Genomic DNA, 144179 nt, shown 5'->3' on the forward strand with positions numbered 1-144179 from the left:
ATCCTCATAAGAAGTTCACTTGGGACTACTGCCCATGATACACTCAATCACCCCTGAAGTAGCTGGAGTCAGAGAGTGGAGGGACAAAGCCCCTCTCTGGCCAGCCTATTTGAATCTACTAGCTGAACTACTTTATGTACAACTCAGATTTCATGTCTCTGGAGGAGAAAGATGGTGTCAACGATAGTAATCTGAATGAGTTCTTATCTTGTTTTGAAGTTTGCGGGCTTGGTTCTGTTCTGTCTTCCCTTACTATACGCTGGAGTTCTTATTTGGATGATGGACACAGTAAAATTATACCTAAGATGTTTTCTGCAGTCAGCCCTCTTCTTAGATATATCTGAGACTTTAATTCTATACATAGAAATAAGGCCATGTACTATAAACAAGTGAATCCATTGGGCTGGGCAGAATTAGAGGTTTGTTTTCTATCCACTTAGGCCAAATCAACTTAGGAACATATAGGGCTCTGGATGAGATCCTGTCTGCATCGTAAAGGAATTCCTTAGTGACCAACAAATCTGCAATCTTTTCTATCTCTCTGTGGACCACGATGCTAGTACAGTCAACTAAATCAAAACAACCCAATCCAAAGTATTCCTTCCAAGCTTGTGCCCATACATACAGTTAGTGGTCTTATTCCAGGAACTCTAAGAAGTATTCCTCAGAGTCAGGAATTGTCCGTGATAACTCAGATCTCTTTTTGACCCTGGTAAGATCAGTTCCACTTCTACTAACTAGATGGTGACTTTAGGAAGATGGTTTCTCCTTCCTGGACCCCAATATATTTTTCCATAGTTTGACAGGACTAATGGTCTCCAAGACCCTGCTAGCCCTATGATTCTATGTGCATATTCATTTGCTTGGAATTAAGTCACCCTTGAAAAATCTGTAGTGGCATCTGGAGCCATTCTAATTTGCAGTGAGCCAAAGTGAGAATACAGATTAATGGTCACAGCTGCTTTCAGTGCCTTTTTGAAAGAGATCTACTATTGGTTGGTCTGCAGCAAATCCAAACTGGAAAAGAGATAAGATAGCAGGGTTTTTATAAACCACTCCAGAGAAATCCAAACAACATACAAATAACAAATATATCATGTTTTTCAAAAGACAGTTTGTGTCTATGTCTGTGGTCTACTTATCAATCATCTTGACCTAAGACGGCATGGATCAGAGAAGGGGTGAGAGAGGATTCTATTGCACAGATTCCATTATTTTAATGGGCTAGAAGCAATCAGCCAGATGAGAAATGTACTTGATTAAGTCAACCAGCTTTGAGAGAGAAGAGGTTAAAACAAAACAATCAATCCACTGTGGCCTTTTGTCTAATTAATGCTTATTTGATTCAATTGAGTCCTTAAATTACATCCAATTGTTTGATGTTGCATAGATGTGACCACCCAGTTCACCAAGTATTTGGCAGCTTGCCACCTCCCACTCCTTGCAAATTGATTCCACTTGGATTAAAAACAAGAATGGGATGAGATGAGTAGCCTGATAATAAAGTCATTTATATTAAGTCTAAGGTAGACAGAATGGGAGTCCTTGGAGCAACACTTTTTGGTGGAGCAGCTTTTTGTAGTAAAACAAGTTACAGCTCTCTGATGAGGACAATGGCTATCTGCTATCTCCTCCTGCTTAGCAACACCAAGTAAAATAAGGAACAAGTGGATCACTGAAAGCTGCCTACAATCTAAACAGATCCATCCTCTAACATGAAAAGTATCAGTAATACTGCCAGCAATAAAATAAAAGTAAAATGGACTAATTTGAGAATCAGCTGACTTAAGATATTCTTTGTGTGTATGTTATAACAACATGCAATAATCTATGATATGAGCCCAAACAGAAAATATAAAGTAGAATAAAGCATCTAAAAGAAATTTGAGCAATTTTAATTTCCTATATGCCTTTCTGTGTTTTCTAAATTTTCGATAATGAACATGTATTACTGTTTAGACAGGTAAGAAAAAAATCTAAAAGGACTTAAACAATCCCCCATGGGATGCCCATTTGGTTAAGTTACATTTGTAAAGTACATTTAAAACCTCAATAAGCAGAACCCAACTTGCAGTTCATTAGCATTGGCTTTCTTTTTCCAATAATCTATTTTGAAAAGAGGCAAATTACAAGAAAACAAGCGATGTGATGAAACTAATTTAAATCTCTGTTTGAAAACTTTAAGTTGTTTTCTAAATATTTTGTTTTGGACAAGGAATATAAGCTATTTAAGAGAAAAGCTGTAAAAAATTCACAAAAAGGGGGGTATGTTAACATACAGGTAGTCCTCAACTTACTGAGGAGGTGTGTCCAAAACATTTATAAGTCAATGATTTAGTATTTGGAATGTGTCGCTCCATAGAAACAGTGTTATGTATGTCATGGTCAGGTTTCTAGCCCAGTCCACAAAGGATGATTTAACCCAGGTGGAGCAGTTATATTTGAGCCCAGGCAGGGGTCCTGGGTCCTGACAGTAGAAAAAAAGGGTGCTTTATCCCCATTTTGGGGGTTTAAGGAAAACAAAAGCAAGTGCTTTAAAGTGGTAGAATCTAACCTATCACCCTCCATTCCTAAAAACTGACAATTTCCACTTGTCCCACTCAAAATGAAACTTCCTTATCCTCCTAAACATCTAGCTCAGTCACTTCACTATGAAATGAGTGATTGATTGCCCCTTACCCTCTGAAAGGTACATCTATGATTGAAAGAGGGGTCTTGTCAACCCCAAATGAAACCCAGTTGGTGAAATTTTAGGGAAAGTAACCAGATGAAGTGATAACTTTTAGGAAGATTTGGTGAGTGGTAGATATTTGGGGACATGACAAAGTTGCTACTAAGTAGACAACAGAGACCTGCCTGCGAGGCAGCCCCTGAAGTCAGTTTACCAAAGCTGTGCTTCCTTCCACAGCATCTTTCCTTCCGCTCTGATTCCACAGGGCTATGTAAAAACTTCAAGTTTTCCCCTAACAGCTCCCATTATTGTGGCAGTGGATGAGAGGCATTCACAGGTATTGTGGGTCTTTTCTAAGCTGGATCTATCACATTGAAAGACAGGAAACACCCTGGAACAGGCAGGGTGACATCAGCATAGGACATTTAATGAGATAAGTGAGATGTCTTGGATCTCTTGGATTTAGTACCTACCTTCTGAAATTTGTTAAGAGTACTATTCTTAAGGATTTTTGTGATTTTCACAGCCTACCAAGGACACTGTGGTTAATTAACATGCTGATTAAAGCACAAGTGCTAATGAGGCCAGGGTCAGAGGTCAGATCTACTTTTGGCCCAAATGACTTCAATCTGTTCCATATACCCACAGCCCACAGCAGCCTGCCTTTTGTCAGGGAACTCCATATGAGTGAGCTAAATGGCCTATGCCACATTCACCTCTAATTCTAGGAAAGCACTACCAAGCACAATCAATGATGGTGAGTCAGCTACAGTTTCTTCTCCTGCAAACTCTAGTACATTCTTAGAAATGGATGGGCTTTTATACAGTGCCTCCAAAGCCTGCACCACCCTGCCAAAAGAAAGACTCTTCAAGACAATTCCAACTCTTTCCTGCTATGTGAGAGAGAGACAGAAAGACAGAAAGAGACAAAAACTGAGACTGGATCTCAGATGGAGATCGACTGTGTGTCTTTGTGTATCTGTGTGTTTCCTTCCCCCACAGGAAAGAATGTTCCTGCCAACTGGATTAATATGTGTCCTAGCTGCTTATCTGCCTGTATTAGTCAATAGGAAAGGACAGAGCCAGGCCCCAGGTGGCAGCATGGCAGGGGAACCACATGCTCAATACAGAAGCATTTCTGAAGCATAAACATTATAACTTTTAGAGAGTGCATGTGATAGTTGCAGAAATGAAGATGTACTGGGTTTCCCTAGGAGAGAAAGAGTCATAGAAATCTAATAAAGTCAACTGAGGCTAGTGGAAAAACAGCAAGCATGTGGATGCCTTTGGTGGTTGTTACTAGAATTATGATTACCCTGGAACATGCTAAAAAAAAAAAAAAAAGAGGGAACAGGAGTTTGTGGAGATGTCCTAATGTTTACTTGAAAATCTTGTGATTTCCAACCATATATGGAGGGAGCAATGGATCCTGGGGTCAAAGTCCCCATGAAAGAGAGAATAAGATAGCAAGATAAAGAAGAGAAGAGATACTGACAGGGGCCCAAGAAAGCAATTGATTCCTTACAGATAAATATGTAAGAAGAATTCTTGATAGTTAGGCTGTTGTTACAGCTTCAGAACCATACTGTTCTTAGTTGAAGAGGAGGGATGAGGGAATTGTCCTGAATTCAAGGCAAGCAGTCAAGGAGTAGCCAGTATTAGTTTGGTTAGTAATGCCAACCTTGGAAGGGATAGATTAGTGCCTCCACAGGAAATGACATAAGCATCCCCTCAAAGATGGTCTTGCCAAAAGATCCCAGGAAAAAAGGGAGTCATCAAAATATAGCTGTGTTGCTTAGATAGATGTAAGTCTGTCAAAACTGGAGGTGGCTCACTATGTGGCCCACGTGCTCAACAATAAAAGAAACAGGTGTGCCTGTCTGATATACCAAGGCCAGCCTTGTTAACATTCAAAAGTGTTATCAGTGCAGGAGGCAAGGGCCTTTCTCAGGCCAGGGCAGCTGACCTCCCTCAGATGCAGCTCACTCTGCAACAATCCTCCTCACAAGGTTTTTGCATATCTCAGTCAAGCTTGGAAATTCACCAAGTCCATCACACTCTGCCAACAGAGTGTAAGCTAAGAATGGCACTCATGCCAAAGGGATCCCCAGCTTTGAAAATTTGGCAAGGTCCTGTGCTTTGTTTTCCTCTGGTCATTACCTTATGGCTTGTTTCTCACTAGCTGCCTTTCTGCTTTTCTTCTTTGGAAGGCTGCAATCTCTACTGGTTGCAGGCCATGGCCTACTTGCCTGTAGGGGAGGAGAGACACAAAAATAGTGAAGAGAGTGTGGCAGAGCAGGACATAAGGAGACTCTAATAAAGTATGAACTCCACTTATCCATCTTTGCCTACTGGTGGGGGCACAGAAGGGGGCTTTGTGAAGCCTTTTTTCTAGTCAGCCTAAAGGTCTCTTCTGCTCCTTTGACCTTATTATAGAAAATATGAAAAATCTTAAATATATTATAAACCTAAAGAAGTCCTTCTGATCAATAGGGTACAAGCATTCAGTTAGTCCAGAAATTGCCTCTGCTTTCCCTTTGTCATTACTTCTTGGAATCTTCCTTCCTATAAGGCTTGCTTACTATATATACCTGAAGTTCAGGCAAGCTCCATAAGATGCCACAGCAACCAGATGAAAAGTGAACACCATGTTAAGCTGTCATCCAGATGTTTTGTCTACCCTTTGCCATGCAGCTATATCTTCAAGGATGTGTGCCTGTTTAGCTTCATAACAAGTAAACATCTGGATGCTCAACTGAAGATTTTATTTGTCATTTTTACCCTGACCTTTTGACATTAGGCAACACATTGTCTTTCGTATCTAGAATAAATATATTCAGAGTCTCCTTTCTCCCAACACCCCACCATCTAACAACTCCCAACCCCCCAAAAGGAATAAAAATGGAAGGCAAGCTGTGCAACTTTGTTTTTAAGCCCAGGGTATCCTGGATGCTTTGAGAATTCTACATTTCTGCAATGTTCTTTTCATCTTGCCAGCAGATTCTTACAGGTAGAGAGAGACCCCAGAGGGGTCTCCATCTATAGCCCAGGTACTTGGCTGTCAAGAACCATAGGTCTGAGAAGAGAAAGGGAGTGTAAAATCAAACTGGCCATCCCAGAGCCTGAGTGATGACCTCAGAGGAGCCAAATTTTCAGCCTTTGCTCTGTCCTTCCTTTTTTCCAATAAACCCTCCTCTCAATGAGTTTCTCTCTCCTCCTTTCAAAACTCTTTTGTCTGTCCTCTACTTTCCTCTAATCCATGACAAAAAGAATGTGTTTGCTAAGACTTAGGAAAGAAATGGGATGAAAATGGGATATTTAATCTGAAATATGGTCTTACTTTCAGCAGATCTCATTTGAAACAATTCTAAATTGTTTAACTTAGAAATTCAAATTAGGTTTACCCCCTTTAAATATCAAATCCATTGCTCTCTACTTTTATATCACATATACATACTCTTTAACAATAATAACAATAACTATAATAATAATTAGCACATTTAATTGGAGAATCTCAATGCATTTTGCAATTATTTGCCTGAAGGCTCTGAACAAGCCCTCCATCAAGCAAGTAGAAAGAGAATACCACAACAACCCAACCACCATTATCTGGCAATCAACCTAAACCTTAAATAATTGGACTGTTTGAGGCCACTCTGTTTTCTGAAGATGTGAACAACTTGAAAATATTGTCGTATCACTCATTCTTACAATTATTCCATTCTCACTGTACCAGGGCTGGGAATATAGAGATGGCTTTGTCCTTAAAGACTTCAGTGTAGATAAAAACAACAATCAGGACATGTCTTAGGCTCTAAACACAAGCCCAACTCTTCTACTTCCCAAGATCTTTTTCCTCACAGTGTCTAGTACAGTGTTTTGTATAAAACAGTTGCTCAGTAAATAATCGGACTGTTCCATTAACTAGAGCTCTCAATTCTTGAGCACTTGGTATACTCAAGATATCATAGGGCCTCATTTTGGTAAAACATACTCTTAAAGATCAAAATTGAGGACCCCAAACCCCAGCCATATTTGACTGCCTTGAAATCTACAAGCTATCACGACAGCATGCCAATCCCCAAGGGAGCTTTGCAGATGCCAGGATTGTCCAGATATTTTAGTGAGTCCTGGGACACACTGGGATGACAAAACTAATGGTTGCAAAAGAAGATGGAAGTGTAATAGACTTGGGCAACCTTCTAAATCTAAGCATGCAGCGTGGAGGGGAAAGATCCATGACAGCAGTGAATTAAGGAGAAGTTTCATTCATATCCTCCCAGGACCAAACTGGAATTGTAACTAAAAAATGGAGCAATCAACCTGAATAAGCAGCTGAAGACTAGCAGAAGAGAAGATTTATAACAAAGAATTTACAGAAGCCACATGGAGACTGGTAGGAAGGATGGAGACATGAAAAAGTCTGGCCCTGCTCCCACAGGCTACAGCTGAAGTTCCAGAAGGGTATCTGAGCTGTGGGGAGTTCCCCCTGAGAAGCATGGGGCCTAACCCTATTCCAGGCTCCACAGTCCAGAGCATCAGAGCCAAGAAGAGGCACTCACATACCATCTGGCTATAAAAAGCACTGAAGTTTCTGTCTTTCAGGGGGAGGCAGAGGGCTGCTAGGACACAGGCACCCTCTTAAAGAGCCAACACACAAAATTTCATTCATGGTAACTCACCCTGGGCTTCTGTGGAAGGAGGGAAAAACAGACTAGAGTTGCATGAGGAGAGAATGTGGTCTGTGACTCTGGAGAGAGAGCTGAAGGAACAGCCACCAGGAATCCTGTACTGAGTCATTTTCCCACATTTTCCCAGCAGAGGCCATCTTTCTAGGGTGGAGCACTCCCCTCCATGCATAATCAGCCTGTGGGAAAGCAATAGTCCACCCTCCGGACTACCACTTGCTCCACCCTGTCAAGCTAATGATATGCTCAGCAGTACACTAGAGGCTCTTTTGGTGACTGAGTCTAACAGGCAACTGGCAGGAGAAGGCAGGTGAAAGCAAATCACCTCAGGGTGCCTTGGGACTTTTGCTGACCTGCACCAGGCCCAATGTTGGTAAAAGCCAGCCTTGGTGTGCAGTTTTGTCCTTTCTGTGTATATCCAGACCCAGCAGAGACAACCACAAATGGTGGATCACTTTTAGCTCCAAACAGGTCGCTTTGGGCAAGACACAGGCAATGCCTTACATTTGATTGCACCTAAGAGGGCCAGAACCAACACACTTAGTGGCCAGCTTCAGAAAACATTAGAGCAGGATCCAATAAGCTTCAAAAGCAAAATCTCCAAAGGGTGAACTTAGCAGGCACCAAATCTTGTTGCAGTTAATTCAATTTTTTGTGGTCAGCATCTGCACAGCAGTATACATGCCGTGATCAAGATTGACCCTCAGAGTCAGCCAGCCTGAGGGTCGGTCCCATGCATGGAGGGGATAATAGCAATCAAGACTCAATTACAACAAGAGGGCCCACACAACACACACAAGGGTCATTCATGGAGTACCCACCTCAGGAGATCAAGGAGACTGTACCACTGGACACCAGAGGACACCTACTACATGAAGCCATCCCATGAAGAATGGGAGTCATAGCAAATATATTTAATACATAGAAACAAACACAAAGAGGCAGTCAAAATGAGGAGACAAAGAAAAGGAAAAAAATGAAATAACAGGAGAAATGTCCAGGGGAAAAAAAAAAAGCTAAATGAAATGGAGGCAAGTACTTTATTTTTCCTTTCAATTTTTATTTTATTGTTGTTCAATTACAGTTGTCTGCATTTTCTCCCCACCCCTCTACCCTACCCCAGCCAAACCCACCTCCCTCCCCTGCTTCCACACTCCCCCTTGGTTTTGTCCATGTGTCCTTTATAGTAATTCCTGAAAACCCTTCTCCCTACTATCCTCCCCCCTCCCCTCTGGCTATTGTCAGATTGTTCTTAATTTCAATGTCTCTGGTTATATATTTTTTAATTTTTATTGTTATTCAATTACAGTTGTCTCCTTTTCCCCCAATCCCACCACCCCACCCCAGCCAATCCCACCTCCCTCCCACACCTCCACCCGCCCCCTTGATTTTGTCCATGTGTCCTTTATAGTAGCTACTGTAATCCCCTCTCCCCACTGCCCCCTCCCCATTCCCCTCTGGCTATTGTTAGATAGTTCTTAACTTTAATGTCTCTGGTTATATTTTGTTTGTTTTTTTCTTCTATTGATTATGTTCCAGTAAAAGGTGAGATCATATGGTATTTGTCCCTCACCGCCTGGCTTATTTCACTTAGCATAATGCTCTCCAGTTCCATCCATGTTGTTGCAAAGGGTATAAGCTCCTTCTTTCTCTCTGCTGCGTAGAATTCCATTGTGTAAATATACCATGGTTTTTGGATCCACTCGTTTGCTGATGGGCACTTCGGTTGCTTCCAGTACTTGGCTATTGTAAATTGTGCTGCTATGAACATTGGGGTGCATAGGTGCTTTTGGATTGGTGTTTCAGAGCTCTTAGGGTATAATCCCAGCAGTGGAATGGCTGGGTCAAAAGGCAGTTCCATTTTTAGTTTTCTGAGGAAATTCCATACTGTTTTCCACAGTGGCCTCACCAGTCTGCATTCCCACCAACAGTGCACAAGGGTTCCCTTTTCTCCGAATCCTCTCCAACATTTGTTTGTGGATTTGTTTATGTTGGCAACTCTGACTGGTGTGAAATGATACCTCATTGTGGTTGTAATTTGCATCTCTCTGATGGCTAGTGATGCTGAGCATCTTTTCATATGTCTCTGGGACCTCTGTATGTCTTCCTTGGAGAAGTGTCTGTTCAAGTCCTTTGCCCATTTTTTAATTGGGTTGTTTGTCTTCCTGGAATGGAGTCATGTGAGTTCTTTGTATATTTTGGAGATCAGGCCCTTGTCTGAGGTATCATTGGTAAATATGTTTTCCCATAATGTTGGTTCTCTTTGTAATTTGGTGCTGTTTTCTTTAGCCTTGCAGAAGCTTTTTAATTTGATGAGGTCCCATTTGTTTATTCTTTCCTTTATGTCCCTTGCTTTAGGGGACATGTCTGTGAGGGTGTTGCTGCGTGGAATATCTGAGATCTTCCTGTAGGAAGATCTAGGATATGTAGGAAGATGTAGGAAGATGTTTTCCTCTAGGACTTTTATGGTGTTATGACTTATATTTAAGTCTTTTATCCATCTTGAGTTTATTTTTGTGTATGGTATAAGTTGGTGATCAAGTTTCACTTTTTTGCATGTAGCTGTCCAGATCTCCCAACACCATTTGTTGGAGAGGCTATTTTTGCTCCATTTTATGCTCCTGCCTCATTTGTCAAATATTAATTGACTGTAGAGACTTGGGTTTGTTTCTGGGCTCTCTGTTCTCTTCCATTGGTCTATGTGCCTGTTTTTATGCCAGTACCAGGCTGTTTTGACTACAGTGGCCTTGTAATACAGTTTGATATCAGGTATTGTGATCCCTTCTGCTTTGTTCTTCTTTCTCAAAATTGCTGCAGCTATTCAGGGTCGTTTATGATTCCATATGAATTTCTGAAACGTTTGTTCTATATCTGAAATATGTCATGGGTACTTTAATAGGGATTGTATTGAATCTATAAATCGCTTTGGGTAGTATGGCCATGTTGATGATGTTAATTCTTCCAATCCATGAGCATGGTACATGCTTCCTGAAATGGAGGCAAGTAATTTAAAGTAATGTTTAAAAGGATGCTCAACAGCATGAAAAAGGACATAAAAACCATTAAAAAGAACCAAGTAGGATGAAGAATATAATGTTTGAAATGAAGAATACACTGGAAGGAATAAACAGTAGGTTGGATAAAGCAAAAGATTGAATCAGCAGTTTGGAATACAAGGTAAAAAAACCCAATCGGAGCAGTAAAAAGAAAAAAAATATTAATGAGGATAGTTTAAGAGACCATTGGGACAACATGAAGCATAATAACATCTGTATCAGAGGGGTACCAGAAGGAGAAAAGAGATCAAGGGATTGAAAACCTATTTGAAAAAATAATGACCAAAAAAATCCCTAACTTGGTATAGGAAAAAGACACACAATTCCAGGTAGAGCAGAGAGTCCCAATCAAGATGGACCCAAAGAAGCCCACAACAAGACACATCATAATTAAAATAGCAAAGGTCAAGGACAAAAAGGAAATCTTAAAAGCTTCAAAAGACAGTTCATTATCTACAAGGGAGCTCCCAAAGTAGACTTTGAAACAAAGGCTATAGTAAGAGATAAAGAAGGACACTACATAATGATAAATGGATCAATCGAACCAGAGGATATGACCCTTATAAACATTTATTAACCCAACATAGGAGCACCTAAATATATAAAGCAAATCTTGATTGACATAAAGGGAGAGATTGACAGTAATACAGTCATAGTAGGGAATTTTAACAACCCATTGACATCAATGGATATATATTCCAGGCAGAAAATGAAGAAGGAAATGGCAGTCTTAAATGACACACTAAATCAGGTGGATTTAATTGATATCTTCAAAGCATTTCACTCCATATCAGCAGAATATACATTCTTTTCAAGTGTGCATGGAACATTTCCTAGGAGAAAACACGTGTTAGGCCATAAAACAAGTCTCAGTAAATTTAAGAAGATTGAAGTCATATCAAGCATCTTCTCTAACCACAATGGTATAAATCTAGAAATCAATCAGAAGAACACTGAAAAACACAAAGACATGGAGGCTAAATAACATGTTACTAAACTATAAATAGGTTAACAATGAAATCAAAGGATACCTTGAAAGAAATGAAAATGAAAATACAACAACCCAAAATCAATGAGATATAGCAAAATCAGTCTTAGAATGAAAATTCATAACATTAGAGGCCTATGACAGAAAGCAAGGAAATTCTGAAATAACCATTCTAAGTTTACACTTAAGCAACAAATCCCAAAGTGAGTAGAAAAAGGAAATAGTAAAGATCAGAGCAGATACAAAAGAAAGTCTAAAAAATAATACAAAAAAAATCAATGAAACTGAGAGGAAGTTCTTTGAAAAGATACACAAGATTGACAAACCTTTAACCAGACTGAGAAAGAGAGAGAGAGAGAGAGAGAGAGAGAGAGAGAGAGAGAACCCAAATAAATAAAATCAGAAATGAGAGAGGAAAGGTAACAACTGACACCAAAGAAATATAAAACGATGTAAGCAAATATTATGAACGATTATATGCAAATAAATTGGACAATCTTGATGAAATGGATGAATTCCTAGAAACATGCAATCTTTCAAAACTGAACAAGAAGAGTAGGAAAACCTGAATAGACCAATTACAACTAATGAAACTGAAGCAGTAAATTAAAACAAAAACAAAAACAAAACAAAACAAAAAAACCTCTTAAGAAAATTGTCTTGGACCAGATGGCTTCACAGGTGAATTTTACCAAACATTCAAAGAAGAGCGAACACCTATTTTTCTGAAACTATTCCAAAAAAATTCAAAAGAATGGACAAATCAGAAGCTTATTTTTCAAGGTTAGCATTACTCTAATTCCAAAACCAGATAAAAACACTACAAAGAAAGAAAATTATAGAGAAATATCCCTGACGAACATACATGCTAAAATTCTCAACAAAATATTAGCAAACCAGATTGAGCAATACATTAACAGGAACATACACCATGATCAAGTGAGATTTTTTCCAGGGATGCATGGTTGGTGTAATATCCACAAATCAATAAATGTGATATACCACATAAACAAAATGAAGGCTAATGATCATATAATCATATCAATGGATGCAGAAAAAGCATTTGATAACATTCAGCATCCATTCATGATAAAAAAAACTCTCAACAAAATGGGGAATAGAGGGGACATACCTCAACATAATTATGGCCTCTTATAACAAACCTACAGCCAACATCATACTCAATGGGTGAAAACTAAAAGGGTTTCCCTTAAGATCAGGAACATGACAAGAGTACCCACTTTCACCTCTCTTATTCAACATAGTACTTGAAGTCCTAGCCATAGCAATCAAAGAGAAGAACAAAATGCATCCAGATTGGAAAAGAGGAAGCAAAACTGTCATTATTTGTAGATGACATGAAACTGTATATAGAGACCCCAAGAGATTCTACAAATAATATTACTAGAACTGATAAATGAATTCAATAAAATAGAAATATGCAAAATAAATATCCAGAAATCAGTTTCTTTTTTTCTCTAGACAGAGAGGGAGAGAGAGAAAAAAAATATCGATATGACTGAAATATTGATCAGTTGCTACCCCATACACACCCTGACCAGGAACAGAACCCACAACCCAGGCATGTATCCTGACCAAGAATTGAACCCACAAACATTCAGTGTATGGGATGATGCTCCACCCAACTGAGCCACACTGGCCAGGGGTGAGTTGCCTTTTGTACACCAATAATGAACTATCAGAAAGGAAAACTAAGAAAACAATCTCATTCACAACTGCATTAAAAAAATTCCTAGGAATAAATTTAACCAAGGATGTAAAAGACCTATACTTGGAAAATTCTAAGACATTTAAGAAAGAAATGAAGGGTGATACAAAGTAGAAGCATATAGTAAGTTCATGGATAGGAAGAATTAACATCATTAAATATCTGTACTACCCAAAGCAATCTATGGATTCAATGCAATTCTTATCAAAATACCAATGGTGTGTTTCACAGAACTAGAATGAATAGTCCAAAAATTTATATAGAACCACAAAAGACCCTGAATAGTCACAGCAACTTTGAGAAAGGAAAACAAAGTTAGAGAAGTCATACTAACTGATTTCAAACTATACTACGAGGCCATAGTAATCAAAAAACCTAGTACTAGCAGAAAAAACAGATATATTGATCAATGGAACAGAGAGCCCAGGAATAATACCTGACAAAGGAGGCAAAAACTTATAATGGGCTAAAGATGATGTTGGGGATATTGGGCAGATACATCCAAAAAAATGGAACTAGATCACCTTCTTACACTGTATGCAAGAATAAACTCAAAACAGATTAAAGGCTTAAATGTAAGACTCAAAATCATTAAATTTGTATAAGAAATATAGGCAGTAAATCTCAGCTATTTCTCGCAGCATTATTTTTTTCTAATAGATGTCCTCAGGCAAGGGAAACAAAAGAAAAATAAATGTGAGTATATTGAACTAAAAAGGTTTTGAAAAACAAAGGAAACCATCCACAAAATGAAAAGACAACCTAATGAATGGGAGAACATATTCCCCAATGACATATCAAATATGGTGTTAATATTAAAAAATTATAAAGAACTCATAAATTTCGATGCCCAAAACACAAACAATCCAATTAAAAAGTGGACAAAGTACCTAAATGGACACTTCTCCAAAGATGACATACAGATGGCCAATAGACATATGAAAAGATGATCAATGTCAGTAATCATCAGAGAAATGCAAATTAAAGCCACAATGAGATATCATCTCACACCTGTCAGAATGACTGTCATCAATCAGTAAATCAACAAACAACAATTGCTGGAGAGGATGTGGATAAAGGGGAACTTAACATGCACTGTTAGTGGGAATGCAGACTGGTACAGCCACTGTGGAAAACAGTATGAAGTTATCTCAAAAAATTACAAATTGAACTGCCTTATTACCCAGTGATTCCACTTCTGGGACTATATCCAAAGAAACCTGAAACACATAGATAGAGAGCAAGATGACAGCTAAGGTGAGGAGGTTAGGGGGTGGAGGGATTGAGCAAAAAAGGATAAAGGTCTCATTCACACAGACAACAGTGTGAACAGTGTGGTAGATTGTGGCAGGGAGGGAGGTATAAGTGACTAAATGGTAATGGAAAAAATACAATAAATTTTTTTAAAAAAGAATATTTGGACCCCGATATTCACTGCAGCATAGTAACAGCCAAGACTTGGAAGCAGGCAAAGTGCCCATCGGTAAATGAATGGATAAAAAAGCTGTGGTAAATTTACACGATGGGATATGACTCTGCTGAAAAAGGAAGGAAATCTTACTTTTTCTGACAGCATGGATGGACCCGGAGAGTACTATGCTAAATGAAGTAAGCCAGTCAGACAAAGACAAGTAGCTTATGATTTCACTTATATGTGCAATCTAATGAAAAAATAAACTAAGAAATAAAATAGAAACAGACTCATAGATACAGAGAACACACTGATAGCTGTCAGAGGGTAGGGGATTTGGAGACTGGGTGAAAAAGGTGATGAGATTAAGAAAAAGAATTCACATGCCCTGGCTGGTGTGGCTCACTGGATTGAGTGCCGGCCTGCACCTGTGAACCAAAGGGATGCAGGTTTGATTTGCAGTCAGGACACATGCCTGGGTTGTGGGCCAGGTCCCCAGGAGGGGGCACACCACAGGCAACCACATATTGATGTTTCTCTCCCTCTCTTCCTACCTTGCCCTCTCTAAAAACACATAAATAAAATCTTTTTTAAAAAAGAAGAAAAAGAACTCATAGACACATACAACAGTATGGTGATTATCAGAGGGAAAGTGAGATGGGAAAAAGGTGATGGAACGAGACTTGATTTGGGATAGTGAACACACAATATAATATACAGATGTTGTATTATAGAACTGTACACCTGAAAGTTATATACTTTTATTAACCAATGTCACCCAAATAAATTCAATTTTTAAAAAGTGTAAGCAGGTGAAATCCAGAGGTTCCCTGAGGTTTTGGAGCCCATCCAGGAGAATTCTTAGAATCCTAGCTCTCTGTTTATCTACCCTACTTCCAAAGTTGTGATTAAGAAAGAGAGAGGGGAAACAAGTATGCAACAACTAAAGCCTAAAGCAAACTCTTTTACTAAAAATCTATCTCTAAACAGTTCCAGAGACCCTCTCAATAATATCATCTTACTTTAGTCTCACACTTTTAAGACAATTTGGCATCTCCTTTCTTTCATCCTCACTAAACCTCTGAAAAGTAGGTTTATTAGTAATCTCATTTTACAAATGGGTTCACCAAGTTTCATGGAGATTAAATGTCTTGTCAATAATTAGACATAGCTGGCACTTGAACCCAAATCTACTAATTTAATTTTTTACTGTGATTTTTTATTATGGTATAATTGACACACATTATATTAGTTTTAGGTATACAACATAATGATTCAATATTTGTATATATTGTGAAATGATCACCACAGTAAATCTAGTTAAAATCTTAGATTCCAAATTTTTATTGCTCTTGCCTCCATACTATATAGCTTTTCCAACATACTGGAGTCAAGATGCAGGCCTATAGTCAAAAAAGCAACTGTTGAAAATGTTAAAGTTTGTGATTAATGAACTTCATGATAATCACAGATCAGAAGTGGACTTTATATGAGAAATAGAAACACAGAGAGGATGTACTTACTTGTCCAATGTCACACATTGAGTCATTGATGGGACAAGAAATATAGAGCAGATCTTCTCACCCTCAGGACTGTATCAATACAAACTTATTACTTAACTGAATTGCTTGTGTGTATGTGTATGTACATGATTGCACACATGCATGTTCATTTGCATGTATTAGGGGTTGAGGGTTTGGGTGGAAGAGGTTAGGAGAAAAAGGAGAATTCACAAATAAAACAGCTCTGCTGCTTAGGGGGCTGAGAATCAAATACTATTTAGTCCCAGAATTCAGAGACAAGGTCAGAAAGAGTCTACCTCTTGCAAGAACAACATAAACTGGCTGAGAACAACCATTTGGGAAAGTCTTCAGAATATAAATCTACTTCAGAGGCCCTGGTAAATACAACTGATAATCCAAGATATATTCAAAGTCTCAGCAAGGAGCTTCAAAGTTGTCAGGAAAAAGGTAACTGAAAGAGGACTCATGTAAGAAAAAAGTAATAAGATGACTTATCATCACCAGGCCATTAGGAAAGAAATACTGGGAAAAGCAGAACTGGCTGATTAAGAACTGATTATTCGTTATCTGCATAATACAAGATGGGGTTGGAGTGGGCAGTTGGACATTTCCCCAGAGAGGCTGAGCCTCACATCTCTAAATGGATGCATCCCCAAGTTAACTCAGCTTCCTCCTTTTGGTCTCTTTCTTTGGTCTCTTGTTGGAAAAGAGAATGTTTTAGCTTTGAAATCACAGTTGACCATCAAATGTGGTCCTTCTGACTCATGTGCTAAAGCAATTCTTGCTTTCAGCAGCCAAACTTGGATGAGGGGGTGGAAATATTGAATCAGAATTCCTGAAGTGACCTGGTGATATGATCTTATTTGGGATATATTTCATGCCCTCAAGGGACAAGAAAATCTCCCAGTCCGTACTACGTAATGTCAAATACCTTTCACAGAGATAGAAAGATCTCCCCTTTTCTCCTTTCCTTTCTTTGGATCTTGCTTCCTATCACCTTATTTCTTTTCATTGCCTTGTCCTCCCTCTACTCTTCTGTCTTAGTAACTTCCATTCAATCTCCCTTCCTCAGGAGGCCCCTGCCACCCCAATAACCAAGACCAGAGGTGGCCTTAGGGTAACCCTCTCCCTGCCTCTTCCTCCAACTCACTGCATAGGAGGAAATTGTGATTCTGCAAAGGACCTTTGGAGTAGTCTTGCTTTTGTACTTGAAACACCCAAAGATGTGATTGTCTCTGACTGGAATTGGAGACGGACAATAAAAACCATGGGGATGACGGAATATTTTTCCTTTTCAGATTCAAAGTGGAACCTCTTCAGCTCTTCAGCTTTTAAATGAGGGAATTCAATGCCAAGCAATACAGAGAGGAAAGTGCTTCAGGAAAGCAAGCTGACTTTGTCCTCCTCTGCTGATAATATATAGCGGGATCACAAAAGCCCTGGGCAACTTGAATCACTGCCCAGCTGGGAAAGGAACCTCTTTGCCCTCAAGAAAGATTCATACCACCTGCTAGAAGATATTAAGGATCTATTGAAAGAACAAACTAGGACTACCCAAAAATTAAACTGATCAACTAGTATCAGGCCTTCCAAAATTTAACTTCTGAAATTTGTTTACATGTAAATTGACACCATTCGAGGAAGGCATGCCAATGGCAGAAACAAATTGTGCATTTCCCAGTGCCCAGGTTTTGCTTTGGCTAAGAATAATCACTGAGGAAATAACTTTCATGCGCAGTGTTATCATAGAAAGGGTACTGAATGGGAAGTCCGGTTTCCTGAGTTTTGGCTTGATTCTTCTAACAGTTGACTGTATGACACTAATCAAATTATTTCATTTCTCTGAGCCTTGGTTCTTGATCTAAAAATGAAGGAGTTAGATTATCAGATCTTGAGAGTCTCTTACAGTTGGGGCATCTAGAGTTCCTGGAGTCACCCAGAGGAAGATGGAAAAAAATCCAGTGGAAATAGCAAAACAAACAAACAAAAAACCCAGAAAATTATTTTAATCCTGAATCTTAGATCAAGGGATAGTCCCAACAGAGAAAAGTTGGTACCAAATGTTTGTCTTTCATAGGAACTGACTTTATTCATCCTGATCCTTGGAGCAAGACATAACAGGGATCAATGGTGGAGACAAAAAGTCAGAAAGGGTGGGGACTGATCAGGCAAATAGAAAACCCAAACTCACCAATAATGTAGCTTATGGAACAATATCTGGCACTGCCAAAGAAAACAAAATGGAAGTTTAAAAATGTAGATAATAGTGCAGCTCTTGGAAAGCCAAATTCCAGGCAACTATTTAAGAAAGAGTCAACTCACAGTCTGGAAAATGCAGGAGTTTTAACAATCTTACTCACTGTAGCCATATTTTAAAGAGAAGAAAACTGAGGCAAAAAGGAACAATATTTTGGGAACCACAAATAGGGCTGAAAATTCTGCCCAAATTATAGATCTTAGTCTCAGACACCCAGGTAAACTCTTTCAGCAGACCATGACCTCTCCAGAAGCAGGTGTGTGCAAGTGGTTTGACTCACAAAAGGGAAGGGCATTATACCTTGATCTCTGTCCTTCCTTGAAGCTCCACTTCATCTCTCTCACTCAGAGCTTGAAGAATTGTCACAGTGCAACAACTAACATGAATGCAATAAGCTGTAAAATAAAGAAAGGCATGACTTTAGATCCTTTCAGGTAAAATCAATGAGAAAATATTAATGTAATAAATGCCCCCACTTCTAAATGAACTAGACTCTAAATAAAGTCCCTGAGAGAGTTTCAGCTGGGGTCTCACAGGAGGAGGAGGAGGGAGTTATGGCCTCCCTCACCAGGCCCAAATAAGGCTGTGGCACCTATCAGCTCCTAAACATCACCTTAGATGAAAGGTCACACAATAGAAAGGTGTTAATTTAACTCTAGGGTAGAGGTGGAGAAACTACCTGTATTCTTGGCTGAAATGTGACCTCCTCTGAGGGAAGTGATATTTCAAGCAGCCTCTCACAGGTTGCTGCCAGGGCTGAACTCCCAAGGTTTACATATTCTACTTAAGAGGCAAAAGAGTGACTTTCCATACACATCCATATAGCTATCTTTCAATATTGCTGTACGTAAATTTAAAAATCAATGAGATGTGACCCAAGACCTCTGTCAACATTTTGTGCCTACTGTATATTTATAGTTGTCTTTTGAGTGGGTACATCTAGCTGTGTACACACATGAATGTATTATTTTCCAACTAATGATCCCAACCTAGGGTAAGAGTTTTACATGGGGAACTATGAGTAAAAATTTTTGTTGGAAACTAAGTATAATTCCTTGGTAAAGAAAAACCATTTATTAACTAAAGCAGAATCCTTGACCTTCCTGAAAACTGTCATCCTATGCAGTTAAGACCTTGTTCAAGTTGAGTCTTAAATAAAAGTCCAAAACTTATTCTCATACACACTTAAGAAGGTAATTCTTTTAGAAGCTTAATACAACCTAAGTTGGAAGGCATGGCTGAAAAGAACTGGAAGAAATTTCTGCTATGTTTACTCACAATGACTTTCCTTCTTTTGATATCTCAGTAGTGTTGTTGGTGTCTTCCTCACTAACTCATGGGCACTCAGACCATCTGCTCAAAAAGGGTTGTCTTGTACCTAAAAGTCATATGATCATCTAGTATGGCCCTAGCAAACCCTATGTGTGCCATTTCACTAGCATCTGTTTGTGAGGGAGACTTTCAGTAGACTAATCCTACTGGTGGGAAATACACCACTCGAGAGAGAGCCCTGACAGGTGAGACTCGGTTTGAGTGTCATCAATAAACCAAAAGATCAACTCCTAGTCAGGACACATGCCTAGGTTGTGGGTTTGTTCCCAAGGTCGGAGTGCATGCAAGAGGCAACTGATCGATGTTTATGTCCCTCTCTCTCTCCCTCCCTTTCCCTGTTTCCAAAATCAATAAGCAACTCCTTGGGTAGTCATGGATTTAAAAAAAGAATGGAAAAAATGTTTTAAAAGAGAGAAAAAGAGTGCTAGCTGATTCAGGCCACCATCTAGTTGTGTGGCAAGGAGGACCACTCCAGAGCTGTGTCAGTAGTCACATCCATTCTAGTATCAATAGATACAACTGGATGGGAGAACCAAGATGGCGGCATAGGTAGACACACTGCGCCTCCTCGCACAACCAGAATTGACAGAAAATTGAAGGGCAAGGAAGTCCGACACCAAGGAGATAAAAAATAAACATTCATCCAGACCAGTAGGAGGGGCGGAGACGGGCAGCCGGGGCGGAGAGGACTCAAGTGGCCATGGCGGGACTGAGACTGGCGGAGTGTGGGACGAACAGGGCAGGCAGTCTGATCACTAGCAGACCCTGCGGCCCTACATTCGTGCACAGATAAACTGAGAGGCCCGGACTCAGAGTGGTGGAGAATGGGGCAGGCAGAGCGGCGGGTAGCAGGCCCATGGCCCCACATTCACGTGTAGATAAACCCGGATGAACAGCGGGGGGAGAAGCAGACCGGGCAACCCAGGGCTCCAGCACGGGGTAAATAAAGCCTCAAATCTCTGATTGAAAACACCCGTGGGGGTTGGGGTGGCAGCAGGAGAAACTCCCAGCCTCATGGGAGAGGTCGTTGGAGAGACCCACAGGGGCCTAGGGCATGCACAAGCCCACCCACTCGGGAACCAGCACCAGAGGGGCCCAATTTGATTGTGGGTAGCAGAGGGAGTGACTAAAATCCGACAGAGAGTGGAGCAAGCACCATTGCTCCCTCTCGGCCCCTCCCCCACATACAGCGTCACAGCACAGCGACGAGCGTTACCCCGCCCCAGGGAATACCTAAGGCTCTGCCCCTCTATGTAACAGAAGTACCAAGACAAAAAAAAAAAAAAAATGACACAAATGACAGAACACTTCAAAGCTCCAGAAATAATTAAACTAAGCAGCGAACAGATAGCCAACCTATCAGATGCACAGTTCAAAACACTGGTAATCAAGAAGCTCACAGAATTGGTTGAATTTGGTAGAAAACTAGATGAAAAAATGAAGGCTATGCTAAGAGAGACAAAGGAAAATGTATAGGGAACCAATAGTGAGGCGAAGGAAACTGGGACTCAAATCAACGGTGTGGACCAGAAGGAAGAAAGAAACATCCAACCAGAAAAGAATGAAGAAACAAGAATTGGGAAAAATGAGGAGAGGCTTAGGAACCTCCAGGACATCTTGAAATGTTCCAACATCTGAATTATAGGGGTGCTAGAAGGAGAAGAGGAAGAACAAAAAATTGAAAACTTATTTGAACAAATAATGAAGGAGAACTTCCCTCATCTGGCAAAGGAAATAGACTTCTAGGAAGTCCAGGAAGCCCAGAGAGTCCCAAAGAAGTGGGAACCAAAGACAAACACATCAAGGCACATCATCATTAAGTTACTCAAGATTAAAGATAAGGAGAGAATCCTAAAAGAAGCCAGAGAAAAGGAGACAGTTACCTGCAAAGAAGTGCCCATTAGACTATCAGCTGATTTCTCAAAAGAAACCTTGCAGGCAAGAAGGGGCTGGAAAGAGGAAAGAAGTATTTGAAGTCAGGAAACCCAAGGACCTATATCCAAGATTGCTCTATCCAGCAAAGCTTTCATTTAGAATGGAAGGGAAGATAAAGTGCTTCTCAGATAAGGTCAAGTTAAAGGAGTTCATCATCACCCAGCCCTTATTATATGAAATGTTAAAGGGATTTATCTAAGAAAAAGAAGATAAAAAATATGAACAGTAAGAATGACAGCAAACTCACAGTTATTAACAACCACACCTAGAACATAAACAAAAGCAAACTAAGCAAACAACCAGAACAGGGACAGAACCACAGAAATGGAGCTCACATGGAGGGTTATCAACAGGGGAGTGGGAGGGGGGGAAGGTACAGAGAATAAGTAGCATAAATGATAGGTGGAAAATAGACAGGGGGAGGGTAAGAATAGTGTAGGAAATGTAGAAGACAAAGAACTTATAAGTATGACCCATGGACATGAACTATAGGGGGGGAATGTGGGAGGGAGAGGGTGGGCAGGTTGGAGTGGAGTGAGGGGGGAGAAGTGGGACAACTGTAACAGCATAATCAATAAATATATTTTAAAAAAGAAGAAAAAAATAGATACAACTGGCCACAAATGAGGTACAGATGAAGTTGATTTTTTAATAGACCTGTGATATCCCCCAGTCTCATATCCAAAATGAGGTTAGAGGCTACCTCTTTATAGACATTCAATCAGGTGTAGAGTTTAATGCCACATTTTAGTTATTAGCTTCCAGATGAGCACACTAACCAGCTCCTTTAGTGAAAAGACCACATGTATATATTTCTGTTATCCCTCCTAATGCCTTCCTTGCATAATCAGTGCTTAATAAATACCTTATGTGTACGATTCATTCCATTTTCTTCTTCCTAGCTGATCATTGGGCGAGTATAAATCTGAAAATTCAATTTCTGCTCTCAGTTCTATATATTCAATGTGAAATGTGTAGAGTTTCCTTGGTGCAGACCAGAATATGACTTTAATCTTCTACAAGCTTACATCAGTCCATGCTACTGTGCCAATCTGTGTTGCAGTTCCATGATCAATTTCACTTCATCTTGAGTTGCACTTCAAAAGCAAAGTCATATGCTTAGTAGTTCTTGGATGGCTATATCCATGGACTTGGTCATATCTGTAGAGTTTGAAGACTTTTTCAGGTGTCAGAAAAGATGTCTGACAACAGCTTCTAAGTTCCATGCTGCCTCCATAATCATGGCTGCATAGACTAGATTGACTAAGACTGGACTCATTTTGCAAGCCTGTTTCTGTACATGAGTCACAAGGAGTGGGATCAGACAGGGCATCATGACTGTGATATAGTCCACCCTATCATCAGGGACTAGTTTGTGTATATTGCTGAAATTTGGCAAGAGCTGTCTTGCCTGGCAACTGCCAAAGCCAGGGATGCTAAGGGCCTAAGTATTTTTTAAATATAAAAACCATGAAAAACTATATATAAAAATCTCTGTTCTTCCCATACTAGCATGAACAAATTGCTTTGCTCAGCCAGGATATAGGTAAAGGCAAACTGTGATTCTGACATTGCCTTAGTAGTAGCAGTACATAAACAAGAAAAAGTTTCTGGAAGGAGACCAATGTCATGACAGTTTGTAAGTTTTCTTCTCAAAGAAGGATGAAAGGAGTGGTATCATTGATACCATGGATATTTTGATAGAAGCTAAAGGTTTTATGTACAGGCAAGTTGGAATTAATTATTTCAGAATCCCAAGCTCCTTAGGTTGAGAGATTATTGGTAGCTAACTTCAAGGGACCTATTTGATGAAACCAGAACTCAAGGGGCCTAATTAGTTTTCAAAGAAGACTAGAGCAGCCTAGGAGGGAGCTGGCTAGGAAGCAACTAGCTCTGCATGTGTCTCCACAAACTAGTTGAAAAACTAAAAATGTCAGTTCCTTAGCTATTTCTTTTTCCAATATGACTCCCCTAAACCCACCAAGCTAGCCAGTTTTTTTCCTTTATCCAAAGATTTTTTTTAGTTGTCTTGATCAAATACTTGGTGTTTCAATGTCACTTGGCTACAGGTTCATTTCTAGACCAAGAACATTGTATGTTAAATCCAACATCACCCCCTACTGGTTTGCCATAAGAGACCAGGAAATATGTGTTAAATCTCCTTAATCTTCTCAAATTATCTTTTATTTGTCTTTAAAACATCAAAACACCAAGTACCCTGCTCATTTCCTCCTCTCTTGAGAAAGAATTTCTTTCCCAAAAGTAGGAGATAACCACCCCATCCATCCTGCTATAGGTATTCATGTAACCCTGTTGATTCCATACAAGAAGCTGTGTTCACAGTGTCTCTGACAAGCAGTATCTGGCATGGTGAGGCCCACCACTCCAGCAAAAATGGGCCTTGTAGAGTAGTAGGAAGTTGGGATTACAATCAACAGGTATGCATACAACTCTAATAGAGGAGCACTTACCAGGGAAGAAATGTAGCTGCATAAAAGAATAAAGTTTCCACCAAATAGCTCTGGGAATTTGTAAGAAGTCTTATAATGAGTAAGAAACTCTTTGCCCTATGAGAAGCAAGTTTATAATGATGCAGACATGACTACCCTTATGTATACCTTTATAAATAACAGTTATACTCAAGCAAACAACATTTATACTCAAGATGCTTATATCTGTCAACAGGGACAAATAAGCATCAAACTCAAACCAGAAAATCCTGCTCAGGGACTCAGAATCAAAACATGTTTATTGCAAGGAAAAAATGCGACACTTTCTTGTGCCTTTGTGTTGGAGGAAGGAATGCCATAGGGCTATATATCTCTCAAACTGTATCTACCAGGAAAATTATTGCTAAGACAGTTTTAAAATTTAAAAAGTAGAGTTGACTTTAAGCATTTGTATCAGGGGCATGAAACAGCAGTATATAGAGATGATCCAAGAATATTTTCTATTTGCACTTAGAGTGTTTTTGTTCTTACACTTTAATATAACCATTTTAGGTTATATTAGGTTCACTGAGTTGACATTACTTGAAAAAACTTCAGCAACCATACTGAAAATCTAGTTCAGGAGTATCTAGGAAGTCCCCCACATTCACCTTTTTGATTTCTACACAGTTTCTACATTAAAATTGCTCAGCATTATTATTTTTTTTGCTGTTTCCTAAGTTACAGAAAGTAATTAATGTTTTTGCTTCCAAAAGTTCTATCTGAACTTTAATTTTTAAGAATAAAATTAAGAACTAAGAAACCTATGTTTTTCATTTTAATTAATTTCTCACCCATTCAGAAGGATTCACTGAGCACTGAGCTAGGCACCTAGGAGAATAAAAAGTGTAACATATAATCTCAGTTCTCCAGGAGATTATAGTTTAATTGAAAAAAAAAAGAGATTACTAAACAGGAAGCAATTAACTAACAACCCAAAACAATGTATGGTTGAGACAAGATAAATACTATAGGCAGAAGTGCTGTAATAGTTTAGAAGAGGGGGTGGGGTATTAGGATTTGATTCAGTCAAGAAGCATTCAGTGGAGAAGGTAGAATTTGACTTGGATCTTGATGGGTAGGTAGGATTTGAATAGGAGAAAAGGGACAAGAATCAAAGGTTTTTGGTTGGGATTGAGCATGGAATTTTGGGAAGCTCATAGAGAAACCAGTCTGTGTAGTTCAGGTGGCTAGGGAGAAACTGCAGACAAGGTTGGATATTGGGTTGTACAAACTGTAAGATCTTGAACCACTAGATAAGTTTGAACAAAGAATTAGATGATGAAAATTTATTTTTCTTTTCTTTTTTCCCCCCTCAGACCATTATATAGAATGCATTGAAAGGGGAGAAAGTATAAGCAGGGAAACCTGTTAGGTGGCTGTTTCATTAATCCAATCACAATGTTGTGAGTACTAGAAAGGAAATGATGATGGTTGGGGGGCCCAAAGAGATGGTAAAAGAAACTTGTGAAAGGGGAATCAACAAGACTTGTTGGCTATCTGATTGACAACCATGAGGAAACTGGCATGGGCTTATGAGCTTATGCTGATTTGTGGGGAAAGGTGACTTGAAGTTTTAGATATGTTCAATTCAAAGAATGGTGAATCAACCAAAAAGACATACGCTAAGGGAGGGGGGTTTGGAGATGTGAAACTGAAGTACAAATGAGATATGAATGCTTTTCTTTGAAAGAAAAATATTGAATACCTACAATGTGCTAAGCATTCAGAATACAAATATGAGTAAGATATGATTCCATCCATGAAGAAGCATATAGTTTAGTGGAAAAACAGACAAACAAGCACAGATTATGCTAATGACTATGAGAAGGATGGATAGAAAGAGGAGTGGAAGCAAAAAGATGCTTTTGCAATGATCCAGGCAAGAGATGCTGGTAGACTAGGCTTGAGTACTGAGAGTCAAGGAGAGACAAGACATATTGAAGAAATGTTTTAAAGGTAGAATATTCAAGACTCACTAGTTGGTTGAATGGTGAAGGTCAGAGTGAGGGAGGAGTCAAAGAAAATGACTCCCAAGGCTAATGGAAATAAGAAGGTGAATGGTGATACCACCAATTAAAATTGAGAATAAAAACAAAAAGAAGAGGAAGTTCATGTGGGAAAAAATAATTTTCTTTTGGATGTGTTAAGACTGATGTCCATGTGGAACACTCAGGTGGAAATGTTAGCAGCGATTTTGATATAAAAGGATAAAGCTTAAGAAAGAAGACATATGCTGAAGTTGTGGAGTTGGAAGTCGTCAGCACACAAGTAGTAGTTAAATAATAAACACAAAATTGGAAGAGTATATAAGGAGAGAAAAACAATGGATAAATGAAAAAACCCTACGCAATATCAATATCTAAGTGACAGATGGACATGGAAGAGATTATCAGACAATAGTAGAAAATGAAAGCCAGGTTGCAATGGGTTCAGAATGAATTAGAGGTTAGAATGTGCAGAGAGCAAGAAGACCATTGCTCACAGCTTTGCAGAAAACATGGAAACAGCCACAGTTAGTGAGCAGGACTTGCTAAGAGAGGAAATGAAATGGAGAAGAATCTTTCAGTGAGTGAAGAGCATGTCAGAAAATCCAACTGAGGAAAGTTTTAGGAAGGACTGTCAAGAATATCAATTGTTGCAGACTTATGAGCAGACTAGGACTGGGAAAAGTGGTGAGGGCTGAAACCAGATTACAAAGGGGCAAAAGAGGAAGTAGATACTGAAGAAATGGTATAATGAGTATCAATCACTTTTAAGAAATTTAGTAGGAAATGGGTAAAAAGGATGGGGGAAGAAAAGGAGCCTAGAAGAGTAAAGCAATGATAAAGCAAGAAGGGCTACTACTTGAGATATATGTGACATCAAGTGAGATATTTGTCAGGATACCTGTGAATTTGTGAAAGTAGATAAGAAGGATACAATGAAAGGGAAATCCTGAAGATATTCAAGCAAGTTGGAAGTAGTGTGGAAGACAAATACTTCAAGAGTTGAGATTTTAAATAATAAGTGAATTATCCTATATACAACACATGCACGTTGATTGTGTATTATATAGTCAAAGATGGAAATGTTGGCTTTGACAAGAAAGGTAAACTGAAAGGGTTTCGTACTTTGAAGAAGGACTGCTGCCCACTGGGAAGAGAGTAAACTTAAGTAGGATTGAAGGAATTATGCAACACTAGACACCTGGATAATCCAGCCTCTAATAATCAAGAAAGTGATATCCTCTCCCTCCTTTTCTAGTTTTCCCTTTAGACATATGGGAATGTCATCTTTTGCTTTACTGGTCATTGTTACCTGAGTGCAGGCTTATTCGAATCTGGACTGGCATCTCTGGCATACACCAAATCTTGAAGGTATCCACAGAGCTCAGGATATCTAGGTACAAGTTTGCAATCTCAGCTTCAAGCTTACTGCTACTCCTTGTTGAGAGGCCTGAGGCCACCACGTTTAAGCATCTCCAATGGTCTCTACCTGGGAAACTGGGGCGGGGGGGGGGGGGATAAAATTAGCAAGCAAATAACTTCTGGTGTGTTTGTGTGTTTGTGTGTGTATTTCACAGTGTTTAATGGGTATGATGAGAGTCAGGTGTTCTTTTTGTAAATTAAGGAAGACAAGGAGGTTGTCAGTGGTTCACAGGCCTGGCTGCATATTAGAATCACTTAGGGAACTTTATTTAAAAACTATTGATGTCTAGGTCACACACCCATAAATTCTGAAATAAGTGCAGCTACTTTGCAAACTCCTGGCTGGCCCTAGAGAACTATCAGGCTCCAAACAATTCCTGGGGAAGGGAAAAAGAGAGATTTCTAAGACTGTGGGTGCCCATGAGGAAGCTTCCTGGGAAAAGGTGCACATGGTGATCCCCCACCAAGCATATTTCTCTAGATAATTTCAAGTAAGTGAGCTAGAGCAGCCTTAAATCAAGTATAGGAAAAGGGAAAGAAAGAAGATAGAAGAGATCATGCCTTCTCCTTTGTCTTGCTAATATGATAAAGTTAGTTTTGCAGTCCCATTGGCTGTGAGAACTGCATCTTTTGCCACCAGCTACCATCTCCGCTCCTAGTGATGCCACATAAGGGGCAGCAGTACTAAGCTTCAACTGCTTTTCAGGGGGGAATTAGAGCTGGACACCTGAAAATAAATCTGTGCTCCTTGCCTTCCCCACAGAAGTGTGCTCACACTTTTAGGTGACTTGGAAAAGTAAGTTAGAACCTTTCAAATAAATCTAAAAGATCAGTAAATTGAAAAGACTTCTATGAAACCTGACAGTCAGACTCTTCTAGTACAACTTTGGATCCAATTAAAATCCATGTTCTCATAGAGAACAGTATTCATGAATTCAATGCTTAAGAGCATGAAACTATGAAGACATGCTGTCTTGATTAGAATCACATATGTATCATTTATAAGCTGTGTGGCTTTGGGCAACTCACTTAACCTCTCTGTGCTTTAGTATCTTTATCTGGAAAATAGGGATAATGACACTACCTACCTCATAGGATTATCTAAGGACTAAAAACTTAATAATACATGTCAAAGGACTTAAAATGTGCCTGGTAGATAATAAGTGCAAGCTATCTCATCATCACCAAAATCACCAAAATGATAAGTCTTAAAACAAGCCTTAGGACAGTGGCTATGACTCAGCTCCAGAGAAAGTTTCATAATCAGCAATAGGCCCCTCATCATGATTTCCAATACAGCCAATAACAATTACCCTAGTTACTTATGGAACTTTCTACCTCAGCATATTTCCTATAAGGGCCTCCATTGCCTGGTACACTTTGAGAAAAGGATCTATGACCTCAAATAAGCATACCTGCCTACACAGAGGAAGGCAATGGGTACCGTGGAAATGCTATATGATAGGAAAAATTTACTGTCACTTAACAATACCCTAGATGAAATGGACTTAACTGATATATACAGAGATTTTCATCCCAAAGAAGCAAAATACACATTCTTTTCAAGGGTACATGGAATATTTTCAAAGATAAACCACATGATAGGACAAAAAGCAAGCCTAAAAAATTCAGAAAAATTGAAATCATATCAAGCATTTTCTCTGACCACAAGGGACTGAAACTAGAAACCAACCCCAAAGGAAAAAAGCAAATACACCCAAAATCATGGAGACTGAGGAGCATGCTATTAAACAATGAATGGGTCAAGAACGAGATTAGGGAAGAAATAAAAAACTTTCTGGAAACAAATGAAAACGAACTCACAACAACCCAAAAGCTATGGGACACACCGAAAGCAATACTGAGAGGGAAGTTCATAGCAATATAGGTCTACCTTAAAAAGATAGAAACATTTCAAACAAACAACCTGACACTAAACCTACAAGACTTGAGGAACAACAACAGAGACAGCCCAGAGCAAGCAGAAGGAAGAAAACAACCAAGATCAGAGTAGAGTTAAATGACATAGAGAGTAAAAGCACAATTCTAAGGATCAATGAATCCAGGAGCTGGTTCTTTGAACACATAAACAAAATCAACAAGCCATTAAGTAGGCTCATCAAGAAAAAAAGGGAGAGGATCCAAATAAACACAATTAGAAATGATACAGGAGAAATTACAACTGATACACAAAAATACAAAGGCTTGTAAGAAATTACTACGAAGAACTGTATGCCAAGAAATTTGAAAACCTAGGTGAAATGGACACATTTCTAGGAAAATATAATCTTCCAAAACTGAATGAAGAAGAAGCAGAAACCCTGAACAGATCAATAACAGCAAAGGAAATTGAAGCAGTCATCAAAAAACTCCCAACACACAAAAGCCCTGGACCAGATGGTTTCACAGGAGAATTCTTCAAAGCATTTAAGAAAGAGCTAACCCCTATCCTTCACAGACTATTCGAAAAAATCCAAAATGAGGAAAGACTCCCAAACTGTTTTTGTGAAGCCAGCATCATCCTAATCCCAAAACCAGACAAAGACACAATAAAGAAAGAAAACTTCAGGCCAATAGCACTGATGAACATAGACGCTAAAGTTCTCAACAAAATATTGGCAAACTGCATCCAGCAATACATTACAAAGATGATACACCATGACCAAGTGGGATTCATCCTAGGGATGCAAGGAAGGTACAACATTCGCAAATCAATAAATATAATACATCATATAAAAACAGCAAACAGGGGGGAGGAAGATGGCGGCAACATAGGTGGGAGCGGGTCCACTTCCCCTCAACGCCAGGGAAATACCTAGTGGATCTGAGGAGCAGAGCGAACAGCCAACAGTATTCCAGCATATATGAAGATCAGAGACCAAAGAGAGAGGACATTGAAAGATCTGACAGTAAGAAGAGTGCTTAAGGACAATAAGGTCCCCGGGACCCGGGACCTGCACAGGACAAGGGCAGCAGAAGCCCCAGCCCAGGCGCAGGGGCTGCTGCAAGAGTCTTGGGAGAGGGCCACGCTGAGCTGTGAGGAGCCAGGTGCTTGTTTGGACCAGAGGGGTGTGAATAGAAAGAATTTCTCAAAAAGAAAAAGAAAATAGAGGAACTCAGGGGCTAGTTAGAGAACTCTAGGCAGCAGCCTCGGCCCCTGGTGCCCCTCCCCCCTCCGCCCCTGGACTGCGAGGTCGGGATGAGCAGCCCCAGCGCTCACCTGAGGCCTGGTTGTGCGCATGCAGATTAGCGAACTGGGGGCCCACACCTGAAACCTCAGGTGGGAGAGCATCTGGAGCAGAGGCTAGCTGCTCCACCCACAGGCCCAAAACCACAGACCTGAGTGCCTCTGGACTCAGTCCCAGGGTGGCCGCGCCCTCCCGAGAGACTCAAGCCGAAGGCGGCTGGATCTGCCGGCTACGCTCATCCCAAACCCAAAGCAGCTGGATTGGCTGATCAACCGCCTGACTGCCTGCCAGGGACCACACCTACAATCACCTGCACACAGAGCCCTGCAGGGCCTACTAGCTCTCTAGGACAAAGGCAGAACACCCAGCAGAGGGGAGCTGCAGGGCTGGGTGACACTGCAGGATGAACAACAGCGAAGAATGTGGCCCAGGAAGGGAGAAAAGTGAAACCAATCCTTCCAACCACCCCCTCCCGTTGCACAGACTGGACGACCAGCAGAACTAACCTGACCGGTTTAAAGCCAGCAGAAGATTTTTTATTTTTTTCTTTTCCTCCTTTCCCCCTGAATTCCTTCTTCCTTTCTTTTTTTTTTTCATTCCTTCTTCCTCCCTTCCTTTACCTTTTTTATGCCTTCTTCCTGCCTTCTTTTATCTATTTCTATGTTTTAATTTTTGTTAAAATTCCTTCTTATATTGCCTCCGATCTTTCTTTATTCCTTCTTCCTTCCTTCTTTCCTTTTCTCCTTTTCTATTTCCTTTTTCCCTCCTTCCCTTCCTTTTGTTTTCCTTTTCTTCCCCACTTTCTATTTTTCCCACAGGTGAGACAACAAAACCAGGAGTGCTGAAAAGACAAGAGTTAGACCGTGTTACACCCATAAACATCAGCTCAAGACCAGTGAGCACAGGAGATTAAGGAGACAGCACCACTGAATCCCATTGGCATTCTACCATAGAAATTCATCCCATAAACCCAGGGAGGCAGAATAGATCAATTTAAGAAGCAGAGGCTAACAAGAAGAGTCTCACAAACAATGGGAAGACAAAGAAACAATTCCCAAATGAAAGGAAAGGAGGAAATCTCAGAAATAATGGTAACCGAAAAAGAGGCAAGTCAACTATCAGATACTGAGTTCAAAGCAATGGTTATCAGGAAGCTCACTGAGCTCTCTGAGCTCAAAGAGAACTACCAGAAACTACAGGGAAACTACAATGAACACACTGCAAACTATATCAACATGAAAAAGGAAATAGAAACTATCAACAAGGGCCAAGAGGAAATAAATAATACAATTTCTGAATTGAAGAACACAGTAGAAGGAATAAAAAGCAGACTTGATGAAGCAGAAGATCGGATCAGCGAGCTGGAGGACAAAGTAGAAAAAAACACCCAGAAAGAGCAAGAAAAGGAAAAGAGGCTCAGAAAGAATGAAGAGGCAATAAGGGAAATGCGGGACAACATGAAACGTACCAATATCCATATAATAGGAATACCAGAAGGAGAAGAAGAAGAGCAAGGGATAGAAAACCTGTTTGAAAAAGTAATGATGGAAAATTTCCCTAATCTGAGGAGAGAAAAAGTCACCCAAATCCAGGAAACACAGAGAGTCCCAAGCAAGAGGAAACCAAAGAGAACCATTGCAAGACACATCATAATTAAAATGGCAAATTTCCAAGACAAAGAGATGATCTTAAAAGCAGCAAGGGAGAAAAAGGAAGTAACGTACAAGGGAGCCCCAATAAGGTTAGCAACTGATCTCAATGGAAACGCTCCAAGCCAGAAGAGAATGGCAAAAAATATTCCAAGTAATGAGAAACAGAGGCATGCAACCAAGGCTACTTTACCCAGCAAGGCTCTCCATCAAGATAGAAGGCCAAATAAGGAGTTTCCCAGACAAAAGAAGCCTAAAAGAATACACCTCCACCAAACCAGCTCTGCAAGAGATGCTAAAGGGAATGCTTTAAGGAAAGGAAGGAAAAGAGAAAGACAGAGGAACACAGGTAGGAATAAAGGCAATGAATAACTTCCTATCGATAATAACCTTAAACGTAAATGGATTAAAAGCTCCAATCAAAAGACATAGAAGAGCTGAATGGATAAGAAAACATGACCCACACATATGCTGCCTACAAGAGACCCATCTCAGGACAAAAGTCTTACACAGACTGAAAGTGAAGGGCTGGAAACAAATTTTCCAAGCAAAGAGACAGGAAAAAAATGCAGGGGCAGCAACACTCATATCAGAAAAAATAGACTTCCAGAGAAGGGCCATAAAGAGAGACCCAGAAGGTCACTTCATAATACTCAAAGGAAGAATCCACCAAGAAGACATAAACATTGTAAATATATATGCACCCAACATAGGATCACCCAAATACATAAAGAAAATCCTGGAGGATTTCAAGAAAGATATTGAGAGCAACACAATTATAGTAGGGGACTTTAACACCCCACTATCAAAAATGGACAGGTCTTCCAGACAAAATATCAACAAGGATATTGTGTCACTTAACAGTACCCTAGAGGAAATGGACTTAACTGATATATATAGAGCTTTTCATCCCAAAGAAGCAAAATACACATTCTTTTCAAGTGTCCATGGAACTTTCTCAAGATAGACCACATGATAGGACAAAAAGCAAGTCTCAACAAAATCAAGAAAATTGAAATCATATCAAGCATTTTCTCTGACCACAAGGGACTGAAATTAGAAACCAACCGCAAAGGAAAAAACCCAAAACACTTAAAATCATGGAGACTGAATAGCATGCTATTAAACAATGAATGGGTCAAGAACGAGATTAGGGAAGAAATAAAAAACTTTCTGGAAACAAATGAAAATGAACTCACAACAACCCAAAAGCTATGGGACACACCGAAAGCAATACTGAGAGGGAAGTTCATAGCAATACAGGCCTACCTTAAAAAGATAGAAACATTTCAAATAAACAACCTAACCCTACGCCTACAAGAACTGGAGGAACAACAACAAAGACAGCCCAGAGCAAGGAGAAAGAAGGATATAACCAAGATCAGGGCAGAACTAAATGACATAGAGAGTAAAAGCACAATTCTAAGGATCAATGAATCCAGGAGCTGGTTCTTTGAAAAGATAAACAAAATTGACAAGCCTTTACAAACAACCTAACCCTATGCCTACAAGAACTGGAGGAACAACAACAAAGACAGCCCAGAGCAAGCAGAAGGAAGGATATAACCAAGATCAGAGCAGAACTAAATGACATAGAGACTAAAAGCACAATTGTAAGGATCAATGAATCCAGGAGCTGGTTCTTTGAAAAGATAAACAAAATCGACAAGCCTTTAAGTAGGCTCATCAAGAAGAAAAGAGAGAGGATCCAAATAAACAGAATTAGAAATGAAAGTGGAGAGATTACAACTGATACCACAGAAATACAAAGGATCGTAAGAAATTACTATGAAGACCTGTATGCTAAGAAATTTGAAAACCTAGATGAAATGGACACATTTCTAGAAAAATATAATCTTCCAAAAGTGAATGAAGAAGAAGCAGAAAACCTGAACAGACCAATATCAGCAAAGGAAATTGAAGCAATCACACAAAAGCCCTGGACCAGATGGTTTTAGAGGAGAATTCTACAAAGCATTTAAGGAAGAGCTAACCCCTATCCTTCACCGACTATTCGAAAAAATCCAAACTGATGGAAGTCTCCCAAACTCTTTTTATGAAGCCACCATCATCCTAATCCCAAAACTAGACAAAGACACAACGAAGAAAGAAAACTTCAGGCCAATATCGCTGATGAACATAGACGCTAAAATTCTCAACAAAATATTGGCAAACCGCATCCAGCAATCCATTACAAAGATGATCCACCATGACCAAGTGGGATTCATCCCAGGGATGCAAGGATGGACCAATATTCGCAAATCAATAAACAATACATCACATCAACAACAGCAAAGACAAAAATCACATGATCATATCAATAGATGCAGAAAAAGCATATGATAAGGTACAGAACCCGTTTCTGATAAAAAAACACTCAGCAAAGTGGGAATAGAGGGAGCATTCCTCAACATAATAAAGGCCATATATGAGAGACCGACAGCCAACATCATACTCAAAGGACAAAAATTTAGAGCTTTCCCACTAAGATCAGGAACAACACAAGGATGCCCTTTCTCACCACTCCTATTTAACATAGTATTGGAAGACCTAGCCACAGCAATCAGACAATAAAGAGCAATAAAAGGCATATAAATTGGAAAGGAGGAAATGAAAATGTCACTGTTTGCAGATGACATGGTAGTGTACATGGAAAATCCTATAGACTCCACCAGAAAACTACTCTCTGTTATAAATGAATTTGGCAAAACAGCTGGATACAAAGTCAATACTCAGAAATCAAAGGCATTCATGTACACCAACAACGAAACTGCAGAAACAGAAATCAGGAAAAAAATCCTATTTGATATAGCAACAAGAAAAATAAAGTACTTAGGAATAAACCTAACCAAGGAGGTAAAAGACCTGTACTCGGAAAACTACACAACACTGACGAAAGAAATTAAGGAAGACACAAATGGAAGCATGTACCATGCTCATGGATTGGAAGAATTAACATCATAAAAATGGCAATACTACCCAAAGCAATTTATAGATTGAATGCAATCCCTATTAGAGTAACCATGACATATTTCACAGACATAGAACGAACATTTCAGAAATTTAAATGGAACCATAAACGACCGCGAATAGCTGCAGCAATTTTGAGGAAGAAGAACAAAGCATGAGGGATCACAATACCTGATATCAAACTGTATTACAAGACCACTGTAATCAAAACAGCCTGGGACTGGCATAAAAACAGGCACATAGACCAATGGAACAGTACAGAGAGCCCAGAAATAAACTCAAGTCTTTACGGTCAATTAATATTTGACAAAGGAGGCAGGACCATAAAATGGAGCAAAAACAGCCTCTTCAACATATGGTGTTCGGAGATCTGGACAGCTTCGTGCAAAACAATGAAAGTCGATCACCAACTTACGCCATACAAAAAATAAACTCAAGATGGATAAAAGACTTAAATATAAGTTGTAACACCATAAAAGTCCTTGAGGAAAACATTGGCAGGCAAATCTCAGACATTCCACGCAGCAACATCCTCACAGATATGTCCCCTAAAGCAAGGGACATAAAGGAAAGAATAAACAAATGGGATCTCATCAAAATAAAAAGCTTCTGCATGGCTAAAGAAAACATCACCAAATTACAAAGAGAACCAACACTATGCGAAAAGATATTTGCCAACGTACCTCAGACAAGGGCCTGATCTCCAAGATATATAAAGAACTCACACGATTCCACTCCGGGAAGACAAACAACCCAATTAAAAAATGGGCAAAAGACTTGAACAGACACTTCTCCAAGGAAGACATACAGAGGTCCCAGAGACATATGAAAAGATACTCAGCATCAGTAGCCATCAGAAAGATGCAAATTAAAACCATAATGAGGTATCATCTCACACCAGTCAGAGTGGCCAACATAAACAAATCCACAAACAAATGTTGGAGAGGATTCGGAGAAAAGGGAACCCCAGTGCACTGTTGGTGGGAATGCAGACTGGTGAGGCCACTGTGGAAAACAGTATGGAATTTCCTCAGAAAACTAAAAATGGAACTGCCCTTTGATGCAGCAATTCCGCTGCTGGGATTATACCCTAAGAACACTGAAACACCAATCCAAAAGAACCTGTGCACCCCAATGTTCATAGCAGCACAATTTACAATAGCCAAGTACTGGAAGCAACCGAAGTGCCCATCAGCAAACGAGTGGATCCAAAAACTATGGTATATTTATACAATGGAATTCTACGCAACAGAGAGAAAGAAGGAGCTTATACCCTTCACAACAGCATGGATGAAACTGGAGAGCATTATGCTAAGTGAAATAGGCCAGGCAGTGAGGGGCAAATACCACATGATCTCACCTTTAACTGGGACATAATCAACAAAAGAAAAAAGCAAACAAAATACAACCAGAGACATTGAGCGGGGGAACGGTCCAGCAGTCACCAGGGTGGAGTGGGGTGGGGACAGTGGGAAGAGGGGATTGCAAGAACTATTATAAAGGACACATGGACAAAATCGGGGGGGATGGTGGGGGTGGGGGAGGGAGGTGGGTTCAGCTGGGGTGGGGGAAGGGAGGGGGAGAAAAGGCATACAACTGTAATTGAATAACAATAAAAAATAAATTAAAAAAAACAGCAAACACAAAAATCACATGATCATATCAACAGATATGGAAAAAGGATTTGATAAGTTACAGCATGCATTTATGGTAAAAACACTCAGCAAAGTGGGATAGACGGAGCATTCCTTAACATAATAAAGACCATATATGAGAAACCTACAGCCAACATCATACTCAATGGACAAAAACTTGGAGCTTTCCCACTAAGATCAGGAACAAGACAAGAATGCCCCCTCTCACCACTTCTATTCAACATAGTATTGGAAGTCCTAGCCACAACAATCAGACAAGAGAAAGAAATAAAAGGCATGCCAATTGGAAAGAAGGACATGAAACTGTCACTGCTTGCAGATGACATGATAGTGTACATGGAAAATCCTATAGACTCCACCAAGAAACTACTTAACCTAATAAATGAATTTGGCAAAACAGCTGTATACAAAGTTAACACTCAGAAATCAAAGGCATTCCTGTATACCAACGAGACAGCAGAAACAGAAATCAGGAAATAAATCCCATTTGATATAGAAACAAGAAAACTAGAGTACCTAGGAATAAACCTAATGAAGGAGTAAAAGACCTGTACTCAGAAAACTACACAACATTGAAGAAAGAAATTAAGGAAGACACAAACAAATAGAAGCATGTACCATGCTCATGGATTGGAAGAATTAACGTCCTCAAAATGGCCATACTACCCAAAGCAATTTATAGATTCAATGCAATCCCTATTAAAGTACTCATGACATATTTCACAGATATAGAACAAACACTTCAAAAATTCATATGGAACCATAAATGAATCCGAAGAGCTGTAGCAATTTTGAGAAAGAAGGACAAAGCAGGAGGGAACACAATACCTGATATCAAACTGTATTACAAGGCCACTGTAGTCAAAACAGCCTGGTACTGGCAATAAAAACAGGCACATAGACCAGTAGAACAGAACAGAGAGCCCAAAAATAAACTCAAGTCTTTACGGTCAATTAATATTTGACAAAGGAGGCAGGACCATAAAATGGAGAAAAAATAGCCTCTTCAACACATGGTGTTGGGAGATCTGGACAGCTACGTGCAAAAAAATGAAACTCGACCACTAACTTACGCCATACACAAAAATAAATTCAAGGTGGATAAAAGACTTAAATATAAGTCGTAACACCATAAAAGTCATAGAGGAAAACATTGGCAGGAAAATCTCAGACATTCCACGCAGCAACATCCTCACAGACATGTCCCCTAAAGCAAGGTACATAAAGGAAAGAATAAACAAATGGGACCTCATCAAAATAAAAAGCTTCTGCATGGCTAAAGAAAACAGCACTAAATTACGAAGAGAACCAACAGTATGGGAAAACATATTTGCCAATGATACTTCAGACAAGGGCCTGATCTCCAAAATGTATAAAGAATTCACGCGACCGCACTCCAGGAAGACAAACCACTCAATTAAAAATGGGCAAAGGACTTGAACAGACACTTCTCCAAGGAAGACATAGAGGTCCCAGAGGCATCTGAAAAGATGCTCAGCATCACTAGCCATCAGAAGGATGCAAATTAAAACCACAATGAGGTTTTAAACCATCTCACACTGGTTAGAGTGGCCTACATAAACAGATCAACAAACAAATGTTGGAGAGGATGTGGAGAAAAGGGAACCCTAGTGCACTGTTGGCGGGAATGCAGACTGGTGAGGCCACTGTGGAAAACAGTATGGAATTTCCTGAGAAAACTAAAAATGGAACTGCCTTTTGACCCAGAAATTCCTTTGCTGGGATTATACCCTATTGACCCTGAAACACCTATCCAAACGAACCTGTGCACCCCAATGTTCACAGCAGCACAATTTACAATAGCCAAGTACTGGAAGCAACCTAAGTGCCCATCAGCAAATGAGTGGAACCAAAAACTATGGTACATTTACACAATAGAATTCTATGCAGCAGAGAGAAAGAAGGAGCTTATACCCTTTGCAACAGCATGGATGGAACTGGAGAGCATTTTGCTAAGTGAAATAAGCATTGTGGTCAGGGACAAATACCATATGATCTCACCTTTAACTGGAAGATAATCAACAGAAGAAAAAAACAAACAAAATATAACCAGAGACATTGAAGTTAAGAATAACAATAGCCAGAGGGGAGTGGGGAGGGGACAGTGAGAAGAGGAGATTACAGGAACTACTATGAAGGTCACATGGACAAAATCAAGCGGGAGGTTGGAGGGGGGAGGGAGGTGGGTTCAGCTGGGGTGGAGTGGAGCGATGGGTGGAAAAGGCATACAACTGTAATTGAATAACAATAAAAAAATTTTTAAAATTCACTGGCTGGCCATTATGAGAGAAGTTCAGGGAGTATGGGCCTTGCCTGGCCTTGTTGTAAGACTGCTGTGGGAAACTGTGGGTTACAAAAACCAGCATAAGGACAGAGAAAGGGAAGAAAATGTATAGAAATGTGTCTGGTTGGGATGAGGTTATATCAGGAGAATTGAAACTGAAGACAAATCACCCAGTTCATAATTCTTCAGTAACCTTCTCCCTTCCATTTCAGGTTATCGAGTGGCAGGGAAAGTGATTCCATTTTTAAAACAAAAATGAAAACACGAACAGGTTTGGTGAATCACTGCTGGTTCAATATTTAACTTTGTACTTAGTTTATTTTTAATAAACAGGTATAAATACTTAGATTCCATTTTTGCATTCACATAGCCCTGTTCTGTCATGGAAACAGCCTGCTAACTCCGTACTGTAGCCATAAAGAACCAAAAATACCTAATGGCCTTATCTCTATGTTCCCACAATTGTCTGAATAGTATCAGGTGGATTAATTAAACCAGCAGCTGTGTTATACTGCCCATGCTGAATCATTTTTTTATTTTAGTTTCAACTGAATTAGCTTTTGGCAATTTGTTTTTCTCTTCAGGCTGCTTGAGTTCAACAAGTTGTGATAGGTAGTCTGATTCCATGGATTTTCCTCTTCATAGTCTCCATGTGTACTTTTTGATTAGTTTGTAGTTCCTGATGATTGACAGGCATGGTGTCTATTTGTGAGACCTCTTTACATGGCTTGGTCTAGCCCTGAGGCTTTCTACCTGATCTGAAAGAGCCTTGTATAATCTGAGATAAACACACTGCCCTGTGTGTGATTTAAGAGTTGGAACATTTCAGACGACTGTGAAGGATTCAATGAAAGGAGCTACTCATTCTCCAGGTCTGCCTTGGTTCCTGGGACAGAGAAGCTGTCTAAAGTCTGGGATGCCTGCAGCATCTTTCTCCATTAATAAGACAAGTATCCTGTTGTAAACAATGTGGAAATGTCACTTCATAGCTATGAAAATTTTAGCAAGTTTCTGCCTAGAGACAAGATAACACATAAAATCAAAGATAAGGAAGCATTACACCAAAATGAGTGAATGTAGTCATCGGTTTTCTACTCATCTTTTGCAAACTTTGATAGGAAGAGTAGAAATTAACAATTTGGAGGAGTGGAGAAAGGTAGGAGCAGAGAATTACAACCTCAAAATTAACCACTTCCCAGACCTGAGACCAATAGGTGGTCTTTTGATTACCCTGTAGCAATCCCTAAGAGCCTCAGATCCAATAGCTCTTTAACATGAGTAATGTTAGAATTCCCTCCTGTATAAAAACTGTACCTAAAGGGGAAACCAAAATTTAACACCATGTATTTCTACACAAACTTCACCAAGATTAACTCTGTAGCAGTCACAAACTACAAGAGAAACACCAATACTTCTTCTGAATCCCCTTAAGTGCCTAGCATAATGCTGACTACACTGTGGGTAGTCAGTCACTGAAGTGCAATAACACTTTTAGACCCAACTTCTTTTTTTCTTTTAATATATTTTATTGATTATGCTATTACAGTTGTCCCATTTCCCCCCTTCACTCCACTCCATCCTGCACACCCCCTCCCTTCCACATTCCCCCCTATAGTTCATGTCCATGGGTCATACATATAAATTCTTTGGCTTCTACAATTCCTATATTATTCTTACCTTCCCCCTGTCTAGTTTCTACCTACCATTTATGCTACTTATTCTCTGTACCATATCCCCGCCCTCTCCCACTCCCCTGTTGATAACTCTCCATGTGTTCTCCATTTCTGTGGTTCTGTTCCTGTTCCAGTCGTTTGCTTATTCCAGTTCATTTTTGTTTTTGTTCTCTTTTAGGTTCAGTTATTGATAGTTGTGAGTTTGTTGTCTTTTTACTGTTCATAGTTTTGATCTTCTTCTTTTTCTTAGATAAGTCCCTTTAACATTTCATAGAATAAGGGCTTGGTGATGATGAACTCCTTTAACTTGACCTTATCTGAGAAGCACTTTATCTGCCCTTCCATTCTAAATGATAGCTTTGCTGGATAGAGCAATCTTGGATGTAGGTCCTTGCCTTTCATGACTTGGAATACTTCTTTCCAGTCCCTTCTTGCCTGTAAGGTCTCTTTTGAGAAATCAGCTGACAGTCTTATGGGAAGTCCTTTGTAGGTAACTGTGTTCTTTTCTCTTGCTGCTTCTAAGATTCTCTCCTTATGTATAATCTTGGGTAAAGTAATTATGATGTGCCTTGGTGTGTTCCTCCTTGGGTCCAGCTTCTTTGGGACTCTCTGAGCTTCCTGGACTCCCTGGAAGTCTATTTCCTTTGCCAGATTAGGGAAGTTCTCCTTCATTATTTGTTCAAATAAGTTTTCAATTTTTTTGCTCTTCCTCTTCTCCTTCTGGTACCCCTATAATTCGGATGTTGGAATATTTGAAGATGTCCTGGAGGTTCCTAAGCCTCTCCTCATTTTTTTGAATTCTTGTTTCTTCATTCTTTTCTGGTTGGATGTTTCTTTCTTCCTTCTGGTACACACTGTTGATTTGAGTTCCAGTTTCCTACCCATCACTATTGGTTCCCTGTACATTTTCCTTTGTCTCTCTTAGCATAGCCTTCATTTTTTCATCTAATTTGTTACCAAATTCAACCAATTCTGTGAGCTTCCTGATTACCAGTGTTTTGAACTGTGCATCTGGTAAGTTGGCTATCTCTTCGTCGCTTAGCTGTATTTTTTTCTAGAGCTTTGATCTGTTCTTTCATTTGGGCCATTTTTTTTTTTTCTTGACGTGCCTGTTGCATAAAGGGGCAGAGCCTCAGGTGTTCACCAATGTGGGGTAATGCTAGTCGCTGCACTGTGATGCTGTATGTGGGGGAGGGGTCCGAGAGGAAGCAATGGTGCTTGCTCCACTCTTAGGTGGTTTTCAGTCACTTCCTTCACTACCCACAATGAAATTGAGCCCTTCTGGTGCTGCTTCCCGAGTGAGTGGGTTTGTGTACATTCTAGGCCCCTGTGGGTCTCTCCAATGAACTCTCCTGTGAGGCTGGGAGTTTCTCCCGCTAACACCTCAACCCCCACAGGCGTTTTCAATCAGTGGCTTGAGGCTTTATTTCCCCTGGAAACTGAGTTATGCTGGAACTCTGGATTGAGAGGTCTGTCACCCAGTCCACCAGCTGCTGCCTCGATGGCCAGCTGCAGCTTTGCCCACCCCACTCCACAATCCGCCACCTCCCTGTGTCCACCAGCCACCACCTTGCCGCAAGTCCTGTCCACCCGGATGTCCATCTCTGACCCTCCTACCGGTCTGGATGAATGTTTCTTCTTTATCTCCTTGGTTGTTGGACTTCCATACAGCTCGATTGTCTGTCAGTTGTGGGTGTTTTTTGTTTTTAAATTGTTGTTGTCCTTCTTTTGGTTGTGCGAGGAGGCACATTGAGTCTACCTATGCCTCCATCTTGGCCAGAAGTCTAGCCCCAACTTCTTCTTATTCCCAGTTCTTAGAAAACAGCTTAAAGGAAATCTCACCAGCAATTTCTTGCTGAGTTGAGACTGTTATTTTGCAAAATGTTAAATTATATACATTCTATCTGGCTTTCATTTCCAATGGGATACCAATGGAAAATTTTAAATTTTCTACTTAAATTTTAATTTCTTTATTTAACTTTTTAAACCTTTATTTTATTTTTTAATTCATTTATTTATTGTTCAAGTACAGCTGTCTCCATTTTCCCCCCACCCCAGCCATCCCTACCTCCCATCCTCAATCCTACCCCCCTTTGGATTTGTCCATGTGTCCTTTATACAAGTTCCTGAAAACCCCTCCCCCTTTCCTCCCCCTTAATCCCCTCCCACTTCCCTTCTGGTCACTGTCAGTTTGTTCTTAATTTCACTGTCTTTGATTGTATTTTGTTTGCTTGTTTGTTTTGTTGATTAGGTTCCACTTATAGGTGAGATCATATGGTATTTGTCTTCCACCACCTGGCTTATTTCACTTAGCATAATGCTCTCTAGATCCATCATGCTGTCGCAAAAGGTAGGAGTTTCTTCTTTTTTTCTGCTGAATAGTATTCCATTGTGTAAATATACCATAGTTTTTTGATCCATTCATTTATTGATGGGCAATTGGGTTGCTAGCTATGCACCCCAGTGTTCATAGCAGCACAAATTACAATAGCCAAGTGCTGGAAGCAAACTAATTTCTTTCTTTTTAAAAAGATTTTATTTATTTATTTTCAGAGAGAGGGAAATGGAGGGAGAAAAAGAGGGAGAGAAACACCAATGAGTGGTTGCCTCTCCCACGCCCCCAACTGGGGACCTGGCACACAATCGAGGCATGTGCCCTGACTGATAATCAGACCTGCCACCCTTTGGTACACAGGCCAGTACACAATCCACTGAGCCACACCAGCCAAGGCAAAATTTTAATTTCCAAATAAGACAATAAAATTATATCCTTCAATTTTGAAGTACACACAGGTGAACCTCATATAAAAATTTCTCTCTAGAATATATTTCTGTTTTAAATAACTTACCTTGTAGACATCATGATTGACAGTGATGGCATGAAAGCATGTATAAAAGTCATTGAGGGAGAGAAGATGGTGGCGAGATAGGTGGGAGCAGAGTCCACTTCCCCTCAACACCAGTGAAATACCTAGCTGATCTGAGGAGCAGAGCGAACAGCCAACGGTATTCCAGCATATATGAAGATCGGAGACCAAAGATAGAGGACATTGAAAGATCTGACAGTAAGAAGAGTGCTTAAGGACAATAAGGTCCCCAGGACCAGCGCGGGGACCAGGGTGGCTGAAACCCCGGCCCAGGCGCAGGGTCTGCTGCAGGATTCTTGGGAGAGAGCCAGGCTGAGCTGTGTGAGCAGCCAGGTACATGTTTGGACCAGGGGGGCTTGAATAGGAAGAATTTCTCAAAAAGAAAAAGAAAATAAGAGGCACCCAGCGGCTAATTAGAGAACTCTCCACAGCAGCCTCGGCCTCTGGCGCCCCTCCCCCTTCAGCCCCTGGACTGTGAACGCAGGACAAGAAGCCCCGGCACTCACCTGAAGTCCGGTTGCCCACACCCAGATTAGTGGAGTGGGGGCCTACAACTGAAACCCCGGCTGTCCGCCCACACCTGAAACCTCGGGTGGGTGCGCATTGGGAGCAAAGGCTAGCTGCCCCACCCACAGGCCGAAAGCAAGGGACCCGAGGGCCGTGCGACTCAGGTCCAAAGCAGCAGATTGGCTGATCAATGGCCTAGCTGCCTGTGAGGGACCACACCTACAAATCCTACTTAACCCCTGAGCACAGAGCCCTGCAGGGCCTACTGGCACTTTAGGAGGAAGGCAGAACACCCAGCAGAGGGGAGCTTCAGGGCTAGGGGAGACAGCATGCCCCAGAAAGACTCGACCCAGTAGGGGGCTGAACTACGCCATAGCAGCACCAGAGCCCCTAGCACCTAAGACAGCAAAGAGCAAGAAGGTGGAGTGTGAGTTACCCCTAACAAGTGCACCTCAAGGACAGCTCAACTGGTGAACTAAAGGCCTAGCGGGGAGCAGAAGGACCCTGAGGAACTGGACTGGAGGCTGAACAACAGTAAAGAGTGTGGCTCAGGAAGGGAGAAAAGTGAAACCAACCCTTCCAACCACCCCCTCCCGTTCCACAGACAGGAAGACCAGCAGAACTAACCTGACTGGTTTAAAGCCAGCAGAAGACTTTCTTTTTCTTTCTTTCCTCCTTTCCCCCTGAATTCCCTCTTCCTTTCTGTCCTTCTTTCTTTTTTTTATTCCTTCTTGCTTCCAGCATTTACCCTTTTTATTCCTTCTTCCTTCCTTCTTTTATTTATTCTTTTGTTTTAACTTTTGTTAAAATTCCTTCTTATCTTGCCTCTGATCTTTCTTTATTCCTTCTTCCTTCTTTCCTTTCCTTTTCTATTCCCTTTTTCCCTCCTTCCCTTCTTTTTTTTTCTCCCCCCACCTTTTTCTCTTTTTCCCACAGGTGAGACAACAAAACCTGGAGTGCTGAAAATATCAGAGTTAGACTATGTTACACCCATAAACGTCAGCTCAAGACCAGTGAGCACAGGAGATTAAGGAGACAACACCACTGAATCCCATTGGCATTCTACCATAGAAGTTCATCCCATAAACCCAGGGAGGCAGAATAGATCAATTTAAGAAGCAGAGGCTTTGTTCTTCCATATAAATTACTGAAATGTTCGTTCTATATCTGTGAAATATGTCATGGGTACTCTAATGGGGATTGCATTGAATCTATAAATTGCTTAGGGTAGTATGGCCATTTTGATTATGTTAATTCTTCCAATCCATGAGCATGGTACATACTTCCATTTGTGTCTTCCTTAATTTCTTTCTTCAATGTTGTGTAGTTTTCTGAGTACAGGTATTTTACCTCCTTGATTAGGTTTTTAACTAGGTACTTTATTTTTCTTCTTGCTATATCAAATGGGATTTTTTTCCTGATTTCTGTTTCTGCTGTTTCATTGATGGTATACAGGAATTCCTTTGATTTCTGAGTATTGACTTTGTATCCAGCCGTTTTGCCAAATTCATTTATTAGGTCGAGTAGTTTTTTGGTGGAGTCTATAGTATTTTCCATGTACACTATCATGTCTTCTGCAAACAGTGACATTTTCATTTCCTCCTTTCCAATTTGCATACCTTTTATTTGTTTTTCTTGTCTGATTGTTGTGGCTAGGACTTCCAATACTATGTTGAATAGAAGTGGTGAGAAGGGGAATTCTTGTCTTGTTCCTGATCTTAGTGGGAAAGCTCCAAGTTTTTGTCCATTGAGTATGATGTTGGCTGTAGGTCTCACATATACAGCCTTTATTATGTTGAGGAATGCTCCCTCTATTCCCACTTTGCTGAGTTTTTGTCAGAAATGGGTACTGTATCTTATCAAATGCTTTTTCCGCATCTATTGATATGATCATGTGATTTTTGTCTTTGCTGTTGTTGAAGTGATGTATTATGTTTATTGATTTGCGAATATTGGTCCATCCTTGCATCCCTGGGATGAATCCCACTTGGTCATGGTGTATGATCTTTGTAATGTATTGCTGGATACGGTTTCCCAATATTTTGTTGAGTATTTTAGTGTCTATGTTCATCACCAATATTGGCGTGAAGCTTTCTTTCTTCGTTGTGTCTTTATCTGGTTTTGGGATTAGGATGATGCTGGCTTCATAAAAACAGTTTGGGAGTCCTCCATCAGTTTGGATATTTTCGAATAGTCTGTGAAGGATAGGGGTTAGCTCCTCCTTGAATGCTTTGTAGAATTCTCCTGTAAAACCATCTGGTCCAGGGCTTTTGTGTGTTGGGAGTTATTTGATGACTGCTTCAATTTTGTCGCCTGTTATTGGTCTGTTCTGGTTTCCTGCTTCTTCTTCATTCAGTATTGGAAGATTATGTTTTTCTAGAAATATGTCCATTTCACCTAGGTTTTCAAATTTCTTGGCATACAGTTCTTCGTAGTAATTTCTTACAATCCTTTGTACTTGTGTGGTATCAGTTGTAATGTCTCCTCATTCATTTCTAATTGTGTGTATTTGGATCCTCTCTTTTTTTTTCTTTTTTTTTTAATATATTCATTGATTATGCTATTACAGTTGGCCCATTCCCCCCCCCACTCCACTCCATCCTGCCCACCCCCTCCCTCCCATATTCCCCCCTATAGTTCATGTCCATGGGTCATACATTTAAGTTCTTTGGCTTCTACATTTCCTACACTATTCTTACCCTCCCCCTGTCTATTTTCCACCTATCATCTATGCTACTTATTCTCTGTACCTTTCCCCCCCTCTCCCTCTCCCACTCCCCTATTGACACCCCTCCATGTGATCTCCATCTCTATGGTTCTGTTCCTGTTCTAGTTGTTTGCCTAGTTTGCTCTTGTTTTTGTTTTAGGTGTGGTCGTTAATAACTGTGAGTTTGCTGTCATTTTTACTGCTCCTATTTTTGATCTTCTTGTCTTAGGTAACTCCCTTTAACATTTCATATAATAAGGGATTGGTTATGATGAACTTCTTTAACTTGACTTTATCTGAGAAGCACTTTATCTTCCCTTCCATGCTAAATGATAGCTTTGCTGGATACAGTAATCTTGGATGTAGGTCCTTGCATTTAATCTTGGGTAATGTAATTATGATGTGCCTTGGTGTGTTCCTCCTTGGGTCCAGCTTCTTTGGGACTCTCTGCGCTTCTTGGACTTCCTGGAAGTCTATTTCCTTTGCCATATTAGGGAAGTTCTCCTTCATTATTTGTTCAAATAAGTTTTCAATTTTTTGTTCTTCCTCTTCTCCTACTGGCACCCCTATAATTCGGATGTTGGAACGTTTTGAGATGTCCTGGAGGTTCCTAAGCCTCTCCTCATTTTTCCGAGTTCTTGTTTCTTCATTCTTTTCTGGTTGGATGTTTGTTTCTACCTTCTGGTCCACACTGTTGATTTGAGTCCCAGTTTCCTTCACATCACTATTGGTTCCCTGTACATTTTCCTTTGTTTCTATTTGCATAGGCTTCATTTTTTCATCTACTTTTCGAACAGATTCAACCAATTCTGTGAGCATATTGATAACCAGTGCTTTGAACTGTGCATCCGATAGGTTGGCTATCTCTTCCTCGCTTAGTTGTATTTTTTCTGGAGCTTTGAAGTGTTCTGTCATTTGGGCCTTTTTTTTTTTTTTTTTTTGGTCTTGGTGTGTCTGTTACTTTAAGGGGCGGAGCCTTAGATGTTCACCGGGCTGGGGTAACGCTGGTCATTGTGCTGTGACACTGTATGTGGGGGAGGGGTCGAGAGGGAGCAATGGCGCCCACCTCACTCTCCTCCGGATTTCAGTCTTTCACTCCAATACCCACAATCAAACTGGGCCCCTCTGGTGCTGGTTCCTCAGTGGGTGGGCTTGTGCACACTCTAGGCTCCTGTGGGTCTCTCCAACGACCTCTCCTGTGAGGCTGGGAGTCTCTCCTGCTGCTGCCCCAACCCCCACAGGCGCTTTCAATCAGAGGTTTGAGGCTTTTTCCCGGAGCTGGAGCCCTGGGTTGTGCAGTCTGCTTCGCTCCCCGCAGTTCGCCCGGTTTATCTGTGTGTGAATGTGGGGCCCCGGGGTGCTACACACTGCTCTGCCTGCCCCGCTCTCCACCACTCTGAGTCCAGCCCTCTCAGTTTATCTGCACAAATGTAGGGTTGCAGGGTCTGCTAGTGCTGGGACTGCCTGCCCCGTTCCTCCCACACTCCGCCAGTGTCAGTCCCGCCACGGCCACGTGAGTCCTCTCCACCCCGGTGCCCGTCTCCGCCCCTCCTACCGGTCTGGATGAATGTTTATTTTGTATTTCCTTGGTGTTGGACCCCCTTGCCATTTGATTTTCTGTCAGTTCTGGTTGTGTGTGGAGGCGCCGTGTGTCTACCTACGCCGCCATCTTGGTTCTCCTCTCTTTTTTTCTTGATGAGCCTACTTAAAGGCTTGTCGATTTTGTTTATCTTTTCAAAGAACCAGCTCCTGGATTCATTGATCCTTAGAATTGTACTTTTAGTCTCTATTTCATTTAACTCTCCTCTGATCTTGGTTATTTCTTTCCTTCTCCTTGCTCTGGGCTGTCTTTGTTGTTGTTCCTCCACTTCTTGTAGATGTAGGGTTAGGTTGTTAGTTTGGAATGTTTCTATCTTTTTAAGGTAGGCCTGTATTGCTATGAACTTCTCTCTCTGGACTGCCTTTGCTGTGTCCCATAGGTTTTGGGTTGTTGTGAGTTCATTTTCATTTGTTTCCAGAAATTTTTTGATTTCTTCCCTAATCTCGTTCTTGACCCATTCATTGTTTAATAGCATGCTATTCAGTCTCCATGATTTTAAGTGTTTTGGGTTTTTTCCTTTGCGGTTGGTTGCTAGTTTCAGTCCCTTGTGGTCAGAGAAAATGCTTGATATGATTTCAATTTGCTCTGAATTTGTTGAGGCTTGCTTTGTGTTTATCATGTGGTCTATCTTTGAAAATGTTCCCTGTACACTTGAAAAGAATGTGTATTTTGCTTCTTTGGGATGAAAAGCTCTCTCTATATAAGTTAAGTCCATTTCCTCTAGGGTATTGTTAAGTGACACAATATCCTTGTTGATATTTTGTTTGGAAAACCTGTCCATTTTTGACAGTGGGGTGTTAAAGTCCCCTACTATAATTGTGTTGCTCTCAATATCTTTCTTAAAGTCCTCCAAGATTTTCTTTTTTTATTTGGGTGCTCCTATAGTGGGTGCATATATATTTACAATGTTTATGTCTTCTTGGTGGATTCTTCCTTTGAGTATTATGAAGTGACCTTCTGGGTCTCTCTTTATGGCCCTTCTCTGGAAGTCTATTTTTTCTGATATGAGTGTTGCTGCCCCTGCATTTTTTTCCTGTCTCTTTGCTTGGAAAATTTGTTTCCAGCCCTTCACTTTCAGTCTGTGTAAGTCTTTTGTCCTGAGATGGGTCTCTTGTAGGCAGCATGTGTGTGGGTCATGTTTTCTTATCCATTCAGCTCTTCTATGTCTTTTGATTGGAGCATTTAATCCATTTACGTTTAAGGTTATTATCGATAGGAAGTTATTCATTGCCTTTATTCCTACCTGTGTACCTCTGTCTTTCTCTTTTCCTTCCTTTCCTTAAAGCATTCCCTTTAGCATCTCTTGCAGAGCTGGTTTGGTGGAGGTGTATTCTTTTAGGCTTCTTTTGTCTGGGAAACTCCTTATTTGGCCTTCTATCTTGATGGAGAGCCGTGCCGGGTAAAGTAGCCTTGGTTGCGTGCCTCTGTTTCTCATTACTTGGAATATTTTTTGCCATTCTCTTCTGGCTTGGAGCGTTTCCATTGAGAAGTCAGTTGCTAACCTTATTGGGGCTCCCTTGTACGTTACTTCCTTTTTCTCCCTTGCTGCCTTTAAGATCCTCTCTTTGTGTTGGAATTTTCCCATTTTAATTATGATATGTCTTGCAGTGGGCCTCTCTGGGTTCCTCTTGTTAAGGACTGTCTGTGTTTCCTGGATGTGTGTGACTTTTTCTCTCATCAGATTAGGGAAATGTTCCATCATTACTTTTTCAAACGGGTTTTCTAATCCTTGCTCCTTCTGGTATTCCTATTATATGGATATTGTTACGTTTCATGTTGTCCTGCATTTCCCTTAATCCCTCTTCATTCTTTCTGAGCCTCTTTTCCTTTTCTTCCTCTTTCTGGGAGTTTTTTTCCACTTTGTCCTCCAGCTCGCTGATCCGATCCTCTGCCTAATCAAGTCTGCTTTTCATTCCTTCTACTGTGTTCTTCAATTCAGAAATTGTATTATTTATTTCCTCTTGGCCCTTGTAGATAGTTTCTATTTCCTTTTTCATGTTGATATAGTTTGCAGTGAGTTCATTGTAGTTTCCCTGTAGTTTCTGGTAGTTCTCTGTGAGCTCAGTGAGTTCAGTGAGCTTCCTGATAACCATTGCTTTGAACTCAGTATCTGATACTTGACTTGCCTCTATGTCCGTTAGCATTCTTTCTCAGGCTTCCTCCTTCATTTGGGGATTGTTTCTTTGTCTTCCCATTGTTTGTGAGACTCTTCTTGTTAGCCTCTGCTTCTTAAATTGATCTATTCTGCCTCCCTGGGTTTATGGGATGAATTTCTATGGTAGAATGCCAATGGGATTCAGTGGTGCTGTCTCCTTAATCTCCTGTGCTCACTGGTCTTGAGCTGACATTAATGGGTCTAACACGGTCTACCTCTGGTCTTTTCAGCACTCCAGGTTTTATTGTCTAAGCTGTGGGAAAAAGAGAAGGGGGTCGAAGGAGAAGAGAAGGAGGTAAAAAGGGAATAGAAAAGGAAAGGAAGGAAGGAAGAAGGAATAAAGAAAGATCGGAGGCAAGACAAGAAGGAATTTTAACAAAAATTAAAACAAAAGAATAAATAAAAGAAGGAAGGAAGAAGGAATAAAAAAGGTAAAGTATGGAAGGAAGAAGGAATAAAAAAAGAAAGAAGGCAGAAAGGAAGAAGGAATTCAGGGGGAAAGAAGGAAAGAAAGAAAGAAAAAAAAAAAGTCTTCTGCTGGCTTTAAACCAGTCAGGTTAGTTCTGCTGGTCTTCCTGTCTGTGAAATGGGAAAGGGTGGTTGGAAGAATTGGTTTCACTTTTCTCCCTTCCTGAACCACACTCTTTGCTGTTGTTCAGCCTCCAGTCCATTTCCTCAGGGTCCTTCTGCTCCCACCTTGGCCTTTAGTCCACCAGTTGAGCTGTCCTTGAGGTGCACTTGTTAGGGGCAACTCACACTCCACCTTCTTGCTCTTTGCTGTCCTAGATGCTAGGGGCTCTTGGTGCTCCTTCAGGGTAGTTCAGCCCCCTACTGCATCAAGTCTTTCCAGGGACTGCATTCTTCCCTTTCCCTACAGCTCCCCTTTGCTGGGTGTTCTTCCTTATTCCTAGAGATTGAGTAGGCCCTGCAGGGCTCTGTGCGCAGGGGCTAGGTGGGAGATGCTCATTCCCTGGTGCTTCAAGTGTGGTCAACCGTGGGCAGCCAGGCTGTTGATCGGGTTGCACACCATTTCCAGGTTTTGGGCCTGTGTGCCCAGGCAGCCGAGCCACTGATAAGGGTGTGCACCCACCCGAGGTTTCAGGTGTGGGTGCCCAGGCCACTGATTGAGGTACGCACCCACCTGGGCACTTCGGGCCTGTGCACCCAGGCAGGCAGGCTACTGATCTGAGTGCACACTGATCCCCGGCTTTGGGCCTATGCGCCTTGGCAGCCTGATCGCTCACTGATCAGAGTGCCCACCCACCCGGGGTTTCAGGTGTGGGTGCCCAGTCCACTGATCTGGGTGCTTACCAACCAGGCTTCAGGTGTGTGCTGAGGCTGCTTATCCGGTGTTCACAGTCCTGGGGGTAGGGGCGCAAGAGGCCATAGCTGCTGCGGAGAGTTCTCTAAATAGCCGCTGAGTGCCTCTATTTTCTCTTTTTCTTTTGGAGAAATTCCTCCTATTCAAGCCCCCCTGGTCCAAATAAGCACCTGGCTTCTCACACAGCCTGGCTCACAAAGCCAGCCTGGCTCTCTCCCAAGAATCCTGCAGCAGACCCTGCGCCCCGGCAGGGTGCTTCCACCGCCCTGGTCCCCACACTGGTCCCAGGGACCTTATTGTCCTTAAGCACTCTTCTTACCGTCAGATCTTTCAATGTCCTCTATGTTTGGTCTCCAATCTTCATATATACTGGAATACCGTTGGCTGTTCACTCTGTTCCTCAGATCAGCTAGGTGTTTCCCTGGTGCTGAGGGGAAGTGGGCTCTGCTCCCACCTATCTCGCCGCCATCTTCCGGATCCACCCAGATCTGATGTTTTCACATAGTTGTATTGGGGCTATAAGTTTTTAGCAAGACTACCCCTGAGGTGGTGTTGTGCCCTTCTCAGTGCATCAGATCAGGGAGTATATGATATTGACGTGCCTTGATCACCTGGCTAAGGTAGTGTCTGCAGGTTCTTTCACTAATAAAATTAGTGGATTTGTACTTTTAGAATATGCAAATATCCTGCTTTCTCTCAAACTTTTTCCTGCTGTTTTTACCACTTATTTTGCTGATAGCCAAAGGGAAAGGAGGATGAAAGCCTGTGGCATGTCACAGGAAAAGTAGGGGAGGACTGTGCCATCCAGGAGCATTATGAGGGATACTGAAATACCTGGCAGGGGGTGTCTCAGAGATGTAGAGGGGACTGCTAAAAATAAAGGACTGACATAGGTCTCGTAGGCTCTTGGTTTATGCCACAGTTTGTAAAAGGGCCAGCTTCTTGGGTGGGAAAATGTCTTCCAAATGCAAGTCCCACCTGCACACAACACAGGCTGCTTGCAGACTAGCAGGCATTTAGCACAAACAAATAGCTGTGTTCACTGTTCTGGCAAATCACAACAGCCTGGGCTGGCCTGATAATCTGGGTCATGGTTAGCCCCTGGTGCCCTTTTCTCACCTCCTGCTTACCTTCAGCAGGAAGATCCATCATACAGAATGGGGTTCCCCAGACCATATCTTCTTGCATGATGATGACAAAGCTATTGATGTCTCCTGCAAAAGAACCTGGCCTGCTGCCCCTGGGGGCTCTCAGCAGTTCAGGGGCTGTCCACAGCAACTCTGAAAAGAAGGAACTATGTAATAAATGCAGGAAGGATTAACTGGCAGCTTGTGTAATGTCCTCAAGGGCTCCAAGGGTGCTATTTCATTGACTGCTTTATATATTTATTAGATAGACCAGCATGCTAGTGTCTTCCTAGGGTCGGAATCTGTGGACCTAAGGAATTATACACAAAGAAAGCATACTGCTCTCCCTACTCCAGGACCATGCAGGCAGACACAGCCAATTTGTGGGGAAGGGCAGAGAAGCTCAAAGTAAAAAAAACTAACTTGCATTTGCTTTCTTGCTCTCTTGAGCCTGCCAGTAGCAGTTAGCAGGCTTCCAGGGAAAGGTGAGTGCGCAGCCAGAATGGTTGCCATGGATTTACTGTTTGCTGAGATCTACATGTATCTAGTAATTTGATTGTGCTGGACCAGCTCAGGGATTCATAGGTTGCTTTCTCGAGGTTTTCTCTAAAAGGATTAGAGGATCCCCAGGCCTTCTCTATTCTTTGCAGAGCAAAAAGGTACAGCAAATCCTTCAAGTCAGTTCTGCAAATATTTATTGAAGATCTACCATGTACCAGGCACTGTGCTAGGTACAGGGGAGATGGCCAAGATGAATTAGGCCTTGCCTTTGCCCTTACAGAGTTCATAAGCAGTCCGTAAGGCAGACATGTGTACTCCTAACTGCAATACAAGAGAGACAGTGATGAGCCCCACCATAGAGTGCAGGAAAATGAATATATTAAAAGCCAAACTTGACCACCCGTGGTGTGCTCTGCTCCATTTTGGGCTCAATCAAGGTAAAAAAAAAAAAAGATATTATTTATGCTTTCAGAGTATTATGACAGGCAGAGAATCGGAAATTTTGGAGAAGGGCCCCATAAGCAATACATAAAGAAATACATACTAACAATATAAATAGAATAGTCAAAAGTTGGAGGGAGTGTTTTACACTGAACCATATGAAATTGCTGTTTCTATAGGTCAATTGTCTAAATATTGACAATTTCATACGGTTCAAACAAATAAAAACTGAGCTGATCAAATTAATCTAGAAAGGCTTCCTGAAAAAGTTAAATCTTAAAGGAACTTATTAAGACAGTCAAGAATGCAGTTTCCTAGAGCTGAAAGGGTAAAGGCTTTTGGGGGAGAAAAAACAGTGAGTGTGAAAGAACAAGAGGTAGAAAGGAGCAAATTGTGGATGGGGGTGGTGGTAAGCAGATTAGCTTGGCTGAAGAGAATGGCTCTGTTAAGAAATAATGAGAAATGAGAAACAGGGGTGATGAAGTGGGGGAGGGAGGGTGTTTGGAAGAATGAGGGCAGAAGGTGAGAGGCCCTGAGAGACAAATGAAGGCATTTGGAGTGAATACAAAAGGCAGTAGGGTGCAAGGAGTTGGAGAGGGATTTGATGAAAACCATGTTCAGGAAGATGAATCTGGCAAACTACACAAGCTGGATTGAAGAATGAGAGAGACTGGAGTCAGGGAAACCAGCTAGGAAGTTATTACAGGAAGAGCCAGAAGCGAGGTGAAAGGGGCCTGAATGGGGGTGGGAGTGGCAGCAGAAGGACAGGAAGCAAATACATGGGAAGGCTACAATGGAGAAGGAAGTTATAGGGCTGGGGATAGGCTCAACGTGCTCTGAGAACAGAAGAAATTTATAGCAAACAACAAGTTGATGGCCAGATTGGAAGGCTGAAAAAGAGTGTCTGCTGAGGGTGGGGTGACACGAGTAAAGTAGTGGCTTACTTTTCACCTTGTGAAACTTGGGGTATAGGGAAGGGAGTCCAGGGGACAATCTCCTATGAAGCAGGAAGGAGGGTAAATTGTCTGAGATTATTTTGGTTTCTTAGTGAAACTGAAAAAAGAGAAACTCACCCTGAAAATTCTTATTTTAAGCCAATCCTGATTAAAATGGTAGAACAGGGAATTCTAGGCCTACCTTCAATTATATATTCATCCTTTCTCTTTGTCCTCCAAGTGTCTCCAGCCTTTGTCCTCCCCAGGCCCCCACCCCCATGAAAGTCTCTAGTACACTCTCTATAGTGATTTTGCCCTTATGTCTCTTTGCCTAAGTGGACTTATATTTACATATAAAACTGAAAAGCCTGAATGATACTTTAGTCAAAGGAATACATTTCTGACTATGGGATTTCAGGCATATGGTTTTGGGGGGAGGGCAAGGGGAATATTTGGGAGCAGGAAGAATGGTATGTGGCTGCTTCTTCCTGGCATCCTCTCTCCCTGCACATGTAAAAGTGCAAGAAGGGAAAAGAGGACAAAACTCTCTGGTAAAAGCTGGATTATTAAATACAATCATTACCAAATAGTACTTTCAGAGAACACTTACATGTATGTTGTTAATGGCTAAAATGAGGCTTTATCTGCACTATACTTATATAATTGAGAGTAGACGGGAATGAATATACTTACAACCCACCCCCATTTACACATCCCTACTCCAGAGCCACGTAAGAGCCACTACCTACCATACTTGAACTCTCAGGAAAGCTAGAAAAATTACCTTTGCTAGCTTTTTTATCAGCTGGAGGCACTACTAACTCTGAGCCTTGCAATAGTGATAAAATCAGCTTTGTATAGTGAGGGTGATACAGTACAAAAGAACACAGAGCTGGAAGTAAAGAGATCTGGGTTTTAAATCTAAGCTTGGTCATTAAATAGCTCAACTTTCTGAACCTCAGTTTCCCCAACTATAAAATGGAAGTTTAGCCAGATGATTTCCAAGAGCTTTCCAATTATAAGATTCTATTAGCCCTGTCATCTAAGGTGGGGAGCAGCAAGTGATTTCATTTTATTTCATCCATGCATTGATGCAACAAACATTTATCCTGTCAAGTAGTGAAAGGTGCTGAGGGAAGCAAACCTGTTTTTTGCCTTCACAGAGCTTTTAGTTTCAATAAGGAAAGAAGACAGCTAATTAAACACATAATACCAACAAACTATGGTATTACAACAAAGTTCAAAGCCGTAAAAGATCATAAAGAGAACTTAGCCCAGAATAATGTGTCACAGAAAGCCTGTTTAATAAGTGATATTTATGTTGAGCCCTAAAGCAAGAGTAGAATTTAGCCAGAATCAGGTGAGTCTATAACAAAGTGGGAACAGAAGACTGTCCCAAGCAATGGGCACAGCATGTGTGAAGGTCTGGAAGTAAGAGAGTGCCTGGTGTAAATAAACAACTAGAAGGAGTTCACTGTTGGAGCATAGAGATAGAGGGAGGTTTGCAAGGCCTAGACCATGCAGGGCTCACAAGCCATGTAAAGGAATTTGAACTTTATCCTAAGAGCAATGGGAAGCCATTCACTGAATTTTGGCACAGCCGTAACATGATCAGATTTGTAGTTTAGAAAATTCCTAGCTGCACTGTGTGAAGAATGGATTGAGCATTCACACTGCCATTGCAATTTGGAGACTGAAATGAAACATTAAGAGTGAGAGGCAGAAAAAAAGACAGACACCATATATATACACACACAGAGTCTGCAGCTATCCTTTTCTCACTCTGAGACCTGAGTTTCTTAAGTTTGAAAGTTGTCAACATGTGAATTAAATGGAACTCTGGGAAGCTGAGCATTGTGTTTTATCTTTTGTAGCACTAACACCTGTTAACTACTCCCGACTTTCAAATTGGTATCAGCCAGATAATAACCATAGGACAAAATCTGAAATAAGCAGATGGAGAGAGAGAGAGAATGAATAAACATATAACATGATTTGTATTGTGATTTCCAGGAGCATCAAATCCTCCAAAGCATGGATGGGAACAGAAAGAAAATTGGTATATGTTTTAATTTAGCTGGTTATAAGGGCTAGTCTCCAGAAGACCAGATTGAATTCCTGGAAATGCTGCTAAGTAGCTGCATGATTTGGAAAAATATTGAGCCTCAGTTATCTTATCTGTTAAATGATAGAGTTGGACTAGATGACTCCCTAAAATTTAGTATCCCACAAGTTTTGTAAAGCACTAAGATGATACCACCGATGACTAGACTGTCTGTCTCTATCTGCATATGTGTCCCTCTAACTTTCATTCTTCATTTTTTCTATTTAGTAAAGTTAGTAGTTTTAAAATATATAATGCCAAAGAATATGATATATGTTGTAATTTTATGTCTCTCCTCTGTCTTCTTAGGCTGTATTTTTCTGTTTTGTTTTGTTTTGTTTTGTTTTGTTTTTAATGTCACTCTTCTTTGCCTTTGCAATACTGGTTAAAACTTCTAATGACCAAGTTTCCTATATGTATTTTACCCAATTCATTGCTTTTCCTTCTTACTCTTTCTCTTCCTTTCCCCCTCTTCCATCAGTTCATTTCATCCTAGTTCTCACTCACCCATTCCCATTCCCCATTGCAGATTTTTGATCTGTGATGATCCCTACAGACATTGTTTGGTGCTGTCACTAGTGTACTAAACAGAAGACAAAAACACAAAATGGACCTTACAGGCATGCCTACTTATTTACTAGAATGCCATAGTTCTGTCTGAAGTCATCCCATACAACCCATAGAGCCTTTATTCACTATTCGCTTCTTTCTCTCCAACAGAGACTGTGAGGGTAGGCTTTAGTGGCATCTCACCCCAGAATGTGCTTTGTCAGGGTCCAGCTACCAAATTACCTGCCATTCAATATGACAAGTAATTATTGAGCACCTACTGTGTGCTCAGTAAGTTCCTTCAGGGACCCCTGGGGTCTCTAAACAATTCAACCTAATCCTGCCACAGCAAGAACTAAACATTATGGCATAGACTTTGTTCTGAAAGTTAGGCTGTGCTAAGACTACAGCCTGCAGATTTCATTCAGCTCCTTTGGCTTGGAAATGAGGGTGGATTTTCAACAAAGGTGAGGAGCTGAATCAGCCTAGGGCTTTAATTCAGCGCATATTCTCATTTAAACTTTGGAGTTACCTTGTGTACATCAGAAGGGTAAGATACATTGCTTACCTGCAGCAGAAGGTTCCTCTTGGGAGAGTCTTAGCATTTCCAAGATATCATTAAAGACATAATCTGTCACTTTAAGTACAAAATGCCCATCTACCACACAGTTCCAAGATTTCAGCCTCCCATGAGCAAGCTCTCTGTGGTGTAAGTACTTCATGCTCTGAAGATGACACAAACAGGATTTATCTAGCAACTTATTTAACTATTTTGTGCTTTTAGAACCATTGAGATTGTTCATGGCATGTGCTATTATGATCCAGAATTCAGCCCTTTTTTTCTTATATCCCGCCAAGCAAAACATTGACAAGAATAATTTCCAGGTCCCTTTAAGCTCTAAAATTTTATGCTTTGATGAAGAGTCATATGTGGAGTGTATAGAGAATTGTGTGTTATTGGAAGATTTACTGCCATTTCAAACACAGGATGGTCTCATACATATATAATTGCCAAGAATTTGAAGATCCTTATCTCCCCCAAAGACCTAGTCCAATTCTCATCCACTATTGGCAGGAATAGAAATTGGTACAACCTAACCTGGCTGGTGTGGCTCGGTGGATTCAGTGCTGGCCTGAGAACCAAAGGGTCACTGGTTCGATTCCCAATCGGGACACATGCCTGGGTTGCAGGCCGGGTCCCCGGTGGGGGATGGGGGAAGCCATGAGAGGTAAACACACATTGATATTTCTCTCCCTCTCTTTCTCCTTCCCTTCCCCTCTCTCTAAAAATAAATAAATAAAATCTTAAAAAAATTACAACAGCCTTTTGGGTGGGCAAATGGTCAATAGCTCTCAAGATTGAAAGTATGCATGCCTTAGGACCTATGGATTCTTCTTCTCCTCCAAAAAATGCTTGCTCATCTGTACAAGAAAACATATACAAGAATCTTTATTGTAGCTCTGCTTTATAATATTGCATAATTGAAAATACAATAAATACCTATCAAGAAGGTACCATCGAGCCCTGGCTGGTGTGGCTCAGTGGATTGAGTGCTGGCCTGTGAACCAAAATGTCACCAGTTTGATTCCCAGTCAGGCCACATGCCTGGGTTACAGGCCAGGTCCCCAGTTGGTATCCCAGGTCCCTGGTATCTGTCGCATATCGATGTTTCTCTGCCTCTCTTTCTCTCTCTCCTCCCCTCTCTCTAAAAATAAATAAATAAAAACTTAAAAAAAAAATGGACTGTCCAAATTGTGGTCTGTCCAAACTATGGAATGTTCTGCAGCAACTAAAAATAATAAGGTAGATGTATATGTACCAACAAAGAAATATTTCTAAGCCATAAAGTAAGTAAAAAATACTAAGTTGCAGATTATGTGACAGTGTATATTTAAAAAAACAAACAAAATCTATAATGTATGTGAATACACATGAAATTAATTACACGGCTAATTACCAAATTGTTAACAGTGGCTAACTTTGGGGGAAGATATAAAGAAGAATAAGTAAATGTCAGTATATTTCCACATCACTTGATTTTTCAAGTTAACACATTATTTTTGCAATTTAAAATATACAGTAAGAAGAAGAAAGCTGAAGACTTCTGGTCAAGATGGAAGCATAGGTAGACATGCTTCACCTCCTCACACAAGCATAGAAAGAATTACAACCAGATCTCAAAAATAAATAACACCCAGAACTATAAGAAAAATTGAGCTGTATGGAAGTCTGACAACCAAGGATTTAAAGAAGCCACATTCATCCAGAGGGTTAGGAGGGGCAGAGTTATGGAGCCGGGGCAGAGAGGACATGGAGCAGCACAGAGAGGCAGCAGTGACAGTGGTGGTGGTGGTACAGCCAGTGACAGAACAGATGGTCCCACATTCACATGTGGTAGAAAAAATCGGGACAGATACCTTGGGAGCACATGATCCCAGACCCAGGCCAGACCACACAGCCCAGGGTTCCAGTACCAAGAAGGTAGACTCCCATTACTTCTGGCTGTAAAAACCAATGGGAGTCAGGGTAGTAGAAGAAACTGCTGGATTTTTGCAGTTTAAAAGGCCCACATGGCTTAGAACATATGTAAACCCCACAGCAACAGCTGGAAGGGCACCAACCACACACAGGAGGTGGATGAAGTGATGATAAGTGGGACTAGAGCTCAGCAGGCCTCCAGAGGCCAGGCAGAGGCATTGACTCCTCTCTGAGCCTCCTATCCCCACCACACACACATGCGCACACACACAGAGCTAAAAAATAGTGAAGCAGTTGTTCCGCCCTGGCAATTACCTAAAGCTCCACCCGACACAATTCACAGGTGCCTTTTCTACATAGGCCATGCTACTAAAACAGGGAGTAAAAGCAGCTCCACCTAATAAACAGAAACAAACACAGGGAGGCCGCCAAATTGAGGAGGCAAAGAAATATGGTAGAAATGAAAGAACAGAAAAAAAAAAAAAAAAACCCAGAAAAAGAACTAAACGAAATGGAGATAGCCAAACTATCAGATACAGAGTTCAAAACACTGATGATCAGGATGCTCAGAGAACTCACTGAGTATGGCCACAAAATAAAGGAAGAAATGAAAGTCACACTAAGTGAAATAAAGAAAAAATATACAGGAATCAACAGTAAAGGGAAAAAAGCTGGGGTTCAAATCAGTGATTTAGAAGAAAAGAAAGAAATAAACATTCAACCAGATCAGAAAGAAGAAACAAGAATTCAAAATAAATGAGGAGAGGCTTAGGAACCCATGGGAAAAATGTAAAGGTACCAACATCTGAATCATAGGGGTGCCAGAAGGAGAAGAGGAAGAGCAAGAAATTGAAAATTTACCTGAAAGAATAATGAAAGAAAACCTCCCCAATTTGGTGAAGGAAATAGACATACAAGTCCAGGAAGCTCAGAGAATCCCAAACAAGTTGGACCTAATGAGGACCACACCAAGACACATCATAATTAAAATGCCAAAGGTAAAAGAGAATCTTAAAAGCAGCAAGAGAAAAGCAGAGAATTACCTACAAAGGACTTCCCATAAGACTATCAGGTGATTTCTCAAAAGAAACTTTGCAGGCAAGAAAGGCCTGGCAAGAAGTATATAGAGGGATGAAAAGCAAGGACCTACAACCATGATTACTCTACCCCGAAAAGCTATCACTTAGAATGGAAGGGCAGATAAAGTGCAACCCAGACAAGGTAAAGCTAAAGAAATTCATCATCACCAAGCCATTATTATACAAAATGTTGAAGGGATTTATTTAAGAAAAAGAAGATCAAAACTATGAATATTAAAATGACAACAAACTCACAACCATCAGCAATTGAATCTAAAAAACAAAAAAAAAAACTAAGCAAACAACCAGAACAGGAATAAAATCATAGATATGGAGATCATTTGGAGAGTTATGAACTGGGAGGGGGGGAGGGGAAAATGGGAGGGGGAAGATACAGGGATTAAGAAGCATAATTGGTAGGTGCAAATAGGGGGTTGTTAAGAACAATATAGGAAATGGAGAAGCCAAAAACCTTATATGCATGACCCATGGATATGAACTAAGGGGAGGGGGGAATGGCTGGAAGGAAGGGGAGTACCAGGTGGAGGGGGGCAAAGAGAGAAAAATTGGGACAACCATAATAGTGTAATCAATAAAATATACTAAAAAAATAAAAAGAAGACAACTGAATACTACTGATCTCTGCAGCTTGCTTGGCAACTTTGTATGACATTCATATATGATTTACCAGGACTCTATCAAATGGGTTTAATCATTACATATACATGCATCCATATTCTAGTGTAATCATTTCAGAACGGTTTACCTCAAGACTTTTTAAGTTTCTAGCTCTATTTTGTAGCCTGACACCCCTTTTGTATTTGTATGCTTTATATATTGTGCCTTCAAAAAGTCTTCACTCTCCAGTATTTCCTAGCAGAGCCTGCAGTGTGTAAGATTTTCCCTAGGTTGTCTAATGCTTAGGTTTCATTCACCATGGGCCTGAGAGTACTGTCATTTGTAGGTTTCTCCCTTAACTCACATGACCTTTTTTACAAGGTAAGTGGAAAGAGTACTAAAATAGAAATCAGGAGATTTGGATTCTATTGTCAACTCTGCCACTTAATAGTTGGCTGATAAATATTTATTGATCACCTACTATGTGTGTCAGACACTACATAACAAAGTATACCTCTTTGAGCTTCTCTGAGCCTCTGTAAAAAGAGGGTAATCACACTTATTTTATGGAGAATTGGAATGAGGTAATGTATATAAAGCTAGCTTGAAAAAGGTTAGGTCATAATACAAAGGTCAAGACTCTAATCTATAGGCAAGAAGCTCAAGAAGTCATTGATTATCTAGATCAGCCTCATGAAAATGCACATAGGCACAATTTGCAGATTATTCCAGGGAGTTCATAGACCCCTTGAGAAACCCATCTATAGGCTTATTCATGAACCCCTTGGATGTCAATAGTCCTTGCCTCAGAGAGTGGATATGCTGCCTGATAGACCCAATGGTATTTTGGCTTTCTAGTCTTGCTGAGTTCCATATCTATACATATGGTATGCAAAAACCCATCACCTAGTTCTTGACTGAACCACCTTTTAAAAGGTGAAAGACAGGAGATGGGACTAAGGAGCACCAAAAATCTGGAAATGAGCACTTTCCAACATCCAGAAAGCAGAGAAGTGGGATGGAAGAAACGATTGCTGAAAGTGAAGAGTGCTCAATGCCAACAGGAAATAAAAACAAATCTGGCCTTCAAATTGGGGGGCTGGACAGGGTAAGTACTACCTTTCTGTATTAGCACCTTGTTGCAGATATGGACAAGAGACTCTGAGAAGGGGTAGGGGCTGACCCTGAGAAGGAAGGTGGAGGAGTGAGATCATCACAATGATCCAAGGAAAACAAAACATCCAAAAACATTTAAGTTCTAATCTACAGGGAAAATCCAAGATTCCCTCAGTCTTCCCATTAACCTTGATGAGATCCAGCAGGAATGATGATTTAAACATCCAGTCTAGTTTCACATCTTCATTCATTAGTATGCCTTCAGGAACAAAATTCCGTCACAATGTCAAACATCCTCAAGTCATAGAAGAAACCAAAGAAAGGGTTAATATTCTTGTGATGCAGGTCCTTCATCTGGAAACAGAGAGAGAGGAGTGTCACAGCTGTCCTGTCTCAACTGGGGACCATAATTTAGGTCACATAACCTTATCTTCACCTTTCTTATGATTTCTAGTTGTGGTAAGCAGAATTTTGGCCCAGTGATCTCCAAACCCTAGTCTTACTCCTGTGATTGTGTTATGTGGCCCAAGGGAGAGTATCAGCATCAGACTAATCTAATCACATAAAACTTTTAAATCAGAAAAGGAGGTACAAGAGAAATTCAGAGATTTCAAAGTGTGAGGACCCAAAGCTCCATTGTTGGCTTGAACACTAAGGAAGGAGGCTGCAAACCAAGGAATATGGATAGCCTTTAGAAGCTGGAAATGACTCTCAGGTGAGAGCCACCAAGGAAATGAGGGCCTCAGTCCCACCACTGCATGGAACTAAATTCTACTGACAACCAGAATGAGACTAGAAGTGGTTTTCCTACAGAAACTCAAAATAAGAGCCCAGCACAACTGACACCTTGACTTTACCCTTGTGTGATGCTTAAGTGGAAGATTCAGCTGAACTCACTTAGATTTCTGAACTACTAAACTGTGAGATAATAAATGTGTGCTGTCTTAAGCCACTAAGTTTGTGCTATTTCTTTTTATGGCACTAAGAGTTCTAGTCACCAATTCCACATTGTATGTGTTGTGGGCAGTCGGGGGCAGTCTCCAACACAACCAAGCAATTCTATGACACCAGCTGGGTGTGCAACAATTCAGCTTGATTCTGGTACTATCGACCTGGAGATAGAGTCAAATCCCACAGGTTAAGGGCTCAATCCTACAAGATTGCTCCATCCCACTTGAGACACCAGTCATAAGTCCAGGTCACCTGGGCTTTCTACCAACCAGCTATAGATTGGAGTTTTAATTAACCCTTCTTTGGGTTTGATTAATTTGCTAGAGTAACTCATAGAACTCACAGAAACATTTTACTTCCCAGATTCCTGGTTTATTATAAAAGGATATATTTCAGGAACAGCCAGACAAAACAGATGCATAGTGTAAGTTATGGAGAAAGGGCACAGGAGTTTCCATACCCTCTGTGACCCATTCTGTCCAAATCTCCATGTGTTTACCAACCGGGAAGCTCTCCAAACCCTGTCTTTTGGGGGTTTTATGGAGGCTTCATTGCATAGGCATGATTGATTCCTTTGATGACTGATTCAATCTCCAGCCCCTGTCCCCTCCCCAAAGGTCAGGGTGGTGGGACTAAAAATTCCAACCTCTCCTGGCAACCAACTCTCATCCTTTGGTGCTTTTCTAGAGTCACCTCATTAACGTAAGAAAAGGCACCTTTATCATTCTCAACACTTAGGAAATTTCAAGGGCTTTAGGAGCTCTGTGCCAGAAATGGGGACAAAGGACAAATATATATCTCTTATTAAAAATCACCACATCACACACAGTGATAGAAAAAGAATGCAATGGTCAAAGATGGAAATTTCAGAGAGGTATATTGATGCGGATCCTGGCCAGCGGGATCCATGTGTTGTGGCAGCAATGGACAAATTCACATGGACTACAGAAATCCTGTGGAGAAAAAGGGATGGCATGGCCACTCTCTAAGTGAGAGAGAGGGCAAGAGGGCCAGAGAGAGCCCAAGAGAGCCCGACCCCTGCCTGGACAGGCTTTTATTGCTTTTCTGGGCACATTACATTGAAGATGGTCCTCATTTACTATGCACAGGTTCACTGTAGGTGATTACCTTTTACAGACAGCAAAGGAAAGAATGTTGCTAATTACTTCAAAGAGAAGGATATTACAGATCAGGAGGGAAAGTGGTTGAACTGTTTACACTCCATACTTGGGAGGTTTAGCACAGACTTTAGGAAGTTAAAGATACTCAGTCAACATTTGCTGCCTCAATCCAGGGTGAGGGAGTTTTATCAAAAGCAACTCTCATAGCAGCCTATGTACAATACAGGCCTGATTCCCCACAGGAGAACCTGTCTATGGGCATGTGTCCTGCATGTCGGACTTCGCTCCCACTGGCTTTTCCGAGTGAGAGCTGGGCTGCATTTCCCACACGTGGAACAGTTCCCTATAGGATATCTCTTAGCATATTGTAAGTTAATGCTGGAGCCGTGGCCTTCTTCCTGATTCTTTGGGGACTCTGTGAGGTGGAGCTCAGTGACCCAGGAGGACTAAGAAAAAGGTTAAAAGGTAGAATAGATTGCCTACAAAATTTGTTTCAGAAGAAACATCTAGAATTTTGACTATATTTTTCCTCTGCAACTTTTAATTTTTTCACTAATGTGAGAAGTATTTAATATATGCCTGTAATGTCTAAGACACTGGACTTTATGCTAGAGATGCAGAAATAAACAAAATAAAATCACAGTCCACTCTAAACCAGCTAAGGTAGTCATGAAAATTCAGCCTACACATAGCAAAGTGAGCAACTTCTTCTAAGGTTTCATTGCAGCAGCTCTTATGGACCAAGCAGCAAAAACTATTGGGCTCTGAAACTCCATTGGAAGACACAATACAAAGTGGTTATGTTAGAGACTGCTAGCAGTTCAATACAAATCCACTTCCTTTTCTTATTGGGAAAACAAGTAGTCCACATTTTCCAGCCTACCTTGGAGCTAAGTGTAGCCATATGACTGAATTCTTAGCAATGGAATGTGGTAAGTGCTATGTCTAGTCTAATACTTTTTAAGAAGTGAATATATACCTTCCATGTTCTTTTCCCACTTCTTATAGATGAATGCAGATGATGACAAGGCCCTAGGAGATAGCAGAAACATAAGATGGTCATATCCTGGGCCCATGAATCACCATATTAGAAAAGAGTCACCAGCCAATTAATAAAACCTACCTTATACCATTTCAGGATGAAAATTAAACTTCTGCTGTGTTTGAGACATTAAATATTTGAGGGTCATTTTGTTACAGCATCTAGGTTTACTCTAGTAGCCCTAGCATGAAATAATTTTAAGCCTAAATTTTCCCTAGATCTTTACAGTCACATGTCCTCAGCTGCGACCAATAGAGAAAATTCTGTACAGGAAACAGGTAGATACCTGCATGCAGTTATGTCCTGCTCATATTCTAGACAACCACAGGAAGCAGAGAATTCTTGGAGTGCCTGCATTAGCCAGATGGTCATCCAAAACATTTACTGGGTAGGCATGTACTTCACCTCTACCATAATATCTCCCTAGCTAATAATCATCAAAAGTTCAATAGTTGAATGTGTCCTTTCTCCCAATAATTTGTTAGTTATACATCTCACATGAAACCTTAAAACATTTCAGGTATCTTTTATGTACTCAAAGTTCAAGGAGGAGCCAAGATTTTAAATTATTTGGGAGAAATCATCGTCATATCTGCCTTATGCGCAAGCTAATTCCTTAAATAAACCATACAAGGATTCTTTTAACATAATTGGTGGGATTGGGGAAATCACCATTTTTCTTATGTAAATAGAAATTACCAGATGACTTTTCTAGGTTTGGCAAATGGAGATTTTGAATGATTATGGGATATGTATTTAATAGCTATTTAATTATAATAGCTATTTTACAAAGAAGCTATATGTCAAGTCTCACCTATAAGTGGAACATAATCAGCAAAACAAATAAGCAAACACATTATAACCAGAGGCATTGAAATAAAGAACAAACTGACAGCAACCAGAGGGGAGTAGGCAGGGAAATAATAGGGGAAAGAAGGGACAGAGTCACCAAAGAACATGTATAAAGGACACATGGACAAAGACAAAGCGGGGTAGGATTGAAGGTGGGAGGTGAGGGGGGGTGGGGTGGGGGAAAGTGGTGGTGGGAAAATGGAGAAAACTGTATTTGAACAATAAAAAATGATTTTAAAAAAAAGAAATGTGCAAGATGCTTTACATGTATTCTCCTTTAATCCTCATCCCAATCCTGAGAAGTAGACATTAATGTATTCCTTTTACAAATAAGGAAAGTAGGCTTCAAGGAGTTTAGGTAACTTGCCCAAGTATATAACAGTTCTTAAGTGGTAAAGCTGGGAATGGAATGCTTCATGTCTCTTTCACTGCAGAGCCCATAATTTTGCCATTGTATCATACGGTCATATCAAGCCAGTTGCAATTCTGCAGGTATTAAGGGGTCTTCCTAACTGTTTGTTAGTTAGTTACTTTGGAAAAAAGATTGGTTTTGGTGGGAATGTACATAAAAGAGAGGTTCTCATACCATTTCAAACATATCACTTGCACTTGATTTAATGGAGTTACCATGTCCAAAATCTCCAGAGGGGAACTTTTTCAGCCACACCCAATCACCCTGAAAAGAAAAGGTAGAGAATGGTGATGAGACTTAGTTGATTTAGAGCTACACAGAAAATTTGACTTCCACATAAAGGGTTTACAGTTAGGCCATCAACCCAAACAGGCTTTGTTCCTCCTCTCCCATCCTCCATCCCATGGGCATTCTGTATTCTGAGCTACAAATGAGGTCATAGAGAGAAGTTAAAAATCCCAATTAACTAGAGACAGAAAAACAATCGAAGGTATGCAGAGCCCCAAAAAGGACTAACACCACTCTGCAACAACTCCCTTAACTAACTGAAGAAAGTGTTAGTTGATTTCACTTATTTACAGCAAAGTGATGTAGCTCCAGGTTCCGTGTGATTAATGGTGATGGTTGGTGGTTGCAATTCTCACTGCCTTGAGGCATGTAGTGAAGCAAATGTTTCCTGCATTTACTATGATATATTTTTCTCTTGTGAGGCAAGACATTTTAGGGGCTTCTTGTGCTTTAATCGTAAGTTGATTGGCTTAACTATAGATTAAACATTTTTACTTGAATATATTACCATAATAATATAAGTAACCTAGACTTTTTCAGAAGTATATTCCTGACTTGTTACGTACAAAACAGAAATTTCTAAGGTTGCTGTCAAGTCAAAAATAACAATTATTTTATTGTCTTCACTTTAACACTGGGACCTGACAGATAATTTTCTTCTACATACATAGCTAGCTCCAAGGATTCATCAGTCAACCCTATTTAGTTTCTGTCCAACCCAAATTTTAAAAAAGCTGTACAAATATATATTTGTTTTTCCCAATAATAATAATAATGTCTTACATTTTTGCACAGCATTGTCTATTCTTCAAAGTGCTTTCACATCTATTACCTATAGCCTGGATATTCCATTTCAGGCTGTACCAATTAATGATTAAGTAGAGATAATAAAGCAGAGAGCCCTGTGCAAGTTCTGAGAATACAGAGTATAACCTTATTAAGGAATATATCCAGCTGTGATACTGCACCTGGAGACCAGTAAGAGAAAAGGCTAACAATGGGCTGCAGGCATCTGAGTTACTTGCCCACACTTTGTGTTAAAGGGCATCTTCTAGTGAAGGAGCTCAAAACCCTTTAACCATGGTATGGCTTTTACAGGCCTTTAGCAGCTGAACAAAACTGTGCCAGCCAAGTTCAATGCCTACAGTTCAAAAAGGTACCCCAGGATCAATGCATGGCAGAAGCAGAACAATCAAAGCACCAAAGGCAGCCTTCCCAGTCTTGTGCCCAGCAATTCTTCAAGTGTGGCCCTGGTCCAGCTACACCATGGTCATTTGGGAACTGGTTAGAAAGGCCAACAATGAGGCTCCACCTGATAATTACTTAATCATAGAAGTCATGAGGGCCTGGCATGAGCTTAAAGTTTTTAAGCCTTTTAAGGTTTTAGAGGGGTGAAAGCCTAAGCTGAAAGAATAAACTCTAACTGGGAATTCACAAATTCAGCCAATGTGTGGGATATGCCAGTGGGCAATAGGACCTTTCCAGCACCTTTGAAACTACATTACTTGACCTCCTAGCCACTCCTAGCCACTATGGTACCTTTGTACCAATTAGAAAAGGATGATTCCCTAAGTAAAAACTTGTTACAGCCTGTGGCAGCCCTGTGATGTTGGGTAGCAACTGCATCTATAAATGTACATGCATATACCACACTCTTATTTACTCATATATCTTCCAGACACCAGGGAACACATTCCACTAGCAGCATGAATATTCTGCATACCATCAAGCCCTGCCTGCCAGGTGAGGCCTTTTTGTCAGGTTTGGAGTCAGGCTGTAGAGGTGTGGTCAAGAAGCTGAAATTGTGTTTCCAAGAATACTAGGCAGGAGAAAGGAGTAACCTCAAGAAACCCATGAGACACAGTCAAGATAACACATAGCCAGGTGTACATATATTTACCAGTGAATATGTATGGGCATGGTCTGGTGTGCTAGTATAAATGTAGGTATGAGAAAGTACCCCTGGTACCTCATTTCAGAACTAGGTTGGGAGGCCAGAATCTCTTTGCCCACACCTGCATCCCTCTCATATAAGTTAGTGTATGTCTACAATATGAATAGTACCATCTGAGATATGGTGTCCTTGTATAGGGCACAACCTGAACAGCATACTGGTAGCCCTGCCTCTGCCTATCCCAGTACCTGATACCTTCTTCTTGGAGTCAGCCTTATTACTGACATGGGTTAGCCTTCACTCTGTCTTATTGTGAAGTTAAGCAGAGCTTTTGCAGGTATTTAAGCAGAGCTTTTGTGCCTCCTTCAAATTCATTAAATTTGAGAGCTAGAAAGGGTCTTAGGTATCCCTAGGCCAATCCTCTCATGATAAAAAAAAAAAAAAACCTGAATCCAAAAGAGATTAAACAATTTGCCCAAGGTCTGAAAGCTAGGTAGTAATAGAACCAAGGTCTTCCATTTCTCACTTCATTGCTTTTTTTTTTTTTTTTTTTCACATCAATGTGTGATTGCCTTTCACATGCCCCCTGTTGGGGACCTGGCCCGCAACCCAGGCATGTGCTCTCACTGGGAATTGATCTGGTGACCCTTTCTTTCATAGGCCGGCACTCAGTCCACTGAGCCACACCAGCCAGGGCTCACTTTGTTGCTTTGTTCATGGGCTTTCTTTGATTTGGGGGATGTGTGCATGTGTGTGTGTGTGTGTGTTTTAAGATTTTGATAACTCTCACAAACTTTATAAGACAATTTTTATTGAGTTTGTGTGTGTTCTACTTCATGAATAATGAAGAAAAAGAAGGAAAGGGGTAGGTTTTATCTTTACCACACATGCACTATTTGTTTTGTTTTGTTTTAAGAAAAAGAATGATAAAATACTTCACTCATCATTCACTTTTTAATTAAAAGGCAGAAACATCAAACTCTATCCACTAAAGTTTTTTAAATATTTTTTATTGATTATGCTATTAGTTTTCCCAATTTTCCCCCTCTATTCCCCCTCTGCCCTGTCCCCCCCAACCCTCCAGCATTCCCGTTAGTTCATGTCCATGGGTTGTACATATAAGTTCTTTGAGTCCTGTTTCCCATAACATTTTTTTATCTCTCCCCGTCTACCTTATGCTTACTAACCATGCTTCTTCTTCCCTGTACCTTTTCCCCAATTCCTCTCTTCCCCCTCCCCACTGATATCCTTCCCTGTGATGTACATTTCTCTGATACTGTTCCTGTTCTGGTTGTTGGCTTAGTTTTTGTTTTCATTGTTTTTCTTTTCTTTTAGGTTCATTTGTTGATAGTTGTGAGTTTGTTGTCATTTTACTGTTCATATTTTTTATCTTCTTTTTCTTAGATAAATCCCTTTAACATTTCATATAATAAGGGCTGGGTGATGATGAACTCCTTTAACTTGACCTTATCTGGGAAGCACTTTATCTTCCCTTCCATTCTAAATGATAGCTTTGCTGGATACAGTCATCTTGGATGTAGGTCCTTGCCTTTCATGATTTGAATACTTCTTCCCAGCCCCTTCTTGCCTGTACCGTTTCTTTTGAGAAATCAGCTGACAGTCTTATGGGAACTCCTTTGTAGGTAATTCTCTCCTTCCCTCTTGCTTCTTTTAGGATTCTCTCTTTATATTTAATCTTGGGTATCTTAATGATGATGTGCCTTGGTGTGTTCCTCTTTGGGTCCATCTTCTTTGGGATTCTCTAGGCTTTCTGGACTTCCTGGAAGTCTATTTCTTTCACCAGATTGGGAAAGATTTCCTTCATTATTTGTTCAAATAAGTTTTCAATTTCTTGCTCTTCCTCTTCTCCTTCTGGCACCCCTATAATTCGGATGTTGGAACATTTCAGGTTGTCCCAGAGGTTTGTAAGAGTATCTTCACTTTTTCTAATTATTGTTTCTTCATTTTGATGGATGTTTATTTTTTCCTTTTGTTCCAAATTTTTGCTTTGAGTTCTGGTTTCCTTCCTGTCACTGTTGGCTCCCTGAATATTTTGCTTTATTTCACTTTGGGTATCCCTCCTTTGTTTTTTTCATTTTTTGACCAAGCTCAGCCAGCTCTGTGAGCATTTTGATTACCAGGGCTTGAAATTCTCCATCACATAGGTTGACAATCTCCTCCTCACTTAGCTCTTTCTGAGGCTTTACTCTGTTCTTTCATTTGGGCCATATTTCTTTGTCTTGGCATACCTGATAAGTTGTAAGGGGTGGGACCTTAAGTATTCATCCAGGCGAGGCAACCCTCTTTGCTGCGCTGTGGCACTGCCTGTGGGGCAGGGGCCAGACACGGAACAGTGCGGCTTGCCTGCTGTCTCTAGCACACTTTTCAATGGACTCTCGTGTGAGACTGGGAGCTTCTGCTACTACTGCAACTGCTGTAGCCCACAGCCACCTCTGAGTCCCCTTAAGTCAACCCCTCCCTGCAGCCCACCCCCAAGGTCCACCACATCGCTGAGGTTTTCCTGAGTCAGCCTGCATGGTCCGCCACCTTGCAAGTCTGGTTGTTCTGGTTGATTTTTTCTTTAATTCCTTTGTTGCTGGAGTTCCATGCAGTTTGATTTTCTGGTGATTTGGTTGTTTATTGATTTCGGATTGGTTGTTATCCTCCTTTTAGTTGTGAGAGGAAGCGAAGGGTCTCTACCTACACCTCCATCTTGGCCAGAACTCTATCCAGTAAAATTTTAGAAGTAATTTAAACTCCATTAGTTTTGTACTAAGGCCATGGTGTATCAGTAAGCTTCAGTTTCCTCACTGATACAGCTGGACCACTTAGATGATTTATTAGGTCCTTTTCATCTTTGATGATCAGAAAAGATGTTTGGTGGAAAGGAGAGGGGTGGAGGGAAAGCCATAAGGAATATAAAAAAAAGGTGGGAAGAGTGAAAAAAGGCTCTGGGAAATGAATATAAGTGTGGAGGGCATGCAGGGATAGAAATAAAACAAAGAGCAAAACAAAGGGATGACTTGAGAGGCAGATGAAGTGAGAGATTGGAGAGGGATGATAATTTCAGTGGGTTCTCTCTCTGTGTACCAGGGCTGTACAACTGCCCATCTCACCCTTCTCACGTAGATTGTGATTACTAGAGCAGACATTGGCATGCTCTACTACATCTGCCATTGACAATTCTTTTTCCCCAGAGGTCTGCTCGTCTTGCTTTCTTTTAACATCTCCAAGAATATCTAAGAAATAAGGGCTGATTTTATGTGCAGTTCTGAAGGGTATGCATCTGTGTGTACAATCAAAGTGTGAATTTATGTCAGCATAGTACAATGTTATGGCACATCCTTAGAGAAGCCTGTCATTCCTATTACTCTGGGCACATTTCCTGGAACTTCCAGATCTTCCAATAGCAATTCTCATGAAAATTTGATTTATTTTAAACAAAAACTAGATATCACACCTTTTTAAAATATTTTATTTATTTATTTTTTTTAGAGAGGGGAAGGGAGGGAGAAAAATGGGAGGGAAACATCAATGTGTGGTTGCCTCTTAAGCGCCCCCTACTGGGGACCTGGTCTGAAACCCAGGCATGTGCCCCAGACTGGGAATCAAACTGGCAACCCTTTGATTCACAGGCCAGCACTCAACCACTGAACCACACCTGCCAGGGAAAACCTTTCTTAAAATACTCCTAAAAGAGCACTATTTAAAAAGGCAAACTACACCTCATCATTTGATCTGTTGATTCACTTAACTTAGGCTCCCTCCCAGAGTCCTCTTCAGCCATAGCCAGGCAGTTTTCTAGTTCTAGCTGTCTTTTTTTTTCACCCCACCATAAGCCTAATGTTGACTTCATTGTGTGGTATTATTCTCACTAACACACTACTTTTGTGCAGATAAAGGCCCTCTTTGGCCTACACAGTTCAGAAATACTCATCATCTGACTGGCCAGCAGCCATTATGAGAACTAACTGAATTCTCTGCCTCCATCCCAAATGAAGAAATATCTGACAGATTCTTAAAGGACAGTTACATACAAATGTTTATTTTTTCCCTTCTCAATTCTACACTATAATCTTCCAATTCCACCAAATAAAACTTACCACAATTCAACACATAGATTCTTCCATAGAATCAGAGAATCATGACATATCCTAGCCGTAAGAGGCTTTTAGATGTGTCTCAGTCCAGCAATTCTCAACCCTAGCTGCACATATAGGGGAACTTTTAAATGCTACCAATGCCTAGGCCCACCCCCTACCAAATAAATCAGAGTTACTAGCGGTGGAGCCTGGGCATAGGTATTTTTGAAAGTTTCCTATGGAGATTCTAATAAGCAACCAAGATTAAGAATTCAGTTCAACCCCTAATTTTACAGATGAAAAACCAAGAGATTGTCTTAAGTAATAGAGATTTACTTCAGAATATTGGAGACGTCAGTATATGTATAAAACCATTAGCCCATACCATTTGACATCCAAAAGCTATGTGACTATCTTATTTTTAGTTTTTGACACAGTAGAACTGTCAATTCCCCAACATCTCAAGTATATACCTAAAGCAAATTAAGTCCAAGGTGAGATCCAGAGGTTTCTGCCACAAATTTAAGTCAAATCACTCAGCTACACTGAGTAAATGTATACCTTGCCGATTTTAGTGTTTTAGTCCCCTGTCAATTATTCATCCAATGGAGGAGAGCATTCACTTGGAAAACCCAGTGTGGTAGACAATTAAATAACCCATTCTGTCTTGTTTTGGACTTTCTTTGTAGTTACTATTGAAGTTGACAGTGTTTGATGCTTTTGGGAGTATCTTCAAACAAAACAAGGAAACCATACTGGGACGGCCTCACTTAAGAGGGACAGAAAGGCAGTCTAGTTTCCTTTTTACCCTCTGTTTAACTCTTTCCTCCTGAGAAGAAACAATTCATCTCTCCAACTGATACAAGATTTGTTCTGGTTGCCAAATTCCAATATCTTAGAACAAGGGGTCAGAGGTGGCCTCTTAAAGTTTGAAAGACAGAAAATTAAGTGAAATAAAAAGATTTCTATTTTACACAGCAGAAGGTAACCTGTTTCTATAAGAGTCAGTACAGGTTAAAAAATAAATGAATGAATAATTTTAAAAATTAATATTTCAATGATATCATGAGATAACAGGTATAAAAAGAACAACTAGCTTTTGAAAAGAAGGGTTCACTCAAACTCTACTCTACCCGAGCATTTATCTAGACATCCTATCACAAGCAGTTGACTTAAAAAAATCATTTCTTCTTTTATTACATCTATATCTTCTGGAACGAGTGATATGGTTAAGTGTTTGGGTCTCACAGCTTTTTCTACATGCATGGTAAATACATGGAGTTGAAAACTCAATGAAGTTATAAGTAGATTAGTTGCTGAGGATAATCATTGTCAAATATGTCAACCAAACAAGTCCACAAGAGAATAACAGACAAAAACCTGAGAAGACTTACCAAAACTCTTAATATTTTTAGCCCACAGACTAAATCCTAAATCACTGCCTCATTTTAAAACACAAGGAGGAAACAGATTAGAAAGCAGGCGATATTCTACCTCATAAATTGTTATGTTGGAGTTTTCATAGATAGAGTTAGCTGGGGGGTTTTTTATAGCTGGAGTTAGACTCCCTGAAGAAAAGGAGAGCCTTAGGGACCTCCCACTTTGGACCTCTGAGGTAATCTGGAAGCTTACACTGGCATGAATTCCTCTTTGTGAGTGTATTAGGAAAAAAAGTTTATAAACAAAATCCTCATGATTTAGGACAGAGTGCTGAGCTATGGTATACATATTGTGTTTACCTGTTTTCTCTCTTTTTTATTCCAAATAAAGTAACTATATGAATTAAGTTCTGTAATCATGAGATTGATTCATTTTCCCTATTCCCAGTATATTTTTTAGGCCAAGGTTGGTACCACGCTTTACCTCTTTATGCCACAAAAGAAAGGTAAAGATTTGCAGGTACTTCCATGTCCCAGAGAGGATAGAATCATAGATTTGGAAGGGCAAAAAAAAACACTAGCCATAATTTAATCTGGGACCCTCGTGTATAGACAAAAATGAGAAAAAGATAGATATCTAGCATTTTGAAAGAAATCAGTTGCAGAACTAGGACAGAATCCCACCTTTCTGTCTTTCAGGCCTGGCCTTTTTTTGTTTGTTTGTTATACAATCTTCAATGGCATCCTCCTTTGTGCAGGCAAGATCAATGGCAGAAGGTATCCCATAAAGCAATAAAATGATAGAGTTAATAGATCATCTCCCTATGATTTATGAGTCTAATGCTTTAAAAGGTCAAATTCCCTCTTGCTTGATTTCTTAACATTTGCACTTAAGTTTGGTAGCAGAGGGCTAGGAAGTGCACAGTTGAATGACAAAAGGAAGAGTTATCTGCAATCTATGTTAACCTTTAAAATTAATCAACTTTATGTTCAACTGAACCTGAAGACATTTCACATGAAGAAATAATAAATGAACAGGTTCCTCATATTTTTCTCCATGTCTCCAAATATGTCTCTTTTAGAATTATAGCAATTCAGAGCTAGTAGTTACATTTGATACTGTCTAGGCCAGCTCCCACCTGCAACTCTAACACCCTCCTTTTATAATGAGGAAACAGAGACCTAGAGAGGGATGTAGGTACTGGAAGAAGAATGTAGATGTTACATTTGCTGGTCTTGTGTTCTTTCTATTTCATCCTGCTTTGTTTCAGTCTTGCTCGCCAAAAAAATTTACTTTTAAGTACTTTTACACACTCTGCCCTTAATGGTCTTTGATAAACTGAAGATCACTACTTGCTTTAGACCCATATTAATTTTTTTTATTCATGCATGTTTATTTTTACCAACTCTTTAAAACAGTATCTTAATTTGTTTTTACCATTAATTATAACATTCTTTGCTCATACATAACATTTTAAAAACACAAGTGACATATCATATATACGCCTTATTTACTATTTCATAAATCATCTTAATATATCTTTTCTAGAAGATAATTATACTTTTAATAGCTGTATAGTGTTCTATTAAATTTTAAACTAATCCCTATTGGTAAGTATGCATAATTTCTGCAAATTTGGCTTTATAAACAATATCAGAGTAGATATCTCTATTCATAATCTTTATATACTATACATACCTATTTGATTAATTCCTTTAAATAAATTTCCACAGAATTGCTAGGTGAGTACATATTCACTTTTTAAAGATTTCTGATACATTCTCAATTTTTTTCAGAAATCCTATAGCAATTTCTACTCAACATAACATTTTTACTAACATATGGTTTCAAAAATTATATGAACTATCATTTCTCACTAATTCCTAATTTTTAATTTTTTAAACCTATATTAATTTTACTGAGAAAACATATAACAAAACCAAGGCAATAGTAAACTATACCTATCCCCTAATGTGTTGAAATCCCAACAGCTTAAGATTCAGATAAGATGTAAAACTTGACTCTTCACTCTTACATCAGATCAAGGGCAGAGAGGAATCCCTTCATTATTTATTCTTCCTTTTCATTATTTATTTTCTTACCTCAGCAGGAGTACCTAGATGTGTACATTGAGATATAGACTTCTCTATTAAGGGCAAAGGAGAAAGCAAGAGAATCTGCCAAAATTCATAAACATTTGGTCTTCAGCTTCACTTTCCTCTAAAAACTTCCTTTCCTGACCTGACTTCTACAAACCTGCTAATTCTTCTGGACTGAATTAATTCTATATTCACCAAGAGTTTATACTTTCAGACATTCAATTTGCATGAAATTCTTGGCTTGGCTTCTTGACTGATTAGACACAGCCAGCTACAAGTTTGTGACTACACAGCCCCCTATCTTTTCCCTTCAGAACCTGTGATACAAGGCAAGTGCCAAAAATTTTGGAGGCCGAGAACTATGTTATCCTAGGGTAATGCCATCTTTTTCAGTCTGGGCCAAAATACTAAAAATAAAAATAAAAATAAACATTATTTATAAGGCTATTAATCTGTTGCTATTCATTTTTCTCACTTATATGGGTGAAAAATGGTGATTGCTTTTTTTTTCTCTCATGTCAAAATATAAGCACATGTGAAAGAAAAGGTCTGTCATAATGAACAGGATTTTAAAATCCTAGGTACTTTGTTCATCTGAAGAAAGCACTACTTTGCTATTTATAGTGATTTAGTGAGAACTGTATGGAACTCAAATATATTTTGGCCCTCAGTAGAAAAGTGAGAAGATATAGGTGGAGGTTTTATAGACATTACTGGACTATCGCAAGGCCTGTACAAAGAAAAGGCTAATTCAGTCCAAAATTGAGCAATGTTTATTATTTGGACACTTTAGAACCAAAACATTTAGTCAACAGATATGACCTGTCATTCTGACATGGATACCACCAAAGAAGTAAGGCTTTAAAAAATAGATTTATTGACTTCCAGACAAAATGGAGGCATAGGTAGACTTGCCAATCTCTCAGAAGAGTCCATTTAAAGATCCCATAGGGTCCTAGAACCCACCCACTCTTGGAATCAGCACCAGGGCAGCAACTGGAAGGGTGCCAGATGCTTACAGGAAGTAGGGGAAGTGACTGGAAGCAAGCAGCATTATTCCCTCTCTGACCCCTCCCCCCACATGCAGTGCCACAAAGTGGCAAAGTGGGTGCACTGCCCTGGCGAATACCTAAGACTCTGCCCCTTACAATGTGACAGGGGCACTGACAGGGGAACCAAAACAGCTCCACTTAATATGCAGAAACACAGGGAGACTACCAGATTGAGGAGACAAAGATATAAGGTCCAAATTATAAAACTCCAGAAAAAGAACTAAATGAAATGGAGATAGCAAACCTATCAGATGCAGAGTTCAAAACACTGGTTATAAGGATGCTCAAAGAACTCACTGAGTATGGCAACAGGATAAAAAAGACTCAGGGGGAAATGAAGGTTGCATTAACTGAAATAAATAAAAATCTACAGGGACCCAACAGTGGAGGAGAAGTCAAGATTCAAACCAATGGAACATAAGGAAGAAAAAAAGCATTCAAGCAGAACAGCAAGAAGAAAAAAGAATTAAAAAACAAAAAACTGAGGATAGTCTAAGGAGCCTGTGGGACATCTCCAAATGTACAAACATCCAAATCAGAGGGATGCCAGAAGAAGAAGAGGAAAAGCAAGAAATTGGAAACTTATTTGAAAAAAAATGACAGAAAATTTCCCTAATTTCAGGAAGGAAATAGACATATACGTCCAGGAAGCACAGAGAGTCCCAAACAAGTTGAACCCAAAGAGGACCACACCAAAACACATCATAACTAAAATTCCAAAGGTTAAAGATAAAGAGAAAATCTTAAAGGCAGCAAGAGAAAAGCAGAGCATTACCTATAAAGGAGTTCCCATAAGAGTGTCAGCTGATTTCTCAAAAGAAATTTTGCAGCCTAGAAGGGACTGGCAAGAAGTATTCAAAGTGATGAAAAACAAGGTCCTACAACCTAGATTACTCTATCCAGCAAAGCTATCATTTAGAATGAAAGGGCAGATAAAGTGCAACCCAGACAAGGTAAAGCTAAAGGATTTCATCATCACCAAGCCCTTGTATGAAATGTTGAAGGGACTTATCTAAGGAAAAGAAGATCAAAACTATGAACAGTAAAATGACAACAAACTCACAACTATGAACAATAGAATCAAAATTTAAAAAAGCAAACTGGGCAAGCAACTAGAACAGAAGCACAGTCATAGAGATGAAGATCACACAGAGAGTTGTCAATGGGGAGGAGGAGGAGAGAGAAGGGGGGGAAAGGTACAGGGAATAAGAAGCATAGTTGGTGGGTACAGAATAGACAGGGGGTATTAAGAATAGTATGGGAAATGGAGAAGCCAAAGAACTCATATGTACGACCCATGGACATGAACTAAGGGGAAGGATTGCTGGAGGGAATGGGGGTACCAGGTGGAGGGGGACAAGGGAGGAAAAATGGGACAACTCTAATAGCATAGTCAATAAAATATACTTAAAAATAGATGATTGCTTTGTTTCTTTTGTTGATTATGTTCCACTTAAAGGTGACATCATATGGTATTTGTCCCTCACTGCCTGGCTTATTTCATTTAGCATAATGCTGTCCAGTTCCATCCATGCCATTGCAAAGGGTGTAAGCTCCTTCTTTCCCTCTGCTGCATAGAATTCCATTGTGTAAATGTACCATAGTTCTTGGATTCACTCATTTGCTGATGGGCACTTAGGTTGCTTCCAGTACTTGGCTATTGTAAATTGTGCTGCCATGAATAACGATAAAATTTTTTTAATTATATTTAATTTTAAAAAATAAATAAATAAAATAAAATAAATAGATACATTGCAAAAATAGTTTTATTGCTTTTGATAAAAACTATACTCTATATTGCTACCTATACAAAATAACTCCTAGCCATCTACTTCTACTACTGATCATCCATTTCTGGATAAAAATATTATCACATAATTGAATACCTGTTTTTTTAGTATCGCATTATGTATTGGGATTGCTTTAGAGCTTGTACTTCAGTATGTACCCTTTCTAATTGAGGTGGGAAATTTCATACAAGGCATATTGAGTGTGGCAAATCTAGACAAATTCCACCACCTCAGGTGGCTTCACAAATAAAGGCTGTCATCAATACATTGTTATGACATGAGAATGGAATACAGCTTTCAGTCAGAGTAAGAACTTTGGCATTCAACATACACTTCCAGGAACATGATATCAACCTTACAGCAGGATCCAATGATTTAAACAAGTAAGAGTTAGTGTTGCAATTAAAATTAAATCAAACAGCTGAACATATTATTTGATTTCAACTGCATAGACTATTAACATGTAAATCCATTCTTACCCAGCCAACTAATTAAAGTACACATTTCAGTGTCATATTTAGGCAAATGATCAGTTTGGACACATAGATAATGAATTCTCAGATCTGGTACACAAGTGTAGCAAAAGTAAATAGCACATAGGAATAATATGACATGTTCGCATCCTCTCCCTATCTCTTGCCAACACAATACTAGAATTTGCAAAGACTAAGGTCTTTATTTTGGCTGTATATGGGTCAAAGAAAGGTGCACTCTCCCATTGCCCCCTATATTTGGCAAAACTCTTCCCCACACATTCTCTTTTCCAAGCTTTGTTTATGCTGTTTTCTCTGCCTGGGATGCCTATAGAAGCCAGATGGGTAATATAAATTGATTAAATAGGCTGAATATAAGACAATAGAGAGTGTTAGGAACTGTGTCAAACTGCAGAACACATGGCTCTTCCAAAAAGAGCACCTACTATCGAGTTCCAATTAATTGTCACAATGATACCCAAGGTTGATAGATCATCCAACCTTATAAAGAACACTCAGAAATCCAGATTCTTATGTGTAATCTCACAATTTCAAAAATCTAGGTACTGATTTTTGTAACCATAAAGGGTGAACAAAAGTGATTACAAGTTTCAGACCTGTGATCTAGAAAAATTTTATTCTTCCTTCTTTAAGAGACAGCTTCAGTGCTGGGTCTCTGAAAAGCCTTTCTCCATTTATCTGTTTCCTCTGAAGTTCTACCATATTTCTAGTGTCTTTTGTCCAATAGGGTATCTATCAACTTTTTTTTGTGTAGTATGATTTGCTTCTTTGACTTGACTGTAATCTCTTTGAAGGCAGGGACTTTATGCCATCTCTAGCACAGGGCCAGTACATAGTAGCAGGCACTCAATAAAGATTGCCAATTACAACACAGTCACAATCAGAACAGAACCCCTGGGGAAGCTCAACTCTCTTTCACCAGTTGATTCAATCACAAAACTTTGCAAGCACTTACTATACTATCAACACCATGTCAGGTCTTTGGGCTAACATTAAAAAAAAAAAAAAGATGTACCCCTGCCCTTGTGGAACTAGCAATCAAATGTTGAGTCCAAACATACAAAGAAGGGATATATGAAGTCAAAACTACACTATAGCTCAAAGTGTGCTGCATCACTTACACATACGCTGTCCAATAGAAATATAACATCAGCCACATATGTAATTTTAAGTTTTCTAGTAGGTACATTACAAAAACATAAGAAAAAAGGTGAGATTACTTTTAACAATATACTTTAACCCAATAGATCCAAAGTATTATCATTTTAAAATGTAATTAATATATTTTTAAAATTTAATGAGATATTTTACATGTTTTTGTAGTCTTCAAAATCCAGTGTGTATTTTACTCTTACAGCACATCTCAATTCAGACTAGCCACATGTCTAGTGCTCAGTAGTCACTTGTGGCTTGTGGATACTATATTGGACAGTTCAGCAAGAGAAAGGGAAGCTCCTTAAATTACTGCCAAAATGGGGCTTGATAAATGTCACATCCTCCAAAGTCAGTAGAATTCTGTTGGGCCCTTTGATCAATTGGATTTTATTTATATGATGGCTAAAACAAACATAATATCAGATGGTCATAGGGGGCTGCATGTTTTTCAAACCCAGGGTACATTTGTCCTATGATAGAAGGTTAAAAATACACAAGATAATTGAGGGAATAACCACACCTGCATCTTTACCATAGTATCCACAGCAAAGAGAGGCAGCAACTCTGGTCCTCACAACTTACAGAATTACAAAGACCAAAAGACAAAAATGAAAATGCTATTGAAGAGACATCAAAGGAAGGGATGAAGGTGTTGCATGGGGATGGTATCTGAGACCAAAAAAAGTGGTGTCCCCATCAAAAGGGCACATTCCAAAATATCACCTCTGAATACTTTTAAAGAACTCAACACCCTTTCTCACACGCTATAGTGTATATTCTAATAATACCAGGGCTAAGAATCATTAATCTCCATTATACAGACATAAAACACATTAAAGATAAAAACGAAATTAAGCAAATTGTGTGAGATCCCCTAGCCTGACACAGAGCTGGAACTCAAATCCTTGGTCCCTGGCTGTGGGCCCAGATTTCTGCCTGAGACCACCTGTCTTGCAAAGTTGCATGTATGTATTGCCAAAGCGGCAGTTTGAAATGTGGAAAAATTCAGTCAGTTGGTTGTTTCGTCTACATGATTCCAAACAACTGGACAGACTGGGTTTTGTTTTGTTTTATTTTTTTTTCTTTTACTGAATTGGTCTCTTGTTTCAGCATTACATAGACACAGTTTAAACCTGATTCTCTCCAAGTGCCCATTAATTTGCAGTGAATGTAATTATTTCTTACAAATCTATTACTAGACACACAGGAGTTTATGATGTCTAACAACATAGCCAAATAGGTCATTTCAGTTGAGCTGATGGGTCAATTTGAGGATTTGGAGAGTGTCTTGGATTAGATCACATGGTTGTTTTGTTCTGTTTTGTCTTGTGGATCTGACAGCTACAGTTTGACTTTACTTTTTCTATAACCCTTAATGGTCACCTAAGGTGATGGTCACCTAAGGTCACCTAAGGTGGTCACCTAATGGAATATCCTAAAGCTGAGCATCAGAGTGGGGAAAACAACCACTGAATCAAACTGTTTTGTCAAGGTGCTTTAAGAAATGTAGTGTCACTGAAGTTCATTTTGTTTTGTTTTTTAGAGAAAGGGGAAGGGAGGGAGAAAGAGAAGGAGAGGAACATCAATGTGTAGTTGCCTTTCACGCGCCCCACACCCAGGACTTGGCCCACAACCCAGTCATGTGCCCTGACAGGGAATCGAACCAGAGACTTTTTGGTTCCCAGGCCAGTAGTCAATCCACTGAGCCACACCAGCCAGGGCCAATGTCACTGAAGTTTTAAATACCAGCAACCCAGTCAGTTTTTCTCAGTGATTCCACTGGTTTATAAACACACAATATGTTTCTAATTGTCTGCCAACAAATATATCTGTTATCACTGTGGGAGATGCCGCACTGAAGAGAAAATTAAAAGAGCCCCGTAGTGAATTTTTGGGTAGACCCCATGAATCTTTTGGCAAAGTTAAGCATCACTCCCTAACTTATCTGTTTCATGTATGTAGTGAATTGTCTTAAAGCAAGTACACCTGTCAAAATAATCATGCTACAGAATACACTCAAGTAGAAAAGGAACTGGATTCCCAATCCAAAGACCTAGGGTATAGTTCAGATTCTGTCATTAATTAGCCATATGACCTTGGATGAAAAATTTAACCTCTTCATGCCCCAGTGTCCTCATCTATTTAGCAAGATATCTGTCCTTGCATTATCTGTTTTTATATAGTTATTTGGAAAATCGAATTAAACAATGCATGTGAAAGTGCTTTGAAAAGCAAGAAGCACTATGAAAGTATTACAGCTCATTTTGTCATTATGATCATTAGTATTATGAAGCACAGGAGAGCCTTAGAGAGAAAAGAGGCAATCTGTTTCAGATGAGGGAAAAGGATGAGTTCAAAGAATCCTTTGTTTTGGGGTGGTTAGGTTCTTTGCACATCTTTCTTTCTGGGGGAAAAAAGCTTGAACAATCAAAACACAGAAAATGAAGGAACAGAGAATCACTCTCCTGCATGTAATCACCATCTATTACAGAAACTCATCAGCCACTCAGCTCTTCTGATTGTAGCCATGTGGGCAGAGAGAGGGAGGTCGGCACCAAAGAGAGGACGGCTTTTGTGCTTTGTTAGCTGAAGAACCAAGAACCAAGTGACTCTGAAGAATGATGTGCTTTTTTGTTCTATCTCTGAGTTTTTGGTGACCATTTCAAGTACCAATTGCCTCAAACTCATTTTCCACCCCAATCATTTTCATCTTTAACTAATCATGTCCCTCTCTAATCAGTTTCCTCTCCAATCTTCTTTGCCCTTCAGCTACAAGCTCCAAAACAAATCCCCCAACTCTGTGTTTTTTTTTATTTTTCCTTCCCTTACCAAGAATTGCAGATTGGGCTCATTCTAAGCCCAAAGAACCAGTCCATTCCATGGGAAAGACTGGTGAGACCAGTCCTTTGAGGAGGGCATAACATCTAACACCAACAGCTGAGTGACTTGATTTTCCCCCTTACCGTGAGATGTTTTGGCATTGGGTAGCCAGAGCCTATTACTCCTCAAATCCCCCTAAAGGGGGAAGCTTATTGATTGAATGGAATTTATTTTCACTAAGTAGTTAATAATGTTAATTAAATACTTTATTCTTTGGCAGCAGCTAAAGTAAAGACACTAAATTTCTGTTGTGAGTAGGAATGTCACAGTCACAGAAATAAAAAAAAATAAAAATAACTTCCTTTCAAGTCATGTCTTCATTGATATGGTAGGAAGCTAGGCAATGAGCAAAATTAGGAAAACAAGTGTTATAAGGTGGGACCTTGCCCCAGGGTGACATTTCCTCCCATAGCATATCACTACTGGTCATGCAGTTTAGACCCCCTGTCTTTTCATATCACTGGTCATTTGGTTTGGAGCCTCCCCTGACCTTTCCTCCCTGGCATATCATTAGTCATGTGGTAGACTCTATTAGAGGAGGAATAAGGAGGCTGGAGAATATCCAAATATAACTCTCACACAAGCCCTTGCATGACCCCTCTCTTAAGCATTAAGCTCCCTGGACAATGAGGTTCTGGCCCACATCAAATAATCTTAAGAACAAAGCCTCAGCTCTACTGACCACAGAGACAGTGTTTTGGTCAAACTAGAGATAACATCTAGACCTCAGTTCTTTTTCCCAGGCTCAGTAAAGCAGCAAAACCAGATGAAGTGACACCATGGCTGACACAGGACCAGCTGCAATGATTAATAATGCCCTGCCTTGGTACTGACCAATCAGTAGAAACTACAACCCTGAAAGGACACACCTGGAAAGCTGATGAATATTCTATTGAGATCCTCCCCTGAGACCTCCTCTAAAATCTCCGCCTTTGGAAAACATATAAAACCTCTTAAGACGAAGGACCCAATGTGCACTCTCTCTGAAGCACATCCCTGCCTTTCCTCCTCTCCTTCCCACAGGCTCATTTTCTTTGCCTTTCTTTTTCCTGAGCTCCAAGGGCACTCCTTTTGTCTCTATAATTTGTTTCCTGAGACCCTGCGGCCCAATTGGCTCACTTCTTCTACCTCTGTGACTTTCTAAATAAATTTATTATGCCAGAGTTCTTGGCTCTGAATTGTTTCTTAGCCAAACTCAAGGACCAAGGTCTAACATCACCAGTAACATTCTGGTGCCATCTGCCATTAACATCTATCAAGTATGTTTTACCAATTCATAAGTGACCTACTACTCTGTGCAGCTGTATCAAGTTTCTAATTCTGGTGAGAATAGATAATTTTGTTTTCTCACAGCAATGCCAACCTATTAAACACTAAGAGCTATACCTGTTAGAGTTTCAATCCAGGATTTCACAGCCATCGGAATATTAGAGCTGGAAGGGCTCTTAAAGATTATCTAAACCAATTCCTTTATTTTAAAATGAGAAAATTCTGGCCACTAGAGGCTTAATGTCTGATCCAAATTTATACAGGTACTCAATACACTTTAGACAGTTTTTCTTCTTTTTTTGACATTTTATATTTTTAAATAAATTACTTTATTGTTGTTCAATTACAGTTTGCATTTTCTCCCCACCCCAGCCAAATCCACCTCCCTCCGCTGCTTCCACTCTCCCCCTTGGTTTTGTCCATGTGCCCTTTATAGTAGTTCCTGAAAACCCTTCTCCCCACTGTCCCCTCCCCCTTCCCCTCTGGCTATTGTTAGATTGTTCTTAATTTCAATGTCTCTGGTTATATTTTGTTTGCTTTTTTCTTCTGTTGATTATGTTCCAGTTAAAGGTGAGATCATATGGTATTTGTCTTTCACTGCCTGGCTTATTTCACTTAGCATAATGCTCTCCAGTTCCATCCATGCTGCCACAAAAGATAGGAGCTCCTTCTTTCTCTCTGCTGCATAGAATTCCATTGGGTAAATATACCATAGTTTTTTGATCCACTCATATGCTGATGGGCACTTAGGTTGCTTCCAGTACTTGGCTATTGGAAATTGTGCTGCTATGAACATTGGGGTGCATCGGTTCTTTGGGATTGGTGTTTCAGGGCTCTTAGGTTATAATCCCAGCAGTGGAATTGCTGAGTCAAAAATCAGTTCCATTTTTAGTTTTCTGAGGAAATTCCATACTGTTTTCCACAGTGACTGCACCAGTCTGCATTCCCACCAACAGTGCACTAGGATTCCCTTTTCTCTGCATCCTCTCCAACATGTGTTGATTTGTTTATGATGGCCATTCTGACTGGTGTGAGGTGGTATCTCATTGTGGTTTTAATTTTCATCTCCCTGATAGCTAGCAATACTGAGCATCTTTTTCATATATCTCTGGGCCCTCTGTATGTCCTTCTTGGAGAAGTGTCTAGACAGTCTTTCTTGAAACTCACCAAAATAGATGCACTCCATTCCCTACTAATTTTGCATCACATTGTTAACAGGACCACACTTACAAAAAGATAACAAAGGTGTGCTTTGCTGGGTGGAATGTGTAGAGTGAGAGAGTTGTGTTTGATTTCATTTTTCACTTTCCCTAAATCATCCTAGTATGGGGGAGGGTCTAACTGTTAAAATGCAAAGATTATAAGAAAAGGGTGTCGTATTAAACCATCTTCAGCCATTTATCCCTGATCCTGAATTAGTTTATGAGAATACTTGGTCACCTATTAAGGGACCTGATGGATGAAGACAAAGAATGGTGACAATGATGATGTTAATGATTAGCTATTAGAGGTTTAGTCCAAGGATGAAAAACAGTAAAAATGAAGAATATGATACCCTGGGCAAAAGCCATGAGTGTCAAAGTGAGGATTATGAACTCCCAACAATCAGCAGGATAGCCTCATCTGCTTGGGAAGGAGGTGAGATTTGCCATTTAATGAGCACCTGCTATGAGCCAGGTATTGTTCTGGGAACTTTATTTAGTCCACATTACAATCTTGTGAGTGAGTTAGTATCACTATTCCTAAATATTGGATTCTAGCTAATTCTGCCTAATTCTTGGAACTTGTTAAAATACCTCTACTCCATTCCCTACAAGTCCATACATTTAGGGAAGGAGATGGTTATAGAAGATGCTGCCAGTAGAAAAAAAGAGCACAGATAGAGAGTAGATAAGCCCTAAAGTACTGGTTCTCTTATTTTATGATAGTGCTGAGAGACAGATTTACTCAAAAGCAACAACACTGACAACACAGCTGAGGAAATTATTCTTGACAACATGAAAACTCTTCACCCTAAATGGAGCTAGTACGGATGGTAAATCACCATGGAAAAAAAAGATAATCAGTGGGTCATGTAATGAGGGAATTGTACAGCAACATGACTTCCTAGAAATCAGTATTAACAAGGTTATTATGGGCTTATATTTTTAGATACAAAAAACAAACAAAAATGTACCCTATAAAGGAAGCAAATCCATTAATAGACAGAAGGGGTATGAGCAAAGCAAGGTAGACCATCACAGCAAATGCAGTGTCGAAATCTGAAAAGAGCAAGAGGAAGAGGAAGAATGGCATTATCAGAGAGGGGCTATAAATAAAAGGCACCGCAGAGCAACCCCCCATGCTTTCTGGTAACTCTAAAATGAAGCCACATCTACATAAATTCCATGTTTCTACAGCACAGTCTGTTTTGTTGACTTTATAGACACAGAAAGCAATTTCACTCTTCTGAAGCAAAACTACCCCCCACCCTGACAATTGCAAATCACATGGATTAAGGCTGACCTGGGTATCTCCTTGGAGGAAAAAGTCCATGAATGGAAAACTTTGAGTACGTTGGACAGCAATAGAAATGTATTTATTTATTCTTAGTTCTTCAGAATAAATATGTTAGCTCACTTGTGAAGGCTAAGTATTATGTTGCCTTCATAAAATAAAAGACCTTTTTAATTCACCTGAAACCATAGACCTAGTGAGGTTTTTAAAATTTTTATTTATTGATTTAAGAGAGACAGTCATGTATTTGTTGTTACACTTAGTTATGCATTCATTGGTTTATTCTCGTACATTCCCTGACCAGGGATCGAACCCACGACCTTGGAGTATTGGGATAATGCTCTAACCAACTGAGCTACCTGGCCAGACCAACCTCATGAGTTTTTGATGAAAAATATAGCACTTGTCCTTTAAGGGTGAGTCTGGCTTTGATAGTATTTTCATCAGGATATAAATTGGCCTCTGGAAAATCTAAATATTTGGATTGATTACTACCATTTCAAGGGGAAAATATGTGATGACATAAGTAAATAGGTAGTTGAGTATGTCACATGAAAGCAAAATACAGAGCCAAGATGGAGGCATAGGTACATACACTTTGCCTCCTCATACAACCAAAAGAAGGACAATAACAAATTTAAAAACAAAAAATAACCAGAACTGCCAGAAAATCGAACTGTATAGAACTGTATGGACAACCAAGGAAATAAAGAAGAAACATTCATCCAGACCAGTAGGAGGGGCAGAGATGGGAAGTGGGGGTGGAGAGGACTTGTGGCAAGGCAGTGGCTGGAAGACCAGGCAGTTCCATATTTGCATGCGGATAAACTGGGAGGAACAAGTGGTGAGCAAGACAGACCATGCAACACAGGGTTCCAGCAGGGGGAAATGAAGCCTCAAAATCTCTGACTGAAAAAAACTGTGGGAGTTGACGCAGCAGAAGAAACTCCTAGCCCCACAGGAGAGTTTGTTGGAGAGACCCAGAGGATCCTAGATTGTACACAAGCCCATCCATCCAGGAATCAGCTCCAGAAGGGCCTGATTTGCTTGTGGGTAGTGGAGGAAGTGACTGAAAGCCAGTCGAGAGCTGAGCAATGCGTTGTTCCCTCTCAGACCCCTCCCCCACAATCAGCACCAGCACACAGCAATGTGGGTTGCCCAGCCCTGGCCAAAACCTAATGCTCCACCCCTTACTATGTAACAGGCTCACCGCGAGAAAAAATATGGCCCAAAGGAAAGAACAGATCAAAGCTCCAGAAAAAAATACAACTAAGTGATGAAGCGACAGCCAACCTATCAGATGCACAGTTCAAAACACTGGTAATCAGATGCTCACAGAAATGGTTGGGATGGTTGCAAAATAGAGGAAGGAGTAAAGCTATGCAAAGTGAAATAAAGAAAAATGTACAGGGAACCAACAGTGAAGGGAAGGAAACCAGGACTCAAATCAATGACTCGGAACAAAAGGAAGAAATAAACATTCAACCAGAACAGAATAAAGAAACAAGAATTTAAAAAAATGAGGAGAGCCTTAAGAACCCAGTGTAAGCACTATGCAGTACCCATTCTTTCCAGTTGGTGCCCAGGATTACATATTCTGAAATTCCATTTCCATTTGAAACTGTCTTTGTCAACTGGGTGAATCCATAGAATTGCATATTTCTGGAACGCTGAACCAGACTGGCAGCACTAGCCTGTCCGTTTTTCATAGCATCATTCATGGCTTGTGTGATAAGATAAATTGAATTGTAGGTCATTCTAAACAATGGTGAAATCTATTTTTTAAAATTATAATTATCATGAAAAGATGCTGAGCATCCCTAGCCATCAGAGAGATGCAAATTAAAACCACAATGAGATACCACCTCACAACAGTCAGAATGGTCATCTTAAACAAATCAACAAACAACAAGTGTTGGAGAGGTTGTGGAGAAAAGGGAACCCTAGTGCACTGTTGGTGGAATTGCAGACTGGTGCAACCGCTATGGAAAACAGTATGGAATTTCCTCAGAAAACTAAAAATGGAACTGCCTTTTGACCTGGCAATTCCACTGCTAGGATTATATCCTAAGAATCCTGAAACAGCAATCCAAAAGAACCTATGAATCCCAATGTTCATGGCAGCACAATTTACAATAGCCAAGTACTGGAAGCAACCTAAGTGCCCATCAGTAAATGAATGGATAAAAAAACTATGGTACATTTACATAATGGAATTCCACACAGCAGAAAGAAAGAAGGAGCTCCTACCCTTTGTGGCAGCATGGATGGAACTGGAGAGCATTATGCTAAGTGCAATAAGCCAGGCAGTGAGGGACAAATACCATATGACCTCACCTTTAACAGGTACCTAATCAACAAAATGAACAATTAAGCAAAATATAACCAAAGACATTGAAATTGAGAACAGGCTGACAGTGACCAGAGGGGAGAGGGGAGTGGATAATGGGGGGAAAGAGTAAAGACTTTACAGGAACAACTATAAAGGACATATGGACAATAACAATGGGGGTGGGGTGGAAATAGAGGAAGGAAGTAGGGAGGCCTACAGTGGTGGGGAGGGGTGGGGGGAAAAGGCAGAAAACTGTACTTGAACAACAATTTTAAAAAATTACAATTACCTCAAGCTGTAGTCACCCTAGAGCAATCTCAGAGTGTATCCCAACCCTGTGTTCATTATAATGGGGTGCACATGTCAGTGGAGGAGAGCTATGAAGACCCAGAGGGGAAAAAAAAACAACTGTTTTTGAGGACTTGCTTGGTTTATCACCTGAATTTTTCTGTTTTTCTCCCCCAGTCCTTCACATCTTTAAATATATGAAATATGAGAATTTTATGAGCAAACTAAGTCATACACAATATATTTTTGTGTCCCTAAACTAAGAAAGGAATTTAGAGTTATAAAGGGCACTAAAATAACATGTATGGAATGGACAAGAGACAGTCAAATAAATTTACCAGGTTAGTTATTGGTGCATTACGCATAGTAAAATCACTTTGCTGGCACTAATGGAGTGGTAGGTGTGTGTGGCAAGACTGTAAATTATGTGCATCCACAGTCCATGTCTTATCCTGTCTTAGTTCAATATGGCTATTCTCCTAGACACATGCTCCCCAGAAGAAGTGAACAGTAGAATACAGTTTTAAACACATAGCCTCTCCCACACACATGTAGACATGCATACTAACACATCCATACCCACAAATACAGAGCAAAATGTTGTACTATATGGATAATGTGGGTTCAATCAAGAAACTTTATATCTTATTGGTGTGCAAAGTGTCAAAGCCTTGGTAACAAGCCACTATTAAGCAGTAAAGCTACTACAGGGGACAGCATGAGTATGCATGCTTTATAAATATAGTAAAAGCAATAGTATTTGTTTACTATGCCTGATGCACTGTTCATTAACCTTACTGTAAGTTTATTTTTGGAACAAACCTTGTATCTTTTCTCCATAAAGGTGGGAAAGAAGAGGACACAATCCCCCCCTCCTTCCCCCACACCAGCTATGGCTTCATGGTTTTCCATAACATTTCACTTCTAGGATGGAGTTCAAGAAAGCTATGGTCATACCATTTAACTGAGCTTCAGGGAAAGCTGATAATTGTTAGTTTTGTTTTACAAGATCTAGAAAGCTATCCTTGTGTGAGAAAATTATCTGAATTAAAGGATTTGAAATTGAGTGAATCATTTTTGTGGTGGAACTATAAGATGCAGAAAGTTGTACCAGCTAACAGGACACTGCCATGCCTTGTTAATGTAGAGCAGAGGGTTTTCAAACCTGGCTGCACGTTAGAATTCTCCAAGGAGTGTCAAAAATACCATTGCCAAACCCAACCCAGACCAACAAAATGAGACACTAGATTTGGGACCCAGTAATCAGTACTACTAAAAGCTTCCCAGGGAGTCTAATATGAATTTAAGATTTAAAATTGAGAATATAGAAGAAGGCAAACTGGCCTAATGCAAGGCTGTTGGTCAAATCACATCTCCCCTCTCTCTGGACTTCAAAAATGAGGATACAGAATCATGACTGTCTAAACCTTGAAGGTCATCTGGTGTAGCTATATTTCTTTATAGGTACAAAAGGAAAACCTAGAGTAGTTAAGTGATTTTTCCAGGTCACTTACCTAGGCATAAAGTCAGGTAGAACCCAGGTCTCCTATTTCTTAGTTTAGCATTCCTGATTAAAAGAGATGGTCCCTTTGTTCCCCCCTTCTTCTGAACTCGTTAATTTTCCCAACTCTTGCTCTAGTGAAGGGATCAAACTTACCTTGTAGACATCCTTGTTTGGCCTATATATGGGTTATTCTTCATCTCTCTGATCTCTTAACATTGGAATGTCCCACAGCTCAGTCCTTCACCCTCTTCTCTATCTACAGTCACTCCACTGGTAATCTCTTCTAGTCTAATGGCTTTAAATACCATATCTATGTCACAAATCTGAGATGTGTTATTCCAGTTCAGGCCTCTTATCTAAATTCCAGACTGATATAGTCAATGGCCTACTTTAACATCTCTACTTGGATGTTAAATTTTAAAGTACCCAAAATCAAAATCCTAATTTTTGCCTCAAATCCTCCTGCTCCATCTACAATGAGTCTTCTCCATTTTTTTTTTGCTAAAGTTACTCCATTCTTCTAGTTGTTCTAGCCAAAAACCTTACCTCGGATAACAGGGAAAAATAATAGCAGCACAGAAGTCAACACCTTAGTCTCCTGAGCTTTATGCCAATGATCTCCCTTTACCACTCTGCTTTAACATACACTATTCAAATAGGGTAAATGGATGGCATGTGCTGCCACCAAGACATCTACACTTAGTTGCCTAGCACACACTGAGGTCCCTTAAGGGGTTTTCACTAACTCTCCCTCCTGACATTCTCAGATACTTCATTTTATTGTCTTTAAGATTTCTGCAAGACCTGCCTTTTTCTGGAGCTTTGGTAGGTTATGACAATAAATGAAGGCTGGAAGGCAGAGTATAAAATCAATGCTAGTAAAATGAATGAGTAAGAAACCACAGGGCAGCAAACACCTGAAAGCAAGGAGAATGCTAGTATTCTGTTTTGAAAGGCACAGAGCTTTCTGGGAAAGAAACTACATCTACCTACAGACAAAAGCCAAGATTGAAATCTTTAAAAACAATACCCTCATCTCTGAGTTGACACATCCCAAAGGGTTTTCAGCTGGCCAAGCTACACTGCCCTTTGTGCTCTCTGATTGATCCCTGTTAGAGCTGACTGACACAAACTCACCAAGATGACTGAAACCTGAACCCTGTTCTTCAGGATTCTCTAGCCTCCACTACATACCAAACACACAGACACAACACACACATGCATGCATGCATGTACATACACACAGCCACAAAAGTATGGTAGAGGGACCTGCAACTAAGGTGGAAAGCATAACTGTAGCAACAACATTCAGTTGCAAAAGAATATCTGTTATAATGGCCCACTTTTACTGCAAGGGCTTGGATTTGTGTTCTAGCTGGTTTGCGTTCCTGTTTCACCCACTGTGCCCCTAAGAAATGGGAATTGTCCCTTCCCATAAATCAAAGGCACACTCTGTTAGTATTGGTCACAAAAGGTGTCTAGTTGCAGCTTCTGCACACAATTAGAAAAACAATAAGTAGAGAGTGGGACAGAAAAAAAAACACTCTCAACAACCCTCTGCGCTGGCTTCTGACTACAGCTCCAAAGAAAAACGGAATTGGCAGGAACTTCTTTCAGACAGATGATCTTATTGGCATCACAACCCAGAATTGGGAAACCACTGATGATTTGTCTCCTTATAGACTTGAACATGAATAAATGAATGAATTTTGAATAATGAATGATAATTAAAACTTAGACTTGTTATTCATTGACTTTCGCTGGCCCTACCCTAGGCTTTTTGGAGCTTGTATCTGAAAGAGCAAGGTCTTAGTCAAAAGCAGTGATATTTGCATTTGTTCACTATAATGGTTCATGCTGTTTTTAGGTTAACTATCATCAGTTCAGATTTAATGTGTCTGAAAGACACAAAACTGGCTTCCAAAATTTTTGTCCTTGGAAGCATGCATTAAAACATACCTGGCTTGGAAAGCATAACTTGAAGGACAAAATGGTAACATCACTTTTGAACAAAAAGTCAGACACATGCAGAGAACATGAAACCAAGGAGTAATTGAATTTTCTGTTATTAAATATAGTACCATCAACGATGCATGATCTCAACCCTTGCACTTAGCCAAGAGATGGCTAATATCCCAATCTGTTTGATATAATACTCATAAATACAATACCGTTATTTCGTATAAAGAATGAGGAACAAAGACAGTTGCAGCTACAGTGAGCTGCAGGCAACCTTTTGTGACAGCCTCTGTGGTGGGCCCCATCCTGGAATGTTCCAGTCCTAACTACATTCCCTTCAGCTTAGCACCCCAGGTGCCCATAATTAGGGTAATGGAAAACAATAAGTGCAAGGGCTTAAGGTCCTCTGGGCTTGCTGAGAAATACAGAGGATTTCCTTTGCTTAGCCAAATAAGGCCCATTTGGGAAAAACATCCAAAATGTGTGTTCCAGCAATATGTATTTGCAGCAGATAGAATTTCATTGAAAACAAGGAAATACAATAAAAGAGAAGAATGCAGGCACTAAAACCTTATTTCAGAAGTCTAGTCTGTGCCAAAATATAAAGGTACAAAGTGAAACTCCTTGCATACTCATCCTGAGACCAAATTAGGAAATTTGCCACTGGTGTCCCACTACTCTAATCTTTTCATTCTGATTTATTGTTCTCTTTTAATGGGTCCTCATAAAGCCCTATCACCTCCTATATCAAAGGAAAACAATCTAATAAACCCATTAAAATCAAAGTATTAGTCATTTAATAATGTTACTTTGAGTAAAGCATTAGACACGGGACACAGTGTAATTTTATTTTTTTTTTAAAAGGCTGTGTTGTTAAATCATCAAGTTTTGACAGCAGACTTGGGTTGGAATCCTAGCTCTGCCACTTGCCAGCTGTTTGACCTTGAGGCAGTTACCTTGAGCCTCAGTTTCATTGTCCATATAATGGAGCTATTAATACCTAATCTGTAGGTTTGACCTGAGGATTCCATGGGATCATTTATGTGAACTATCACTGTGTAGAGTAAGCACTGAATACATGATAGCTGCTATTGTTTGCACTTCAGAAGAGGAGCACAGGGATCTAGTAATATCATCCTGGAATTGCACTGTTCAAATCTCTTGTCCCAGTCTTAACTTTGTGACCAATAAGTAATAAAGTCTCAGTTTTATGCACGGTGTCTTATCATCCTGAAATTGTAAAATTGTTCCCCTTCATTGGGTAAAGATCTTGTTTCTATTTTGTTCTCCATTATCTTACCTGCAGAGTGCCTAGCCCATAGTAATAATAAAAATAACAACATTAATAGCAATAATAATATTTATTGAGAAGCTTTAGATGCCAGGCAAACCCTTTATGTGTGTTAACTCACATAATCCTCACGGCAACTCTATGAGGTAGGTATTATTATTATTTTCAACTTAAAAAATGGAAAGAGGATACAGACCTGAAGTAAATTTATAGTAGTCCGCTTTCAAAGTTCATGCTCTTAACTACCATGCAATATCTCAGCTTAGTAAATACTTGCATAATTAATTAATGGTTTTGGTAAACTCACCAATAAAAAATAACATACACACCCTTTTGTAACATTTTTCTTCATGACTTCCTGATTAAAGATAATGAAGTCAAATTTTTTCTCACTCCCTTCCTCTTCTTAAACATCACTCCTAAACAACAAAGAGAACATGGAACAAAAACACTAAACCTCCACAGCTAGTGGCATTAACAAGTCTGTAACCCTAAACCACAGAAAGTGAAGATGAAAAGCTGCTACAGGAGTAGCAACTAATTTAGCAGAGTGGAGGGCGATTAAACCTAAGTACTTGAAGAGGTGAATATTGGTAAGCAACAAGGAGATTTGCCCCCTGAGAATCCAGGAAAGGCTTGGGAATTAGAGACACCAATTACTATGGAAATGGGGGTGAGGTAGAGCTGTAAAAGAGGGGGAGCTGTTTGAGTGTCTGTGTAAGGAGCTGTTAGACATGCCCACTTCTACTAAGCACAGTCAGATCGCCACAAGAAACAAGTTACATTAATTCAAAGCAGCCCCAGGTATGGACACTTGACCCCCCAAAAAATGGGAATTAGGTGGGTCACAGAAGAGTAAAGAAGTTAAAGTCTTCATACTTAATGGTGAAGAGTCCCAGTCTCCTTCCCCTAACATGGCTCCTAGAATATTGACAGCCAAGATCATGATTTCCAAGAAGGAGACTGGAGCATTCTTCTTTGAAGAAAGTGACTAGCCCAAGAGGCAAGACCTACAGATGTTAGCAAAAACAAAAAATAACCTAGCTGGTTAGCCATGGTTAGCCATGGTTAGCCAGTTGCCCTATACTGAAACCCACTGGTCAACATACCTACCATGTACATACACCTTCAAATTGTCCTTTTAGAACTTCATTCCTAAATGTGAACACATAGCCAGAATCACCAGACATTTAAGGAAATCTCCCAACATGAAATAGAAAGACTAAACCAAAGAAGCATGAAAATTTAGTAACTGAGGAAAACACAGAGAACAGAAGAAAACTCCAAAGGAACTCTAATAGACATCTTCAGAGAAATAAGAGAAAATACTATATTCATGAAACAAAGGCAGTATGTTATTAAAATAGAATAATCAAACAATTAGAATTGACTCTTGGGAATTAAAAACATGATAACAAGTGCTAATTTTAAATCAGAAAATAGTGAGAACACAATATTAAGGAACTCTTCCAGAAAGAAAAACTAAAAACCGAAAGATATAGATAATACAAGATACATAATAAGAGAAAAAAAGATCAACCCAGGCAATCTTAAATCCAACTGATAGTATATCCAGAGATAACAAAGACAATGTTGTTAAGGAAATTATCAAATAAATAACAAGAAAACTGTCTGCGAAGTATGAGCTTCTAGACTGAAAGGTTCCACCAAATGTAGAGCATAGTACATGTCAGACATCATCATGAAGTTTCCTAACATTAAGAATAAAGAGACAATCTTAAAAGCTTCTGGAGGAGATAGGAAGGACTGAAAACAGGTTGTACAGTATCAGGAACGAGAAGGACATTGGAGTTCTCAATACCAACAGTGGAAATTAGAAAACAATGTGCCATGTCTTCAAAATGCTGAGAGAATATTATTTTTAACTTTTATTTAAATGCTCAAACTATCAATAAATAGTAAAGATAGAATAATGACTTTCAGACATGGAAAAATCTCAAAAATTTGCCTCCCTGTATACATTTCTTAGAGGCTACCTAAGGATGTGCTCCACTGAATGAGTAAACTAAGAAAATGGGAATCATAAGATTCATGAAGTAATGGAACCAGCACAGAAGAAAAAGTAATTTCCAGGGACATGAAAAGGGAGATCTTAGCACAACAGTTGTGCAGCAGACTTAGGGAAACAAGTTCAGTTTGGAATAGGAGGAGGACAGAGAGTCTCAGGAAAAACAAATGAAATTGATAAGGGATTTAACAGGTTTTACCATGTATAAAATTGTTTTGAGAGGATTCTATAACCTTATCAGATAGAATGCAAGACTTAGAAATTCAAATTAAGATAAACAAATTTTTAAAATATACCAATTATGAACTCTAGTAAAAATCAAAGTTATGCCCTGACTGGTGTGGCACAGTGGTTTGAGTGCCACCCTATGAAATCAAATGGTTGCGGGTTCAATTCCCAGTCTAGGGCACAGGCCTGGGTTGTGGGCCAGGTACCCAGTGGGTGGTGTGTGAGAGGCAACCACACATTGATGTTTCTCTCCCTCTCTTTCTTCTTCCCTTCCCCTCTCTTTAAACATAAATAAATTAAAACTTAAAAAAAATTAAACTTAGTTGTAAAATGAATTATTAGCAAAATATACCACATGGACCATCTATGAATTATATTTATATAATATTAAATATACTAAATATAAATATTATGACATAACTATATTGAACATTTGAAGAAAGATAAGAAGTAGATGACATACCAATACTCAGCCATAATATAAAATCAATGAATGATGTCCAAAATTGATCTATCAAGAAACCAGTAGCCGTATAGTTAGAAATGTAGAGGTAAATACCAGAATAAATAGCTAAAAGACATGATATTCTGCTTCTGATGAAGAGTAGGAGGAAGGCCTGGGGACTGCTTTGTTGTTGATACAAACTTTTTAGCATTTTTTGACTTTTAAAATTATGTGCATTTATCACTTATATAGTTTTTAGTTTGTTTTACCTTTTAAAGAAGCAAGGGTATAAAAGAAAAGAGGTTGCAAACCATTTCTATAGGCAATATAGCTTATGTATAGACATTTCAATTCTGCTGTAAGTTATTAGGCAAGGCAAAAATTATAGCCATCTTTCTCATACATTTGTTTAATAATTTACTACCTGTCTCTCTCACTAGAATTTAAACCCCCATAAAAGTAGGAACAAGTAATGTGCTAGGAAATGTTTAACATCTCCATGACAAGGGGAAAAAGCTCTTAATTGTATCATTTACCAACTTCCGTAGTATAAATATTCTCAACGCCTGATTTCAAGCAACTAACATGATGCCGCTGACACTAAGGTGGGAAAAGATACCCACAATTGCCTTTTTGTTTGTTTTTTATATTTTAAATTACAGTTTACATTCAATATTATTTTTATTAGTTTCAGGTGTACAGCATAGTGGTTAGACAATCACAGATTTACAAAGAGTTCCCTCAACCCCCGATATTTCCAGTACCACCACAGGATTTTTGTCAGTTGTGTGTTGTAGCCAATTGGCTTTTGTGGACTGACTCTAACACACAACTGATAAAAATCCTGCCTTGTTCACTGTTCTATCTGGAGTTCAACATAGTGCATAGCAGGTGCTCAATAAATAGTTGTTGATCCGCTGACTGAATAGGGGAAAAAACAATAGGAGCCCAGAGATAATCAAACACTGAATTACATAATTTTATGTGAGAAAATACCATTTGGGAATCTAAAAGTAAAATAATTTTGAAAGCTGGAATTATTGAATGTCTCTACCAATAATTAAAAAATAAGAGAGTAGGAAGCTGAAGTCAGATTGCAGTTTAATGCTAAGTCACCATCAATCAATAAGGTGATTCTAGCCCCAAGGAAGAAAAAGTGGAATGGAAGGTAGCTATGAACCAAGCACTCTGCTGGGCACTTTATACATATTACTTTGTTTAATCTTCACAATAATCTTAGAAGATGTAGATGACTAATCCGTTTTGCAGATGGGAAAACTGAGGCTCAAAAAGTCTAAGTAATCTAACCACTATGCTAAACACCTGAAACTAATAAAAAATAATATTGTAACTGTAATTGGAAAAAAAAGTCTAAGTACTTGCCCCCAAACACACAGCGATTAAGAAGGAGAGCTCAGATTTACCTAATTTTGTCTAACTCCTAATCATATGCTGTTTCTGCTATACCAGCTCCCTTCAAAAATACCTTTGAGCAAGTTAATTTAGAAATGGGGGTGTGAAGCTTTGTTTATCATGAATGTGAAGATAATTGTCTCACTCTTTATCATTCTTTGGTTGTTAAGGTAAAGCCTAGCCACCTGCAATGCAAAGTAGGCAGGGAAGTGCATCTAAACAAGCTTTTTAATAAGCTTTGCAGTCTTTGTTTTAGCTCTACTTCTTTGTGTAAAGCTGAGTACAGGTTGCCTAGCAACCAAGCTAATGACATTTTTTGCCTTAATTACCTTGTTCACAAGCTCAAAGAGATTAGATCAAATATTAAGAGTAGAAGGTCTGAGGTTTTTGTATCAAAATATCTGCTTACACATATGTACAATACACATGTGTGCACACATGCATGTGCACACACATGCATCTTCCTCCTTCCCTAAATCCTGTGATTAAAATACAAAGGGTGACCTAGTCTATATCTATGTGATGCCGTATGATTGGCTAAAAGTACAAAAATCAACCATCTTGTTGCTTGTAAGTACACCAAACAACTGTTTTTGAACAACCACTCAGCAACTTGAGGGTTCCTTGCAATACTTGATCCAATTGATCAATTGTTTTCAGTTAAGTATGTGTGTGTCTCCTAAAAGACAGATTTATTATTGAAGATATCAGTGGCAATAAACTTCAAATATCTCTGCTAGTCACTTTTTTCATTAGAACAAGAATCAGCAAAATCTTTGCTATCAATACTCAGGAGAGAAAGAGATGAGTAAACCCAAGTGTCATCTGAATCACTTATTTAGAAAGAGAAGCAGTCCACAGGATAAAGAAATAAAGGGTAAAAAAGAGAAAATCATGGTGAATGTAATTGTTAGTCACAATCAGCTGCCTAGCTGACAGCCTTCTTCTTTGCTAACAAAATCCTAATTTTGTTCAATTTTCCAGTAGCCATAGAATCAGTCACAGTGGTCTCATTCCTCTTTCTAAATTATTGGTTTAAGTATGGGTATTGGATACAATTATGAAAGGGAACATGTGGGCAGAAGTTTGCTTGAGGAGCTTCTGTAAGAGAGACATTCCCCATTTTTGTCTGTAGACAGGTCCAGCTGCATGTGATATATGGAACTGTAGCAGCCATCTTGGAACATGATCATGAGGTCACGCTAGCATGCTATGACTTGTAAAGTGGAAAAAATCAAAATAACCTCATTCATTGATAGCATCATTGAGCTACTGAATAACTGACCCTGGAGCTCCCATACCTTCAAATTTTGAAAAAGAAAATTACTTGGATCATTTTGTGTTGAGCTGTCTACTACGTACAACCAGAAGCATTATAATTAATACAGTATGCTAGCAAATGCTAGAACTTTGAAACTTATTTATGTGTCATTCTAAATACTTCTGAAAATTACTGCCTTCTACTTCTGGCCTCCAATCTATAAAAAACCCTCCGTATTTTTTCTAATCTAACTGGCATTTTGGGCCTCCCCATCTTCCTCTTATATTCCTCGTCTTTTTGTATTTTTCCTCTTTGTTTCACTCTTTATTCTTTTCCATTTTCCCCTCCCCACTTCCTTTCCTTACTCTGCCTTTAAGTGGCTGTGACTTAAATCTGAAATATGTTTACACATATATTCATCTATACATATATAAACATCTATACATATATAAACATTGTTTCTTTTATATTAGAAGGTAAGAAATTCTTTCCCATTCTAAATTATTTCTTTCATATAGAGGTAGCCGTACTAACAAAAAACACCTGACCTCTCTTCACTCCCTTATTCATTCCTTCCCACAAAAGAGAAATGACTTAATTGGGCTGGTTAATTTGCAAAGAGAACTGAGCATGTGCAGCCCAGCCCCTCCTAAGATATTTCTCTTGAGAGTGAGCTACCAGTAGGGAGCACACACTCTACTATGCTCCTCCAGGCTGTACATTTTATGAAAGGAATGCTGTCATGGGGCAGGAATATAGTGGTCCAATAATACTAGTGACTAGATGGAGAAGTATAATTAATCCCCAAATTCAGTAGTGGGAAGTTCAAATGCCTGCAGACAGAAGCCATACTCTCTGATAATAAACTTTACCCATAATAAAGGTAATATCTTCTTATATACTAGCTCTCTTGTCTTATTGTTGAATTGGTTCAGAACTTGTATCAGAAACAAGCCTTCTTTTTACTAGGCCCCCTTGAACAGCACGGGTATATATTAAAGTTTTGTTGCTCTGTTCACAAATATATTTTATTGTTTTTTCATGGCTGTATGCTGTCATTGTGGGTTGCTTGAAGGTGAAAAAAAACTTCCACAATAATGTCTTTGTTTTATAAATGTTTTCTGCAAACAAAAGATGTGTTTAATTTGTCTGTGATTCTGCTATTAATTGGATTTCCTGTAGCATAGAAGCTCTTGATAGAAAAAAAAATTACTTTCCTGATTTTTGAGCTTCTTGTTCATGATAACTTGTAAATCTGTACTTAGTCAATCTGACTCCAGTTTCTCAGAAATTTCACCTCTAGCTGCTGCCTCTGTATAGGCTTGATAGCAGGTCTTTTCTTGAGACTCCACTGCAATGGTCAACACATCATGATAAGCTTCCCAGAGTTTCAGGTTGTTCTTCAAGACCTGGTAAGGAGGTATGCTTATAGCATAAACTGTAGACCAGGGCATCATATGGAACCAAGATATAGGCTCCACCCATCAGTTTCAGATCATGAGCCCATTCCAAGAGACGTGTCTGAGTCTCTCCCCCAATCAGTGCTGAATGCATACACATGATGATTACTAAAACCAACAAAGCAAAAGGGTATGGCAGCAATATGTTAGTAAATATAGTACTCAGAACTACAGATTGGGAGAAGTAAATAAATGTGTTATAACCAATTTGTAAATTATTTCTATTTTATACCTCCAAGATGAGCAAGATTTGAAGCCCTGATATGAGACTGAGGTATGTTCAGGGACTCTGAATTAGGCCTAGGGACAAGACAGATATGTCCACAGCTGCAGAACCTAATACTAGACAGGAACAATAACAAGCATATCAAACAGGAGGTAGCCTAATGAAGAGGCTTTGTGGTTGGAAAACTAGGTTCATACCTTAACATCATCAGTTATTAACTGTATAAGCTTAGGTAACTTACTTAACCTATATCTGTCTCATTCACAAAATGGAGATAATAAATGTGTGCTTCATAGGGTGGTAGTGATTATTGAAGAAATTCATCTCAAGGGCTTAGGACATACCACTCAATAAATAGTAGCTATTATACCTAAGAATAAGAAAGTTAGAAGGAGAGGATGGGAGGTATTCCAATAGCCACTGTTGCTTTTTATTGCCAAACGCCTAAATACATTCCAATAGATTTTGACCTACTGGTCCCACCCCCACCAAGGTCATTATAGACAATGAATGGCACTAACTTACTCTCACCTATAAATGCTATTAATGTTATGGGTAAGTTCAACTTTTAAAAATCTAACTTCCCTATAATTGGAATTACTTTGCATTCAATTTAATTCTTCCTAGATTTATAAAACTATGTTGTTTAGCAAGGCTATGCTAGAGTAGAGTGGGTTAGAGGAAACCATCATTGGAGAATGGGAACTACATCATGAGATTGAAAGTCTGATACCCAATTTCACCCTCCATAATAAGTTAGTTTAGTGTAAGCTCACTTGTACTTCAGTGCCCGCATTTTAAAATGTAGATTCCAATGCATTTCACAGGTAAATTGAGTAGTTTAATTAGATATGTCTGGTAAGTATTCTAAGGTCCTTGAAGAATGGAAAAGGTCCTATTGCCATTGACAAATATTAATTATACATGCTTAAATGGGAACCTTTCATCTCAGGAAGTGACTACGCTTAAGTAAGTTGAATGACTGGTCTTTGGCATTTACATATTGCTTCATAAATTTTCAAAAACTTTCTTTGCACTTGTTAAATACCCCCAGAAAATGTCCACTTTGAGCTAAAGCTTGTACCCTTCACTTTTTAAGGAATGAGTTATGAAATGGATTTAAACATACCACATATACATACACACACCCTATATCTTGAGTGTCCAAATGACCACTAGCTCCTTCAATATAATTACCCTACAAGGTTCTAAATGTATTGTGATGCTTAAACCTTTCTTCAAATACTCTAGTGATATCTTTGGAGCTAGTTTATGAGCCACACAGGAGATTCAGCCTCCCTTGTGCATAATCGCATATTGTATAATGAGAAAATAGAGTGCCAAAGAGGTTTGACAAGGCAAGGGTCAGATTTAGGAAAAGAAACTAGAACCAAAGTTCTCCAACTCCCTACATTTATCTACACTATTGAACATGAGTCAATTTGGTCAAGTCAGTCCAGTAACAGGGAAAAATTAAGTCAAGTGTTTCAGTTAGTTGGCCAGTTTGTCCAACAGTATCCTTGGAAAATATGTCAGTATTGGCATCTTTCTTCTATAAAAGCAGAGATTAGATGACTCAACCAACGTTACCCAATAAAGATAGAATCCCACTTAATTTACTTAAAGAAATATTAAAATCATTTCACTATGTGGTATATTTTAAATAGAACTAGGTGCTTTGTGTTGGTTGAAATACTTCAAATACTGTCACCATATATTACTTATACTGGATGCTGTGGTGTGCCACACAGATGTACCCTTCAGAATTGAAGCACTCATTCTCCTAACTGCTGGGGATGGTAGGAGATGATAGCTGATGCCTCTCTGGGAATGCCCTTAGCTGAGGAAAGCCACATTTCCTGAGGTCACATCCCATCATTAGTGTACTGAAGTCAGCTGGTGCTGGCTCACAAGAGCTTATGGTTAAATCTTCAGGGATTTTGTGAGCTAGTTAATGTCATATTTGTAACATAAAATTGGTCATGGTGGCAGTGATTACACCATTAAAATGAGCAAATGCTACAAATCAGGGCTTCGTCCCCCCACCACCAAAAAGTTGACTGTTAAAAAATTATCACATTGCTTACCTTTCTCTGCCTCTGCCTATACCAAATGACTAGTCAACATGGAGATATAAAGGCTGAGAATCCTTACCTAAATTGTAGATAACTCTAAAGGACCATCCCAGCTTGAGAGCTCCCGTCAGGACTGGCTAAATCCTTTGTTGCAGCAGGGTTCATTGCTGTATGACCATTCCATTTTTTTTTTCTGCCCAATTTTACTGACTTCTCTCCCTCACAGGTGATGTCCTTAAAAGCATTCCCCCAGTAAGCTTCTTGCACAAAATATGTTTGGCAGACATCTTTTCCAGGGCACCGACTTGTGGCACTGATTTAGAGCCCCATTGTACTCTGAACTGACATCTATCATGGCATGTACAATATGTATTTCCCCTATTTATTTATGTTAGCCTCCACTATGAAACTGTGAGCTCCTGGGACTGTATGTTATCTATCCTGATACATATTATGCATTAGATAAATATTGTTTAAATGAATGTTTGAAAATTTCAGAAAGAGAGGTTGTATACTTGGGTATGTTTTAATGGTACCTTAAAAGACATGGGCATATTTGAATTGTAAGTGTGGAGCAACAATTTGAAGTAACATTTGCTGGGTAGGTAGATACTACCATGACTGTTTTTAATGCTTATTATCATTAAATATGCTCAAGACTTTACTCCCAGTCTTAATCTCTCCTTATAATGTTCCTTTCATTGGCCCACACTAAGGACATTTCAGACAAAAAGTCAGAAGTTTTATAATTGGAAATACCCCTAGAGACCATCTAGCTCGTCTCCCACTCCCATTACTTCATAGATGAAGAAATAGAAGCTTTGAGATGGAATGATCACAGGCTCCTCTATATTTTTCATGACAAGACCCTGCTATTGAACATAATTAAAGTAGAAAGCATAAATACTGAATTCAAACAGCCACATCTTAATTTAATAGATTGCTTCATGAACAGGGATTTGTAGACACATCTGGTCTGCATGATGATTTTACTAAACAGCTTTATTGCCTCAAAATTACATTCATTAAAATGGGATATTGCCTGCAACTTGTCAGGAAAGGATTAGTGGACAGAAACCTTAAATCCTAGGGAAGGCCTGGGTCAGCAGGTGATCATTGAATAATACCTATTCATAAGTTTCCATTCTGATTATTACCATTCAGGCTCTTCCATGACCAAAACAAAGACCAGGAGATACATTCTCCTGAGATCCCATGTCAGCAGGATGTAATATTTGTACTTCTGTGAGTTACCTGAGCCCTGCTCGAGCTGTCTAGCAGCTCTATGTCTTTATACTGTGGTACCCTCTATGGCAGGCTGTCCAGGGCTCTCTCTTTCATCCTCAACACTTGTAGCAGGAAATGCCATGAAACTCTAGGAAAATCCAAACACCAAGTCACTCAACTCCTACTTCTCTCTCTATATTGAAATACTCTGTCTAATATTTCCTTGCAGTAGAGGAACCATGTTTCTCAGAGAGCAAAGGTCACTTTTTTTTATTTCTCACGTATTACTGGTTTGGTGGAAGAGACTGTGCCCAGTCTCACACTTTGTTGGTAGAAATGATTCCACTAGCTCTTGCTGAAAAAACTCTTAAGAGTCATATACACATTGTGAGCATACAATATTGCTCTGAACTCACAGTAACCTCCATTCTATTGTCTTTGCTCTTCATTTTAACCATTTTCCTACCACTAACATCTATTTTAACCTATTTTATTTTAACAAATATTAAGAGAGACAGCACAGTAGTCAGGTCAGCAGAGGAGGGGGGGTGTGCAGTGTGATTTATCCCAACTCTCACATTTCTTCAGGATTTACCCCATCTGGCCATACTGTGAAATAAATACACTCATACCCTCTTCCTCTCAGTTTTCCCCTAACCAGTCTATAAAATGTATACTTAAAAATAGGGTAGGAAGGTCTAGAATCTGCATGCTTCCAAGCCGTCCCTCACCCCTACAGTGTGATTCAATATAAGAGGCTCTCAAAGCATACTTTAAAAACACTGCACTAGGCAATGTGTGGCTATTTCTATTGGCTGAGGAAACCTCACACATTTTCACTTGGGACCACCACTTACTTAGCTGCCACAAATGTGGACCAGTCCAAGTACCTCAGCATGATGTCAGACACATATTATAGTCAATGGCCATTCCATGTGCAACAGGTCATTTTTCTCACACCCAATACAACTGGTAGGGCAAGTATCTTTATTGCTGTTCAGCTTGAGATAAGTTTTTAATATTTCTCCACACCTTGCAACATGTTTTCTTCAACTTTACTAAACTGCTATACAGATAAGTCCTCTTACATGCAGGAAACCTAGATGTTTAGAGCTTACCTCTTCTTTTGGGTCTTTAATATTTATCATTTTTTATAGTGGACCCATTTATGAGAGCAAGTTTTTCTTTTACCACTTATATTCACCTACATTTGTCTATGCCAAATCCTATACCAATTTCCCTATCAGCACTATGGCTCTTGGCCATAGCTTTATCAGTATCCTTATTGTTAATTACTGTTAGGAAAACAGGGCCTGGTACCCTGAGGCACTTAAAAGAATTTCATTAGTGAAACCAAAAGTTAAAAAAGAAAATGGAAGGGCTGAATTATACACCACACACAGAGCACAAGATCTAAAATGAGTATTCTTTAGGGTCATACCTCAAGTGGACAGGAGGCAGTAGAGCATGTCTTTCATTAGACCAGTGGTTCTCAAAGCGTGGACCCTGAGCCAGCAATGTCAGCACCATTGTGAACTGTTTAAAAATGCAGATTCAGGGGCCCTTCCTCAGCCCTGGTGAATCAGAAACTTTGGAGGAAAGACCCAGCAATTTGTGTTTTACCATGCCCTGCAAGGGATTTTGGAACAGACCTAGGTTTGAGAGTCACTGCTTTATACCAACCTGAATATATATCCTGGCTTTCCTATTCACTAGATGTGTGACATTGGGCAAGTTATTTAACCTCTTTTAGCCTCAGAAGTCTCTTCTATAAAGTGCATTAAACTATTACTGGTCTTACTTTATAAGGTTGTTGCAAGACTTGAACGAGATTGTCCATACAAAACCCTTGCAAAATGACTAGCACATTATAAACTCTCAATAAATATTATCTATTATCATTGCTGTTGTTATTATTTCTTATGCCCAGTAATCTTCAATAGATGGGAAGAGGCTAGCCAGGTTCCTAACAATAAAATAGTAATATGGTATCTAATTTTTGGAAAAACAAAACAAGGTCATTCTGATTGTGTCCTATTTACTGAGCATCACATTGTCATGAAGAATTCTCCATTTACAAGGATTTAAAGGACTTCCCCAAATGGTTCAACAACCTGGTAAGCCCAAATTGAAAGGCGTTCACAATCAGCCAAGCATTGATAGGCAAAGAGTTGAGGAGGAGGGAGGAGGGCTTGAAATAGCCATTTGAAAAGTTTTCTAAAGAGCTTTTTTAGTGGGGCCTCCTGCTAGCCTTTGTGAGAATTAGCAAAAGAACCTATTCAGAGTAATTGCAATCCCACAGGTGCTGCCTGGTGAATGGATGCTCTTTTGTCCCATTGGATCAAAACCTCAATCAGGGCTCATGGTTAAAGAAGCAGAGAGTGAACCGGATTTTGGCCCTCATGCCCACTCAGTTAGATTCCCTTGTGTAGGGCACAACCTACATAACCACACACAGAAGCCCTGACTGTAAATTGAGGTCTTTGTGTTTGATTATATCTCTCTGATTTGACTTTGTCAGAAAAAAATATAATTGGTAATTGCCCTGAAGTTTAAAGGAAATGAGCTGACAAGCTGGGAGAGGCTAAATCCCCACTTCTTTGAGATATCTTCATTTACCCCATTCTTTGGTGTTAATAATACCTACACTTACCTACTTGTTTTGTGAGACTCACAAGTGTTGTAAAATTTGAAAGAAAATAACTATCTCCTGGATAATCCTGAGTATTAAAGAGCTGTTTACATGCAAGTTGGCATTATGGCTGCTTTCATTGTCTCTATAGTATCATCTAATAACATCCCTGTTGTTTCCTCTCCCAAGAATCCACAACTATTATTATTGTTATTGTTATCACATTTACTATGAAATTTCATCATCTCGGTATTGTGTAAGCACAATTTAGACCTGAGACTGAGAAAGTTCAGTCCTTCTAACTCCTGTAAGGTGTTATTTCCTAATTGGAAACATAAATTTACAAGAGAAATAGCTTGCCAGCCAATAGTAGGCTAGCTTTTCTCTCCCTTTCCTCCCATCACTATCTATTACAACTATCACCACATGAAGCTGTAATTGCTGTTATTGTGAGCAAATCAGAAAAAAAGCAATCTTCCAACCATTTCTATTACTTCCAAATAGTGCCAGTTCTCTCCAAAGCAAAGAATTCCTTTTCACTGTATTTTTTATATCACAAAAGGTCCTTCTCTCTGAAGGTTCACTTGGGAGTCTGCAGTGTTAAGAAGTAGCCTCATATCCAGAAGAATAGGAAAGACCTACCTTCCCCATCTATTCTCAGCTTTCACACAAAAAGTTTAGAGCCTTTTTCAGTCATGATAGGTAATAGCTAGGAATACTTTAGCAGTGTCAATCTTACCAGTTGAGAGGGGCTAAAAACTCAGCTAGAGATTTGATATGGTTTGTGCTGTGCCTGGTGTGTTGTAACTTTCCTCACTGCTCTGTCAGCTTGATCCATATTCATTGGCTTCTGACTCAGTTTTTCACCAGATCTCCCATTTTCTGATGGAGCTGCAGATGTGCCTTGAATCACAGGCCACTTAGCTAAAGTCCTAAGACTTTGCCTATATATGTTTATACTCTGGATCCTACTTCTCATGCTCCCAGTATCTGGGACACTGCTCTCAATGGATGATAAAGTGAACAACAGGTCAATCTTACTTTAAGACTCATTCCCCTTCCACAGCTACTACTGTCACATTCCACCTACCACTTGGCATGCCCTCAGATACCAACAACTGGCTGTATCAAGTGTAAGTGAATACCACTCACCTTTTTGGACGCTTGCACACTGACATACCAGAAGTTACACTCAGTGCACAGCCTAACCTATGGCTCACTTTCCTTGACTGTCCTTCCCCCAACCCAACTGCCCACATTCTGACTCATGTTGCTGAGGTCCCAGAATGCCTTGTCTGAGTCTGCCTGTGTTTTTTCAGAAACCAAACCCAAAGTCCTAGAGTGCACAGGTTTGTCTTTACTACCTTTTATCTCCCTTTCTGAGTACCTACTTCATTTCCTATTGCTGTCCTCTTTACTCAGAATCTCTCTTTTTTCCATAACCACATACCTTCTTCTCTGGCTTACCCTCCAATCTTAAAATTTTCATTCCCTATGTGGGTTGATCCATACTGTTACAAAGAAACCAAGCTGATTAAACAAAGTCATAAGACAAAAATGACTAATAGCTTAATGTAAGGAAAATTCATTTGCATTTTTATTAACTTAAAGCAGTAATTCTTGGCTCTGGCTGCATTTTATAAGCACATGTGAAGCTACTTAAAATATCTTTGTTGTGGCCCTACTATCAGACCATCAGAATCTCTGGAGGTGGCACTCTGGCATCAATCATTTTGAAAGATGTTCAGGTAATTCCAGTGTGCAGCCACAGTGAGAACCATTGACTTAAAGAAATAAATTTCTAACACTGAGGAAATAATGTGTACCTTTGCTACTTCCCTACCTCAAAGGAGTTGTGGGTGGTGAGCACTCAGTCCTACCTTCTCTCAGTCTGACAGTCCAAAGAGCTTCAGGACCTGGATTTATTTAACATTTCATGGTAGAGGTCAAAATGTCATTTCAAATGGGTAGGCTATAAAACACTTATTAAATTTAAACTTGCAAAAGACACTTGGCTTCATGAGGATTTGTAACATATTATGATATATTATAATATCATTAAATATGTAAGGCTGTTTCTGGCATGACTCCTCCCAGGAAATGATTTTATATTGTTAAAAATAATTCTGAGCTCTGCTTTGAAAGTATCAGCTCTATTATGAAGTAATCAGAGCCATACTGATTGCTTAACATTAGAGGATCTTGTAGAGGGAAGCTAAAAGCAGACTACTGTAGTTCCTGCAACTAAAAATTCTTGGCCTCACCCTTCCATAATGATCATAATTAAGGCCCAACACTGGAGACACTTGAAACCTAAAATAGGATTCTGGGTATTGGCCAGGCCTTAGCTGAGCCATTCTCTAACATGCCCATTATTATGTTAGGGAAATGACTGGGACTAAGGCTAATCCTAGAAGTAATCAGTTTGACAAAGTAGTGTCTGATCTATCTGTCTTAAAGTTGCAGAGTGGCTGCAATGAGGAAATGAGAAGCGTTCCTACAAATTACTGCCACTTTCCAGAATAAGGTAAAGTGGAGATTTTAAAAATTAGAATAGAAAAAAAAAGTAAACCCAGTGTCACAGGGTTTGCAATCAGGTAAGTAAAAGATTTAATTTAAAAGGATAAGGAAGGACCCTCTTCCTCAAAATATAACCAACATGCCCTGGGTAGCTTCAGTGGGTCAGTCCAAAGTGCTTCACAATTTATCCATTGCCTTTGCAAAAAAAAAAAAAAAAAAAAAAAAAAAAATCATCTTTGAACATAAAACTTCTCTTGAAAGGGGAAAGATTAAAATTTAGGCAGTCTTATTTGAATATGCTTTCATTTATCAGCCAGACATGGTGTTCCATATCTGTTACTTATGCGCTGCAGAGAAAGAAGCCCTGGTTTGGGGTAGAGGAAAGAGGGGGGACATGCATTTTGGAGTCCAGATAAGATAGATTCAAAGTAAGATGTGATGAAATAAAGGCCTTGGGCACTTATGAGGGAAAGTACCAAGAAGGGTATGAAAGGAAAAACCTCAAGAGACTACAACAGACAAAATGGAATGATAAGAACACCCTAATAAGAGATCCAAGATGGTAGAGGAGTAAGTGGAAGCTACACTAACCTCCTCCAAGGACCAATCTGGAATTACAACTATATTGTAAATAAATCATCTTGAGTAAGCAACTGAACACTAGCTGGAGAGAAGCCTTATAACTATGGACAGACAGGAGAAACCACTTCACCCCAAGAGACTGGTAGGGATTGTGGAGGAAGCACAAGAGGGCTGACGGGGCTCCTGTGGAAGGCTGCTGAAATTCCAGAAGGAAATTTCAGCAGGTGGGGGATTCTGCCTGAGAAATGTGGGGTCTAAATGCCAAGCTGGGCTCCCCAGCATACACCACAAGAGCCAGAAAGGAACTCAAATAACATCCAGCTGTGAAAAGCAGCAGCGTTTCTGTAAGCCAGGAAGAAAGATGCAGAGGTACACAGAGCCTCTTAAAGAGCCAATGCACAAAATTTTGTTGGCAGCCACTTACCCTGGGCTCTGGCAGAGGGAGGGCAGGATGGACTAGAGATGCTTAAAAGGAGTCTAGGGTTGGTGGCTCTGGGGAAAGAACTGAAGGAACAGCTGCTGGGATCCATGTGTTGAGTCATTCCCCATGGTGCAGGAGTCATCTTTCTCAGGCAGAGCACACCCCTTCAAGTGACATCAGCCTCAGGGGAAGCAACAGCCCTGCCCACAGGAATTACTCTGCTCCACCCAGTAGTGCTTAAACCTGGCTGCTGATTACAGCTTGAGGCTATATCACTGATGAGCTTAACAACTAAGGTGGAAAATACAAACAAGCAGCCTAAATGGGAAGAAAAAGAAACAGACCCCAAATGAAAGAGCAAGAGAATTATCCAGAAGAACACCTACATAAAATGGAGGCAAGCAATTTATCAGATAGAGAGTTTAGAGTAATGACTACAAGGATACTCAACAGCATGGGAAAGAAAAAAAACATAGAAACCATAAAAAAGAACCAGTCAGAAATAAAGAATGCAATATTGGAAATAAATAACACACTGGAAGGAATAAACAGTATGTTAGATGAAGCAGGGGATCACATTAGTGACTTGGAAGATAAGGTAGAAAAAAACACCCAGGCAGAGCAGCCAAAAAAAAAAAAAGTGAATTTTGAAAAATGAGGAGAGCATAAGAAACATTTTGGACAACATGAAGTGTAACAATATCAGCATCATGGGAATACCAGAAGGAGAAAACAGTAGGCAAAGGATGAAGAACCTATTTGAAGAAATAATGACTGAAAACTTACCTAATCTGGTAAAGGAAAAAGACACACAAGTCCAGGAAGCTCAGAGAGTCCCAAATAAGTTGGACCCAAACAGGCCTACACAGAGACACATCATAATCAAAATCACAAGCCTTAAAGACAAGGAGAGAATCCTAAAAGCCACAAGAGAAAAGCAGGTAGTTACATACAAGGGAGCACCAATTAGACTGTCATCTGATTTCTCAACAGAAACATTTCAGGCCAAAAGAGAGTGGCGTGAAATATTCAAGGTGATAAAAAGCAAGGACCTACAACCAAGGTTACTTTACCCAGCAAGGCTATCATTTAAAATCAAAGGAGAAATAGGGAAATTCTCAAACAAGAAAAAGTTAAAAGAGTTTGTTAACACCAAACCAGTACTGCAACAAATGTTAAAGGACTTCGAAGAAAGAAGAAGAAAGAAGAAGAAAGAAGAAGAAAGAAGAAGAAAAGAAGAAGAAGAAGAAGAAGAAGAAGAAGAAGAAGAAGAAGAAGAAGAAGAAGAAGAAGAAGAAGAAGAAGAAGAAGAAGAAGAAGAAGAAGAAGAAGAAGAAGAAGAAGAAGAAGAAGAAGAAGAAGAAGAAGAAGAAGAAGAAGAAGAAGAAGAAGAAGAAGAAGAAGAAGAGGAGAAAGGAAAAAAACAGAGGAAAATACTCTAACAATAAAATGGCACTAAATGCATCAATCAATAATCACCTTAAATATAAATGGCTCAAATGCTCCAACCAAAAAACAGAGGGTAGCAGAATGGATAAGAAAACAAGACCTATATATATGCTGCCTCCAAGAGACCCATCTCAGATCAAAAGATACACACAGACTAAAAGTAAAGGGATAGAAAAACACATTTATATTTCATGCAAATGGAAAGAAAAAAAGCTGGGGTAGCAGTACTTATATCTGGCAAAATAGACTTTGAAACCAAGGCAATAGTAAGAGACAAAGAAGGACACTACATAATGATAAAGGAAACAATCCAATCAGGCAAGATAACCCCAGTAAACATTTACACAGCCAACATCGGAGCACCTAAATATGTAAAGTAAATTTTGATGGACATAAAGGGAAAGATGGACAGAAATGCAGTCATAGTTGGGGATTTTAACACCCCATTCATTTCAATAGATAGATCTTCCAGACAAAAAACCAACAAGGAGACAGCAGCCTTAAATTCACGGTGATCAAATGGACTTAACTGATATCTTCAGAGCACTTCACCTCAAAGCAGCAGAATACACATATTTTTCAAGTGCACATGAAGCATTTTCAAGGATAGACCACATGTTAGGACACAAAACAACTCTCGATAAATTTAAGAAGATTGAAATCATATCAAGCACCTTCTGTGACCACAACACTATGAAACTAGAAATCAATCACAAGAAGAACACTGAAAAACATGCAAAGACATGGAAGCTAAATAACATGTTATTACACAATGAGTGGGTCAATATTGAGATCAAGAAAGAAACCAAAAGATACCTTGAAACAAATGAAAATGAGGACACAACAATCCAAAACCTGTGGTGGGACACTGAGAAAGTAATCCTAAGAGGGAAATTCATAGCATGATAAGCCTATCTCAAAAAACAAGAAAAATCTCAAATGAACAATCTAACTTCACATTTAAAGAAACTTGAACAGGAAAACCAAACAAAGCCCAATGTGAATAGAATGAAGGAAATAATTAAGATCAAAGCAAAAATAAGTGAAATAGAGTCTAAAAAATGATACAAAAGATCAATAAATCCAAGAGCTGGTTCTTTGAAAAGTAAATATGGTTGATAAACCTTTAACCAGACTCATCAAGAAAAAAAAGGGAAAGGACCCAAATAAATAAAATCAGAAATGAAAGAGGAGAAATAACAACTGACACCAAAGAAATACAAAAGATTATAAAAAAAATTATGAACAACTATATGCCAACAAACTGGACAACCTGGACAAAATGGATAAATTCCTAGAAACATACAATCTTCTACAACTAACTCAAGAAAATCAGAGAATCTGAATACACAGGTTATACTTAGTGAAATTGAAGCAGTGATCAAAAAACTCCCAACAAACAAAAGCTCTGGACCAGATGGCTTCACAGGTGAATTTCACCAAACATTTGGAGGAGAACTAACACCCCTCCTTCTCAAACGATTTTATAAAAATCAAGTGGAGGGAAGGCTCTCAAACTCTTTCTACAAGGTCAGCATTATCCTAATTCCAAAACCATATAAAGACACTACAGAGAAATAAAATTATAGGCCAATATCCCTGAAGAATATAGATGCTAAAATCCTCAACAAAATATTAGCAAACTGAATACAGCAATGCATCAAATACAAACTACACCATGATGATTGGGATTTATTCCAGGAATGCAAAGTTGGTACAACATTCACAAATCAATAAATGTGATTTGTGAATCACATTTATTTGGTGAATAAATGTGATTCACCAAATAAACAAAACATAGGATAAAAAGCACATGATCATACCAACAGATTTAGAAAAAGCATTTGATAAAATCCAGCACCCATTCATGATAAAAACTCTCAGCAAAGTGAGATTAAAGGGACCATACCTACACATAATAAAGGCCATATATGACAAACCCACTGCCACCATCATACTCAATGGGAAAAAACTACAAGCATTCCCCTTAATATTGGAAACAAGACAGAGATATCACCTTCACCTCTCTTATTCTACATAGTACTGGAACTCCTAGCCACAGCAATCAGACACGAAGAAGAAATAAAAGGCATCCAAGTTGGTAAGAAAGAAGTAAAAGTGTCTTTATTTGCAGGTGACATGATACTGTACATAGAGAACCCCGAAGATTCCACCAAAAAACTTGTAGAACTGATAAATGAATTCAGCAAAGTATCAGGATACAAAATTAATATCTAGAAATCAGTTGCATTTTTATATGCCAAAAATGAACTAACAGAAAGGGAAATTAAGAAAATAATCCCATTCACAATTTCTGTAAAAAGAATAAAATACCTAGGAATAAACCTAACCAAGGACGTAAAGGACCTGTGTTCCAAAAATTATAAGACACTGAAGAAATAAATTGAAGAAGATACAAATAAGTGGAAGCATATACTGTGTTCATGGGTAGGAAGAATTAACATCATTAAAATGTCCACACTACCCAAAGCAATCTATACATTCAATGCAATTCTTATCAAGATTCCAATGGCATATTTCACAGGACTAGAACAAATATTTCAAAAATTTTATGGAACCACAAAAGGGCCCTCATAGCAACAGCAATCCTGAGGAAGAAGAACAAAGTTGAAGGACTCATGCTACCTATGTCAAACTATACTATAAGGCCATAGTAATCAAAACAGCATGGTACTTGCATAAAAACAGATACATAGATCAATGGAACTGAATAGACAAATCCATACCTTTATAGTCAATAATTTACAGGGGAAGCAAGCACATATAATGGGCTAAAGATAGTCTATTCAATAAGTAGTGTTGGGAAAATTGGACAGATGCATGCAGAATAATGAAACTAGACCACCTTCTTACATCAACACAAGAATAAATTCAAAATGGATCAAAGACTTAAATGTTAGACCCAAAACCATAAAAACCCTAGAAGAAAACATAGGTAGCAATCCCAGACATTGCCTGCAGAAATTTTTTATCAGATATGTCTCCCCAGGCAAGGGAAACAAAAGGAAAAAATAAACAAATGGTACTACAAAAAAGTTTTTGCACAGCAAAGGAAATCATCAACAAAATAAAAAGACAACCCACTGAATGGAAGAACACGTTTCCTGATACATCTGATAAGGGGTTAATATTCAAAATTTATAAAGAACTTACAAAACTCAACACCAAAAAACAAACAAACAAAAAAACAGTTAAAAATGGGCAAAGGACCTAAATAGGCAGTTCTCCAAAGAGGACATACAGATGGCCAATAGACATATGAAAAGATGCTCAACATTACTCATCGTCAGAGAAATGCAGATTAAAAACACAATGAGCCCTGGCTGGTGAGGCTCAGTGGATTGAGTCCCAGCCTAAGAGCCAAAGGGTCACTGGTTCGATTTCCAGTCAGGGCACATGCCTGGGTTGTCAGCCATGTCCCCAGTGGGGGGTGCTTGAGAGGCAACCATGCATTGATGTTTCTCTCCTCTTTCTCCCTCCTTTCCCCTCTCTAAAAATAAATAAAATCTAAAAAAAAATCACACAATGAGATATCTTCTCACACCTGTCACAATGGCTATCATCAATAAATCAACAAAGAACAAGTGATGGTGAGGATGTGGAGAAAGGGGAACCCTTTTGCACTCTTGGTGGGAATGCAGATTGGTGCAGACACTGTGGAAAGCAGTATGGAGATACCTGAAAAAAAGTAAAAATGGATCTGCTTTTTGAACCAGTGATCCCACTTCTGGGAATATATCTGAAAGAACCCAAAACACTAATTTGAAAGAACATAAGCACCTCTACGTTCATTGCGGCATTATTTACAGTCACCAAGATATGGAAGTAGCCCACATGTCCACAGCAGATGAGTGGATAAAACAACTATTGGACATTTACACAACAGAATATTACTCAGCCATAAATAAGAAGAAAGTTTTGCCCTTTGTGACGGTATGGATGGGCCTGGAGAACATTATGCTAGGCAAAATAAGCCAGTCAGACAAAGACCAATACCATTTGATTTCACTCATATGTGGAATCTAATGAGCAAACTGAACTAACGAGGGAGATGGGGACAGACTCATAGATGAAGAGCAGGATGACAGCTAGTTGGGGGGAGCCACGGAGGGATTGAGCAAAAAGGAGAAAGGACTCATGGGCATGGACAACAATGTGGTAAATGGTGGGGGTATGGAGTATAAGGGGACTAAATGCAAATGGGAAAAATACAGTCAAGATTAAATCAAGAAAATAAAAATGCTAAAATGTATAGATCTAAAAAGAATAAAATTGAACATAAATAACATAAATATACTGGGCATATTTAAAAAAAGACACCCCTCTTTGGCTCATCTGAAACTGCCTGCGTCCTACGTGCATAGAGGGTATGTAGATACAGTTGCTCTTGATGCTATTCTTCCCCACACAAGTGATGAGAGAAGGCACTGGCATCTATAATGCATTTTAACTTCAGAGTTCTTTGTACCTTTATTCAGTTAATAAAATAGGCTCTGTTGAAGAAAGACAGTCTTGGGGGCCTGTGTGCAAGTAGAAAAGGGAAACCCATGAAGAACTGGGGAGTAATGTGCTACCCTAGGGTGTGAGGTTAGGAAATGTTTTGGAGATTGTAGTATCTTTCTCTGATACTACATGTTTTTATGTAGTAACTCCCATGTTTTTAAACCTCATCCAGGAGAAAGCATTCACTGCCAATTCCCTCAGTCAGGCAAATCTGATGGAAAGCTTTCTGAATGCTTTGGTTGTCTTGTCCTGTGGTCAAGACGACCCCTACTGGTAGGCCATGGCTCCAAAAAGCATTTGCAACTTGACTGGCTGTATGCACCCAAATGTCTTCATCTTAGGAAGTTACTCCAGCATGAGCCTGTGGGAAATATTCCATCACAGTTAACAGCGCCTGGATAGGAGATGGGAGTGTCTGAGAAAAAGTAGGGTAGCTATTTTACTGTCTAATTCATAATTAATACAAGCCCAAGAGAACATCCCTTTGTCCCAGATGTTTCCAAGGAGCGTAGCTGCCTCTAAGTAGCCAGGGTTGACAGGAGTAATAAATAAATCCTGAGGCCATCTGGTGATAAGAAATGAAACTGGAAAGGGCCCTGGAAGTCTAGCAGTCTTTTTTTTTTTTTTTTTAATTGTTCAAGTTGAGAATCACATATTCGAAAGAGTAACTCAGGTCAAATGATGGTTCTCTGTTGACCCATTCAGTGGCTAATCGAGCAGCAACCTCAGGTAGGGACTTTGAGAACAACTGATCACAAGCCCAAGGGCCCACTATACCTATTTTGTAGGGGGGTGCCCACACTTGCTGTGGGAGGGTTGTGAGGGCCAGGAGATACAAGCACCACAGGAGCTTGAACGATGCAAGGTCATAGTGTCCTCACTGTCTTCTGGGAGCCTTAAACCAGAACATAAGTTGAGAGAAAGGCCAGGGTCTTCAAATCATAGCCCTCCTGTTTCCAGCAAGCTAACAAAGAGATACTGGAAGCTTAGTGTGCTTTCTCGAGATGAACAGTGGTGTTTCCAAATGCCTGTCAATTAGAGAGAAAGATGTGCTACTCACATTATCCCTGAAGCTTCTGGAAATATTGGTTATGAAAGAATGGCAAAGGAATAGCTGTCCCCAAACTGGAAGTTTCTTCCCCCTCTCCCTGACTGAAACTCTTCCTTTTCTTGTATTCCTAATGTTAGTAGATGGCACTTCCATCCACAGTTGACCCATTTCAATTGCTCCAGTCAGAAACCTGGTAGCCAGCTGAGACTCTCCCTTCTTCTCTGTCCCCACATTCAATCCATCACCAAGTGCCATTGATTTAACTTCAGTAATAACTGCCCGCACCATGTGTTATAAGAATTACAAGAGTTAATGTATAGCAAGCACCTCTAACTGGGTCTGGAATGTTGTTAGCATTATATTAGTGATATTATCATTATTATAATTTTAAATGTGTCCACATTTCTCCACCATACTGCCCTCTTGGAGAGAGACAAAGATGTAAACATATAATAGCAATGCAGGATAAAAAGTACTATTATTGAAGTAGCCCAGACAGAGGAAGATAAAGAAGGTCACCCAAACCCAGATTTCAGGGTAGGGGAGGAGGGAGGAGAAGGGACATCTCTGCAGTTGAGTATTGAAAGAAAAGTCCAGGACAATGGGGTTGCGGTGGAGGGGGGTGCTGCTAAGAGCCTTCTAGGCAGAAGGGACAGCATGGAGTAAGATATAGAGGTGTTTTTTTTTTTTTTTAAGGATATGTTAGATTCTCAGAATTACAAGCCATTTGTTCTGCTTGGGTCTATATTATTAGCCAAGGTAGGGGCCAGATCACCAAGAGTAATATATACCATTCATAGGTTTTTAGATTTAATCCTATAGACAATGGATTTAAGCAGAGAAATGGTATCACACTTCTAATTTTAAGAGATCACTCAAAAAAAAAAAAAGATCACTCAAGTAGCAATGTGGAGATTGGGTTGGAAGAGGGCAAGAGTGGAGGCCAGGAGACCAGTTTAGAGGCTGTTGTAGTAATCCATATGAGAAACAATGACAGACTGAGAGGTAGGGAAGATGTGGAAAAATGGAGATGAATTTCACCAAGATTAAAAATGCCAAAGAGTTTAAGAAAGTAGAACTGATAACAACTTGGCCACTGACAAGATGTAGGAGTTAAGGGGTAAAAAAAAACTCCAAGATGACTTTGAGCTTTTCAGACTTAGGCAACTGGTTGAAAAATGATACAAGACTCTGAGACAGAGGACACCAGAGAAAAGGGTAGGAGATATAATGCATTCTATTAGACATGTTGAACTGGTGATGCTTGTAGAATGTACAAGTGACAATATCCAGTAGACCATTTGGCATACTTCATCTCATAATAGAAAGCTGAGCTCAAGATATAAATTTGAGTATATCCAACTGATAGAGGCTAACTGAAGATATGGCAGTACATAAGATCAACAGAAGAGAGTTGTAGAATATAGAAAGAGGCCAGAGGACAAAACCCTGAGGACCCACAACACTTAAAGGTCAGGCAGAGAGAAAGGAAGTCATAATGAAAATTTACATGAAAAATCCAGAGAAACAGCAAAATCCAGGAGACAGTGGTATTTTATAATCCAAAGAAGATAAAACTTTGAGGATGAAAAGTGTCTATCACATCTTACACTCTGCTGAGTATCCAAGTAAAGATAGAAAGGAGTCTGTCCATTGGATTTGGATTCAGAGAGTAAGGCTGCAAGTTGAGGGACCACGATGAGTCAAAACTGAATAGGCGGTGAGGGACAAATACCATATGATCTCACCTTTAACTGGAACACAATCAACAGAAGAAAAAAAGCAAACAAAATATAACCAGAGACATTGAAGTTAACAATCTAACAATAGCCAGAGGGGAGTGGGGAGGAGACATCAGGGAGAGGGATTTACAGGAACTACTATAAAGGACACATGGACACAATCAAGGGGGAGGGTAGAGGCGGGGGAGGGAGGTGGGATCGGGTGGTGTGAAGGGACGGGGAGAAAAGGCATACAACTGTAATTGAATAACAATAAAAATTTAAAAAACAAAAAAAAAAAAAACCCGGAATAGGAATAAATGAAACGGAGTCAGCAAATGTGGAGGATTCTTTCAGGATTATGCAGGGAAAGCCTTTCTCCATCTGGCCCTTGCCTTTCAGTGTACCTCCACCTCCCAACGTTCTCACCTAATGCTACAGTAAATTTCTTATAGTTCTACAGACATATATCAGGCATAGGACTTGAAAAATGCCATTTCTTCTGCCTTGAATGCCCTCCTCCCATACTCCACTTCTGAATTCTCCTGATGAACTCCACCTTCAAGAGCCAATTGAAGTGTTCCCTACTCTGTGCAGCCTTAGTTAACACCCCCAGGATGACTTCATTGTTTTTCCATCTGTGCCTCGTACTTATACCCATTAGGGAAGAGTCACTCTGATTTATACACGATCCCTATTTCTGGTGTATATTGTGACAAGAATACTGATATTCCTGATATCTCTGTATTTATAGGACCTCATACTTTCAACCACAAGGAGTAGGTAACACTGAGGACAACTCTCTATGTAGAACACAGCCCACTGGATTGGAAATTCTTAGAGGTCCTATTTATAGCCCTAATGGCTAGCAAAGTTCCCAACACAGAGTAGTTATATGTTTGTGAAATGAATTAATAAACATTAAAGTTGATTTAAGGTCAAGAATAACCACATGAGGTAATAAGACAAATTAATTGCTTGGGGGAGATGGTAATGAGAAAAATCCTTAATAAATTTTTATTGTTTTTTTTTAATCCTCACCCAAGGACATGCTTATTGGTTTTAGAGAGGGGGCAAGAAAGGAAGAGAGAGAAAGGGAGATAAACATCAATGTGAGAGAGAAATATTGATCAGTTGCAGTTTGTACAACTGGAGAACAAACCTGCAACCTAGGCGTGTGCCCTGACCAGGAATCAAACGAGTGACCTTTCAGTTCATGGGATGATACTCCAACCAACTGAGCCACACCAGCCATGGCCTTACTAAATTTTCAGTTTTGACCAAAGATAAAAGTAATGGCATGACTCTCTCCAGGGGTGATAATCAGCACTGTTGTGTACTGGTCAAGCCCAGCCTGGTTGTTTATTGCCAGAAACAACCTGCCTACACCAGACCTGTTATTATCTTGACTCTCACCATTAATTTTATGAGAAAGCCTGACTTCTCAAGAGACCAGTCAAGGTCATACCTGCTGAAACTTAAAGACCTGCCACAATAGAATGCCCCGACATTTATAAACAGGTGAAAGCTTGTTAAAAGTAGGATCAAGAAAGAATTGGACAGGAATGTTTCATAAAACAGCATGAGTCACAGGCTGAGGAGTATGTAGGATAGAGAGGGAAAACTTCCAACTTTGCTTGAGAGTTTGGAGGTGAAAAAGTGGTTCTGAACTGCCTACATACATACAAAGGAGCTCAAATTTATTCCTAGACCTCCAAAATAATCCAGTCCAACTTCTCTCCTGCCAAATAGATTTATTTCATGTGGTATGTTGAAGGCATGAGGTTGAGATTCACCATGGATGGGGTGCAGGTTGTGAAATCAGCCTTCATAGAGCCCCAGCCCAGCGCTGCAGTCTGAGCTCTAGTCAACAGACACATTCTTCCCTTCCCACTTCCCCTAGCTCCAATCTTTTATCTGTCATGGCAAATTCTGGAAACCAAGGCACTCAAGGAAAAGCTACTCCTCTGGAGTAGCATGGAAGGGGTCCTTATTTTGGGTCAGGATTGTAACAAGGATATTGGACTGTTTGATATCTCTGTCCTTATAGGACCTCACTCTTTCAACCATTTGGAGTGGGAAACAGTGAGGGGAAATACATATGAAGAATAGACCCCTATTCACAGCAACCTGCTACCTCTTCTCCCCTAAACACACCTAGTTTGATGGGTTCTCTCCCAGAAGTGCTACATTTAAGCCAGAAATTAGCACTCAGATAACAAAGGCTACGGTAATTACTGAGTTCTTGCTATGTATCAAAGACTAGGCAAAACTCTTTTCATGTATTATGTTATTTTAAAAACTTGATTTAAAAAACCTAAGCACACAATGACCTGGAAATTGTGGTACCATCCTCATTCCTGTCAGTTTGGGCCTCAGGAGAGATGGCTATGGTGCAGGGGGCTGAAGTGAATGTGGACAGCGGCAAGTGAAAACTGAGCAAAAATGAACTAAAGAGATGCCTGAAAGCTAAAAATAAAATAGCAGAGAAGGAGGCCAAGCAGAAGGAGCTCAGTGAGAAACCAGTAAGACAAGCCAATGCTGCTGCCACCAACCACACCACTGAGAAAGATGTTGGTGCCAAGGAGGAGGGCCTGGACCCAAACCAACACAACAAGATCCTCAGCCAAGCAATCTACCAACTAAAGGTCAATGGGGAAGACCTGTACCCACATAAGTTCCATGTAGACATCTTGCTGACTCACTTCATCCAAGAATACAATCACCTGCAACCTGGGGACCACCTAAATGACATGACCTCAAAGATGGCAGGTGAAATCCATGCCAAAAGAGCATCTGAGGGAAGGCTCATCTTCTCTGACCTTCGAGGAGAGGGGACCAAGTTGCAAGTCATGGCCAATTCCAGGCATTATAAATCAGAAGAAGAATTTACTTGTATCAATAACAAACTGCATCAGGGAGACATAATTGGAATTCAGGGGAACGCTGGGAAAACTAGGAAGGGTGAGCTGAGCATCATTCCCTATGAGATCACACTGCTGTCTGCTTGCTTGCATATGTTACCTCATCTTTGCTTTGGCCTCAAAGAAAATGAAACTCAGTATCATCAGAGATACTTGGACTTGATCCTGAATAACTGTGTGAGGCACAAATTCATCATCTTCTCTAAGATCATCACATGTAAAAGAAGTTTCTTGGATGAATTGGAATTCCTAGAGATTGAAACTCCCATGAACATCCTCCCAGAGGGAGCTGCGGCCACACCTTTTATCACCTACCACAATGAGCTGGACATGAATTTATTTATGAGAATTGCTCCAGAACTCTATCATAAGATGCTGGTGGTTGGTGGCATTAACCAGGTTTATGAAATTGGACACCAGTTCCAGAATGAAGGCATTCATATAAATCACAATCCTGAGTTCACCACTTATAGGTTCTACATGGCCTACACAGACTATCACAATCTCATGGAAATCATGGATAAGATGATTTTAGGGATGGTAAAGCACATTACAGGTGGTTACAAGGTCACCTACCATCCAGTTAGCCCAGAGGGCCAAGCCTATGAGGTTGAGTTCACCCCACCTTTCTGGAAAATCAGCATGGTAGAAGAGCTTGAGAAATCCCTGGGGGTGAAGCTGCCAGAAACCAACCACTTCCAAACTGAAGAAACACAAAATTCTTGTTGATACCTGTGTGGAAAAAGCTGTTGAATGTCCTCCACCTGGGACCAGAGCCAGGCTTGTGGATATGCTTGCTGGGGAGTTCCTGGAAGTGATGCATCAATCCTACATTCAACTGTGATCACCTGAAGATAATGAGCCCTTTGGCTAAATGAAACTGCTCTAAAGAGGATCTGACTGAGCCTTTCAGCTTTTTGTCAAGAAGGAAATATGCAATGCCTACACTGAGCTGAATGACCCCATTAGGCAGCGGCAGCTTTTCAAAGAATAGGCCAAGGTCAAGGCCACTGGTGATGATGAGACTGTGCTCTTAGACAAAAACTTCTGCACTGCCCTGGAATATGAGCTGCATGCCACAACTGGTTGGGGCATGGACCTTGACTAAGTCACCATATTTCTCACAGAATCCAATAACATCAAGGAAGTACTTCTGTTTCCCGCCATGAAACCTGACGACAAGAAGGAAAATGTAGCAACTGCTGATACATTGGAAGGCACAACAGCTGGCACATCTGTCCAGAAAATGATAATTGCAAGTCACATAACTCAGGCATCTTTGCACTTCTGCAAAAGATCAAGAACTGGAAGGGAATTCTCGTGTGTTGCTATCCATTGACTATCACAGTTCAGTCACCAGAGAGAGAAAAAGAATTAAGGATTCCTCTTTTACTTCTTGTTACCAAATAAACCATTTATCTCTAAAAATAAAATAAAATAAAAATAATAATAAATAAATAACAAATAAAAAACCTAGGTACACACCTTTGAGGTAAGTACTATTACCACCCTCATGTACAGATGATGAAACTTGAGGCTCAGAGAGGGTAAGTAACTTGCCTGAGGGCACACTGTGGTAGAATGAGGAGTTGTACCCCAGTTGATTGGGCACTGTACTAGACAGCCTGCCAGCAGCCTATAAACTATAAAGTCACTGAGACCAACATTATTATACCTTTTATGCTACTAAGACTGAATGTGAATGATTTACTTATTGTTTAACAAAAATCCCTAAGTTCCCCATGAAAAAATTAATTAGGTAATTGGGGGGACAGGTGGAGTAAACTCGGAGGAACAAATACAGATTTATCACCCAGCTGGAAGGAATTTGCCACTAGTATTCAAGACCAGCCTTGGGACAGCCCACTTATGCCTCACTCAGGGTTCAGTGTTGCGCAACTGGAAGCAGGGGTGTGATCACCAATTACATTGTGTTCTAGTCTTTTAAAATGGAAGTCTTATGAGTACAACCTTCGACATGTTTGCTCTGATCCTCTGTTTCCTCGTCTGCAAAATGGAGATAAATTTAATTTAATGCTTTGATGTAAGAGAATAAATGAGATACAATACTGACTTTTCATGCCACCAAAAGGCAGCTGTTTGGAAAGAAGACTACATTGGAAATCAGAAGGACTGTATCCCAAATCCATTTCTGCCACTGACTCAGCACGTAACATTGAAGAATTTGTTCTCCCTTTCTAAATCTCTCTTTTTTCCCCCTCGGCTGAACTAGAAAATCTGTAAGTTCCTTTCTTCTCTGAGGTCCACTTATCCTGAGATTCAGTACTTCTTCCAGGCAGTAACTTTTCTAAACCTCCACACTTTTAAACTGCTTTCTGAATTCATTCAATATTCTCTAGCCTTTGCTTTTCTAATTAGCTTTTTTTTTTTACTGGATTCCCCTAAGTGGTTTTTACTTACTTCTATATTACAGATATAGTTCCTGATAATTTTAAATATGGTCTAGAATCCTCTATCAAGTACCTACAATGTAAAGTGCCCCCCCCAATGCTGGAGTTATGCTACACAGAAAATCTGGGTTCCTGAAATCATTCGCCATATTATCATCATTATTAACAAGTACACGTTGAGAACATGGTATGTACCAAGGCTGAAACTACAAAAAAAGTGGAGGAAGACAGGGCCTGGCCAAAAAATCTCCCCAGGAAAAGCAACTATGTGTATCACTAGGAAGACAGTAATAATGTCCACCAACATGGCTCATATGTAAGTTCAAACTTGTAAGTTCCATGCTTGCTTTTGCTCACCATTGTATTTCCAGTGCCCTACACATGTCTCACATGTAATTAATAATCAACAAACATTTGTTGATTAAGTAGTGAAGAAGAAACATGGAGCACAAATGAAATATTTTATAGTACTGTTCTTTAAAAGTCTCTATTTTAGGCCTCAGGCAGAAAGCATGTTTGGCAAAATTATCTAGTAGATAAAATGTGTCTTCAAACTTCTAGTCCAGCTCTTTCTGCTTTCTCTATTAATGGAAAGGAAAAAAAATCCTACAAAAAGAAGCTCTCTAAATAATTTCTACTGATATGTAAAAGATTAATAATATTTGGAACTTTTCCCTACTCCTCAACCAACGATATTGTTTTCAACAGGGGGTGAGGAGAAGTTTATGCCAAAGTAATTAATCTCTAATATTATAATTTCAATTTCAAGCATCATTTGCAGGTAAGTAAAGGAGGATGGACCACTTTTTGATTAGAAAAATGAAGGGAATTTTCATGCTCTTCAGATCAAAGTGATCAACTGTCTATATTAGGTGTAAGGTTGGCATTCTTATATTTATAATCCTGGTCATTCCTCTTAAGCACAATGCCTACCCATCCAAAGTTCTTAAAAGTTTGCTTTTCAACTGCACATTAAAAAGTTCATACACCATGATGAATAGTAACTAGACTTTAGGGAGTGATCATTTGTGATATATACAGGTGTTGAATTATCATGTTGAACACCTAAAACTTATACAATTACAAAAATAAATGTTTCTAACAAAGATACTTGCAAGCTGCAATGAGCACAGTGTATTTGAAATGCATGGAAGTTAATACCAAATATGCAATGCATGTAGCAAAGTTTTCCAAGAGACTCTTCATAAAGTCTTGCATATACAACATTCAAGATAGTGTATTTTCAGTAAGTGAATGCAATAACCATTCTATAGTCCATGTAATGAAGTCTTTAACAAGACTAATAATAAAGATGTTTCTACTTCCTGTCAAGATGGAGGCATGGGTAAACACAGCTCATCTCATCACACAACCATAGCAAAACTAAAACTAAACTATGGAACAACCACTACTCAGAACCATCAGATATCAAGTTGAATGGAAGTCTGACAACTACAGAATTAAAGAAACCACATCCATCTAGACTGGTAGAAAGGGCAGAGGTGCAGAGAGGCAGAGATGTGGAACAGGCTCGTCCCACACCCAAGTGGGGTGAATAAAAATTGGAGAGAGATATCTCAGAGTAAGGGGTCCCAGCCCCACACCAGGCCCCCCAGCCCAGGGATCCAATGCCAGGAAGATGTGTTCGCATAACTCCTGGCTGTAAAAACCAGCAGGGATTTAGTCGGTGGAAGAATCTGCTGGATTCCCAAGCAGTTCCTCTTACAGGGCCCGCACACGGACTTACTCAGATTCATTCCCTCTGAGCTCCAATACCTGCGTAGCAGTTTGAAAGGCATAAGTGGCATACTGGGAGGAACCGAAGTGTCTGGCATCAAGGTGGGAGCTGGTGGACAGCTTTCTCCCAGACACAAAGGCAGGCAAAGGCCATTGTTCCTTGTCTGAGCCCTCCTCCCACAGAGCCACAGAGCTGGCTGGCAGGTGACATATCTGGGACTCCATCAACCTGGCTCACACTGTTGGCCCCATTCTGGACATTGCCTGAGGCTCTGCCCCACCCAACTTATAGTCCCACCCAATCTGTCAATAGTGGCTTTTCCACACAAATGGCTTGTTTTGGCTCATGCTTCACATCTTCCTAAAGCATCTCAAACAAGCAAAAGCTGGCCTCAGTGAGACCCCAGGCCCATACCATTTGCTAAGTGAACTCAGGCTTGGCACTAGCAACAGCCAGCCTGGGTTCACAGTTTGTCATAACCTGAGAATCTCCAAGCCCAGCACAAGTAGCAGCCATCTTCAGATTGCTTTGTAGCTCATGCTGGGTGGCTCCAGGCAGAACACAGGTAGAGGATGACCTTGCCCTGCACCACACAGGAAACCCCAGAACCTACACACCCAGTGAACAGCTACAGACCACATCAGAGCACCACTACCCTGCCCCTGAACAGCTAATACTCCTTGAAGGGTGGAGGTTGGTAGTCATTGCTCACAGACAGTCCTTGCAGCTGACTGGCCTGGGTAAATCCTTTCCACTGACCTGCCAACAGCACCCAAGGCTCAACTACAAGAGGAAGGTGTACTCAGCCCACATGAAGGGTGCATCTTGAGTACCCAGCTTGGGTGATAGGGGAGGCTGTGCCACTGGACCCTACAGGACACCTACTACATTAGGACATGTTACCAAGAGAGAGTCATGGCAGCTCTACTTAATACATAAAAACAAACACAGGGAGGTTGCCAAAGTGAGGAGACAACGAAACATGGCCCAAATGAAAGAACAGACCAAAACTCCAGAAAAAGAATTAAACAAAATGGAGATAAACAATCTATCAGATGCAGAATTCAAAACACTGATTATAAGGATGCTCAAGAAACTTAGTGAAGACCTTAACAGCATGAAGAAAAATCCAGTCAGAAATGAAGGATACACTAATTGAAATACAGAACAATTGACAGGGAATCAACAGTGGACTGGATGAAGCTGAAAATTAAATCAATGATTTGGAACATAAGGAAACAAAAACAACCAATCAGAACAGCAAGAAGAAAAAAGAATCAAAAAAAATAAAACACAGGGATAGCACAAGGACTCTCTGGGACAACCTCAAGCATACCAATATTTGCATTATAGGACTGCCAGAAGGAGAAGGGAAAGAGCAACAAATTGGAAGCCTATTTGAAAAAATAATGAAAGAAAACTTCCCCAATCTGTTGAAGGAAATAGACACACTAGGGACTCTCTGTGCTTCCTATTATATGGAGTCCCAAACGAGATGGATGAAAAAAGGCCCCCACCAAGACACATCATAATTAAAATGCCAAAAGTCAAAGATAAAGAGAGAATCTTAAAAGCAGCAATAGGGTTCTTATAAGACTGTCAGCTGATTTCTCAAAAGAAACTTTGCAGGCTAGAAGGGTTTTCCAAGAAATATTCAGTAATGAAAAGCAAGGACCTACAACCAAGATTGCCTTACCAAGCAGAGCTATCATTTAGAGTCAGATGGCAGATAAAGAACTTCCCAGACAAGAAAAAGCTAAAGGAATTTATCACCACCAAACAGTATTATATGAAATGTTAAAGGGACTTATTTAAGAAAAAGAACATCAAAACTATGAACAATAAAATAGCAATAAATACATATGTATCAATAATTGAAACTAAAAAACAAACTAGGCAAACCAGCAGAACAGAAACTGAAGCATAGATATGGAGAACATTTTGACGGTGGCCAGAGGGGTGGGGGGTCTGGGGGAATGGGTGAAAAGGTGAATGGGTTAAGAAGTACAAATTGCTGGGGTGGGGTGGAGGGATGGGGAGAAAAGGCACACAACTGTAATTGAATAACAATACAAAATTAAAATTTTAAAAAAAAGAAGTACAAATTGGTGATTACAGAATAGTCATGTGAATTTAAAGTACAGTATAGGAAAGGGACTAGCCAAAGAACTTATATGGACATGGACATAAACAATGGTGTGGGAATTGACAGAGGGTGTTGGAAGTGCTGGATGGAAGAGGGCAAAGGGGGAAAAATTGGGACAACTGAAATAGTATAGCCAATAAAATACAATCTAAAAAAGAAAGAGAAACTGGATACCCACATGAAAAAGCATGAAGTTGGACCCTTACCTTAACACTATGTACAAAAATTAACTGAAAATGGAATAAATATCTAAATGTGCAAGAGCTGAAACTATAAAATTCCTAGAATAAAAACAACGTATAAAGATGTGTATAGATATATATATACAGACACACACATTACATATATATGTATATACATTGTGTGTGTGTGTATATATTATATATATAATATTATATACATATAATATTATATAATATTATATATATTATATATAACATTATATATTATATTATATATAATATATTATATATAATATATATTATAATATATATTATATTATTAAGCCTTTAAAAATAAAGAAATCCTGCCCCAGCTTGTGTGGCTCAATAGTTGTTTGGGCATTGTCCCACAATCCAAAAGGTCGCCGGTTTGATTCCCAGTCAGGGCATATGCCTGCATTGCAGGTTTGATCGTCAGTCAAGACGTGTACAGAACATAGCCAATTGATGATTCTCTCTCACATCAATATGTCTTACCCCTTCTTTCTCCTTCCTCTCCCTTCTCCTTAAAAAATAAATAAGGAAATCCTGCTATATGCAACATAAACCTGATGGACATTATGCTAAGGAAAATGAGCCAGTCACAGAATGACAAATACTGTAGGATTCTACTTATATGAATGGGAACAAGGGAGTTCCATTTAGACTATCACCAGATTTCTCAAAAGAAACATTGCAGGCAAGAAGGGGCTGGAAAGAAGTATTCAAAGTCATGAAAGGCAAGGACCAAGTAATCCAAGATTACTCTATCCTACAAAGCTATCATTTATAATAGAAGGGCAGATAACGTGCTTCCCAGATAAGGTCAAGTTAAAGGAGTTCATCATCACCCAGCCCTTATTATATGAACTGTTAAAGGGACTTATCTAAGAAAAAGAAAAAAAAATATGAACAGTAAAAATGACAGCAAACTCACAGCTATTAACAACTGAACCTAAAAAAAAACAACAACAAAAACTAAGCAAACAACTAGAACAGGAACAGAATCACAGAAATGGAGATCACATGGAGGGTTATCAGCTGGGAGGGGGAGGGGGGAGAATGGGGGGAAAGGTGCAGAGAATAAGAAGCATAAACGGTAGGTAGAAAATAGACAGGGGGAGGTTAAGAATAGTATAGGAAATGTAGAAGCCAAGGAACTTATATGTGTCACCCATGGGCATGAACTAAAGGGTGGGAATGCACGTGGGAGGGGGTGTACAGGGCAGAGGGGAATAAAGGGGGGAAAGTGGGACAACTGTAATAGCATAATCAATAAAATATATTTAAAAAATAAAAATTGTTGAACCAGAAAAAGAAGTAAATAAAAATATTGCTTTTTGATAGCACTTTCTGTGGTCCTTCAAGCTCCGTGTCAGAAAGTACCTCTTGCTACTTGTTCTCAGTTGTTGTTGCCCTTTGTTAGACAACCCTCAAGCTGAAGGTTTGTCCCTACATTCTTCCTGGGGTCTAGTTCATGCATTTGGATGGTATTTGTAACTTTGCTAGGAGTCCTTGAAGAATCAGAAAGTCCTGTGTTGCTTTAGGATTTAGTCTTCACCCTGACTCCAAAATTTTGCAAAAGAAAACTTATTATGAAAAAACAAAGTAGAAAGTGAGGGAAGGCCAGAAGGAAGGAAAGGAGGGAGAGAAGTGCCCTAAGCCTTTACCTGCTGATCTGGGTTTAAAGACAAAATTACAAAACACTTGTGTAGAAGACAGTCTTCAAAAGAAGCTGACTGAAGCCTTCCTCAGGGTTAATGAGACATGTGAATATAACTAAATGTTTGAAGGTATGATATTTTGTTAATAGAATATACTACAGGCCCACAGCTCTTCTGGAGTCATCGCTGAGGTAACTCAGGCTCTAACACTTGCATGGAATCAGGATTTCATGGAAAGTAGCTAGAGCATAGGGATGTATCATTTCCTTTCATGTAGCTTTCACAATCTTGTAGGAAGTCTGATTTCACAAGGAAACTGACTTTTCTTTAAATATGTACAAGGGAAGACTATGACAAATAGCTCTGAGAAAAATGGTTCCTCATTGTAGTTTGTCAAGCCAAGGACTTGCATGGATGTTTGATCTTAGTAGTTACAGCATGAATAGAATTAACAGCTTGCATAAGACAACATTAGGCAGAAATAAAAAAGAATCATGAGATAAACTAAACAAAAGCTTGGATGAGAGCCTTTGAGCCCAAATTTTGATTTAAGTATCCTGAGCCCTGGCTGGCGTGGCTCAATGGATTGAACACAGGCCTCCGAACCAAAGGATCACCAGTTTAATTCCCAGCCAGAGCAATGCCTGGGTTGGAGGCCAGGTACCCAGTAGGGGTCTCATGAGAAGCAACTACACGCTGATGTTTCTCTCCCTCTCTCCCTCCCTTCCCCTCTCTCTAAAAATAAATAAATAAAATCTTTAAAAAATAAAATAGAGAGTCCTGAAAGCGCTTTTTGCCTTCTTTTTTCTCCTTCATTCTTCCTTTTTTTTTTCTTTTGCTACATATTGCAGTAAAACTGTGAGAAACTCAAAAGTAAGGTGACTCTCAAACCCTGAGGTCTAGTGAAAACTTCCCATAAGATACATAAGTTCAGAACCACACAGGGAACCAAATAGAATTAAACAAAATCGTACCAGAAGGAAGCAAAGGCAGGGCGGCAGTGGAACCAATTAGAATTAGAAGAAATTGCACCAGATTGTAACTCCAGAGTATTCAGCCAATGGAGAAATGGAGAGGGACCAATTGCATTAGGATAAAACTATCTGTTTTGCACCCCCTGTGTGTGCCTGCTAATGGTTGGACACCCATTCTTGCAAGATCGTAAACAAATGGCCTCACTTTCACCGTACTCTAAGCCTCTGACTCCTTTGTTTGCAATTGGGGTAAGCACATTTCTTACAAAACTAATGCATCTCAATTAGAAGTCTGAGCACCCAAGTGCGCTGTGTTTTTTCTCCATTATAACCTTTCTAATAAACAAGAGCTGTCAACTACTCACCATGTAAGTCAGCATTCACATGTTTTCAGGTTACCTTTTCCATGCAAATCTCTGGCATGGCTACCCAGTGTTTACATTTCACTGCATCTTCTATGCATTCATAACACCACCAAGGAGTTCAGTCTGTTGATAAATTCCATTAATGGGGTAAATGATTGAGAAAGATAGTAAACCTTTTGTGAATCAAAACCTTTTGAGACAAAGACCAGGATTAGGATTTAGAGACACACTTTTTTTCTGTTAAAATATTTTATTTTTTTAATAATTGTTTTATTGTTGTTCAAATAGAGTTGTCTGCATTTCCCCCCCACCACTCTCCCGACCCCAACAAAACCCACCTCCCTCCCTTGCTTCCAACCTCCCCCTTGGTTTTCTCCATATGTCCTTTATAGTAGTTCCTGAAAACCCTTCCCCCCATTATCCCCTCCCACCTCCCTTCTGGTTACTGCCAGATTGTTCTCAATTTTAATGTCTCTAGTTATATTTTGCTTGCTTTTTTCTCTTGTTGATTATGTTCCAGATAAAGGTGAGATCATATGGTATTCGTCCTTCACTGCCTGGCTTATTTCACTTAGCATAATGCTCTTCAGCTCCATCCATGCTTTCACAGAGAGTAGAAGCTCCTTCTTTCTCTCTGCTGTGTAGGACAGAAAATAGGTGTAGTGTGTGAGAGAATAGAGTTAACCACAACAGTAATAAAGTTCCAGAAACAGTGAAGTGAGCTAAGATCCGGGAGGGGTGTTGTGTAGTATTTACAATTGTATCAAACAGCAATTATTTACAATAGTAATGGAACAACAATCATATGACAGAATCTATGTGATCTGAATAACAAGAATAGAAAGTACAGGACCTAGAGTAGTATGTAATTGGAACACAAATGAAGTGAAAGAAAGAAAATTTAAAATACACTATGAAGGAGAGAACAAGGAAACTTGTCAAACAATGCAATTTAACAAACCAAGTGAAGAAGACTAAACAGAAAGAAGAGAAATTAAAAAATACTAGTAAAATAAAATATGAAAAAATAATAATACAAATATACAATAACTTACAAGTTCTCTGGAGTAGCAAAGTGAAATTTGTCTCACTGTGTCTGTTGTTGGGACGAGCCCTCTTTGGGTTTAAGTCTGGTCCTTTCACAGCTCCAGGTTTTATTGTCTCACTTGTGGGAATAAAAAAAAATAAAAGAAAGGAAGGAAGGAAGGAAAAAGAAATGAAAGAAATAAAGAAAGAAAAAAGAGAGAGGAAGGAAGAAGGAAAGAAAGGAAAAAGGAAAAAGGAGAAGAAGAAGAAGAAGAAGAAGACGAAGAAGAAGAAGAAGAAGAAGAAGAAGAAGAAGAAGAAGAAGAAGGAGAAGGAGAAGAAGAAGAAGAAGAAGAAGAAGAAGAAGAAGAAGAAGAAGAAGAAGAAGAAGAAGAAGGAGAAGAAGAAGAAGAAGAAGAAGGAGGAGAAGAAGAAGAAGAAGGAGGAGGAGGAGGAGGAGGAGGAGGAGGAGGAGGAGGAGAAAGAAGAAAGAAGAAGAGGAAGAAGAAGAAGAAGGAGGAGGAGGAGGAGGAGCAGGAGAAGAAGAAAGAAGGAGAAGGAGGAGAAGGAGAAGGAGATTTTAGGAAGATGGCGGCAAGATAGGTGGGAGCAGAGTCCACTTCCCCTCAGCGTCAGTGAACTACCTAGCTGATCTGAGGAGCAGAGTGAACAGCCAACGGTATTCCAGCATATACGAAGATCGGAGACCAAAGAGAGAGGACATTGAAAGATCTGACGGTAAGAAGAGTGCTTAAGGACAATAAGGTCCACAGGACCTGTGCGGGGACCAGGGAGGCTGAAGCCCCAGCCCAGGAGCAGGGTCTGCTGCAGGATTCTTGGGAGAGATCCAGGCTGAGCTCTGTGAGCAGCCAGGTACATGTTTGTACCACGGGGGCTTGAATAGGAAGGATTTCTCAAAAAGAAAAAGAAAATAAGAGGCACCCAGCGGCTAATTAGAGAAATCTCCGCAGCAACTGCAGCCTCTGGCACCCCTCCCCCCTCAGCCCCTGGACTGAATGCGGGACAAGCAGCCCCAGCGCTCACCTGAAGCCCCATTGCGTGCACCCAGATTAGCGGAGTGGGGGCCCACACCTGAAACCACGGGTGGGTGCACACCAGGAGCTGAGGCTAGCTGCCCCACCCACAGGCCCAAATCAGCGGACCCAAGGACAGCGGGACTCACGCCCAAAGCGGCTGGATTGGCCGTCAGTGCAAGACTCAGTCCCAAAGCGGCCCCCTAGGCCCATGCGACTCAGCCCCAAAGCAACTGGATCTGCCAGCCACTCGAGACTCAGGCCCAAAGTGGCTGGAATGCCGGCCTGTGCGACTCAGGTCCAGAGGTGGGGACCAGCCAGCTGGCCTGGACCCAGGCTCAAAGCAACAGATCAGCTGATCAACGGCCTGGCTGTCTGGGAGGGACCACGCCTACAACCCCTACCTAACCCATGCACACAGAGCCCTCAGGGCCTACTGACTCTCTAGGACTAAGGCAGATCACCCAGCAGAGGGGAGCTGCAGGGTTAGGGGAGACTGAATGCCCCGGAAAGACTCCACCCAGTAGGGGGCTGAACTATGCCATAGCAGCACTGAGAGCCCCTAGCATCTAAGACAGGAAAGAGCAAGAAGGTGGAGTGTGAGTTACCCCTAACTGGTGCAACTCAAGGACAGCACAACTGGTGAACTAAAGGTCTAGTGGGGATCAGAAGGACCCTGAGGAACTGAACTGGAGGCTGAACAATAGCGAAGAGTGTGGCTCAGGAAGTGAGAAAAGTGAAACCAATCCTTCCAACCACCCCCTCCCGACCAGCAGAACTAACCTGACTGGTTTAAAGCCAGCAGAAGACTTTCTTTTTCTTTCTTTCCTCCTTTCCCCCTGAATTCCTTCTTCCTTTCTGTCCTTCTTTCTTTTTTTATATTCCTTCTTCCTTCCATCCCTTACCTTTTTTATTCCTTCTTCCTGCCTTCTTTTATTTATTCTTTTGTTTTAATTTTTGTTAAAATTCCTTCTTATCTTGCCTCCAATCTTTCCTTATTTCTTCTTCCTTCCTTCCTTTCCATTTCTATTACCTCTTTCCCTCCTTCCCTTCTTTTTTTTTCTCCCCCCCTTTTTCTCTTTTTCCCACAGGTGAGACAACAAAACCTGGAGTGCTGAAAAGATCAGAGTTAGACCGTGTTACACCCATAAACATCAGCTCAAGACCAATGAGCACAGGAGATTAAGGAGACAGCACCATTGAATCCCATTGGCATTCTACCACAGAAGCTCATACCAAAAACCCAGGGAGTCAGAATAGATCAATTTAAGAAGCAGAGGCTAACAAGAAGAGTCTCACAAACAATGGGAAGACAAAGAAACAATCCCCAAATGAAAGGAAAGCAGGAAGCCTCAGAAAGAATGCTAACTGAAAAAGAGGCAAGTCAACTATCAGATACTGAGTTCAAAGCAATGGTTATCAGGAAGCTCACTGAGCTCTCTGAGCTCAAAGAGAACTACCAGAAACTACAAGGAAACTACAATGAACTCACTGCAAACTATATCAACATGAAAAAGGAAATAGAAACTATCAACAAGGGCCAAGAGGAAATGAAGAATACAAATTCTGAATTGAAGAACACAGTAGAAGGAAAGAAAAGCAGACTTGATGAAGCAGAGGATCAGATCAGCGAGCTGGAGGACAAAGTAGAAAAAACGAACCAGAAAGAGCAAGAAAAGGAAAAGAGGCTCAGAAAGAATGAAGAGGGATTAAGGGAAATGCAGGACAACATGAAACGTAACAATATCCGTATAATAGGAATACCAGAAGGAGAAGAAGAAGAGAAAGGGATAGAAAACCTGTTTGAAAAAGTAATGATGGAAAATTTCCCTAATCTGAGGAGAGAAAAAGTCACCCAAATCCAGGAAACACAGACAGTCCCAAACAAGAGGAACCCAAAGAGGCCCACTGAAATACACATCATAATTAAAATGGCAAAATTACAAGACAAACAGAGGATCTTAAAGGCAGCAAGGGAGAAACAGGAAGTAACGTACAAGGGAGCCCCAATAAGGTTAGCAACAGACTTAATGGAAACGCTCCAAGCCAAAAGATAATGGCAAAAAATATGCCAAGTAATGAGAACCAGAGGCCTGCAACCAAGACTACTTTACCCAGCAAGGCTCTCAATCAAGATAGAAGGCCAAATAAAGCCTTTCCCAGACAAAAGAAGTCTAAAAGAATACACTTCCACCAAACCAGCTCTGCAAGAGATGCTAAAGGGACTGCTTTAAGGAAAGGAAGGAAAAGAGAAAGAGAGAGGAACACAGGCAGGAAAAAATGGCAATGAATAACTACCTATCGATAATAACCTTAAACATAAATGGATTAAAAGCTCCAATCAAAACACATAGAATAGCTGAATGGATAAGAAAACATGACCCACACATATGCTGCCTACAAGAGACCCATCTCAGGACAAAAGACTTACACAGACTGAAAGTGTAGGGCTGGAAACAAATTTTCCAGTCAAACGGACAGGGAAAAAAAGCAGGGGTAGCAATACTCATATCAGACAAAATAGATTTCCAAAGAAGGGCCATAAAGAGAGACCCAGAAGGTCACTTCATAATACTCAAAGGAAGAATCCACCAAGAAGACATAAACATTGTAAATATGTATGCACCCAACATAGGAGCACCCAAATACAAAAAGAAAATCTTGGCGACTTCAAGAAAGATATTGACAGCAACACAATTATAGTAGGGGAATTTAACACCCCACTGTCAAAAATGGACAGGTCTTCCAAACAAAACATCATGAAGGATATTGTGTCACTTATCAATACCCTAGATGAAATGGACTTAACTGATATATAGAGAGCTTTTCATCCCAAAGAAGCAAAATACACATTCTTTTCAAGTGTCCATGGAAATTTTTCAAAGATAGACCACATGATAGGACACAAAGCAAGCCTCAACAAATTCAAGAAAATTGAAATCATACCAAGCATGTTCTCGGACCACAAGGGACTGAAACTAGAAACCAACCCCAAAGGAAAAAACCCAAAACACTCAAAATCATGGAGACTGAATAACATGCTATTAAACAATGAATGGGTCAAGAACGAGATTAGGGAAGAAATCAAAAACTTCCTGGAAACAAATGAAAATGAACTCACAACAACCCAAAACCTATGGGACACAGCAAAGGCAGTCCTGAGAGGGAAGTTCATAGCAATACAGGCCTACCTTAAAAAGATAGAACATTTCAAACAAACAACCTAACCCCGCGCCTACAAGAACTGGAGGAACAACAACAGAGACAGCCCAGAGAAAGCAGAAGGAAGGAAATAACCAAGATCAGAGCAGAGTTAAATGACATAGAGACTAAAAGCGCAATTCAAAGGATCAATGAATCCAGGAGCTGGTTCTTTGTAAAGATAAACAAAATAGACAAGCCTTTAAGTAGGAGCATCAAGAAAAAAAGGGAGAGTATCCAAATAAACAAAATTAGAAATGAAAGAGGAGAGATTACAACTGATAGCACAGAAATACAAAGGATTGTAAGAAATTACTACAGAGAACTGTATGCCAAGAAATTTGAAAACCTAGGTGAAATGGACACATTTCTAGAAAAATACAATCTTCCAAAACTGAATGGAGAAGAAGCAGAAAACCTGAACAGACCAATAACAGCAGAGGAAATTGAAGCAGTCATCAAAAAACTCCCACACACAAAAGCCCTGGACCAGATGGTTTCACAGGAGAATTCTACAAAGCATTTATGGAAGACCTAACCCCAATCCTTCAGAGACAATTCAAAAAAATCCAAAGTGATGGAAGACTCCCAAACTCTTTTTATGAAGCCGGCATCATCCTAATCCCAAAACCAGATAAAGACACAATGAAGAAAGAAAACTTCAGGTCAATATCGCTGATGAACATAGACGTTAAAATTCTCAACAAAATATTGGCAAACCGCATCCAGCAATACATTACAAAGATGATACACCAAGACCAAGTGGGATTCATCCCAGGGATGCAAGGATGGTACAATATTTGCAAATCAATAAACGTAATACATCACATAAACAACAGCAAAGACAAAAATCACATGATCATATCAATAAATGCAGTAAAGCATTTGATAAGATACAGCACCCATTTCTGATAAAAAAACACTCAGCAGAATGGGAATAGAGGGAGCATTCCTCAACATAATAAAGGCCATATATGAGAGACCTACAGCCAACATCACACTCAGTGGACAAAAACTTAGAGCTTTCCCACTAAGATGAGGGATCAGACAAGGATGCCCTCTCTCACCACTCCTATTCAACATAGTATTGGAAGTCCTAGCCACAGCAATCAGACAAGAAAAAGAAATAAAAGGCATCCAAATTGGAAACGAAGAAATGAATCTGTCACTGTTTGCAGATGACATCATAGTGTACCTGGAAAATCCTACAGAGTCCACCAAAAAACTACTCGACCTAATAAATGAATTTGGCAAAACAGCTGGATACAAAGTCAATACTCAGAAATCAAAGGCATTCCTGTACACCAACAATGAAACTGCAGAAACAGAAATCAGGGAAAAAATCCCATTTGATATAGCAACAAGAAAAATAAAGTACCTAGGAATCAACCTAACCAAGGAGGTAAAAGACCTGTATTCAGAAAAATACACAACACTGAAGAAAGAAATTAAGGAAGACACAAGCAAATGGAAGCTTGTACCATGCTCATGGATCGGAAGAATTATCATCATCAAAATGGCCATACTGCCCAAAGCAATTTATAGATTCAATGCAATCCCTATTACAGTACCCATGATATATTTCACAGATATAGAACAAACATTTCAGAAATTTATATAGAACAATAAACAACCCCGAATAGCTGCAGCAATTTTGGGAAAGAAGTACAAAGCAGGAGGGATCACAATACCTTATATCAAACTGTATTAGAAAGCCACTGTAATCAAAAGAGCCTGGTACTGTCATAAAAACAGGGACATAGACCAATGGAACAGAATAGAGAGCCCAGAAATAAACTCAAGCCTTTACGGTCAATTAATATTTGACAAAGGAGGCAGGAGTATAAAATGGAGCAAAAACAGCCTCTTCAACAGATGGTGTTGGGAGATCTGGACAGCTACGTGCAAAAAAATGAAACTCGATCACCAACTTACGCCATACACAAAAATAAACTCAAGATGGATAAAATACTTAAATATAAGTCGTAACACCATAAAAGTCCTCGAGGAAAACATTGGCAGGAAAATCTCAGACATTCCATGCAGCAACATCCTCACAGACATGTGCCCTAAAGCAAGGGACATAAAGGAAAGAATAAACAAATGGGTCCTCATCAAAATTAAAAGCTTCTGCATGGCTAAAGAAAACAGCGCCATATTACAAAGAGAACCAACAGCATGGGAAAATATATTTGCTAATGATACCTCAGACAAGGGCCTGATCTCCAAAATATATAAAGAACTCACACGACTCCATTCCAGGAAGACAAACAGCCCAATTAAAAAATGGGCAAAGGACTTGAACAGACACTTCTCCAAGGAAGACATACAGAGGGCCCAGAGACATATGAAAAGAGCTCAGCATCACTAGCCATCAGAGAGATGCAAATTAAAACCACAATGAGGTACCATCTCACACCAGTCAGAGTGGCCAACATAAACAAATCTACAAACAAATGTTGGAGAGGATTCGGAGAAAAAGGGAACCCTAGTGCACTGTTGGTGGGAATGCAGACTGGTGAGGCCACTGTGGAAAACAGTATGGAATTTCCTCAGAAAACTAAAAATGGAACTGCCCTTTGACCCAGCAATTCTGCAGGTGGGATTACACCCTAAGAACCCTGAAACACCAATCCAAAAGAACCTGTGCACTCCAATGTTCATAGCCCCACAATTTACAATAGCCAAGTACTGGAAGCAACCTAAGTGCCCATCAGCAAACGAGTGGATCCAAAAACTATGGTATATTTACACAATGGAATTCTACGCAGCAGAAAGAAGGAGCTTATACCTTTTGCAACAGCATGGATGGAACTGGAGAGCATTATGTTAAGTGAAATAAGCCAGGCAGTGAGGGACAAATACCATATGATCTCACCTTTACCTGGAACATAATCAACAGAAGAAAAAAGCAAACAAAATATAACCAGAGACATTGAAGTTAAGAACAATCTAAGAATAGCCAGGGGGGAGTGAGGTGGGGACAGTGGGAAGAGGGGATTACAGGAACTAATATAAAGGACACATGGCAAAATCAAGGGGGAGGGTGGAGGTAGGGGAGGGAGGTGGGTTCAGCTGGGGTGCGGTGGAGGGATGGGGAGAAAAGGCATACAACTGTAATTGAATAACAATAAAAAATTAAAGTTTAAAAAAAAGAAGAAGAAAGAAAAGGAGGAAGACAGAAGAAGAAAGAGGAAGGTGGGGGAAGGAGGAGGAGGAGGAGGAGGAAAGAGGAAGGAGAAGAAGAGGAGGAGGAGGGGGGGGAGGGGAGGAGGAGGAGGAGGAGAGGAGGAGGAGGAGGAGAAGAAAGAAGAAGATAGAAGAAGAAAGGAGAAGAAGAAAGGAGAAGAAGAAAGAAGAAGAAAGAGACTCCTGCTGGCTTTAAGCAATCCAGGCCAGTTCTGCTGGTCTTCCTGGCTGCAGGAGGGTGAGGGGGGATTGGTTTCACTTTTCTCCCTTCCTGTGGTTTTGCAGGGATGGAGGCCAGGTCTGAGCAGCACTTCACAGTTGCCCAGCCTCCAGACCAGTTCCTCAGTTTGCTGCCAGGCCCCCAGTGCCCTTCTGCACCTGCCTATGCCTTCAGTCCACCAGTTGCAGTGTCCTTGACATGCACCAATTAGTGACAACTCACGCACCACCTTCTCACTCTTTGCTGTCCTAAATGCTAGGGACTCTCAGAGTCTCTTCAGGGTAGTTCAGCTCCCCACTGAGTTAATTCCTTCTGGTGATTGCTGACTCCCTGAGCCCTGTTGCTCTCCTCTGCAGGGGGAAGCCTCTTCCTTCCTCTTAGAGATCCAGTCATCCAGTCGGCCCTACAGGGTAAGAGCACCACAGTGGCTACCACAGCAGATGCAGGCGACAGCCTCCTCTGCTGCTGCACTGGGGATGGTGGTGTTGGGTGCGAGGTGCCTCTGGGTGTCAGGGTCAGGAGCGCTCTGTCCCTGGGGCTGTGGGTGTGAGTGCTTGGCTTCCACTGCCGGGGTGGCATTGGCAGCCACTGGGCTGCAGGCTCCTGTGTGCGCCCTCCCGGGACTTCGGGTGTGAGCACGCAGCCTCTGCTGCTGCTGTTGCAGCAGCTGGGGCTGCAGGGTCAGGTGCGTTCTGCCCGCAGGGCTACCGGGCATGAGTCCTCTGCCCCCTCTGCTGCAGCAGAGGCTCAGTTGCAGGGTGGTGGTGTCAGGCGGTCTGGCCTCCACTGCTGGGGCAGCAGCTGCGGCGGGGTGGGGGGCAGATGGGTCGGTGGCACACCACTGGGGTCACAGGCATGGTTGGGTGCCCTGTGGTCGTGGGTAGGGGCACAGTCGTGGTCCTGGCAGCAGAGTGGGCTCACGGCTGAGTTTGCGAAGGCTGCATAGGCACAGCCGGATGAGACGGGGGAGGCTGCTGTGGAGAATTCCCTAAACAGCTGCTGAGTGCCATTTTTTTTCTTTTTGGAAAACTTCAAGCCTGCCGCTCCCAACAAGCACCTGGCCTCTCACACAGCCCAACTCTCCAATCATACCCAGGACTATCCAGTCAGGGTTCCTCGCAGACCAACTCTTCCCAGCCTGCCTCCACAGTCTCAGTGGGTGCACACTTCCCCTATGTGTTTGCCACTTCGTCCTTATTCCCCTCAGTGACTTCAAGCATCCAAGTCCCTCCTGGTGCTGCTCAAACCTTATTTGGCAGGGGAGGGAGCTGTTGGCCAGACTCTCTCCCTAGAATCCTGCAGGAAGGCAGGCCCAGAGGGCCCACAGCCTGGGGCTGTAACAGCCCTAGTCTCGGAGCTGGTCCCAGGGACCTTATTGTCCTGAAGCACTCTCCTTACCATCTGATTTTTCAATGTCCTCTAGAGTTTTGGCCTCCAATGTTTATATATGCTGGGATACCATTGGCTGTTCAGTATGTTCCTCAGAAGATTGGCTCTGTGTTCCACCCTTGTGCAGGGGAAAGTGGACTCTGCTCCCACCTATCTCGCCACCATCTTCCTTCTAATATAGACACACTTTTAATCCTTTAAACTGATCCCACCTGTAGCAGAGTTAATGCTAACCTAAATGCATTGACCCAGAGGTTAACAATTAGAGCCCTATGTATAAATATGTCCTCCACGGATTACTGCCCTCTTCTACCTTTCAAAGTCAGACTCACATACACAGTAAATTGTACCTCTGTGTTTTTCCTTCTTCCCTTCTGTCTAATAATCATACATCATTATTTCTCCAGGACAGTTTGAAATGCCAGAACATGCATCAGCTGTGATTCCAGCGCAGAATGTGAAAGAAGATCCAGGTTGGCTTCCTGCATAATTGAAAGTAGGTGAATTTTGTCTTTTTCTCTTCCCCTTAAATGCTTTCACTGCCATTCCTTCTAAGAGACTTTCAACTTCCTCTCACCCCTCTGCACATTCTCTATACTTTAGATCTATCTCATTTCCCTTATTAGTCCTCTCTGTCATGAACACCATTCATTCTGCTCCTTGTTCTGGATTCCTAAAGTAGGAACTAAGGCATTGATAGCTAAAAATGACTTCTATTAAATGAGAGCTACTATATGGCAGACATTTAAAAAATAACAATTTTATTGA

The 144179-nt window shown here is 39.9% G+C and overlaps 1 protein-coding gene and 1 pseudogene across 1 annotated transcript; one reads left to right on the forward strand and one right to left on the reverse strand.

Annotated features, from left to right (window-relative positions):
- Nucleotides 1-4832: 4832 nt before the first annotated feature.
- On the reverse strand, nucleotides 4833-119101 carry GUCY2F (guanylate cyclase 2F, retinal). The gene is given in 23 exon segments (XM_071220258.1): nucleotides 4833-4920; nucleotides 5001-5064; nucleotides 5067-5097; nucleotides 18624-18718; nucleotides 23895-23953; nucleotides 23955-23990; nucleotides 27367-27533; nucleotides 27536-27556; nucleotides 43779-43900; nucleotides 53217-53366; nucleotides 58312-58468; nucleotides 63224-63299; nucleotides 63301-63389; nucleotides 67588-67677; nucleotides 75172-75329; nucleotides 81955-82049; nucleotides 87973-88104; nucleotides 89832-90067; nucleotides 102290-102460; nucleotides 102462-102610; nucleotides 118345-118596; nucleotides 118599-118707; nucleotides 118709-119101. Coding segments are annotated over 23 exon segments (2940 nt in total).
- A 4213-nt stretch (nucleotides 119102-123314) lies between these two features.
- LOC112296872 (lysine--tRNA ligase pseudogene) lies at nucleotides 123315-125193 on the forward strand (annotated as a pseudogene).
- The last annotated feature ends 18986 nt before the right edge of the window (nucleotides 125194-144179 follow it).

The sequence above is a fragment of the Desmodus rotundus genome, chromosome X, assembly GCF_022682495.2.
Source record: "Desmodus rotundus isolate HL8 chromosome X, HLdesRot8A.1, whole genome shotgun sequence".
NCBI classification, from domain to species: domain Eukaryota; kingdom Metazoa; phylum Chordata; class Mammalia; order Chiroptera; family Phyllostomidae; genus Desmodus; species Desmodus rotundus.